At 39.8% G+C, this 113,082-nt stretch overlaps 3 protein-coding genes and 1 long non-coding RNA gene across 6 annotated transcripts; 2 read left to right on the top strand and 2 right to left on the bottom strand.

The window, feature by feature from the left end:
* Nucleotides 1–6,550: 6,550 nt before the first annotated feature.
* Nucleotides 6,551–35,623, bottom strand: LOC309880266 (L-threonine ammonia-lyase-like). The gene is made up of 11 exons (XM_082765030.1): nt 35,462–35,623; nt 27,803–28,145; nt 24,418–24,534; nt 23,281–23,522; nt 18,300–18,465; nt 16,865–16,961; nt 15,867–15,942; nt 15,315–15,440; nt 13,966–14,133; nt 13,583–13,640; nt 6,551–7,380 (listed from the first exon to the last, which is right to left on the bottom strand). The coding sequence occupies exons 1-11, from the start codon at nt 35,593–35,595 to the stop codon at nt 7,282–7,284; spliced, it is 1,626 nt and encodes a 541-aa protein (XP_082621156.1). The 5' UTR covers nt 35,596–35,623; the 3' UTR covers nt 6,551–7,281.
* Nucleotides 35,624–45,888: 10,265 nt separating this feature from the next.
* Nucleotides 45,889–47,852, top strand: LOC309880391. Its single transcript, XR_014317960.1, has 3 exons — nt 45,889–45,941; nt 46,950–47,018; nt 47,814–47,852. It is a non-coding gene; the product is annotated as an uncharacterized lncRNA (long non-coding RNA).
* An 890-nt stretch (nt 47,853–48,742) lies between these two features.
* On the top strand, nt 48,743–63,881 carry PLAC9 (placenta associated 9). The gene is made up of 5 exons (XM_082764530.1): nt 48,743–48,873; nt 48,978–49,152; nt 60,163–60,263; nt 61,011–61,131; nt 62,627–63,881. The coding sequence occupies exons 2-5, from the start codon at nt 49,095–49,097 to the stop codon at nt 62,635–62,637; spliced, it is 291 nt and encodes a 96-aa protein (XP_082620656.1). The 5' UTR covers nt 48,743–48,873; nt 48,978–49,094; the 3' UTR covers nt 62,638–63,881.
* A 135-nt stretch (nt 63,882–64,016) lies between these two features.
* Nucleotides 64,017–92,969, bottom strand: ANXA11 (annexin A11). Of its 3 annotated transcripts, none has more exons than XM_082764526.1 (15): nt 92,489–92,969; nt 80,204–80,288; nt 78,928–79,052; nt 77,121–77,498; nt 76,549–76,636; nt 76,041–76,135; nt 75,511–75,624; nt 74,339–74,429; nt 74,142–74,221; nt 73,920–73,976; nt 72,881–72,974; nt 72,010–72,105; nt 69,276–69,334; nt 66,946–67,068; nt 64,017–64,804 (listed from the first exon to the last, which is right to left on the bottom strand). In XM_082764526.1, exons 2-15 carry the CDS (start codon nt 80,277–80,279, stop codon nt 64,745–64,747), a joined length of 1,536 nt encoding a protein of 511 aa, XP_082620652.1. In that variant the 5' UTR covers nt 80,280–80,288; nt 92,489–92,969; the 3' UTR covers nt 64,017–64,744. The 3 variants fall into 3 exon arrangements, with proteins under 3 accessions (XP_082620652.1, XP_082620653.1, XP_082620651.1); XM_082764527.1 differs by lacking the exon at nt 92,489–92,969 and adding an exon at nt 90,573–90,663; XM_082764525.1 differs by lacking the exon at nt 92,489–92,969 and adding an exon at nt 85,194–85,215.
* Nucleotides 92,970–113,082: the final 20,113 nt, after the last annotated feature.

Here is a 113,082-nt window from a genome sequence, read left to right as displayed (position 1 = left end):
TAAAACATTTCTATTAGTGAGACCATTGCATCAGCAGGTATTTTTGAAGACTCTCCATTTTTATTTATTAACTTGGCAGACTTCAGCAGCTCCTTGGAGGTTGTCAGGCATTGCTTTTCAGATTTTTTGGAAGTGTAACTACAGTGCATGTCTACTTTCATGCATTTTCTATTCTCTGCCCTTGCTTGGCAGGAGTTCACTTTTCCCACCTGTTAATTTTTTTTTTTTTTTCATGCATGCATTTCCACCCAATGCTGCAAGAAGCAGCACTGCCTGACTTTTCATGTTTTTGAAACCCTTGAGATAACTAACTGAAAAAATTTGAGAAGTATGAGATAAACAGTACTGACTGTCTTTTAACGTAAAGTACCCATGAGGAAAAGAAGGAAACCCACAGAACAGAAAGATGCAATGTCATTTGGAGATCCCATTTCTGAACATTTGTTTATAGTGAACTTAACATCACAGCAAGGTAAACATAATACCTCACAAAATTATTTGCTAAGAAAAAGCCTGCAGAAGAACCAATCTAAGTCACCAACTCACTGAAGTTGTCAGACATTTACGGCTAGCAACAGGCTCTTTGGAAACAACACTGATTACGCCAGAGAGAAGCACTTCTCCAGGCTATCCTGATAAAATGTTACTCTTAATCATCTGGAGCAGTTCTTTTCACTGCAATCAAAATACCCTCTCTACAACAAAAGGGAAAAGCAACAGAAGCATGTCCTTATGTTCTTACAGCAGCTCAAAATCTAGGCTGGATTTCAAACCATCTTCCATGTCTACATCTAACCCACCCAGCCTTCCAGAAGAAAATACACATTAGTACTTCACTTAAAGTTTTGAAAATGTTACTTCCCACCAAAAATGAAACCATATGAGACAGAAGGACTTTCACTGGTAAAGAACACTGCTAAATAATAAGGCAAGCCAGCAACAAAGCTAAGCTGACACTGTAAAAGATTTTCAGGATGCATATTTCTGCCAGTCAGCCAGCTGATAGTACCAAAGAGAAATAAATGCAGCTTAACCATACATTTCAAATTGAAACCATAAGAAAAAAAAAAAAGCTATGAAAGCCCATGTGCAAAACTAGATATGCTTTATGCTAATAATATAAGGTAGATGTCAGGAAAATACAAGACAACAGTGCTCATTATTGGCAGGCATTTACCTAAATAAGGTATTTATCTGACCTGCATGGTGTCTCCCATTTATTTACAAGAACTATTTCTAAAACCTTAAGGGTTTTTGCTTAGTTTTGCAAGGGAACAATGAAAAAACTCAGTCACAGTATGGTTTCTTTTCTTGGTTTGCCACTCTTCCATTCTGACCTAGATTTTTCTAAACACAATAGGAAACAACCAGGCCAACCTTTGGAAATCCCCAAAGTGTTGGTTCATTAAACATATTCAGTTTGCCTTGGGGCTGGACAGCTGATCTCCTGAATGGCAATGCACTCCAATTAAAGCAGGGCAAACGGCCATCTTGTAGTCTGCAGTAAGTTTGACCTCTATAGCAACAATGGCAGACTGTCAATACAATAGATTTTAGAGAAACAGGGAGCTAACAGGTGCTTCCCAGAACCCTGATATTAAGGCTTCCAGACAACTGACCTTCTCAAAGGAAAAAGTAACTAACGTAGTAATGTTTTCATGAACGAAATAATTCAAATTATATATTTCTTCTGTATTTATAGCTCGTGCTTTAATAATGAGAGGAGAACATCTGTTCACATTTTTTGATTACATAGCTGTTGTAAATGAGCGCTCATTACTGAAGCCATGAGCCTCACTTCACTACTTACTAGCATAAGCAGTTTAAAAAAAACTTTGCTTTTTTTTTTTTTTTTTTTTTTGCTTTTTGAATACAGGCTTGTACAGTTTTATCCACCTGCCTTCCAGCAAGTGATCTCCACATATAAAATAAAAAGATTTTTGTAGTGGTGCTTTATTATTATTATTATTAATGACTCTGCTCATTTGAGGACTTAATAAAGTCCTCAATGAACTTTTGGTGTATTGCCATACACCTATACATTTGGTTTATCTTGAAGTGTTTATTCAGACTGACGCCTGCATGAACAGGTCAAGAAGTTATCATGGTTTTGTAGTCCTGAACTGAAGAAAACAAGGAGACATTGAAGAAAGCAGTTTGTTTAAAGAAAAGGGGCGATAGGGAACCTCAGCATTTCCTTCACCATTGTTCTTCAGAGGAGAGGCAGTAGTAGAGCATCATCTCCATACTCTATGAGACCACACAGCCCTTGCGAGACCTCTACAATGCTACATGCAATTGCAGTACCTGAATGACTGGAAACAAGGAAGGGAGAGGTATAAGGAACACAGCTGTATGTATTCCCAATGTACTCACTTCCAGACTTCACTTGAAGAAAAACATTTTAAGTGCCCCTTGAGAAAACAGACAGGGAGGCCAGCTTTCTGACTTCAGAAACCACAGAAGTTAAAGTTTCCTTCTTACGACCCTCTAGACTTCTTACCATAAGAAAACAAACATGAACAAACAATTCTCCTCTACAAGCTTCAGAGGCATGAGAGACTAAGAAGTCCACAGTTACAAAAAAACAAACAAACAAAAAAAAAACCACCAAACAAATATGAGTACCTGTATTTAGAAGAACTTTCAGCCATCACCACCAGCACAGCTGAAACCCCTTACTGACACACCCTTCCTCTCCCTGAGGCAGGACAAGCCCCTCATATCCTTTCTGTGGATGCACTCAGGTGTGGTTGATTCAACCCTGCCCCTGAAGGACTTGCTAGGCTCTTCCTTTCTTTGGAGAGAGACACACACGCTACGGTCTTAGGGATCTTATGTGTGCTCAATACTGAATTACTTCAAACATTCATATTTTATAAGAAAGCTTTCCAACAACTTTTGCTGCAGCTTTATTTACCACCACCACCAACAACAAAAGCACATCAAAGCAATGAGAAATGCATCAGCTCAGGGAGGCATGAAATTCAGCAGGATTCCTCCTCCATTTGGATACAGCAACAAGTTAGGAACGCATGAAAGCAAAGGTTCGTAATAGAAGAAACTCTGTAAAGTTCAATATCCTACATGTGGCAGTCTGCTTATAGTTAAACACACAACAAAGAAGGTGACAGAAAAAACAAAAGGCCATCAAATAAATGACCATCAATAATTAAAGGCCAAACCAAGAGTCTTACGGTTTCCTTTTCTGGCCACTAAACCACATGCCTATCTCTGGATCTAGCAACAGTTCGATACAGCATGTCAACTGCACTTACTGCATTGTGGCATGCGAAGGAAGAACATGTGCTTCCAAATCTTCCAAAAGTAGGCCAAACAGCAAGGTACTACCTGTATGGAGAGATGAACGGTACCTGATGCTATATAAACATGTACTGGCAGCGTTTTAGATGTTAATGCAGAACTAACAGGCCCTGGCTGAGAAATTAGGAGTCAGTGTGGGAAGAGAGACCTTCAGCAGAAGATATGCGTTGTTTGCATCAGTCCTTGGAAGAAATTGTGCTGAGACCCTGGCAAACCTTGCGTTTACAGATGCTCCCAAAGTTAAGTGGCTTACCTCCAGCAGAATTAACTGGGTCAAAGCAGCCTCTTCCATCAGAGACATGAACATGTATTTTAGCTGGTGGAATCTGCTGCAATCTGCAATTGAAGGCCTGGTTTACCCAAGTTCACAATGTTCATGATGAGTATCTTTAAGATAGGATAGGATAAGGACTTAGTACACCCACACAGGCCCAGCCTAGGATACTTCTGTACCAGGCTGTACCCAGACACATTGCCCAGGAATACAGCTGGGTACAAGCAAGGCAGCATTTGCACCTGGCCCAGTACGTGAAGCAGAATTGCTTGCCAAGCCAGCAAGGAGCAATGCTTGTCCAACCACACTGGTGAGCAGTCTGTGAGGCTCCTGTGCCGCTCTACAGGGCAAGGGGGACAATCCTGGCCTGCTGGGTCACCTCCCTGGCAGCCCAGAGCTCATCCTGCATGAGAGCTGTGAATTTCACATCAATGTCAACAACAGAGAAAGGGAACAAATGAACTCTGAAATTTTAATGCAGGGTTGCGACCAGTACCATATGAGAGGATGATAAACCTTTCATTGCTGAGGCGGCATAATGTCATTTTTATTATTTTTAAAATAAATACAATGCTTAGATTTAAATTTTGCTGATATTTTTACATAATCTTTAGTTTGTTGTTGTTTTTTTTTTTTTTTTTTTTTTTTTTTCCAAGATACATAAGAACACTCTATAAAAATATTTCTTTAAATCAAACATTTTAAAATACATAAGTACATCTTCAAAATGCCACAATCCTATTATATTTCATAATGCAAAAAGTTTAGCAGCACAGATATTTCAGTATTCTTTCCAATCACATACATTCATTTAAATGCCTCTTCCCCCCAGAAGTATTTTGTCTTACCTTTAAAGCCATTGGACTTGCGTAAAAGCAGTACAGAATGGAGATCACTTCTGGTATCATTATTTTAACATATAAGGATTTTGCCACTGAAGAATATTTTACAGTTTATGTTTATACTTAATACAATATCAATAAAACCCAACTGCATATGTCATATGTGACATACTAAACAAATAATTTTCTTTTTTTTTTTTTTCCAAAACAAATGTTTGATCATATGGTGATCTTGACCACACTGATTTTTGGATGCTCAATCTATTACCTCTCTAATCCCTGTTACCTGAAGACCTGCTAAATGCAGTTACCTCTGATTAGAAATGAAATCCCTAATACTCTGAGCTTCTAGAAAAATAAAATCCAGGATAATGCATGATAATAAATCAAGAATTTAGAGGACAAAGGCTGCTGGCCACTACTGAGAACTTTGGTTATAAAGCCTGACTTTCTTTTCACGTAAATATCCAAGACATCCTCAACATTTCCTGAGAGGTTTGCCAAAAGAGATGAGAGGGTAATTACACCCTTATACATGTGTGTGTGTATGTGTGTGTGTGTGTGTGTATCTTACATCCCCAAATCTGCTCTTTGATGATGTGATTCATCACTTGTTTCAACAAGCAACAAGTACTCAATATGTGTTCCATCATCATGTATTTCTATACAAATTTCTTAAACTCATGTGACTGAAAAAAGGAGTTGTGTCTGACTGGCTGATTTACAGTACGTTCTGGTGACCAAGTCCTATACTCGTTGCTGTGGTTAGCAGGAACGGAAAGAAAGTAACTGTTGGGGTATCGATATTTTTTTAGGTTCATTTGCAAACCAACATGATCCTTCAAAAAACATACCAAACCAGCGAACTTCTCTTATTTATCCACCATTTGTGAGAGTCTCTTCTCCACTCCTGCTCCTTTCTGAGCCACAATAAGAAAGAACAAGTAGCCTGTTACTTCTTAAAAAAAAATACCAGAGACAGCCAAGATGCTGCCCTCATCAATCCCACCTTGTAGGCACAAGTTAGGTTATAAATATAGGTGGTTATCTGTAAGTAATAGACATGATACAAGTAAGATATGCATAAGAATGGATATGAAGTTCATTCTTTGTAGTCCACGGGGACCCTCTGATTAGATTGCTCTAACTCTTTAGATGATGTTCTTCCCATCCGACAGATGGACTAGAATTGAGAGAGGATACAAAGAGCATTTGCCTGCCCCAGGGCCTTCAGTTTTCCACATGTGATTTTTTGTTTGTGCTCTAGAGACAGAAATTCCACATTGCAGGACTAGGAAAGGACACGTCCTAACAAGCACATGCTTCACTACAGGGGAGGACTGCAGAAGAAAACTCAATTTATCAGTTGTAATATGGCAACAAGGGAAGGTCATGATGGGCTTGTAGGATCTTTCTCCCTAAAAGCTATAGTAAAAGTTCATTTTCGCAGACACTGAAAAATAGTTCACTTGGCTCTGCACATGGGAACCAGATGGATTTGATCCCACGCTGCCTGTGAGGACACTCTGAGCTTGCTGGATTTTGAGTTGAGCTCTGCTAAATATACAGTATCTATTTTATATACTTAGTTATCATCTTGATATTCTAGAGACAGGAGACTTCACATTAAAATACCCGCACCCAAAATTTGGGTCAAATCTGGTGCAATTTAAATGAATGGAATAGTTTATATTGCTGCTGTTGCAGACAACCTTTAATTGAATTTTGCCCATGTGGAAAAGCAACTGTTGAACACACATTTAGAGGTGGGCCTGAATTTCTCTTACATCTCTTGCCATCCCACAATGTTACCTTATTAGTAGGTCTCCATCTCTAGCGATGAAAATGGTATATAGGTCAATGTGTTCTTCCTTAATTGCATTAGCCGCTGGCCTAAGACTCGGGCTTCCTCTTCTCCCTGAGCCATCTTTGCTTAGTAACTTGTGATCTTTAAATATATTTCACTCTTGACATCGTACTTAATCTGTCAGGTGAGATGGATCGAGTTTGTTTTAGACAGACTAAGACGATCAGTGAAATTCCAATTAGAAAACTCAAAAGGGTGAGAGGCTCCTTTTTATAAGGGAATATAGCTGCTTCATGGGCTCATTGTTACATTGCATCTCCAAAAGCAGGAGCAAGAATTACATTTATATTCTGCACATGAAAACCTTTTATTTTTTTCTTCCTTTTTAATTGTTGCAACATTTTCCGGAACCTTACTTTATAAATAGGGTCATTTTTCCTTTGGGGAAAAAATACAGTATTAGCTTTTATCTGCTAAGGGTTTCTTTTAAATTACATTTTATTAGCATCATTTTTCCTCGTGATAGCAAAGTTCTTACGCAAATGCAACCATGTTCACCCGCACACATGTATATATCCCATGAAGCAGATTCAGCAAATGAAGAACTGCTTCTGGCCTGGAAATGAACAGTGACTATACTAGTAATATGGCAAAATCCAGCAGGAGCTGCATTAACTAGGAGCATCAAAATCAAAAGCCCTCTGAGGGGCCTACATTCAGATATAAAAAATATGCATTCTCTCTGTTTATTTACTGAATGCCATTGGATTCTACACACTAGTCAAAACCCAGTGAAACAGCTGATAATTCCAACACTGGCAGAGACTATGAAATTTCCCTTAGCTAAGCTAAAGCTTCAAGTTCAACTTTATTTCCAAGGATGTTTGCTACATTTTGAGCAGGAAATAAATATCCTGAAACTATTTGATAACTGCTCAGCCTTGAAAAATAATATTTGTTCTGAATGCCTCAAGATTAGTGCTCTGCAAAATGCTTGTCCAAGGACCTCAGCCCCTTCCCTTGTGCTTTGCTCATCACCGCTCTGTCCATGTGGCTGTTGGGTAGCGTTCCAGGAGTGCGTTCCTCAGCTGGGCTGTGTGCATTTTGTCTCTGGTCTCCACAGTGCAGGTAACCTGGGAAAAGAATTAGGAGCATTCCTGACGGCATGGCAGCATTCTCAGACAAAGGCATTTCCAGCTAAATCCTAAAGTGTGCTCGTAAAAGCATAAAGATCAGCTTGACATAAAAAACTCTGGACCTCACATTCCCTATCTATGTAGGATTAAAAAAAAAAAAAAAAAAAAAAAAAAAGATATTATAGAAACTCTGTGGCTCCTCCAGTTCTTCTGCATGATCTTAAAAATCTCCCTGCTTTATTGTCTTCAAAGTTTGAAGAAGATAGGCTGACCCTCAGATAGCTCCTGGGCAAATACTTCTCTGCTGTTGGTCTCCCGGAGGCCTCCCTGAAGTCATCCATTAGCAGCTTCTCTTTTCCATTCCCTGGGGTAGGTATCTGGTGCTGCTGCCACCTCACCTCTCTCTGACTCTTGCCTCACCTCATTTCCACATTTCTCAGCAGCATTTGCTCCAGAACCTCCATCCTTCAAGCTTTTATATTCTCCTCTTCTTCTCTCTCATGGACTCATCCCCCAATTCCTTACCATCTCTGCAGTATTCTGGCTGGTTTCCTCAATTCACACACCTTGTTACTGTTTTATTCCAAGATTTTTTTTGTTTGCTCATTGCATCACTTCTAGTTCTCTATTAGAGTTGTTCTTCTGCTACTTCAAACAACACCCAGGCAAACCTAAACTTGAGAGTTATTTTTAATCTTTGCTTGCCTTTACAATAGACAATCCTCTCACTCAGCCACTGAAGACAATAATGTCAACGTCATTTTTTCAATTCTTCTTTCATCCCTCTTTTACATGCTCACATCTCTACCCCAGCACCATAAAATCTGGGCTCTATCACAGGTGAGGCACCAATACGAAGGTAAAAAAGTTCACTTCAAAATTTTAGACTACTAAATTAAGTCACCTCTGACCCTGCTGCAATTATTACTGATGTTGAAAGTGCCACTTGGAAAAAAGACCTCACAGAAACATGGCAGTCTAGCAAGAAAAGGATCCAAGATAAGTCAGTGTGACAACAGAGAGTTTATCCTAACAGGCCAACCGACAGAGAACAGGAGAACTGGTCATGATAACTTCAAGGCAGAGTGCTAGAGACAGATGCCACGTGTAACATTCCTATCAGAACTATATCCTTCAGAGAAAGCAGAAAGGCAAAAATAAAATTGTCTCAACTCAAATCTGTTTATGGGGACATGTCTTAATAAGAACTTAGAGAATTCATAATTCCAGGAATAAGCTTAAAATAACAATAACCCTTTAGCAGAACTATTTAAAGAGAACATATAATACTACCACCAATAAACAGCCATGAGCTCAGTTAACTGTGAAACTAATTCTGAAACGCATCATGAAATAAGACATATTTCTGATCTGTTTCTGTAATTCTTTGCCTCTTTTTTCTGAACATGGTTCTAATCTTTTTTGTGATTCTTTGGAACAAGCTAGATGCAAATTTCTTTCTCCTCTGAAAAAGTGGGATTTTGTCTCAAGGAAAGGATAGTCATGGAGGACAGAATTAATAATGAGGGCAGAGGAGAGAACACAAACACTGGGAAAAGTATCCAAAGGATATCTTGGCACCAAAGCACCAAATACCATTAGTTACTCCATAGTTTGTATAAATTCCCTGAAGCTTTGCAGTCATATCTTCAAGAGCACATACTCATCTCTCACAGAGTCTGTAATTAAAAAAAAAGCAGCAAGCCCCCTCCCCCACGAGCAGTCCTGCCTGTTCTGTCCTCAGCAAATCAATTGTTGTTCGAGGAACCAGTCTGAACTTGCTAGGTTCAGCTTGAAATATTTGGCAGCAAACAAATGCTCTGCTCTGGGAGCAAACACAGGAACAAATTGGGATTTATAGTGCTAACTCTCCTCCTCTCTGTCCTTATTTTTTGCTAATGATTGAAGCCAGAAAGAATTGGAGAGATTAGAGCCAGAGTGCTTGCATTTTGGATAAATGTCTTTTTTTTTTCTGTGCATGCACAGCATCCAACACGTGATAATGGCTAGTAATGTGCTGTAGCGTATTAGAAATGTAGTAATAACAACAACAAACTGCTCCAGAAATTTATCTGATCTTTTACACTTGTCTAGTAAGGGAAGGGAGAACACTTGCTCACAGTAGGAGCAGAGATAATCACACTATGCTTTATGACAGCTAGAGATCTAAACAACGAGGCAGGCAAGAACATGGACTGTGGTAACTTGCTTTTTTGCACAGATTGTGCCAATTTGCGCTGCAGTTTCATCTTCACAGAACCCCTCTCTCCTCTTCATTTCACCTGGGAAGGATGATTTACATGGGTGTCTGACAGAGTAATCCTTATATTCATGGGTAGGTATAAAAGGAGTCCTTTATTTATCTAGGATAAACATTTACCTACGTGCTGCTAGCTACAGGAGGTTATGAACCTATTCATGAGCTAAAAGTAAGTGTTGCAAATTGGTCTTATTTAACATATTCCTTGATGTTTCTTTTACTGTAGACAAAATGCAGGATAACTAGACAAAATTTGACTGGGCAACTTCAACTCCATTTCAAAAAACATAAGCTCACAGTAGTAGACCAAGGTTTTTAGATTCAGCAGAGTTCTCACTGACTGCAGAACCATGTTTGTGCAGGACCTTTAGTCTGCATATCAAAAAAAAAAAATAGTACATTTTATGCATTTCTCTCCAAGCAGATCACATCCTTGCTGGATAATAACAACAGTAATATTTTTAAAAGCTGCTGCAAGATTTAAAATAACAAGCTAGATGAATCTCTTACTGCATTTAGAGTTCTACTCTCTGTGGCAGGTAATCCAGCCTAAGGGTTTAGCTAATCTGGTTTTGTTTTGTTTTTATAGCAGGCTTACAGATAATGGAAGACAGAACAGTCTTCACTGAATATTGCTGTCCTGTGTGTGAAATAGAAATAATTAGAAAACATGAGGGAACGGGACAAAGACTGAAAAAATGTATAGGCAAAGATCAGTCAAAAATTACCACTCTGTGCAATGCTAAAACCATATGCATAAATTAAAATCATTAATTATTATGCATAAATTAAAATCATTAAAATCATTAATTGGAATTAATTCAATTTCAAGGAAAGTAAAGTTCTAAACTTCACAAAAGAAAGAAATTTACAAAATTCTATGCTCCAGAACTTGAGCAACAGAGTGAATACCTCTGCTCCCCTTTACCTCCAAGTCTTCCCTATGGGCACTTGGTCTTTTAGATCATATTTTCCCAGATACTCAAAATTATTTCAGTGTGCCCCTTAAATCCTTGGTGCCCAATATCTGTAGCTTGTGTACGCCGATAAGGGTACTGGGTGGCCTTTATAAGGCAACACTAGTGAACAAAGTAAGAGCAGCATTGTTCAATCAAAATCTTTGCCTTAAGTGCTTTTCCAGGCTCAGTGTAAAGGCTGATGCCAAGCAGCTAGTGCAATTCCTTAAATCCATGACTCATCCATTGCACTTTTCTATCCCATTTCTTTAATTTTAGAAACAATATTCACCTTCTTTTAAGATGTTAGTTTCCAGCTCTTCACATAACTTAATATTCATGATACACCATGCTCAGCAAAAGCATAGGTTTGTTTGTAAGCAAATGACTGGAGTTACAAACGATAACTTCATTTACATGTATTGGTTTCAGTTCTATAAATAACCAAGGCTTTTTGTTTCTATTAAGATCAACAACTAGGCAATTTTCTGAATTATACAGCAAACTCCCACTGCACGTTGCCAGTTATCTGGCAGCAACACTTCCGTTTATGATTTCGGGATCAGCTGCAGGTAGCCCCCAGGGTCAGTGCAATGCAATGCTTGAGAAGAGCATAGTATCTTGTGCAACTCAAGCCCTTATCTTTTGGCACACTCTTGTATTCAGGCCTGTGAGCACTAGCACAAACAAGTTATCACAGCATTACACAAGTCAGATAATAATCAAGCAGATCTACTCTTGGCCTCCTCAGACTGAGTTTCTTTTTTTCCTCAAATTGGAGTAGGATATTCTGTACCACATTAGTCTGCTGTAGAACGCCATTAAACTAAATGACTGAATTATTTTGGAGCACCTCAGAACAAACATATTGTCAGACTTTGCACTCCAAACGTCTTCTGCAGACAGGGAACTGAAGCAGGGAAATAGTGTCTTGCCCAAGGTCATGAAGGAAATGCTTTATGAATGATAGCATCCTTCCTGTAGCTGGACAGCTATGTGCTCATCTATATCCTTTCAACAGGTCAATAACGTGGAATATGTTTGCAACTGGGAACTCTAGTGGAAAATTTTCTCCTCTGCTCTTTTACAACATGCAAGCTGGCCTAAAGGGAATACTCAAATTGACCAGAACAGACCAAAATAATTAAACGACTTCTGGCTCAAAGTGAATAAACAGTATGCAAACAGCAGGTATTACACCACACAAAGCCAGCCAGGAACCTGAGCACTGCTGGGATCATGTGTAATGTTATCATAAAGAAAAAACAACATTTTACTTATTAATTCATATTTTGTTGCAGTCAGATGGAAAAGTAGTGTGATGGATGTTCTTTTTATCACTGGTCTCTTCTGAGTTATTTAAAACCATAGCTGGGAAGAGGCCAGACAACCCCGTAACTTCAAACAGGACTGATGTCAGAGGGAAAACTACCACCACAGCTGCTTCTCTGCCAAGCTGCTGGAGCGCCTCATGACCTTGCAGGCCCTTGCTGCTCCATTCCAGAAGCCCTCCTGTACCTGCCTGTCTGCTCATGCTGTAGTTTCAGTGATGAGAAGACTTCTCTAGAAACTAGATGAGTGCAAATTTATATTTTTTCAGCTGAGTTGCCTGAGTCCAAATAAAAGACCCATTAAGAAGGTTAGGTGATAATCTACAGCAGAGACTTGCATGGTTTCATAATGGCTGGACCAGATAATCTTGGAGGTCTTTTCCAAACTTAATGATTCTATGATTATATAACAAAGGTATACCTCACCTCACTAGATAGCTTATTGATTTTGCCCACTGACTACTTCTAAGTTATCAAAAACATGAAATGAAAGGGATTTAAATAGCTGTAAAGAAATTTACAAGTGGAAATGTTTATTAAAGCAATAGGCTTTCCCATATTGGATTTGAGAGACGTTACTAATAAAGGCTAGGGAAGGTTCACAGAGGCAAGCTGTAGTTTCCTCCCACAAAATAGGTAATCCTTTAGATCTCTATATCCAGTTAGCTGGTGATGTTGGATGATTTTTTTTTTTTTCTTAGCTTTGACCTTCATTACTGTCTAGATATTCCTGGCCATCTAATCTGCTTCAATAGATGTAAAATGTAAAGGCTACCAAATTTGCTATTTGTATGATTTGCTAAGAGTTACCTCTCTGTTTCAATGCTAAGACTTTACAAGTCATTTCCTATGGGCTCAAGTAAATTAGGGTGCAGTACTCTGACATATGGAAATCCAGTGTGAGCCATGGGGGAAGAGAATTTAAACTGAAGGAGAACCTAAACTTCCACCTGTGATTTCACAGTCACATTAGACCTGGACGCATGAAAACAGTGGAACCACACCTTTGCTAAACCAGTTGAAATAAGAGATATGTCATGAGATGAATGATCCTTTTAAGAGATCATATTAGGTGATAATACCTCCTCACCATTATTGAAATTGGACTTGATGATCCTTAAGGGTCCCTTCCAACTCGGGATATTCTATGATTCTATGATTGTATCAAATATTCACCAAAGGAATAATGACTTTACTCTGTTCTCTTTGTAGATAGGGTACAAAAGCGTGGCCCTAGTTAAAAATAAGGTTTCCTTAAAAGTAAGGGTGTTCTCTGCATTGCTTTAAGGCAATTTGGTCTTCAGTAATTACAGCCAGCCTACACAGCTGGCTCTTCAAGTTCTAGATTCTGCAGATTGCTCATCACTTCTGTCACAGAACTATTCATGTAATGAAGGTTTGCAATGTTAACATCTGGACAGATCGTGTCACAATAACAGGTAAAACAGGTCCTCTATTATTTATATATCTGTTAAGTGGTGAGGCAAGGAGCTGTGTAACACAGAAGAAATGATCTATTACACTGCTCTCAAAAATCATTGTGAACACTCTATTGGACTTCCCCAAAATTCCACATTGTTGTATAAAGATTATAGAAAAACAGGAAAAACAAGGGGAGGTCAGCATTGCTAGAGAGAATGGAATTGTCTTACCTCAACACTGAAGAGCTCAGACGTCACAAACATTCTTTCTTGCTTGATATCCAAAACTCTAAATCAAATAAGGGATAAATTAAGGGATAAAATAGAGATCGTAACAATTCTTTGTCATTATAAACAATTTATCTAAATGTCTGAACAGTAGCGATTTTTACTGCTTTGTGGGTCAGATACTTATTCAATGGTGAGAAGCTGCTTTTATTTTGGAACCAAAATGAAGGGGAAAAAAAACTTTTTCTGAAACATAACACAATAAACACTGATTAATTAGTTACTTATGGACTTGCCTTCAGAGGACATTTGGAAATATGTCCAAGTTTTTAATAATCTTTGTGCTATGCAGTGACTACATTTCCTTACTACTATACTGGATTTACCTTGCTTCTTCCCGAGCCAGAATCTCCAGTAGCTTTGAAATGTCTCCTGGGCAGTCAGAAAGCACAAGGGAAAATCTGCACACTCTGTTATCAAGGGTCAGGGCACGAGCTATGCACTGCTGCAGCAAATGCAACTCCACATTTCCACTGCATATAGCAATTGCCACTCTAAATGCAGAAAGAAAATAGGATTATTTCTTAGCGCTTCTCTGTGCAAAGCAGTCATAAACCACAGACATTAAATTCGATATCAGCTTAACATTTGCAGGGACCAGGCTTTCGTAAACATATATTACATTTCAGAGGAGCTCCTAGTTCTTAGTATCAACTGTGGGTGGGCTATGGGACTCTAGAAGCTGGCTGTATTAGATCGTCTGAAGCTGTTTTGTTTTGACTTGGTATTTGTTGGGGATTTAGTTTTGTTAGAGATAATTAGCTGGAGAATTCTAGGTCTATTTCAAATTTAAAAAATGGAACAGCACTTTCACCAGAAATTCTGCATCTTGGGCTCTTAACAGCTCAATGCTTTCTGTAGCCACTAATTAAACCCACCTCAACCTTGCAAAATGAATATAGAAATGTTTGAAGAGCAACTGAAGAGCCACACGGTTAGTCCCTGATAATCTCTTTCTGCAGAGGCAAACCTGTGCATTTCCTCTTTTATTTTAGCTGTGCTGAATTGAATTTTGTTGCTGCTCTGTACATTTTCAGCCTTATCTGAGCAACTGCCTCAGCAGCATTTTAGCATCCAATGCTGTATATTGGAAACTTTGTCTTGAGCACATGTATATTTAAATACATTCTGGGCTGTATCTTGAGTCAAGGCTCAATCTGCTTAAGTACTGAGTGCTGAAGCCCAGATGCAAGAAGGGATTTACCCACACAGTTAACGCTAAACACAAGGGTAATCCTAGCTGGGCAGGAGCTCTTGGGGTTGGAAGGCAAGTGTCACTCAGTGACTGCAGATGACAGCCCAGCTCACTTGCTAGCAAGTTGTTTCTTTTTCAGGAGGCAAGGTCCCACTACAGATGGGGTTGATTTCCACATGTGGGATGTGAGAAGGCAGCAGGCTGGCAAGAGCAAGATGCTCTCATAGCAGATGTGCATAACTGCCTTTCTCCCAGTCATTTGAGAACACTGACATTTGTCTAGTTCAACATGGTCTTCTGACCTGTGAGTGGTCTCTTCAGCCTGAAGTAGGTGCTATGGATAAGCCTATTGGCAGTGCAGGAACAGAAACTGCCGCATCACTCATAAAACCAGTACCTCCATTTCCCATGACCAAGGCACTTGGCCCCATGCTTTTGCCACAATTCCCTATTGAGTCCCATTTGTAATAGCTGCAATACCTTTTACCCTTCAACTCAGGCAGCTTCCCAGCAACCAGTGCTGCAAGTCCAATGGCCCCTTCTGCATCAACTGTGGCTCGCTCATACTCCAGCAGTCTCAGCATGGAAATGAGGATGTCCTCCTCTCTGGTGGAGAAAGAGTTGTGTCAAAACAAAACAAACAAACAAAACAGAAGAACTACCAAAAAATGAAGACAATACATTTATGTGTGAAGGGATTCTTTCTGTCCTCCTGGGTACATAATGATCCCACTGTGGTGTTATAGAAAGCTGTGCTGATGGGGGTGAATGTACAGTCTTATTACTGTAAGACAGTGTTATTTTTTACAAGAACCACTGTGCCAGCTAAATTATAGTGTGTAAATATATTATTGGAACTTGTATTTCGGTGAAGAATTAGAAGTGTTTATTAGCAGCCCATAAATTGTTTTGGCCAAAGGGGTCAGCTAAGTGGGGACAAACTCACTGTCTTCAGTGTCAGGTACAGCACAGTTTTCATACACAGCAATGTTCACCCAATATTATTTATTTTGGTGTTTTTTCTTCACCTACCTCACAGCAACAACTTTATCCACAAGTTTCCCAGTCAGCTGCAAAGAATTGCTGCCAAAGCAAAGTCCACTCACATCTGCAATTTCAAAATACAAAAATGTGAAGCTGGCTGCTCTAGAAAAGTCCAATATTTTTTTAGAGTCCTGACATTGTTTTTTGTCCTTAATGACTGCATCACGTTGCTATCCTATAATCTCAAGCAGCTTGATTTTTACATGACAAAAATGAGTTTGGTACCAGAAGGCCAAGGATCTTCCAGGAAGATTTTGCCACTCTGGATCCCATTACAAAAATCCTGGTTCTTCACTCGCACTGCCTTACTGCATGAGTGATCCTACAGCCTGGTGTTTCTCAGTGCACAACTAGGCCTTGAAGAACCACCAAGTGTGCCACTGAATTAGCAAGCTACAGCATGACAGAAAAGGAGTGCAGGGACAGGCAGAACTTACTGAGAGAGTTAAGTTGTTTGGTTATAAAGCTCACATTTAACCTAAAGCTTCAGGGGATTTGAACATCTGGTAAACAGGATATTCTTAAATTGCTTAACAGCTGAGGTTTTTTTTGTGCAGATTATATGGAACAACTGAATTGTTTATAAATGCTGTTATCCTGAGGACATTTTTGCAAGTGTAAATATTTAAGCACTACATTTTTCTGCCTTTTCAAAAATTAGTCTTCTAGGCAAGAGCTTTCCCATTGACTTCACTGGTTAAGTTACTGCTTGTGAGCACAGCAGTCACATAACTACTCTCATATCTCTAAGTACTCACCTGAACATTTCATGTACACTGGAAATAGCATTGTACCTTGAAGAGGGGTGCAGTTTGTGTGTCAGAAGCTGCTCTTACAAAATACATTAAATTTTGTGAAATATATTCAGACAAGACTTCGTTTAAATACGTTAAAATTCAGTTAGCTGGAAAAGAACATGACTAGGTTGGCAAAATCAATTACAACCTTTATTTTACTTCCACAAGAATAATCCATTTTTTTCCTACCCCCATAGAAGTGATGATTGCTGCAAGCCTGGTCTTCAGCAGGGTGGCCAGCCTTTAGGGATTGTTGCAATACAGGGAAACTTTCAGATTCAACACCCTGGGTAATACAAATGATGTCACTTTTTTAGTGATCAAATTCTAACAGAAGGCAGTGTTATAACCAAAAAAGTTTCCTCTCAGAGTTAGTAACAAGGTAATTTGAATCTCACTCACATTCGAAATGTACATAATCTTGTCCATGTAGGTTAGTTTTTAAAAGGGATGAGGAAAATTTTTAGAACAAGTTTCCAGAGAAAATTCAAAGTGAATTAAAATTGAGTACAAACTGCAAAAAGCTTTTCATCTTTACAAGAATATTGTTTTTCAATAGTACAAAAGACATAGAAGATGATAATGAAAAAGCTAATCTAGTTGTTATGTATGGGATGATACCCAGGAATAAATGGGGTTGGAGTGGGGGGTGGAATTGATCACAGTCTTGTAAGAATTCCCTCACAGAAAAAGTTGATGGAAAAATAAATCTTGATCAACCATCCCGGTACTATTTCATAGCTCTGAAATATACATTCCATGGTTAATACAAAGTTCCTAGATTTTTTTTTCTTCTACCTGTTTGTCTCAATCCTCATCACTTCTGGAGAGAATTATGTTTGGAAAAAAAAAAAAAAAAAAATAAATATATATATATATATATATATGATGTTTAAGTTGATTACGGTTTCCTTCCACACAGGAAGATTCCCTTACATCTGTTACATCTGCAATGTCAAATGTATCTATAAATTACAGCAGCAGAAGTTGCTAAGTGTAAGTCAAATGTATCCAAGATGTATTCAAGACAGCAATGCTGTATTATGTGTGTTTATATCCCTCTTAAGTACACTGAAGTCTGCCAGCTTCAATCACAAATAACTCTCCTTTTCTGAAGCGTTCACAATAAAATAGAAAACAATAGTACACGTACTGAAGTTGAAAGTTACCTGGCCACAGCAAAATAACAATAATAATAACAACGTTAAGCAATCAACAATCAATAAGTAATCATCAATTTAAAGAAATTTTACCATAACAACTAAGCTACCACTAAATTTACCCTGTGGCATCTTTAGGGTCAAACATTTCCAGTAAGAAATCAATTCAAAGCACAGAAACAGATGTCATTTGCTTTGGAAGAGCATTCTCAGATTTTTTCTTAAATCCAGCCAAGAGACAGGAGGCTTCTCCTAAGCTCTCAGGTCTGCTGCTGGGTAGTGGACACAGGTAGTCCCTGTCCCCTGGCAGTCCTTGCCAGCATACTACTAGATACCACTGCCTTTCGAGAAAAAACAAACAAAAAACAAAACAAAGCAAAACAAACAAACCAAAACAAACAAACAAAAAAACTGTGGTAAAAGGTATCAAAAATTCAACACTTTCTAGGTGAAAGGAAACTTACAATTACAGAAATACGTGGGTTGAGGTGTTTGAGTGCAGCAGCCGACCCTGCCAGCAGGCCACAGTGGCCTCCTGCTGGGAAAATCACCGCGTCCAACTTTGGCACCTGCTCGTACATCTCCAGTCCCACACTTCCCAGGCCCGACAGGTAGACAGCACTGTCCTCTCTGTGTGAAGGAAAGGCACATCTCAGCAGAACTCACAGTTGTCAACACAGTAATAGTTCAATCTGCTACTCTAAATATATCATTCAGCAGGAAAAATACATGAGAATAAATCACCAGCGCAATGAGGCCAGGAGGTGATGTGACAGGTCAGTGCCATCGAACAGACCATCACTTTGTAAAGTGCGACGTTACCTACTGGAAGAACACATTGTGCCACTGAGGAACTGAGCAGACCCTTTCTACAGCAGAGCAAAATCAAAAGGTTAAAAAAAAAAAAATTGACAGCAAAAATCCTATGAAAAACAGAGGCACAAATCATGCAGCCAGGTCAGCAAACTTTTCAAGCTACCTGAATCACTTTATTATCACCAATCATCTGGGCTTAACAGGAGTGCAAGTTTTCATGCAGGAGTGAATCCGGGGATTAATGCATAAAGTGCAACCAAGAAGAATTCATAGCACAGTCTGGCCCCGGGTAGGCCTGCCAAGTAGCCCTTACGCTGACGAGCACGTACTGTTGTTGTTAGCAATATCAGGGATTTACAGAGATAAGGAGAGAAAGCATTCTTCCATCATCATAACTTCCTTAAACTTCATAAATTTTGAATGTTGTGGTCAAAACAAAAAGCAAAGTCTCAAAAGGAGATCTTGTTCTCTTTATTTGTATGTGGAATTCAGTGTTCGTGATAAATGGGATTTTTCTTTATGAAATTCAAGCACTGCGTTCAACCTCACAAATACCAAACAGAGTGTTACAGAGCTCAGTCTTTCCACAGCCCAGAGCCAATATCTGATACTTGAACATTACTCTGGAAGACCTCATGGAAGGATAAGCAAGGGTTTTAGTTTTCCAAAATACTGGCAAAACACTTTCAGGCAAAGTTAAGTTAATGAGCAGAATATGGACAAACAGAGTCAGAGAAGACTCTTTTTTTTTTCTTCAGAAAGTCTTCAGAAAGTCTTTTCTTCAGAAGACTTCAAAAGACTTTCTTTTCTGAAGAAAAGCCCACTGTACGGTCGCACGATTGGCTTGGGTCTATTTCTAAAAGCAGTTTTGGATTTTATGTACAAGTTAGCAATGCTATAAATGTATCATGATATATCAATAAAAAATAAGAGACCTCTGTGTGCCCATATATATTTTTTTATTATTATTTTTTATTTATTTTATTTTTATTTTCTGGCCAAACAGAATTATAGACCCAATGACTTCACTTGATTTATTTTACTGAGTACGTTTTGGTACACAAGGAAGCCGTGCTCTTCTGTCACTGCTAAGACATGCTGAGGAGCACAGAATGCCTGCCAGGTGGAGACCAAGGCACTGCTGAGAAATGACATCGATCGAAAAACACAGCAAATTGCTCAGGGCAAGAGTCAGTTTAGCTACACAAGAAAAGATGAGAGAACTGAACTTTCACTCCTGTACCAGAATTAAAGTAAAGAAATTATAGTGGAATGGGTAAATGAACCCTTGAATTTATTGTCTTTATCAAGACACTGATGCAGCTCTCTCCTCCTCTGTGTACACAACAAAATACATCACTGGTCACCTGATTTTATTTATTTTTTTCTGGAGCCTTATTCACAAATAAGGTTCAGAATTTAGACTGCAGTTGCCCTACAATGCTTACATGGGAACTTGCAAAAACAAATGCAGGCCTGGGATATTCAATTTACAAGCAAAACTTTAACAACTAAAAACTGTGTTCAAAGGAGACTGCTCTGTGTATAAACACTTAGTAGCAGTTTGAATAAAGGTTTCAGGTAATCATGTTTTTATTGCTAATATATTGTTAGAACACCAGTTCACCGATCGGTTTTCATCTCTTAATCATGAAACGAGTCACTTTATTTGCACCATCACTGATTACTTTTGCTCTGTGAAAACAAACAGCTCTCTCTTGATATCATATGCCATTGAAGGAAAAACAAGGAAAAAGGACAGGTAAATTCAAAGATGGCACATTTCAATAAGCATTTTTGAGTCAGAGCTAGAAATCTGTCCCTTTGCCTTCTGAAATGTGCAACATACCAGCAACCAAAATGGGCTGTCAGGCTTCAGATTCACAATGAAATTTTGACTTGAGAGTTACCAGGTTCTGTTCCCCTGTTCTCCAAGCAAAGGGCTCAAAAGCTATCAGTTGCCCTTCTTGGATTGTTAAACTAACCAAATCACAAATGAACTAGGATCAGGTCTGGCAAGTGTTTGGACAAGGAGTCACATGGGAAAAAAATGGACTCTCAAGGAAGGAAGGTGTGTAATTCATTCTGTAGCACCTCATTTTATACCTCTCTGACTCAGAAATCAATTATTCTCCAGTCATCCCAGAGGTACTCTATAATTTATTGACAATCTTCATACTACATTTATAATGACGTCCTGAACATCTGTAGTTACTGGAAATCCTACATTACCTGAGCAGCAATTATGTAGACTTCATGAGCGAATTCCAACTTGGAAAATCACATTTCCTTTCTGGCATTTCACAGGAAGATGCAACAGGATAAAAAAATTCCCTCCCCTAATTGGATACTTGCACGCTAGTTTTCATAACAGAGTATTTTAATTGCAATCAAGAAAAGAGAAGAACTGACACTGACACACCCAACTACAGGATACTACATGCACAGGTAAAAACAAAGACAGTCATGAAATGCCTGCTTCAGAAAGGAGAGAATAAACTGTTGGTTAAGGAGATCCAGAGATCCCATGAAGCCACCTTTCTCCATCTGAGCAACACCGCAACCTGTGCAACTAATAAATAAGCTTCATCTCTTGGATTTCATATGTGCTACCCTAGAAGACGACAGATGTCTGGACAGCTTCAATTGTTTTCACCATTCAGTATTTATTTTTATTTTTTATCCTATATTCAGTGAGGAATAAATACAGAAATAAACTCATGAACATGCATTGTATGGGAATGCTTTTCATATCTGGAAAAGCATTACTGTGATTTTCTAGGGATCAAAGGATCAAATTGCTGGGGGTTCTAGGCAAACTAGAATTAAAATGAAATAAATTCCATTTCAGAAGTTCCATTCTAAAGCACGGGAGAAAGACTGATCTTTTACAGACAGCTTTGGCAAGTGGTAATGAATGTGTGGCAGATACATTGAAGAAGACTAGCTACCCGTACACGCACACATCTCTCTGGAAAAGTGCTCCCAGTCTATATCTAACAAAACATGTTTAAGGCATCCTGTTATGAAAAGGCCCACAACTGTACTAGTTTTGCTATTTTTTTTTCATCAGCATGTGAAAAAATTAATCTATTGAGAGATAGGTTGTAATTAAACATAGTAATAGACTGAATAACTGTTTTGTTTTAACTTGAAATACAATAAATCATAATACATAGACATCATTAATGACAATTTCATTTAGAATTCATCAATAGTAGATGCAGAAATCCTTTGCACACATTGTCTGTGGAATTCCATGAAGTTAGAGAATATCTACTTTACATAACAAAAATAAATTTGTTGGGGAGGAGACAAAGATTAAACATGAAATTACAATACTACAATTTAGTTCTTATGTGTAAATGTGACAGCTGATGCAAGCCAGCTGGGAGTTAACACACTGATTGAAAAACATCTGACAGAAATTTGGAAATCATAAGATTATGTAAAGCTGTGGTTTTCAAAAAGAGCGTGTGTGGGTTTAAAATTCAGTGAGATCTAAGGCACCTTGTTCCCTTGTGTTTCTTTGAAAGTTTCAGTCTGAGAAAAGGCTGTGCCCATGGGGGTGGACAAGGCACACCAACCAGCCCTGTGAGTTAGCTGTTGGCAGAGCAGACAATCCAATCATAAGGTACAGGTTTTAATATTAATTTCCTAATAAACCAGCTGGGAAGGAAGAAAGGACTTTCTTCATCTTGTTCATTCTGAGATCCTCTTTCCAAGCAATATTACTCATTATTACTGTGTTTACTGCAGCAGTGTCTAAGGGGAATAGGCACTCACTGCAGTAGGTGCCATACAAATGCCCAGTGGTGTGTTGGTACAGAGGCAGCAATGGGCAGGTACAGCAGGAGTCTAAGATTCCAACTCAGTGCATCATCAGAGGGACTGCCAGCTATGTCATGTTAATGAGTCAACCCTCTGCCCCCTTGGTGATCTTACTTAAAACAAACAAACAAAAAAAAACATAAAGGGAAAGGAACCACAGAATAGACTGCAGAGAGAAAAAGCAAAGGGGAAATTAGATCAGTTCTAAATAATTTCCCTACCTTATCTTGTTCTAAATATGCTTTTACTAGAGCTGGTTCATTTCATGACCTCAGATAGCTTGAATACTTAAATTTATAACCATTCATAGCTACTTATGTGTGTACTAGCCTCCTAATCAGCTTCTTTCATGCCAGAAACAGTTTTGTCAGTTACACGAGATACACGAATACCTTTGCAGCACTAACCTCTTGCTCTGCCTTACACCATCAAATCTTTTGCATTAAAGGTTAATTTTTACCTACCTTTCTCCTCACAGAGAGACCAAAAAAGAATGCAAGCCTAAATGTATGCTGACAGGTTTCATAAAGATTTAACATATATCCACCGTCATACCAGGCCCTGAAGTTCCTAATCAGGAAGTTTACCTGGAAAAAGGTATTTCATTTATCCCAAACTGCTATGGAAAGGTTCACTATTTGTACCTATAACTGTCCATCCCCCAGGTAAGAGGAATCTTTTGATGATGTGTGATCAAATTTTAAGTTTGAGACAACTAATGCCAGTAACCGTTTTTGCAGTGCTGGGCAAGTATCTGAACAATGATAATCTTTTTAAACAATCTGACTTTTTACTTACTCCTCGAGGTAGAGGTAACCATTCTCCTGTGCCAGCCGTCTTGCATGCATCTGGGAATCCTTAGCTGTAGTGCCATATGATATAACCATGGCACCATACTCACGGCACATCTTCACTCTGGCCGGGGAAGTGCTGGTTGACATAATGACAAACACTGGGATACGAAGCTCTGAGGCGTGGTAAGCAACAGCCATGGAAAAGTTACCATCTGAAGCCACTATCACCCCCTTTCTTTGCTGATCCTAAAAAACAGGATTGTTTATTGCACATTATGCAGTGTCACAAACTTGTCCCATATCATCCTTAATCAATCTAATGGTCTGACTTCTTTCTATTAGGAAGCCTTCTTTTCCTTTACTGTTTGATCAGGTTATGGTATTATGATACAGTATACATATGTACAGAGCTACAATCCCTGTATTCCCCGAATTCAATTATTTTTCCACTGGAATTAGCTGCAAAGATTCAGCTGATCCCAGAAGAGTCAACATCTGTCCCCTCAGAGCTGGTACCCATTCCCTCTTCCTTGCCAGTGGGAAATCACTTCGTATCAGGTTTCCCTTTAACAAAATGATTTATTTATATTATTGCGAAGTGCAGAAATAACCACTGTTTTGGGGCTGCTGTATCATGCCAACTATTATTGCTACAGAGATTCATTAGCCTCCTACAACAAAAGATAAGCAGGCTATTCATGCAATGGTACTGAAATTCATGACAAAAATCAATCGGTGATCTTGATAGTTCTCATCACCCATTGTAACTCGATTTCATCATCACTTCAAGTGTGGTGGTTTCAGCATGTCAGAACATATACACATACAAGCACTTCCATCTAAGTGTCACTTTTAAACAGTGAAGTTTACATTTTAAAGTTTTTTTTTTTTCTTTTTTTTCTTTTTTTTTTTTTTTTTTTTTCCCCAAATATTTTAAGCATTTCACCAGTGGATTAGCCATGCACAAAGAAGAAAAATATTTTACATTCAGATATTTGCAGATCTACGTTATTCAGGGCAACAGTTCAAAAGGCAAGAAACACTCTGGTTCTATGGACACTGTAGTTCAAAACAATTCTGCTCTATTTCTGTGAAGCCAAACTGATTCTTTTTATTTTCACATACTGGCACTTTGTTATACCTGAGGCAATGATGTCAGAAGATAAAGCACACCTCGCTCCTTCACAGATCCTGTGTACTGGAGGAACTCTTTCTTTAGGTAGATATCCACTCCATACTGCTTGGATAGCCTGGAGTACTGGAATATAGAAATATTATTATGGTGATAAACCAAAAACTAAGAAAAACCTTGCAGACTCCATCAGCTCCCTGTTGAAGGAGGCATGACTGCTATGTGTGACCTCCAAAAAGGAAAGTTACATATTCAGTTTCTTTGGAAATACATGACAGCATGCTGTTACCTACCAGACTCCTGTGGTTTATGGAAGTAATTTTCAAACTTGAAACGGTGAAGTATGTACAGCATGGGACTTCTGAAAATAGCATTGGTTTTGGTCTTGATCAAATACAGATACAAAGGTAACTACTTTCACGAGAGACGGATTAAAAGAGAGCTTGACAACATATTCAGTATTTCTATCAAAAAGCGTCATGCATGTTACGTAATGTATCGGATATGTGCAATATTTGCAATCTGATATGTACTAGCAATATGTGTCAGATTGTGGGACTTTCAAAGAGTTAAAAATTTCTATAAACTAAACATATCTGAAATGGATACTTGCTTTAATGTATGCAATTAAATTAAATACTTCAGATGAGTGTTTCCAGGCTTTTTAGTGCATTTGGAAACATTTATTTACTTCCTCACCCATAGGTGGGGCCAGATTCTCTATTTTGCTTCTCCTGCACTAGGAGCTACACCACTCATCATAGAATCGTAGAATATCCTGAGTTGGAAGGGACCCACAAGGATCATCAAGGCTAACTCGTGGCATCACACAGGTCAATGCTTGCTGCTCTCTTTGGAAATCTATCTGCAGAACTGAAAGAATGGAAAGTGCTTAGGAAACTAAGAGAAAAACTGTTTCTATCCTAAACAGCGTGAACTACGGAGAATGCCTAAACAAAACAGAAGAGTGCTGGACAGGAAATGCTGCCTTACTGGGTCTTCATATACCTCACTAATTTTATCATATCAGTTTTTGTAGAGCATCTTGGATTCTAGAGTGAATGTTAAGAAACAAGATTTAAAAAGATGAATCCTGTGATTTTGTAAAATTGCTAAGTCTCCTACATTTTAAGATATACATTAATTAGTCACAGAAGTGGTGTACTTCACATGTATCTTTTTTTTTTAAATTTTGATATTCGACATTTATTTATTTATTTATTTATTTTTAATGTTATTTTTTTCTTCTTCCTTTAACTGGGGCTTATTTTTGTGGCCTAAATACAACAATTACTTCTAACAAAGGAGGTGTCAGTGCTATTTCCAGCAGTACTGACCTGATGTATGACCTCGTAAGAGTCATTGAACCATCCTGTAACTTTTCCTTTTTGTCACCTTGGTCTTATCTAGGGACTACAGATGCTGTGTCTAAGGTACAACACAGAGCAGCATCCATTCTACATCCATAAAACTAACACAGAACAAACAACCTTTTAAGTTCCTATACCGACCAAATTGAGTGCCCAATTTAATGCTCAGTCCTTGCTTCCCTTTACCTACTACCTCCACAACCTCTATGACCATCATACATCATGTCATGCCTCAGCTTCAGGCAAACTGCCGCATAAAGATCCAGAAGGATGCTTCATCCATGGTCTTACCTGCAGATTGGGAATCTCTCTGCAAAGTTTTTGTTTATTAATTAACTGAACAGTTTTTAGCTATTTTTTTTTTTTTTTTTTTTTTTTTGAATCAAAAAGAAAGTCCCTGAGGGTGGTTCTTACCTCCCACTGATGAGGATTTCATATAAAGTTTATCTGTGTTTTTGACACTACTGTGTGCTTTCAATACCTTCCTTTTGAATCAGTGCGTGAAACAGATACTAATGACTTTTCCATGAAGATTACTTGGACTAGCAACAGCCATAGGCTATTTTAACACTAAAAAAAAAAAAAAAAAAAAAAAAAAGGGTGTTGACTTTACACTATTCTGATCATCCTAAACACAGTTCATAAAAAGAGACTGAAGAAAGTTGGCCTGTTTAGCTTGGCACAGCAAATGCAGAGAGGGGATACAACTGTGCTGCATAAATCTGCCAGCAATGCCCAAGAGAAAAGAGCTATTTAAGTTAAGGGGCAAAGCTGCCTGAGAATAAATACTGTGAAATGGCCAAATAGAGCTTAACTAGTTGTGAGCAGGAACACTACCAGTTTATGAAAAGTTTTCTGTTACACAGATGCCTGCAGGAGCAGAACATGGAATCCGTGGCTCACCTTTTCCCACACTAGGATGTGTTGGTTTACTTTCAGAGCAGAAGCCACACTTTGGGAGCTTAGGGAATGGGGCCGAGATACAGACTGTACTGTGAGCTGCTGGTCAGATCCATCTGAGTTGAGAGTGTGAATGAGATCCCGCAATAACCCATGTGGCCAAGGCTATCCTTATTCAGGGAACTCTGAGCCAAAAAAAGTAACACTGCAAGTAATTATGGTATCTCTAGATCAGCAGGCACCATCTGGGAACCAGCAGAACTGCTGTGCATTGCAGACTCAACCAATTTGCTCCAGGGAGTGGACACCAAGGTCCTTTCCCTGTGCAGGCCAGAAAGACAATCAGCAGCCAGTGAGGTTGGCAGTGTGCCCGTGGGGGTCAGTGACAAGGAGACATTCCTCCAGAGAGAGATCTGGGGCTGCTCCTCTGAACCACCGTTTGCCAAAGACTTTTTCTTACCCACTACAGGGAAAAGAGGAGATTAGCCACAGAGGGCCTACAATCACCTTCCTGAAGAGTTCCCAACAGCAGAAATACACCATGAATTAAATAGCTAAGTCACTGCACTTCTATATGCTTTAACAAATGTTTTTACATATGCAATGAGAATGTCTCCATCATTTTCATACCTAGACTGACCAATAAGGGTGTGCGTGTATCTCAATATCATTGCTTTGTTGAAGAGGCATGTGGCAGAACCACCTGGTTACAGAACAGATTCATCCTTGCCAGGTTTCCCAAGCTAAGAAGGAAAATCTGATCCTTCAAACTTCCCACATATGTGGGCTACTTCCAAACCAGACCCTCTCATCTGACTGCTTTTGCAACAGTGCTAGTCAATGGTCTCCAGCTCAGATTCTTTGTCGCAAGTGTTTTTTTTAATACCACAGTGCATTAAGTCTATGCCTAATGTGGTTTATCCTTTGTTTACAGGTCACTGCAATCTTTGAGGATTTAGGTTAATGTAAACAGGTAGGAAGAAAATGATTATTGACAGTTCACAACAACTAATATGAATGTGAGTCATTTTACACAGATCTATCTGCTGCAGATAATGCATACTCTTCTTTCATTTCTGACCAATTTTTATGAGAGAGTATTCAAAGCCATAAGAATTCCCTACCATGCAGGGTGTTTTCTGAACACCGCTCTGAATTTTGAAAGCTGCTGCACTTATGTCTTCAAATCGAATCAGCTTGTTGTGGCTTGACTGGCTGGTCCTGGTGCTTGACTGAGGAATGAGGGAAAGGGCGTCCCCAAGTAACTCCTCGTTACGGCTGACTATCTTCATTTCCCAGGTCTTCACATCCCCATTGAGGTAATCCTCTTCAACAAAATCTTTCAGTCTTTCAGGGTTGATAGAGGGTGGCCTCTGCCCAATGTGGCCATTTCTTACTGGCCCATCCTTACAACGGTGAAGATCACAAATTGCCGGGGCATCTCGTTTGTTGATTTTATTGTCATCCCTGAAAGCAAATAAAATAATTTTGTTAGGAAAGCTTGATTAAAGGCTTGACGTTTAGCATTTAAGTTGCTCTTAAATCAGTTACACATCTCAGTTGCTCTTCACAAGCCTCAGATGAGCAGACTAAATTATTAATGTCTTATTACCTATCTTGCAGGTAGATGGAAAGATACTGTAACCAGCCAGCTTTTACAAATGCCACAGGTAACCTGCAATGTAGACAAACTCAAAAACTGCCATAACCAAATAAATAGGGAAGATACAGTTCTTGCTGTCTGGGCAGGCAGACCTGCTTAAGTGCTTGGTCTCAGCTGGTGATGGTCTTACTTCAGTGTTGCAGGAATTCTGAAATGTGAAAACGTGTTTGCTGTATGCAATTCTAGGTTTTCCATGAAGTCACTGCTACGGACCATTCCCTAACACTTAATAGCAATAACATGATTGCATTGCAAACAAAAGGTCTGCTTTTCTTCTCGTGCCTACTTGTCGCACATACTCTTGTTGTCAACTGCCTTGTGATGGGAAGGAAATCACTCTGATAAGAGACAGCAACTATATCTTACTATGAGCGAAAAGACTAGGACTCCTGATCTGTGACCTAACACTTCACAGATAAAAGCACCTCCAGATAATAAAACACTGTGATGCCACACAAACCTCTTTCCCCAAGGAACCTTAGAGACAAAACCTTTTGCTACAAAGCCTTGCACTAGTCCTACCTTAGGCTGTCTTACTCTATGGTCTACAGTACTCAGGAGTTCACACAGGATAAGATAGGATTTTGCAGCCCTGCTAACAAATAAAATCAAAACTTCCAGAAATTCTCAGAATTTGCTGAGTTACAAGGAGGAAACAAAGCACTAAGCAGAAGACCAGAGATTTGGAAAAGAGCTGATACCTAGTCTGGTCCACGGCTACAACTACACAGATGGTATAGTCTCTCTACACAAAGTACTCAGTATTAACATATTTAGAAGAAACAGTTTTCTAAAAATAAGCATGTTAAATTATTATCAGAGATTTCAGCATCACCCCTGGAAAAAACTATTTACCAGTTTTTCAAAATAATTTGGATTTAATCTATGCAGTTTTTCATCAGCAGGGCTGGTTGAAACAAATACTATTCTAATTTTAGAGCAGTGATCTCTGCAATGTGCATGGTAATCAATTTCAAAATTAATTTTAAAAACATTTAGAAACAGCTGCTTTTTAAGCAATTGCTTCCCTTTTGACAGTGGCATCCATTTTCTTTGTGGTCCCATAAGCTATGCCAGCAGCTCTGCTTCCTATTATACTTCCAGTTGTCCCACTGAGGATCTCACATAACAATGTAGGCAGCATAAGAGGTTTTATTGTTTAAAGCAAGTACTATACTTAAAAAAAAAAAAAAAAAAAAGTTTTAGTGGCAATTTCTTCTCTCTCCAAAATTCCTGAGTTCAAATGTGCGCTTGCAGCCCAGAAAGCCACCCGCATCCTGGCTGCACGAAAGGCAGCGTGGGCAGCAGGGTGAGGCAGGGGACTTTTACCTTCTGCTCTGTTCTCGGAAGACCCCACCTGGAGCCTGGTTTCAGCTCTGGGCCCACAGCACAAGAAGGTCAGGGATTTATTAGAATGAGTCCAGAGGAGGGCCACAAAGACCTTACAGTGGCCTTCCAGTGCCTAAAGGGAGCCTACAGGAAAGCTGGGGAGGGACTCTGGCAGAGAATGTAGTGATAGTTTATTGAGTGGATCTGTTCTACAATTTTCTGCATTTCTGCTCCTTTGGGGTTAGAGGATTGGAACATTTCCTAAGGATGTTAAACTTCCACTGTCAGTTCTCACGCGTATTAGTGATCTTAATGCAAATACGGGAATCAGATCAAACTGTCTCCCTGTGAACTTGTTATGGCACAGCCCATGGCTCTGGGAACCAAACGGGGCCATTGCATAAACAACAGCTACCGTGACCTAAGAGGCCACAGCTCTGATAGGAGTTCACACAGACACACACACCCCCCCGCAAACAAATGAATTGTTTTCTAAATCACACTAGCCTGTGGCCTCTCAGAAGAGAAGAGCATATACAACTTATCTCTAATCATGTAAAATGTTTAGCAAGCATTGGCAAATAATGGTATTTCTTATACCAGTTGTATATAGAGAGTGATATATATATATATATATAAAATATATATGGATCAAAAACTTGTGATTTTTCTAGGTGATTTTTTTAATGACTTGTATTTGAGACAAGAGATAAACTCCCATTTTTCCCCGGTTTCTTTTGTAATCAAAAACTGTAAAAATAAATAAATAAAAACAAATCCAGGCAAATATGACTACAAAAACTCCACCAACGAACCAGTAAAGTACAGAAAGTAGAAATTACAGGGCAACACCACACTAATCTAGTGCCATTCAATACTTTACCAGCAAATACAAAGACCAGATTTGGATGCTGATTCTGGGCCCTAATCTAGGATTTTTTTTATTATTTTTATTTTTTCACAGAACAAAGGAGGTTTTTTGCATCAATTACTCTCATGAGCAGTGAATATTTGTGAAGGTCCTTAATGGAGACAACACCTTATAGCCATAACAACAACAAAAAAATAAGTCAAACATAAAAAGCATATAGTCTTTTCAAGCATAATACAGGTTTCAAACAGATTTGAAACATTAACATCTCAGTATTTAATATGGAAACTATCATCCATTTGCATCTGAAAGGTCAGCAGCCTCATTTCCAAAGGAATATCACCATGCTTTTGTATATGCTATTTTCTTCAGATGAATTTTTATTCTCCGTCTATGCATGTACTTTTCAGTTACACCAGTGAATGACATTTTTCCCTATTGAACCCACCTGGGTGAACACACAAGCCTTCAAACTCACAAGGTAAGTAGTCATTTTAGGTTTGATGATCCATCACAAACAGGCCAGTAATAACCCTGCTGAGTTAGATGTGTTTCTCTCCTCTTCATATGTTTCACACAGATACCTCAGTGCACAGATTAACTTAATATGAATTTCTTTTACAGGAACGGTCAATGCAGGCAGTGGGGCATGCAAATGCTCACAAAACAAACAAACAAAACAATGTGAGTTCGCATGCACAGTAACAAAATATGGCATCTTTTCTAGTGATCATGCCTACAAGACAAAAAGGTTGAGCCAATATAAATACAAACTTAGTGTTATAAAACATTGTCACTTTCAAATGAATTGCTCATTCCTTTTTTGGAATTCGTTTAGGAAAGTTTTCATGAGGAAGTCTGATATTTCCAGCATAAAACAAATATCTAGCTGGCAAGTTTTGTTACATGTTATAAATCATGCCATTTTACCTTTGAAGTGATTAGTAAAAGCAAACATGGAAAAAATAGTTTATAAACCTACTTTTTCAAGAACAGCTGCTCAGCATAACTGAAAAGAAAAAAAAAAAAAAAGAGAGAGAAGATCTGTATACAGACATTCCACGAATAATTAAAGAACTGGAAGAAGTATCATATTTAACAAAAGATAACTTTAAATATTTTGAAGTCTCAAAGACAGTGTGTGCTGAAATGCACTATTAGGATGACAAAAACAATTCAGAATAAACAGTTCTGTTTCTAGACTGTTTACTTGAATATACTGATATTTTTCAATTCAAATATCATTGGGAAAACAAGTTTGGAAAAACAGCAATATTAATAGAACAATCATTTATTAAAACCAACAAAAATAACTCTAGGAAAAATCAAACAGTGATAGCACATGCTATACCTACACACCACAACTGTTGTCTTTTTTACAGGGAGAAATAAATGCCTATGCAGTTATCCTGCAATAATGGCACGCTTGCATGTCCCAGTCAGATGAAGCTCATGCAGAATGGCTTCCTCAGGTTCCTTGTGGAAACAGATTTAATAGATTAAACTGATAAACTGGATCTCTTCAGCTTCCAGAACTGAAGGAGCAAAAAATCAAAGTCACAGATGTCCAGAAAACAGTGATCAGAGAATGATCACTGTTTCTCCAAGCATAAATTTTAGGGGGATATCGTATGAAATTATCAGACAAAAATTAAAAGAAAACCTTTTCTTACTGAAAATAATTATTTCACAGAACTCATTGCCATGGGATGCTATGAAGGGCAATCATACAAATGGCTTCCTAAAAATGCTGTGCAGCTCTGTGGAGTTAGGTCTAACAGTGACCATTACATACATCGTTCAAGGAGCAATTCTTGATTCAGGAAGACCCCAAGCACTTGCTTGGCAGACTTCACAAGAGAATATGAGAGAAAGCACTTTTCTTGCGTAGCTTATATTTTTCTCTAAGCTTCTGTTACTGGCCACCACTACAGAAAAGATAAAGAGGTGGTTGTCCCTTTGCTCTGACTCAGTGTTGCTGTTCCTACAGCATTTCGATTTGTTGACATACTTAGAGCCAGCATTGGGCCTGTTTGGCAAAATAAGTCCCAACAACTCATTTCAAGGTAGAAGAAAGGCTGAAAACTCAGCATTTCTTCATTTCCACAGCAGTTTTTATTATCTGCATTCACAATGATGCACAGTCACCTTGAACAGGGTTCTGAAGCAGAAGTTCTGTATTGTACTTGAGCACCCTTAAAGCTCTATGCCATGATGGGAAATTCAAACCTCCACACTTCAGTTGGACTGATCAGTGGCATAGTGCAAACTAGTGGCTAGTGGTAAGCCTGAATACCACTTCAAATCATCCCAGTGAATTAGGACTGGCATGTAATTAACAGCAGCACATGCGCATACATGCATATGCATGGCTTTTTTGTTTCTTTTTTTTTTTTTTTTTTTTTTTTGGGAGGGGGGGTGGGGTGGGGCGGGGAAAGGCACTTCTTAAGCACATACCGAAATGCTGCCATCACCTTCAAGCTCTCTGAACACCAACTTGTAGCTCACTGAGCAATAGGCACTGGTGAGATAAAGCTTTAGACGTACTTGTCATCTGCTTTGTGAATAAATGGACTCCGATCTTATGCCTGCAAGTTCGGAGTACTTCTTACAGGAAAAACAGACCCCCCTTTGAAGTCACTTCTGCCTCATTCCTCATTCACGGAATGTAGAGCAGAGATGGGTCATGGACTGGTTGGGGAGTAGCCAGCTGCAGGCACCAGGCAGTCTGCTTGGCTTCTGACAGAGAGATGCAGCTGTGACGGCACCTCCTCTCAAAGGAGTGAGAAAAAAGTAATCCCAGGAGAGGACAGAGAGAGCCCTTTCCCTCATCAACATCTCTCTTTTATCCAGGACCTCCTCAGCTCCATTAATCCTTCTTATTCCATGTCCCCAACCTCTTTCTCCTCTGCTCCTTCCAGATGCTGGAGCATTCCACACCCTTCTGGAACCCTCCTGATTTATTGCAATCCTTTTTCCTGATAGCTCCTAAATCTTCCTGTTCCATCCCAGCTCATTTTGGCAATGTAAATCCCTGTGAGCTCTCCTGTGTTTGTGAAATCCTCGCTGGCTGCTTTCATTTTGTTTTTCCCCAAGCACACCCAAATGCTGCAATAGCAGTGATTCTTACAAGTATCTCAGAAGCTTGTGCAAGTTGATCTTTATGAAAGAGAAATTATGGAAAAATGAAGGCTTGCTTTAGATACCCAATCCCATGCAAAGGTTCCTAAATCACACAGGAATCAATAATATCCTTCCTTAAACAGAAATACAAGTCAGTAAATATTAGCTTACCTTTGATAAGATTGAATCGATAGAATCTGGGGCACAGACAGATAGTGATTTGCCTAAGACTCCCACAGGAAGTTCATAGCAAGGCTACTTATTAGAGTGTCTTAAAGATGAAGAGATCATGGCTTAGTTAGCAGCCTGTATGACACGAGTGCTAGAGGATGTAAGCACCTGTGACCATCCACCACAAACAGGTACAAAATAACCAAGCCTTGGGACCGAGCCCACGGCAGGCACCTGTAACTCTACTCACCCTGTGCAGCATGATCCCACAAAACTGTGTGTTGCTACACCAGCAGTGAGTGCAGAGAGCCCAGGCTCATGCAGGGAACAACCAAGCTGCATTATCACTTCTGAAAAAAAATGTATCTTGAGCTTCAGTAATTCACATTGACCACAGCCTGAGCCCAACACTGTATCTGCCTTCATCTCTGGTTATAACCCATCGCTAGTCTTCTGTACGTGCTACTGAAATGTCATTGCTTGCTAGTAGCAATAGCAACGAGGTGTCAGCTGCTAAAGAGATAACAGGAAAAAACAATCTGAAAGCAAGGGGAACTCAAAAGGTCACCCTTCTTGGTTACCTCTGCTTCAACACCTTCCAAGTGTCCCTCAAACTGACAAATTCCTCTAAGTGCTTCTTAAAGATTCACATTGTGAATGTCAAACAGTCAGTATAAAGCACTGCACACAGCTTGGCAGTTAAAACAAAACTCTTACAGAAGTTAAACCATTTTCCTCTTTAAACTAAATCTTCTCTGAATTTAGAGGTTCTCTTGTGATCAACACATCCCAAAATTCACCTATAATAAAGAGTGAGTAACATAATCCAAATGAGAGGAAAGGCCAGTCCTGTGATTAAAGGACTGACCCAAGATTCTCAGTTCACTGCAGCTATGTGTCACCTTGGGCAAGACATTTTTTCAATGCCTAATTGCAAACTTCTCCTCCCCCTTGGTCTTCTTTTTCTCCCTCAAGCTGCCCGTTCCATGGGAGTTTATATTTATTCAGTGGACACTGAGCCTGCTTGAAATAAATTGTTTTAAATACTACAAATATATGCAACTACAGATGCAAACGAAGCAGGAGATGGTAATTGCACCTTGTTTATCCAACATCAGGCAATACCAGCTTCTGATCTTGCTAAGAGTGGTCAGAAAACAAAACAGGGGACCAAAACAGATACTGAAAAGGCTTCGAGTGAGGTTGTGCCAACACAGCTATGTCACGGGTGCACACACACTCTGGTCAGTGCAATGCAGGGGCTCTAGATGTCTCCTAAATTGTCTCTGCACCATCCATGCCTGAGCACAGTAAATCAAGCAGACTATACGCACTAGAACAAAGATAACTGCAGAACACCTGCAATAGCAGAACGCAATACTGGCTGTCCCATGGTAGATTTTCAGCAGTCCATTGGCCTGCCTAGGCTTATTCTATGACAACACTCATGAAGTAAAAAAGCTGAACATTGGCTTAAAGTACTCACAGCTCCACTGCTTCCAGTGGATGACTCCAGAATCAACTCAGTCACAGAACCTTGAGAGACATTGGAAACTTATGAACAATTTCTTTCTTTTTTTTTTTTTTTTAATAATAAAGTAAGGAAAAGTAAAAAGAAAGCATTACCTATACAGCATAGCGAATAAATAAACAACGAGGTGAAGCAAAACTCCAACTACGACACCATAAGGAGGCAGGAGGGGTCCGGGGGATGTCATGTCCATAGGCCTGGCCCTGGGTGGACCCCGAGGGTTGACCATGGCCCCTAAAGGGGAGGAAGGAGCACTCTAGTTCTAAGTCAGACAGCAATATTCTCCAACCTTTGCCAGAAAGGATCGTATTCTTCATCTTCCCTGGAGCGGTCCCTGGGAGTTCTGTTTTTTAACACCCTGGAGTAGATAAACTGTGCCGCAAAATTCATTGTAATTCCTGGTGCAAAGGAAAGCTGTGAGGCTGCAGGCAGTGGACACACTTGCCTGCGAGAAGTGCCAGCCCTGCACTGCCAGGATGGGGAAGAGAGGCGACTTGCTGTAAGCAGCTCTCCAACGCTCCTGGGGGAGGGGAACGACTTTCAGAAATGGCTGCTGCTATTTAAAGAGATTATTTCAGAGGCCAACCTGCCCTTGTCAATTTGAGTCAGGGCCTGGATTATGCTTGGGTGATGTTCTGTTAGCAGGACACATGAAGCTTTACTTACTTACTGCTTAGCTGTGGAGCATGATCGGGGCTCATTGCAGGGCCCATGATCTAACAGCGTGCACTGGGGAGACAGAAGTAGCAAGGAAGGGCCAACTTCTTTCTGTGGTGTCTCAGCCAGGTGCAAGGATCTGTTAAGGCAGCACCTAGGGACACAGGCCTTCATGATTTCGTAACCAAAAGACTGGTTCCTCCATTTGGGCCTTTTCTTGGCAAAGTTGTAGCAGAGGAGAGAGATATGCAGATCATACAGATGGACAGAAAAGATCATGTAGGGAAACAACTGCAGTAACAGTTAAAGAAAGACAGTATCAAAGTTCTCTCTTCATTGCCCCGAGGGAGTGTTACTAGGGGCCATGAAAGATTTCCAGCCACACGATGGCTGTGTGGTGGGATGGGATTGGGGTCCTTCTGTGGTTCTCCTCTTCTGGAACGCAGCCCTGATGGAGCACAGGCTCCCAGCTGCTCAGGGACTGGCCAGGTGTCCCTCCCCAGGTGTCAGCGGTCCCTCCATGCCTGCTCTGGTTTCTGCCGACAGTGTACGTAGGTTTAACCTCCAACACGGAGAACAGGCACAGGGTGATCTAACCCAAGCTGTGACCTAACCCTCTCCGCAGAGTACCCTGACTAATAATAAACTGTTTCACACGCAAGAGTCAGAATAAATGACTAAATAGTCTTCTGGGAACTGTAGGAAGTGGAGCCAGGTTGTTGGAGGCTTCCCTACATAGGTGTGGCAGGCAGGTCCTTACTCCATGGACATCAATGCAGATGAAACTCTAGATTCACCACTTTTTCCTGTCTCTCCCACCCCCAAACCCTTTGTCATTCCAGACAGTGGATGTGCAGACCGTGGGTGCTGCATGTACTAAGCATGGCTGCAACCCAGCAGCATGCTACTGCCAGAAGCCGAGACAAAAAGGCAGTGAGATGCTGCCAGCACTTGCAGCTCTAAGTGAGAGTGAAGTTCAGGACAGCTTCACTGGTGAAGCAAAGAGAGAAGGCGGGTGGAGTTATTACTTTGCTCATAACACATCTGAAGTGCAATGGTGGACAGGAAAGGGAATGTAAAAAAGTAAAAATTGTAACGCTTAGCTTTTGGATGCCTAGGAGCCCAGACTGATGTGTTGGATTCCTAAGCTCTCCTTGCAGCAAACTGTGCAGATGAAACACAGACTTTGATGACACTGAGTAGGGAGTCACCTAAAAATCTGTCTATATGCAACAGAGAAACATTAATATCTGCGAGTTTCACAGCATGCTCCTCCCTAACATTTACAGCTGCAAGGAGGCACCACCTTTCCTTCTGCCTTTTTCCCCTCATTTCCAGTAATACACTTGGAGGTGGACACATATCACCTTCCTCACCTTCTGGTTAAGCTAAGTCCATATCCGCATTTCCAAGTCCTCAGCCACGTACCACAAACACGTTAGGTACCATTAAGGAATGAAGCAAGCTTCCCTTCCTCATTTTGCACAGGTAGACTGAGCCCATCAAGCAGCGAGGAACACAAAACAACTTGCACAAGAAACAAAACCGAAGTGCAACTTTATATACTGGTGGTCAGAGCTTCTCCAGGGAATGGAAAACACAAGAGAGCTGCTGTTCCAAGCACTGTTCAAGTATTTTTTGCTGAAGAATGATGAACACAAAATGTGTATGAACCAAACCTACCTCACAACCTGCTTGAAAGCTTATTTTACCCTTTTTAGCAGATGCAGGAATCACATCAGAAAGAGCAATTTGTCACATTTAGAGAGACAGAGACAAAAATGACAAACAAACCTATTACACTGACTACTGCTCAAAACTTTACGTGAATACAGCTCCACAGAAAATGAGGCCCTGATCCGCAATTGGTATTTGTAGACTAAGCAACAATGATAAAAGTATTTTTGGGTCTGTTTGGCCAAGCAGTTGAAAAAAAATATGCACCAACCTTTTTCAGGACAGAAGCACACGAAGCACTGAATCATGTCCTTCTAAAATACTGTAAAACAATCAGCTCATTAGGAGAAGAGGATATGTGGAAATTTCTGCTGTAGATTTAGACCCACGTCAAACATCCTTTCAAAATCCTGAGCTAAGCATGTGCTGGAAGTGCTGACTGTGCAGTGTCCTGGAAGGTACTGCATCACTGTAATTGCTCTAAGTTAACTATGACCATTTTCTGAGCTGCTTATTTCCTTAATGAGAGATAAACAGTTAAACACACACTATTATTAGATGCATCTTCCTTTCATTCTTGCCTGTCAAACTTCATTGTCCTTACAAGCTTCTTAAGCTTTGTCTGCCACTTTACGTATTTACCTTCCCTGTCTTTGTCCATGGAGGTGATGGCTGTACACAACAGTCTCGCTTTCTCTTTCTAGAGCAACTGGGTCTTGTCACCTTTAACAGGCACTGTTTCCCGAGGTTGTGTGCTTTCTCTCATTACAACACCTCTCTTTGTCATTTAAACCCTCTCAATAACTCAGAAGCCTTTATATCAAGAAAGTTAATCTGGTCTCTTCCTTCTTCCCCATATCCTCCTCCAGGAAATCCCTATTTATTTAATTTGTCTTTACTAATGCAATTATTAGCAGGAGTTGCCGTATCTGCTGCTGCTCCAGCTGAAGGCAATACCCCCCTGTAAATGACATTTTCCAGGGGCACAGTCTCACATCAACACTTGTGCTGGTTTGGTATGCCTTTGAATTGACAGTAAAGGCCATCTAAATAAGATTTACTGTTTAAACTTGTCATTTTTTTTCCTGCTTATGAGAAACTGAAGTTACATAAAAATGAACTATTTCATTCATTTATAGCAAAGAAAACTTTCTTTAATTAAACTTTTAATTGTGATGGCAGATCCTAAGATTTATTAAAAATAAATAAATAAATAAATAAATCCCTGAAGCTTTAAGTTCCCTTGGTCTTCCTTAAAGGATCCCAATATTTGATCACACAAATTACCCACAGCTGTAACAAGACTACTTTCTGGGTGAGAGTAATAGCACCAGAGCTTAGAAGTTTTTTTTTTTCCATTGCATCACCCAACACCATGCACAACAGAAGTGAAGCATTTCCTTGCTTCTTCAAATCCTTCTGTACAAATAAATTCTCATGAAGTTTCCATAGGGAGAAGCACTTAAGTTTTCTACATCTTAGTATTTTTTTAGGTCTTCTTACACAGGAATTTATCTTAAAAACACCTAAAGCACCAGCAAATGGTGAAAGACAAATATTAATTAAGGATTGCATAGAGAAAACAAACAAAAGCCAAACCTGATGTGTTAACATGTTGTAACAGAAATAACTAAATCTTGTGTCTCATTTCTACTGACTTTTTTAAGATTCTAATTCACAGCTCTCTGCAAACTGGAGGGTCAAAATTTAGCCTTGTATATATAAACAGATTAAAGTACCTTTTTTTCCTCTTTAATGTTTGTCTAGCAAAAAAATCTGTCTAATTTTATGGTAAGGGCAGAAGAGAAGAAGGCTGGCCAGAATGGAGGGTTTACTAACTTCATGCTCCTGTTACCAAGACTGTTACAAATATCAATGGAAAGACAACATTTCTTGAAAGCTCATAAGCATGCAACTAAGGGCATATTTAGCAAGAGATAAACTCAAGTACATCTTTTACGCTCTTTGATGCCAGCTTTAATATACTTGAACCAATGTAATCCATAGTTTAACAGAAATTACAAGTGTTTTACAATGGAGTTCATAGCTCCTTCCTGATTTCATTGCCTTTTCAGACTTATTTTTCTTCTCCAAGGAGAGCCCCATGATTGTTAGGGGAGCTTTATAACTGCGAGGGTGGATACAGACAGAGAAAATCAGGGCAGCAGGGTTCCACACAGCCTTCTTCCCACCGCCACCAAGAGCATCTAGTTAGGTGTGGGGAGGGAATCCAACACATTGCCTGCAGCGTTGGTTTCTTCACCCACACCAAAAAGCACATAGATCATGTAGACCACTTCAGAAATTTAAGCTAGTTGGTTAGAAAGGTGTTACATCCTGCTCGTGATTTCCCTAATCTATTTTTCTGATGATGGATTTTTCAGACTGAGTGCCCCCAGTCAATCACCTGCAAGTGGTTGCTGTCTGTTGCACGTGAAATTTCCAGGATGTCCTTGTTTCTCTCTGGTTTTGCCCCTAATTAACAGAAGTCTTCTACAATATATAACTTTTTAATATACCCTGTAAACCTTTCACATATAACCTCACTCTTAGCTAACAGAATAAAATAGGTTATTTCCAATATATTTGTTCATCTTGAATAGGATCAAGATTATCACTACCAGCAGACCAAAACACATGGGAAATGAACAATTTACCTAAGTGTTGATCCACTAACTGCTCAGATTGACAAGTATGGCCCATAAGACTAACCAAAGAATTAACATGTGAACTACAAAGCACCTGTCCTAGGATAGATTGCCATTGACTTTTCTGTGCCTTTTGCATTGATGGTAGAAGATTTGATTTGAGGTACAGACTATTTGGAGACCTTGAAAATGGAAAACAGTGCTTCATTCTCTTTAAACCAGAGAGAACTCAGTTTGGAGAGCGCAAGGAGAAATAGCTATTACCATTGTAAATAAAGACTTCATTGAATTACAGGAATTTAAAGATCGTTTTGAAGGGTTAGCCAAGTTTTTTTCCCCACACTAAATAAAATAAATAACATTTCTAACCTCAGTGAGAACAGCATGGGTGGGAAATGATAGTCTATCCAAAGTGGAGAATTCTTTGCAGAATTTGATCAGTTACAGAGGGAAAGTGGGTGGAGACAGTCTACAGTTAGGCCAAAAAAAAAAAAAAAGTTGTTCAGAGTAGCAACACAGAAAACTAAAATGATAATTTAAGGTTATGCAATGCATTGGTGCAACAGCAATGTGGTGGTAAAACACTGCAAGATGCAGTGCAGATAAATATAGACAATACAAAAAGAACTGCCAATAATAATAATCAAAAGGCACAGAAACCAAAACCTTCACTTTTTTTTTTCTTTACCATGCTAGTTTCACTTCTATCTCAGTCTCTGCATAAATCAATAGTAATAAAGCAGGCCAGATTTTCATCCCTCAGAGTTTATATTTGTCAGACAGCAACTGACCTATGGTATTGAAATTTCATGTTACTCTTTGTTATCTTTAGGCAACTGAGAAAAGACTGATCAGGCAGACTGAAATCAGTGGTAATAGATCTATCTTCCTCAATATATATTTTGTAGTGGCTGAGAGAGAGACAGGCATCAGCTCAAGGAACATGTTTGCTGGCACAAGGCTAACGGGCAGTCAGGCTGTGCTTTGTGTAAAGTTAGGATGTGGTACAGACTGTCTGCTTATCAAGTAAATATTTTGAAGAAAGGATGAGATATTTGTCAAGACTAAGAGCAAAACCTTTTATTTGAAGTTCAAAATTTATGTCCCAAAATATTATTTAGAATTAGACCACTTAGGAATGTAAGATGCTGAACCGATACATTACAATGGCTGAGCAAAAACTGGGAACTCCAGCACAAAGCTTGTGCTTTGGTATTAAAACAAACAAACAAACAAAACACCACAAACAAGCAAACAAAACCAACAGCACACACTTTTCCATCAGGACTAAATGACTGGTAAGAACCAGCAAAGCATTTTGCATTGCCATCTGGAATATTTAGCTCTGTGATATCTGTCTTATCACAATATCAAATATTTCAATACTTTTTTAATACATGCAGAGACAGCAAATTAGTACTGAAAATGCACGTAAGTATTCAATAATTTATTCAAAGCCACTTTACAAAATGATATTAACTAGTGAAGACTATCTAGATGTCTTTGGGTAACATAATCACAGTTACATTATCACTGATCCTGGGCTTTACACCCAAGAAGACTTGGTTGCACACTTGTGTTCACATTAGAGGAGAAATGCACCAGCTGAAAGCCAATAGAGTGAACACCTGAAGGAAGATACCAGCTTGTCTGTACAGAGCACAGGCATGATAAGTAGTGGAACATATTCCACTATTTCAGAAGGCAGTACAACATGGCAGCAGCACCATATAATTTCAAAGTTTTACTGTAGTAGTCATTAGTTTTATGTTCAGTAACAAAAATAACCAAGCATTTCAATGACAAGTGGACATGACCTGAAACAAAGTGAAGCTTTGTTTTACAGAATTACTCAAACTGATTCTAGTTTGCCACAGTCTGTAGACAACTACCATATGATGCTTCCAAAGGCTCAAAAAGTCTGCAAAGGTTTTTGACATGTGTCTGCTTAGACATCTAACTGCAGTGAAGAACATGCAATTGTTTCTGCTGGAAGTAATAAATGCTTCACCGGAGTGATGTTTCTGAGACAGGCTGAACTCCTTTGCTTGCTAGTTAGCATAAGTAATCTCAAGGTCAAGTACGTAACAGTTTGGAGTCTGTTACCTTAGCTTAGACACTCATTGATCTAAATCCTCTTCCTTCTCCTCCTGCTGTGTCTAATTAAAACACTAAGCTCTAGGTTGCAGCTCATACTGTGCCTGAAATCAGATCACCCAGCCCAGATCTCATCTTTGTTGAGCACAATTGGAGGGAGATCAAAACAAATCAAATGCCTGAGTACAAGATGGGGGTGGAGAGATGGAGCAGAGCAGAGTGCCTCCTCGGAGAACTGGGCAGCTGGGCAGACAGAAATAGATAACCTCTCTGTTCACCCGTGAGGCAGCAGGGTTCTGCTAACACAGGACGCCTCACCTCACCAGCTCCCTGGCTGTCAGGTGAGGTTCACCTGCATCAGCCAGCCTCCTCACCGCACACCTTCCCCTGCCCTTCTGCCTGGCCTCACCTGACAGCCTCACCAGTATCTCTGCTTGCCTAGCCTCTTTCCGCTACCTCCATCGAGACCCTCCCTGTGGTTATCTCCTGGTCTTGGTATAACAACTATTCACCCACATCAACAGGACACTTTCTGCACCCTAGACTGGTATAATTTCTTCTAAATTCAAACCACAGGATCTTGTCCTATCAGCTTCTTGTAATTCAGTTTGCTAATGATACAGCTTAAAGAGAACAGATTACCTTGGAATTATTTAGAGTCCTGATGATTCACGTGGCTCCTCAATTCTCACTTGTGATGCTTCTGGTTCCCTGAATACATACAATTAGCCCTTCATTCTCCTTCCATGTATGTTATCATCTGATCTTCTATTTCCTCTTTTCTCAGCATTGTTTAAAAGATGACTAAAATAGTCATTATTGTAGATGTCGAGAAGTAGTATCTAAGAAGGAAAAACAGAAAGCACTTAAAGAAAAATACAAAATGGCATAGATGAATATCTGAATTGGGAAATAATATTTTTGTTAGTCTTACAATAAGTTCCAGTGGTGGGTCTGAGTTGAAGAACAGTTTGTTTAACTCAGGCAGATAACTTTAAGCAAAATCATACATTTTACTACATCTGGACAGATTACTGTTACACATATTTTAATATACCCAGATCCAACTGATCTTTTAAAGCAACACAGGGTGTCCTGAAATCTGGCATTAGAAACCACATCTGCACTAACCTAAATTCCGGTGAGAACTTAGTTTCAGGTTATAATTCTCGTTCTTATTTGTTTTGTCCTTAGCACTAACTAGAATATCCATGCAGATACAGCAAACTAGTAACAGGTGTAACCACTATCAACCTCTCCCCGAGACCATATGGAACCGATCACCCTTTAAGGATCTCATTAGAAAAAAATTCAAAAGAAAGGGTGGAGGAAAAGAATCCAGAGCTCACAGCTGTTTTCTAACAATCTGAGTTAATGTTCTGACTCTAGAGCTTGTGGTGCATGCTAATCTATTAATGTGTTCATAGTCTCACAAGGTTTTTCATGCCTTGGCTGAACTTTTAACAAAAATTGTTTCATGGGCCCTTCCCATTCACAGTGACAAATTTTCCCCATGACAACTACCACAGACACTCCTACTGAATAGTAGTACCATCATGTAAGTATTTGTATTTTAATGCAGTTTTGCAGCTGGAATTAAAGAGGTAAAAAACTAGTACCATACAGTAATAGCTAACTGTACTGTTTAGGAATCTTGCTGAGCAGAATCCCCTACATGATAAACTACACAGACAGTAAGATTAAACAAACAAACAAACAAACAAACAAACGCACAACAAATCAACAGTCATCCAACATTCTTATTCAGTCTCCACCTAAAGCATGCAGCGGAAACATGCTTGGAAGAAAACTTGCAGCTGAGATGTAAGGGATATGTAATAACAAAAAACTACTAACACCCTGCTACAGTATTCTATTTCCTACAACACACTTATTTTAAAAGGAATCTTAACCTGAGATGTTTTACTCCATCAGCTGTAAAATAATAAGTGTACTGCAAGTATTCAGGAAAAGAATAGTGAGGAGATTAGCTTGGTTTTTATCTCTGGCAAGCCATTTTTTCCTTTGCATCTATCCATGACCCTGTGGTAATTAAGGGAAAAAGGCTGACTAGTAATCCAAATAGGAATTTATTCCCCACTGTTTCTTTGTTTCATTAAATAACTCCACCTCACAAGTATCTCACATGGTAAATATTACCTGTATTCAAAGGTTTCATATACACAGCTGATGAATTACCTAATGGAGTAAGGTACGCAGATGTTAAGTAACACAGACCTCTACTTTGCAAACAGTCATGACTATTTGTCATGACTTGTGCTCAGCAAGGTGCTCCTCAACAGATGAATAGCTTCTCAGATATTAATTACTCCTTCACAGAATGAAAATGTCGGTCCAGTTTCAAGTCATTATTTCTTTTAATTGGTGTGGTGTGCAATATTGACCTGCTAAAGACACTAACTGAGTAATTCTGACTTGAAAATAATCAAGTATTTCCCCCATGAGTATTATTTTCTAGAGTACTATCTGAAATAGACACACAGATCTAGTTCATGTTTTTTGAGTGACTCAGATGGGTGGATGCAAAGTTGCAACAGCAAAGGGATGCAGCCTTCTGTAATAAAAAATACAGTATGTATTATCAGAGTCTCTTGTGTGCAATACAAGCTCAGGAGTCAAGAGTCCATTCCTGATTCACTAATTTAGCTTTAGAATATTGCTAAACTAGCTTTGTTAGGGTTTCATAGAGATTTCTGAGGAATGGCCAGGCTTCATAAAATGTATGAAATCTGTCAAATGAAAGTATCTAACCACTGGTTAAAAATACAAAACAATCTGTAAAACATCTCTAATGTTCTATGTGACCCACCTTTTCCTTCAGTTTTGTGATTCAGTTTTCGTGCAGATGATTGCTCAGGAAGCTGAAGCCACAGATGCGAAACAGCCTGAAGCCATCAGATGCTTACCTAATGCTGGCGAGCAGAATCCAGCTTAGTGTGTTGCCACCAAGATGACACAAGAGAATTGATTCCAGTAGCTGACTCACTGTTGGCTTTAGGCATAGTACAAAATGTATTGTTTTGAAGAAGGCTGGATCAGAGTTGTCTGTTCCATGGCACATATGTTTGTTGAACTTCTCCAAGGCCGGTACAGTCAGAGACAAAGCTGATCTTGACAGCACCTTGTAGCATCAACCATGTGATTCTTTTAACAGAATCAAAGATTGTGCCTTTAGGACAACAACAGGAAAATTTTGCACTTACTATGTTCCTTACAAATCAATGTAATAACCACTAATTCAAGTTGATACATAGCAGATGGAAGAGGGGATTGCACTGGAACAGGACCTGAAGATATTCACACCTTGAAGGCTGCAACCCACAAGACCTGCAGCATCAACCAAGGCTGCCCCCATGAACAACAGGGGTATGGAGGCTCAGTGGAGACTGCTGGGGATGTGGTGCTAAGAGTCACTACTATTGAAAACTTCAAATAGCACTATCTGGGCTGGATGATCTAATTTCAACACAATAAGGTACCTTTGATTTGTTCACCAAAAAGATGCACTTGTTGTAAAGCAAGCTTCTGCTTCCCCTGAAAGCAGTCAGCAAGCTGCAAACTTGTATTTGGAAATCATCCTCTCCCAGCAACAAATTCTACTTCCATGTGTATTCAATTATTGCTTCAACTCAGCAGCCAGGAACTGAGTAAATTAAGAAGGTAGAAATAATTTACCTTTTCTAGAATTGTGAACTAAGCCCCATTTTACTTAAGGTATTCAACAGCCTCCAAGTAGCAAGAACTTCTGGTTGTGAGCAGCTAGCAGCTAGTAAATGTGTGATGAAAGCCCAGGGAATCTCCACAGACCCTAGTGGACATGAATCTTGCAGGAGCACGTACACAGTAACCTTGTGCTGATTTCTTCATCCCTCAGAATTAAATCCAGGACAGAGAAAATTCTCTTTCATTCTCTTCTCCCAGTGTAAGGAACTTTTTCCTTCTCTACAAGGATGGGGTTTCTACTGTATTTTTGTTCCTAGAAGTAATCTCTGCTTAATTATCTCTCTGTTTCACTTAAAGTCCTGAGGAGCTGCAGTACAGTGTACTCCAATTTTGGCAAATTTTACATGCAGCTATATTCCTCTGCCAGTCCATGCTGCAGGATTTCATGCCCATGAACAATAAGATCTTCTTTTTTTGTGGCACATACATCCTCCACTGACATATGCCCTTTCTTTATTCTGTCCCTCTTTCCTGTGCAGTCAGTGGTATATCCTCTGTGCACTTAGTTATTGCTTTTGCCAAGCTGTAAAAAAAAAAAAAGAAAAAGAAAAAAGAAAAACCACACACACTCCCAAAATAGAGTTAATCCTTGTGTTTGCTCTCCCTTTCGCCAGACTGCCTGCTGGCAAAAATTCCCATCCATGTTCACTGGTATGCTTTCTTTGGCTGCTGGTATCTTGGGAACATCTCAACAGCTGGATTTTGTGCAAACCTATATTCATATGATCTCATTATATTCTCATATATGGACATTTCCAAGATGAATGTGCTGAAGAATGCTTTCTCCGATGGTAATCAGTTACTGACTAACTTTCCAGAAGACAAATAGGTTCGTATATATCATATTCTATCTGCTGTTCCCAAATCTTCTCTCTTAAACTGAAAAATCTACTTTGCAATTTAATGATTTCTGTCACACCCCCTGATATATATATATTTTTTTTGTATCTCATGTTACTAGTTAAGTGCTCTTCCTCTGTGGCTTCATTCTGAGTGCTTATGAATTAACAAAAATCATCTTGGGCAATTACCCAAGACCATCAAAATTCTTTGGACAGGTAGTCCTACTGAAATACAAAATCTTACTTGGCATAAGCATTCCTTCTGGCTGCGTTTCCCTGCAGTAGAAAGAACTCTCTCACTATAGAAATAATCCCTGGAGTATGATATTAGAGAAAATCCTCACTATTTTATTTAATTCTCCACGGATATCAAACCAGCACTTCAGTACAGTTGAACATAACACTATTTGACAAATAAGAGGCAAATAAGGTTCCTTGGAAGACCTGAACTGTTCCAGGAGCCTGAGCCCAGTTCACGAGGAACCTTGAGGACACATGCTATAACGGGAGGCGAGTGACCTCAGCAGCAGTGGTCTGGAAGGACAGTTCCAAGATTTGCTAGTGTGCTGAGGGGAAAACCAATTCAATGTATGTTTGTTGCTTTTTTATTATATAGTGTAAAGCAGAGCAGAAAACATGCAGAAAAGCATCCATGAACTGGCTTCCTTTGCAACAGACAATTCTGCTTGAGAAATATATTTAGTGTAAAAGCAAAGTTAATGGACAAAAACATTCAGAAAACAGAAATCAACTATTTTAAAATGTTCTTCTTCTGTCCCCAGATCTCCTGTCTCTGAAGTGTTACACAGGGCTCTCACTCCTGCTGGTGAGCACCACAGTTGTAAAGAAATCACCAGGACAGCATTTGCATTTCCTCAGTCTGTTTGATTACTTCCACTTCTCCAGCAGCTTCAGAACAGACATTCTCACAGGCAAAGCATGATAACCCCTCACTTCAGAATTCACAGCCTACCACGTCAGCATGTTCAGCCCTTTGTTGTACACAAGCTTTGCAATTCATTCCTAACTTGGTCTGTGATAACTATTCCTTGCTAAAATATAAGAATTTTCATAGAGATGTGGTTTTTTACTCAAACACCACAAAAAAATTGACAAACAAAATAATTATTAGTCATGTTTGTTGTTGTTTGTTTTAAGATGGGTTAAAGGATTGTTAATTTTCCTTCAGAAGTATAAACTAACGATCTGCAAACTGGGAGACAAGACCAAGGCTGTACCAGGAACTTGTGGTGGACTTCGGATCAAATGTCTAGCTCCACACACCGCCTCTCATGTCATATGTTAACACTTAGCAGTCAACTCTCAAGACAGTTAACATTTAATTAAGACCCTGCTCAAAATCAATCACATTATATTTTTTGCACATAATGATATTTTTGCACATAATGTTACCAAGTCTAACCTATTTCAAACACCTTCCCAACTGAGAAGAGCTCAGAGGGCTCATCAGGAGCTCCTATGATGCTTTCTGAATACAAGGCACCACAAACAGTTACTGCCTCCCACAGTGCTGCCACACTCCAGCCAGCAGGACTTTTACCTGCCCAAAAGAGGTTTTTCTGCAGTCTTAAAAAGGAACACATAATGAAAAAAACCACTGTGTTTTCACAACCCTAAAGATACCGCGTTTTCCAGTATTCCTGCTTTCCCTGCCCTAGGGAAAGAAACACCCAAAACCCCTTCCTCTTCTCTCACTTCTTCTCTAGCCCCATTTGCTGCATTTACAGGATTCAAAGCTCTTCAGTACATTCCAGTTGTAGGCTGCATAAATAAATAAAGGTAAAAACTTTGGGCAGCTTGGACCACTGCCAGCTTGCCTGGGTAAGTGGACTTTTTGTGGAGCTGGAAGGGTGTTTTTTAGAAGGAGGGAAGAGAAAAAGCACAGCCTAAGAATCTTGGCTCAGCCTGAATGTATTTCCTCCTAGCTCTGGCTAAACATCAGCACGAACGGCAGGACGGACAGAGGAGTCTATGTAGAGCCGGGGAGGGAGCCTGCCGTGCTCTCCACCAGGACTACGACAGAGTGTGGAGGCTTTGAAACCATGCTTTTCATCTGGGCGCTGGCGTTTATTGCAGTGCTGCAGGAGCGGGATCTTTTAGGTGAGTGATTCCAAGCTTCTCAAGCAGAAACCATGGCATGGTGAAAGCCTTTGCATGGGGTGGGTGGGGGAGATACGGAATTGCCACCACTATGGGTTTTATATGAAGGTGACACAGGTATGTGTCAGAATTCTGTGGGAATATTGTTTTTTAACAGAAAAAAAACCTCCAGTGTTGCGCTACTCAAGTCCATCCTGAAGGCATACTGCACTGTTAGAAATTTTTCACTACTCATGGGAGACTATCACTGTATTTTGAGAAAATTACAGCCACATTCATGTGCTGCATCCAGTGCCCTGCAACTCCACAATTACTGCTTTGGAGCCTTAATAGCATGCACACTAATCCACTCAGAAATGAGATCAAAGTTCAAGGTGAATAGAGAAACATTTTCCTTTCTACAAACCCTTCTTTATAGAGCTGCTGTTAACAGTACTGTATTTTTTTCTCTACTGCTCTGTATTACTTATTCCTGAGATTTCTGAGACAAACATCACCTCCTTCAAATACCTTAGGAATAAGTATAAACAGACAACTTCTGATAAACTGGCATCTAAATTTTACTTTCATTAACAGCAGGTCTGGCACTAGGCTAACCTGTAACCACATTGCAGCTGATGGTGTGATTGAAAGCTATTCTGTTTAGCTAGTACAAGGTTTATAGTCCCTGTGTTACCACAAACCTGGCTATGCAGCCTGTTTGTATTATGTGTTTTCTGCTAGCTGAGGCCCCTCATCATTTTCCCTCTGCTCAGACTTCTTGACAACATACAATGTTTGTATTTCATGGCAGGGTAGTGAGTTTCCATTACAGTCAAAACATTTCCCAAAAAACTGTTAGTCCCTTTTTCCCAAAGCCCCAGTCACCCTTCCTTGCCCCGTTTCCTTCCCACGCAGCTGGTTTTATAACATTTAACAGTGATGAACTGAACTATCAGTCCCAGCAAGGGCACTCCGACTTGTTTTCACCCCATGAAAACTGCTAGAAAACTGGTTTTGTTTATTCCCAAAGAATGTCATTTGGTCTAAGCTGAAATCATTAGCAAGCTTAGGTAAAACTTAGCCAAATAAAATAGTATTTGAATATCAACTGCAGCGGAGACGACTACCCAGTGTTATGCCAGGTGGTAACTACTCAGTTAAGGAATCATTTTCACTGTCCCAGCAGAGTATTTTGTGTAAGATGGAGAAGATTGGAAAAAAAAAAGAAAAAAGAAAAAGAAAAGAGAACCCCATCTCAGAACAGCTGTTACCAAAGAGAGGCAGAAAGGGGATATTTTCTTGGGAGGTGGGAATCTATGGTCCATGCTGGCCCTGGACCATTTTCTTCAAGTCACTTTTCTTCAAGTCACACTGAGGAAGGATTTGAACTTGTGTCTGTCACAGCCAGGTGACTATCCTGACTGGCTGACAGCCAGCATCCCTGTTCTCCCTTTGCTACCTTTGAGATGGCGAATCTGACTTTTGATTTCATTACAGATACTTCCCCTGACCGCTCCCCACCACCCCCATGATTCATCCATTGTTTTTTCCTGTTCTGTTTGGCAACAGTTCCTCTTAAAAATGCTTTGAGGATGGCTAAAGTACAGTTTATGTTTTAATTCAGCCATTAGTAGAAACAATTTCATATTCACAGAGCTCAGACTTCAAACAACTCAAGATGAGGGGCTAGCATGGGTGCCCTTTTGGATTAATCACACACACTGAGTTAATGGCTGCAACTTTTCATTCCTTGCTGTTGTTGGTAGGTTAGTTTATGGGGTGCTGCTGCTGCTCAAACATAGCATTTAACATAGCCAGAGGTACTGGACCATTTGATGCCTGCCCCATTTAAACATGCTTGCATTCTTACAACAAGCTCTGGGCAAATTGTTGTGAGGGTGCAACACTCCAACAGCACAGTCTTTTCCCATGTGTTTATGCATGGTGGAGAGGTGACCTGGAGTCCTTGGGTAAACAATTATTTGACAATCAGGTAAACAGGCTGAGCCCCATGACGTGCTCCATTTAGATGAGCAAACTGAGTACTGAGCATGCTATTGGGGAGAGCAACAGGAGAGCTTCAGGGGAGGCACTGCTGCTCAATACTCCACACTGTGGTGTGATTTGTTTTTAAACAGCAGAAATCCATTTGGTTTTAACTGTAAGTAAACTAAATATAATGTTTTTTCTTCATTCAGCTAACATAGTATGACTTTTGAGAACATCTGGCATTTTCTGGAGTGAAAATGGCTGTTGTAAAGGAGATATACAGCAATCCGAGGTTGACTAATGACTAGAAACTTCAGAGAAAAAAAGAATATACACCTTCAGAACAGCCTATTTTTTTCCCCAGAATTGACTGCTTGCTTTCTCATAGCGAGTATTTTGGCTCTAAGAGATTAAACTACTGTATTTTGTAACTAAATCCACAGTAAAACTTATGACAGGTACCATCTGAAATCAGACTTATGTGTGTATATATATATTTATTAATAAACCACTGATAGTTTAATCTATACCCCACATCACTTGTATTTTCCGTACTTATGGAAAACTACAGCCATTACCATCTCCAATTCAAAGATAAGTCTTTGTAAACACCCATCTCTGGGCTGCAACAAGGAAGAAGAAAATGTTTGTCACAAAGTGTGCCCAGATGTAGATGTGTTTCTTGAGAACACGAGGCACCTGAATATAGGGGTTCAGTGTAGAAGTGAGCCCTTATACAGATTTTACTTATCTGCAAAACCCTAAGTTTTGTTATATTTAGTTAAAAAGGTATTTATTGAGTTATCTGGACTCCATGTGTAAATCAAAGGTTATTATCAAACTCCAAGGAAGCCAGGGGTCTGGAAATACAGGACTCCTGCTGATCATCTGCACCATCTGTATTTATAAATCCAGCTGATCTGCTCTGGGTGAGTCAGTTGCTGGTCTTGGCCACGAATGCTGGGATCTGGTATGCTTGTGTATCTATCACTATTCTACTTCTTGAGCTGTTGCAGTACACGTGAACTGTTTGCCACAGGAGAACACAGCCTTGGTCATATTCCTAGGATTTATTTTTTTATTTTTATTTTTATTTTACATATTTGGACAAAACTACAAGGATTGTCTTTCATTGTACTATCATATTTCTTTCTGCTGCCATAACTTAGTCATATGCAAACTACACAGCCACAGAGCTGACTAATAAGTTGTAGGCTCACCTCACACCTCGCTCCCCATGATCATAGCTCCTATTACTACACACACACCAAAAGCCACATCCTCGTATATTTGAAGAACTCTTTATCCCCAGATACCAATTAGTCATCTTGATATTTATGGTAGCATCAAATATTCACATATCTCACCTACTCCATTCTCAAACGGGACTTAAGCTCACTCATTTTACATAACTTACATTCTTAACATATGCTTCAACACAGCTCCTCTTCTTCCTAAAACAGCTCATACTCTTCTCCATACACAGGTATATCCTATGTGGCTGCTAGCTATTCACATCTAACACTTCATCTTAATTTCCAAAACAGACATATATACATACATAAATAATGCATAATAAAGGCAGACGTTTGTTTGCGACCCAAAACATTGGGGTAGCCTCTCCTATGCTACAGAATGAATTAAGAGTAACCTACCTGCAAATTACATAGGCTCACTTCTCTTTTCACTCTGATTTCCTGTAGTCATTTTCCATTGCAGCAGCAAGCACAAGAAGATATTCCCTGGCTGCTTGTTCAAAAGATCAGCATGTTGGAAACATATTCCAAAACAGCATGGGAACTTTTTATTGTTATCTTCCTTCCTTTAAATAAAAATACACAAAACTTAAGTGTTTCTTACAATCACTAGTACAGTAACACAGAAGAGAAGTAGTTTTTCAAGTAGTACTTTTGCTTCTGGCAAACAGGCATAGCTGATTTTGCTGTTCCTGAAACAAAGAGCATGCACTGATAGAACACGGTTATCCCTGGCTTTGTATACTCTCAATCTCCACTGCTGTGCAAGTGAGAGCTGAAGATCCCGTGTGAAATGAGAATCATGATAGCAAGAACTTCATCCAAAGGAAATAGTTTCATACAGAAATACATGGCAGCCATCTCCTAACCAGCTATGATTTCTGCCAATTCCCACCTCTCATTTTGAGTATTTCACACACGTAAGTGAGGCACGTCAGGACCAGAAGAAGTCACAACATGACACTTCACATGTAAGTTGATGGGCAGACAGGTTAGAAAAGTGGTAGGCTAATATCCTGACCATCTTCACCAATGCAATATATACCACTATGCATGGTATTTCCTTTTTGGTACTTTTCTTTCAGGGAAAAAAGAATTAAATTTAACCATAACTGATCTAGGATCTGAAATAACATTCATAGTGGCATGTTCTATATCTTGATAAACAAAGTATAAACCTGCAAGTTTGGAATCTGACTTTTGATATGGCTATTCAGTTTCCAAATTCAATATTAAAAATAATTATTTTCATGGAAGAGACTTATTTCAGAATGTTCCATTATTATAAGAGGCTCATGAATATTTGATATCAGAAGAATCCCTTGGATTTCATACCATTTTTGGATTCTTCCGAAGACTTGGTACTCAGAAAGAGGTTTAAGTACACAGGTATACAGTGAATGTATAGATTACAGCTTAATCCCTAATGAGGGATTGAAACTTCGTACACTGTTGAAAAGATTAAAAAAAAAAATAATAATCCATTCCAGAAGAGCTTTCTATTTTCAATTGCCTGTCCAATATTCCATGCCTACCTTCCATCTCCTATTATAGATATTCCCCATGTTTGCACTGCATGGAATTTTCAGTGTGGTTCTGCCATAAAAGCTACAGCCTAATAAAGGTGTGTGTACATATACACATACAAACACACATTTTTGTGTATATATATATAAGCAAAGAAACAAAATCCAGCAGTTGCCTCCAGAGTGTAGCATAGCAGCGTATGACCAAATAAAAGAAGCTAAGAAATTATTTTTTACTTTTTTTTTTTTTCAGTCTTTATTGCAATCACTAAAAACAAGACACCCTTTATTTTTAAGCATGTAGCTTAATCTCTAGGAAGGAGCTCAAAAGTGTCTAAATCACAGCTAAGCATTAGGCAGTGTTTTACTATCACAGCCTTTAAGATCTTCTATGTCCAATTACAGATAAGCTCCCAAGCATGTAAGAGCTTGAAGACAACCAGCATTTCCAATACAACACATTCTATCCAGATCAATTAATCTTTGGCACCCTAACAATAAAATTTATTACAGATTATATTATATATAATACAACTTAAAATGAATTTGGGCACTTTGGCAGTAATGAAACTACTAAGTGGCACAGCAAGTTAATCCACTACTTCCATATCTAATTAAGGGTTGACATAATTGGAATTAGTCCCCCAAATTAAATATGACTAACAGTCTTGTGTTAAAATGGACTTGGGTCTGAAAGCACCAAGTACTGATAGATATTTGCAACTGAACTTTTTCTGTACTCAGCTACAAGTTATATTCACCATTTTTGTAAACTGTGTGATTTCTTGAACTAACATTTTAAATTTATATACGCACTTTAAAGTTGAGTCCAACGCTATATTTAGATAAGGAATAATTTAAGCAAGGATCAGCAGATCCCTTCAGAGGTCCATTGTATTCTTCACCAAATGGTAATGTGATACACCAAATATACTCAAGTTGATGAATTTTTTACTATTGGAACATAAATCCATTACTATCACCTTCATTTTCTCCTTAAAAAACTATCTCACCACTTCATGATATATGCTACAGAAATGAAAAAATACTGCTAAACCTAAGGTAGTAAAAACAAGAACACAGACCATAGTATGTTTTCTTCAACAGTTAACAATATTCTCTTTTGTTTGCTTTCATCTATCACGTGATTTCAGGTTTCTTTATTTGCCATCTGGTTCCTGTTTCAGACTCATTTGTCTTTCATTTGGCTTGTGGTCCACTTTGTTTTACATCTCTCTCCCTACTGAGCACAACATGAACTCTCAGTTAACTTTCAAAACCACACTGGTCATAGCATGATGCAAAATGGATTTTATAGAATTTAAGACCAAAAGGGAACATTACGATCACTTAGCTTGACCTTCTCCATAACAGCCCAAAGAACCCAACCCAGTAATTTCTACAGCAAGCCTGCAACTTTGGTTTGACCTCTAATGCATCATTAGGTAGGATACTTAGTACAAGTAATGCAGAAGGCACTTCAATTGCTAAACAGATTCATTGGCTTTTAAAAATGTACTTCTTAGCCTGAATTGTCTTGGTGTAGCTTTCAACCATGTAATGTTTTATCTATTTATTTATTTTCTTATCAGGTGTCTTTGTGATGCAGGTATGGGGACAAGAGTTTTCTTATATGTAGCGGTAATGGCCTGGGACTAGATAGAGGGGAGCACAAAAGCTATCCTGTAACAACTTTTATTAGTAAAGGGAAAGTTAACATCACCCTCTGAATCTTGACACTAACCTCAACAATATGTGCGTATTTCTATATATTTGCACAATACAAGGACAAAGAGACACATATCTGTATACCTAGACAGATCTATAAAACAAATAATAAACCTATTCAGCCTTTGTATATGCACTTTCATATTTAGTGGAAGAGCAGGTGTATGTGTGTATCTAGAATTCAGATCCTGGTAGGTAACTATTATATGTAGAAGTTCACACACACAAGAGGAAATGACACAGCTGCTTCACCTGCTTCCACCCAATAGGAGACTTCTTGTGTAAGGAGATCCTGCTTAAACTTCTAGACACAAAAGCACTTGTATCTCCTGATACCCTTAAATCTAACTCAGAGATTCTCAATTTCTCTGCTTCATCTGCTGGTTTCTGACTGTATGACAGCGCAGGGCAGGAGAACTACCCAGCTTCTATGGGCACCATTAACCTAGCATGGAGGACTTAATCAGAGGAGAAAAGGCACAAGGCACAAAGCATGTCAAAATTTGTAGATGATGGGTAGCATAAATAACAAAAATGTAATTGTCGTATAAAGTAGGGGTCATTTTGCTATCTTGGATGAGTGAGCCCTTACTCTGGCTGTAAAATAGCCACCTATGTATTAAGTAGTGTGGACTTTAAGAATTGAATGAAGCATATCACTTGCAGGAAGCATCAAGTGGAAATTTCCAGATGAGGACTTAACTGAAAGGTAACATTCTCTCTTAAATACTGAAATATTACAACAAATATCTGTCCAAAGTAATCCATTAAGTTTCAAAAGATATATTCAGGACATGGAAATATGTCTCTGAGAAAATAGCCCGAAATGCCATGTTTGTTCTATAAGCATGTGTACTTGCTTAGGCTTCCAGAAATTGAAATAACCACACATCTTAAATACGTATTTTATACAGCATACAATGAAAAGTTTAGCTTTAAAAGTTGTTAGCTTTAAAATTGACCATAACAGTGTTGTTGGGTTGCGCACGTGCTTTGACCCGTCGGCAAGGAAGAAGTCTAACTAATGTTTGTAAAATGTTTCTTCAGCAGCAAGACGGTAAGGAGAAGGAGGTACCCTAACAGGCCATTACTGTTTTGTTTAGATGGCCTGCAGCCTTCCATTCTTTGCTTCTTTTACAAGATGGCTGCTATTATTATATTGGTAAAGATGCTGCCAGAGGTGGTCAGCACCGAAGTCAGACCGTGTCATTTTCTTTCACCAGTTGCAATACAGAGAAGGGCAACACTCATAAGCAGCATGTGATTCTCTTTGAGCGCATGAAAATTGTTGCTTAGGATGAACTGCCTGACCATAGTGACCCAGTTGCATGCCATATTTTCAAGGGACCGGATGTGTCCTGTGAACCACCCATCCCACAGATAAAGGCTGTGGGTTAACAAGGTAATAATCAGGTTTCTAGCAGCCAAAGCCTCAGGCCAAAGCTCTGAAAACAGAATAAAACTAGAAACTACACTGACCAAAGCAGTGGCTGCCCAGCCAGTGGCAGCAATCACCCCCTCCCTCCCAAAGCACCCTGTTCTGGTGCAGCAGTGAGGGGGCAACCACAGGCACCGGGGCGCCTCTGCTCCTGTGTGAAAGTCACTGACCAGACAGGGAGATGCAGGCCCTCACTGACAGGTTTTCTTCTGGGTCTGCCCCCAGAGAGCTCCACGTCATGCAATCTGGGAACTAGAAACATTTTGGTTTCTTTGGTTTCAAAACAGATGTCCTCCTAACTCTTATCACTCATTCACAACTGCTTTCAGATGTTTCCTGAGACACTGAGGCCTAGACCATCTGTCAGGTTTTTCTCAGTCACAGCATCAGTTCTGGGGTTCTGCTAAGACGCCCTATCAAACCAGGATGAGACATTTCTTCCTCCTTCACCAAGCCCACTGTAGTGTATAAAGCAGCAATGCACCCTCACTGCCAGAAAGCCGTCTCTTTCTGCACCAGAGGAGAGGAATGAACCTCAGTGAAGTACCAAGCACTACACCAAGACCTGCATTTCACGGCAGCTTCTTTCCTGAGTTCTCTCGGTGTACATGCATACACAAAACTGTACAGTGTTTTGTGAACCCCACTGTGAGATGCAACAGCCTTAAACTGGCTTTATATACCTATCCCAGCACGTCCTGCTTTGAATATATCAGTCATACACCGTACTGAACCTCTCCTCCTACGTACACTGCTTCGAGTAGAAGTCAGGCCTCACAACATGATGTTGCAGTTTGTGTAGTACAGAAAACTCTTTCACACAAAAGGGCTAAGCTAAGGCAAGGAATAAAGTGACATTTTGGGTAAGATCATCATATTGTCTCTGCTTCAAAAAGTTGCTTATAAGATTTCAGGTCCTGCGTCAGGAAAAAGGTAAAAGGAGTCCCTGCACAGTGCCAACAGGCATGCTCACTGTGCCAGTTTGGAAAGGTCAGAAAGCCTCTGGCTCAGAGTTGGGCAGGACAAACAGTGACTTTTGCTTCTCCAAAGGCAGAGCTCTGGCTTTTCTTTCAAGGACCAGTATGATATAAGATGCATGGTCAGAGAAAAAGAGTGGTCAACACTGACTCGCGCTAGCCAACAGTGACTCTCATGTATTTTCCATTTCTAGGGAAAAACTAAACAAGCCTGGCATGTAACTTACGGCCAGCCACAAACTCCTTAAACAAATGAATACAACCAGTGCTGGCCCTTACCCAAACTTCCCACTCAACCTTGTGATTCAAGGTCCTCCCTATGACACGATGGGCAGCAGTTCAGCATAAGGCTATCAGGCTTGATGCTGAAAGCTAAGGCTGGGAATATTGGAAAGGCAGAAATTGTATTAATCTCTGACAGTAAAACAGAGCTTGTTATTGTCCTATTACCAGAACAGCCAGGGTTTGTATAGAAAGACTGGCCATTGCTTTGTAACATACAACTCTGACCTAAAATTTCAGCATTCCCATATCATTCCAACTGTGATGGAAAAACAAAACAAAACAAAAACAACAAAAAAATGCAAGTAAGTGAAATTTTCTAGAAACAGGATGGTTCACTTGACTACTAAGTTATAAAGTAACAACACTCCCAAAACACAAAAAAGGGGAAAAAAAAAAAAAAAAAGGCAGCTGCAATGCACCTATCTTTGAATTGCATGACATATTTCAAGTCTTTTCTAAGTATTAAACAAACAGATTACATCTTCGTGTTTTTGTCCTAACAGCACCACCTCCTGGTGCATGCAAAAAAAAAAAACAAAAAACAACAAAAAATCTTGCTACAAATAAACAATCAAAAATTCTTTCTAGAACTGTGCCAAACAAATTTTTAAATAATAGCACACGTAGTACATAAAGTCACACTTTACTCCTGTCCTCCTCCCTGTCCTCAAGGACTCCAGCCCACAGTACACCTCTCATCCTATCAGACTGCAATGGCTACAGTTCTTACAAACATGTTTGCTATCTTGTGATACATACCTCCAAAATTCTTGGCACAGACTTGTGATGAAGTCCTGTGTCAGATCCAAATCATGGCTCTCACACAACAGTACCAGAGACAGTACTAGTTCCTCCTCTTCTGTTTTTAAGTGTTTGTTATAACACAAGCTCACAGTTTCCTCTGTTTTTTCTCCATTACAAGCAAGTAACAACAGAATGAGTTGCTGCTGCCTGCACATTGTTACAGCCTCTTTGGGGCTCATGTAAGAATAGAACTTAACAACATCATGCAAATTATGCTATCGCTCTAGTGGGTTTTAAAATACTGTCACTGTTCCATATGTATTAAAACCAAAAGTTACTGAATGTTGCACAAAAGCTAAGAAGAGAAATTGGCTCCATTAAAGCCCTTTTATGGCATACAGCCAGCAGAATTAGATGATCAAAGAGCAAGAAGTCATGACTACTGAGAGATAAACACAGGTAACTGTTATAGAGACGTGTGATTTTGTATACAGTATTGTAAATGAGTGACTTGGTCAGCAAATGGCACTAGCTGTACACACATTTGTTTCCCCTTGTATTGTAACATTAGACTGTTACAGGCAAGCTTCTGCCACAATGGAATCACCAGCTTGGACCCATTCTGGACGTAAGTGGACAAACTCAGCTGCTCATCAAAGTTTTACCATGCCAGTTGTTTCTGAAGAAAGTCTAAGAGGAACTGATATGCAAGCGAGATCTTCCCAACACTTAGGGTTTATACTTGTAGAGACAGAGCTGAGTCTATAAACTTACTCTATACAGGAAAGAAAAACAGGTTGTGTGAAACAAAGGCAACAAACAAATAAAAGGTCAAATGAAAACAGGTTGTTCCAAACAACTTTGACAATGTATGCATCACCACAAGACATTAACAGCAGTTGGGTACACCTGTATTTACCGGGCAATTTCTACCTGGCACAGAACCCATTTTCTTTAAAAAACAAACAAACAAACAAACAAAAAACAACACAATCTTTAGCATGTCAAATACAACTACACAAGTCAGAAAGGTAAGTACTGTTACTAAAAAGTCCTGGTTAATTTAACTGTGGCTGTTTTTCCAGCTGATGCAGAACCTGTCGATGTGTTACCTGGAACTTTGGGAAGAGAAAGCTGGTGTCACGAACATGATACAATCCATGAACGCTTGGATATTATTGAAGAGGTAAGAGCTATTGTGTTGGTTCCTGGACTATACTAGACCTCTGCCTCAGCCTTTTGACAAAACAAAATAAAGAGGAACCACGTTGCTAGCCACTGACCCTTCTTGACTCTGTAAGACAAGATTCAAGACAAGATGTGAATTTTGCAGATGACAAAGCTTGACAAAGGAGTTTCTGCTCATTTCTGCAGACACTCAGGACAATAAATGAACTGTCACTGGGATTATAGGAAAGCTGAAATGTTTACATGTTTTTCCCCAGCGTCTTAAACATCCACAAGATATGCGTCCAGTGCTAACTATTCCCAGCTGGGTAGCTGCCAATCCACATTCTGTTGGTTCTCAAATGGCCATGTTAACTTCCTCCAGCTCTAGCCTTAGCCCCCTTCTTTCCACCCCATCAGCTCCTCTCATCCTCCCCGAAGATTTTTTTTTTGTGGATATGATGGTGGCTGAGAAATAAGAAAGAATTAAAACTGAATTCATACAAAGCTCATTCTAAGAAGTCAAATTATGGGTGACAGAGGTGCTACAACTTAAGTCTTGCAAAACCAAATTCTAGTACTTTGTGCCACTAGAGGACAGTATAACATAAGAAATACCTAAAACTGCAACGTACAACATAAATGAAATTAGCTATTAGTGGAACGGGACAGTAGATTTGCTCTTGCACTAACACATTTGGTAAGATTCTTTCCACTTGACCCTCTGACTACCCCCTTTTCCATTTGCCTCCCTCGTTTTCATTAGAAGGTAATGAAAACAGTGGAGCATCTAGAATCAGAAGTCAAGTCACTCCTCAATATCATCAGTGAGACCGCATCAAATATTCCCATTGCTCCAGGAACCCCACTTATGGACATTTTTGATGGTAAGTATCTAGTGGGATATAACCTTAAGTCGACAAAGCTGTTATACATGCTATTGCCAAATACCTCATCCTTTTTCCACACCAGATGTGAAGAAATTTATTGACTCAATTCAGCATAGCTAAGGCCTCGGCTGAAATACTGGGCCCAGTTTTGGACACTGTTACAGCCACCACTAAAGAGAGGAAAAGAAAATTAATTAATAAACCAACCAGCCAAGGAGCTAGATACATGAGGTACACAGAGAGGTTGATAAAATGGGGATGTTTAATCTACAGAAGATTGAAGTAGCCCACCGGAATAACACTGCTGCAAAGACGAAAGCTGTATTTTTTTCACCACTACAAAAGCGAATAAAACTAAAAACAATGCAACAAAATAATTCCAGAAAAACACAACACACAAATTTTCTTGCAAGACCAATGAACCTCTGGAATTACATGGCTGTAGTTTCTCCAGCACTGGAAATGTTAAAGAAGCATGTAGGAAGGAACAGGTATGTAGTTCAGGATCCCTTAGAACAGCAGGATGGACTAAGGAATCGCAAGACTTGAGTTTAATCATCCTGTGATTCTTTAGTTTCATGTGTGACATAAATGAAACAACTAAAAAGGCAACAAAAAACAAAAAAGTTAGAGGAAATATTATAGTTTTAGTATCTTAAATCTAGTTGCCACTAATGCAAAATATGCTCCTAGATAAACATTTTGGGCATAAATTAAACAACAACAAATAACTTGGATATCTATCCTGCCCATCATCTTATAACACTCAGTCCTCTTCAGTCCTTGCCTGACTATCAATAAATCATTTAACAAAGTGAGACACACTGCTGGTGGAGAACAAACCTCTTGAGGAGAGACTTGAGCATTCTGCAGTGATGCTCCTGAAGTCAGTTTTGTCAGTTTTTTGATATAGCTGTACTTTTATGTACATACACATACACACAGTACAGAGTACTTCTGTGATATAAGGTGGGCAGAAAGAAGACAGTAGTAGAATTTTATGTTGGTTTTTAGTTCTTCTTGCAGTTGGCTGTAGAGATCTGGGCACCATGACTGTACAGATCGAATTTCTATGTCCTCACTGACTTAGTTATTCATTGAATTTTCCAGAACTCTGTTAGGGGCAGTTAATAGGTAACAATTAAGTTATGCCCCTGCAGTGATCATTTATTTTAAAAAAGTATCTTTGTATCATTTATTTAAAAAAGTATCCCAGTAAAGCATTACAGTGGATTTAGAATGCAATTCCTAAATCAACTTCAACATATTTACAGCACATCTACAGTAAGTACCACTCAGATGGAAGTTGCATTAACTGCCAACTGGTCCAAGAATTGCAGAGCTGTAGCACCTTCCTTCTGTGGTTTGATGAATCAAACTAAGAATTCCTCACTGTAAAGTAAAGGGCATCATATTTTCAATGATGTTTGCCTGGAAAGATTGATCCTGATCTTATAACCAAGAATAATTACATCAGATCTTCTTTATACAGATGCCAGCTGAACACATCAGAGACAGAAGACAGCTGAATATAACAGTATGGTTGTTATAAACAGTTGCACTTTTGTTCATTTAAAAAGCTTTCTTGTGTTTCCAGAATTTGAGCAGAGATGAACAATTCTGAGCAGTCGTTATCCTTCTGTGTTTTTGTGCTTTTTAATAAAAAAGGTGTTTGCTTTTAGACATCGTTTCAAAAGCTTTGTATTTTAAAACTGCATTTCAAATTCAGCATTTTCAGTAAGAAAACAAGATAAGATGGAATCCTGGACTAAACCACAGCTAACAAACTTCCCTTAATTCAAAATGATATTCCTGGCAAAAAAAGTAAGCCCTTGCTATCAGTACAAATCAATGAAGAAACACTTTTAGCTGCAATGTCCTCTCAAGACACAGTTAGATTGTCTGACAAGAAAGAGCACGTATAGTAGTCTGGCTTTGGACATAGTCACATTACTGCCATTGATTGAAATAAGAGTTATGGTTGCACATCCTATACAGAATTTGTATTTAAAATGCACAGTCAACTTATTTTGATGGCTTTACACTCCTCCACCTCGCCTGCTGTGGTGACAATCAATCTCAAATTAATTCCAACATCCATCTCCCTCCTCATCTCAGGAGGAATAGGAAAAAATAGAAAGGAAATCGCCGATATTTTATCTTCAATACACAGACATCAACATGAAAATTAAAAAATACAACAAAACGTAGGGGAGCTGAAGAGCTTCAGAAAAAAAAAAAAAGTATATATTTCATTTCCTTCAAAGAAGGATGTTTAAAGCCCCCTCCTATTTACCTGTTCATATCACATAATCTTTGCTCCCCACAAATGTGTTTTTTTTTTTTAAACTCTATGTATTGTTTCAAACTTACGTTCACAAGATCTGAATTTTTCCATGACAAACAAAAACAGAACTTCCTCTAGGAAAAAAGGCCTGTGTGACCTTTAGAGAATGGGGTGTGTGTGGGCATGTGTGTGTAATAAGAGAAGGAGTTTGCACATTCTTGATTAATAAGTAATCTCTTTTCACTGACCTAGCCCTATGCCTCTTCACCCTTGTACTTTTTGTTATTAACATTTCTATTTTGAGAATGGCAAGCTGAAGATGTCATTCATCCTAGCAGAGAACAAAAAATCAGAGTTCCAGGAGTCAGAGAAGAGATTCCAACATGCACAACAAAAATACTAAGAAATAGCTACAAATTACACATATCTTGAACAGAAAATTGCTCAGCAAACATGTGAGTCAAGTCCTGAACTTTTGTCAGCACACAATTTCTGAATAATTCTGTGGATACAAACAGAAAATGTCTATGGAAAAACTAAAATTCATAAAGCAAGTCCTCACTCCCATGTAGATCAACATGAACAACAAAAAACATAGTCTGCAACATTAGAAGATAGACAGCTTTAATTTTATAATCTCTTTTTAGATACATATATTTAAGGCACAATCCAAAACCTTACAAACATTAACTACAGAATGTTTACTTATTGTCAATTTTGCTGCTTCCTTGTGACAGTTGCCTTAGTGAGAATGAAATGTGGAACACATCTTCCTCAGAAACAAAAAATCAAGCCAAGAAAACAGAACTCACCAAAACCTCTTTAGAACAGTCTTTTTTAGACAAAAAACTTGAGGGCTGTTCTCTCCACATATCACTGTTATTACAAAACCACCCCTGCATACAATATATATATAACTGGCAATAAAATGGCACATAATGTTTATACAAAATAAAACAACCTTAAATCATACAACTGTGATTTTTGCTCCAGAAAACAAACACATTATTTCAGCAAAATAATATAAGCAGAAAAATAACCTGTCATTCATGGATTGCAGAGGGTACTATAAAGAATCTTGAGCAGATGGTACATAACCTTTTCTTTTTTGTTGTTTCTGATTTTTTTTTTCATTTATTACCGACCTTTTTTTATTTGGAGAGAAGAGATATGCAATATTATAGTTAAAAATGTAATTGTTTTAAGAGAAACAACTCATATTACATCTGCTTGGTGGAAAAAAAAAAAAAAAAGATTCTTTAAAGCTAAAAAAAAGCAGTTTAAAAAAAAAAGAAAAAGAAAAAGAAAAGTTCAGTGTTCCATTTAGTCATTTCCACCACACAACTTGAGTAGTATTTTCCGGTAGTCTCCTGAAGTATCACCCTGGAAACAAACCCAGAAAAAGAAAAGTTGAGAGCTTGTTCTCTGTTTTCTTCTTTTGGGTGTCGGGGTTGGGAGGGGATGAAAGAGAGGAAGATGAGGTCTAAGCATCTTAAATGCTAAGCTAACAACTAAAAGAGATAAACTCTTATCTCAGCCCAGGTTTTAACTCTTATAAAAAGAAGATACACAGTAAAATCTGTTCTTTCAATAACTGGAATGGAAAGTGTCCACAGGAGAATGTATTCCTTCAACAAACTGAAATTGGTATACAGGGTCAACTGCCTATTCTGGAAAAAATCAACAGAAATCTTTTATTGAAAAGCTGTCTTCAGCAACAGGTACAGAAAATATAGGAATAAAGAATAAATATAGGAATAAAGATTTTTAAAAGCCATTTTCCTTGGACTCAACATAGATACTTTTTCAAGGGGCAGCAAATGAAAGTTCACACTTTATTATGTTCAAACACTTAAAGTGATGCTCTGACTTCAAAAGATCCGCCTCCCAAGGCAGAGAACATCTCTTTCATTGTTGTGGGCAGTGAGGCAGTGAAAGCCACTATGAATGTACCTGCAAGCATGCACTGAAAAGAAGACTTCATGAACAGCGTCATCATCACAAAAGGCTCTGCTAGCTGAATTTTGCCTGGTGCTCTTAAGACTAAAAAACATTCCCTGGGAACTGCTCAATAACTAGCCTTCGTTGATAAGGCTTGCCAATCCACAGAACAGTTTCAGCTAGTGTATCTATCCATGAAAACTTTTTTCAAGATCAAAATTATTAGGAACAAAGAGATGTCTCAAATATCAGAATAAATCCTGTACAGACATATAGCACAGTCTGCAAAACATAGAACATTACTGTTTATACATGTGGTGAAGGAACTGCTATACACTTAGGAACAAAGAGAGAAGAACTAAGAAGTTACTTTTCAAGGATGTTTTTAACTCTGCTTTTACAGAGTAAAGGTAGGATTTACATGTATGCCCCACACTTACTGAAAACATGTTTTGAATAAGTTCAGTCCAATACGTGGAAATGTGTTCCTATTTCTGAACTGTACAATTACTTAAAATTGGTTATTGCTAATAACGTCAGATCAGAAGAGGAAAAAATGCAGACATACAGCTTTTCCACCAGTGTCTCACTGTTATTTAATTACACCTTGGTGGTTTCAGGGCATATAAATACTGTAAAAGAGCATCTTCACTACAGAGTTAGACTTGGAAAAAGCTTCTGCTAGTTGATCCTTTGTGGCTCATGACCAGAAAGACCACATAATTACCGGCAAAATAGCCGAATCAAGACTTTTCGGTGCACATGATACCTTTCACCATCTCTCCATGTTTCCTCCCAAAGACATAGCTGAATCTCCTCTGTGTCAACAACAGGAGAAATATACACGGACTTAACAGATTTGGCACCTTCACTACATGGTGAATGAAAGTGGCACCACTCACTCTCCTCCATCTCTAAATTTTCCCATTAGTCAGGCATTCTCTTGACTTGCTACAGCTGCATTTACAGCAGTAATAGGGCAGATCATCTGCTAAAGAATCCTAGTGATGTTTATTTTCCAACTCTTGCACTTTCAAGGAAAATAAGAGGCAATCTCTCAAAAGCATATTAGAAGCTTTAAACTTTTGCAGCACACACATGAGGTAAAGCAACATTATTACTTATTTGGAAGACTAAGTTGTTTCTACAAGGTCATACATGGAGATTAGGACAGAGACCAGACTAACACCCAGGTCTCTGAAAACTCTCTGGACTAATTTTTCCTTCTTTCCCGTTTGTTGGCTTCCTTCCCATCTCTGGCCCACACAAAACCAAGTGCTGTCTGCTCCATGGCACTTCAGACTTCACTCCCCTAATAAATGGTGGTGTCACCATCCCTGGGGGTGTTCAAGGAGAGGCTGGACATGGTGCTTAGGGACATGATTTAGTGTGTGATATTGGTGGTAGGGAGATGGTTGGACCAGATGGATCTTGAAGGTCTTTTCCAACCTTAATGATTCTGTGAAATGCAGCAAACCAAACGCAGCTACACTTGGTAGAGTTAATAGCTATTGAGTGTAAGAATCCATGTTCTACTACCAGAAAGGATGCCACATCAGGAGGGAAAAAAAAAAAAGTCTTACAGTAATATCTGTGTAGAGGGATTTGCCATACATCCGCTTGTATTCTGCACGTATGTCCAGCAGGTCAACCTCACTGCGTGACACCATGATTCGAATCAGAGTTCTGTCTTTTGTTCCCGCTCCCTGAAACAAACAAAACAACAACATAATACATTAATAATATGTGAAACTGTAGATAATACAGCACTAGTCAAAACCAAAAAAATCATCACCTCACAAAAGGCCAACCCATTATTAGCATAACCCCACTGACTTCAATAAACTTGAAGAGAATTTGGCCTATCATGCTTTAATAAATTAAATTTACTGGCAGGACACTAACAGTCATTTTTATGCACAAGTTTAAAAAAAAAAGGGGGCGAGGGTTGGGAGGGTCAAAAGGACACAAAGCCAGGAACGTTTGGTGGGTTTAATGACCTATGTTTTCATTTCAGCTAGCCCTCCCTACTGAAAAATAGCAATTTCAGCAAGTCTTAAGCATATTCTTAATCATTTTACTAATGGAAAAATTTATTTGTTTGATGTATGGTTACATACATCTTTGGTAACTGGATCACAGAATCACGGAATTTCTAGGTTGGAAAAGACCTCAAGATCATCGAGTCCAACCTCTGACCTAACGCTAGCAGTCCCCACTAAACCATATCCCTAAGCTCTACATCTAAACGTCTTTTGAAGACTTCCAGGGATGGTGACTCCACCACTTCCCTGGGCAGCCTGTTCCAATGCCTCACAACCCTTTCAGTGAAGAAGTTCTTCCTAACATCTAACCTAAAACTCCCCTGGCTCAACTTAAGCCCATTCCCCCTCGTCCTGTCACCAGGCATGTGGGAGAACAGACCAACCCCCACCTCGCTACAGCCTCCTTTAAGGTATCTGTAAAGAGCGATAAGGTCGCCCCTGAGCCTCCTCTTCTCCAGGCTGAACAAGCCCAGCTCCCTCAGCCGCTCCTCGTAGGACTTGTTCTCCAGGCCCCTCACCAGCTTCGTCGCCCTTCTCTGCACCCGCTCAAGCACCTTGATGTCCTTCTTGTAGCGGGGGGCCCAAAACTGAACACAGTACTCGAGGTGCGGCCTCACCAGAGCTGAGTACAGGGGGACGATCACCTCCCTAGCCCTGCTGGTCACACTGTTCCTGATACAAGCCAGGATGCCGTTGGCCTTCTTGGCCACCTGAGCACACTGCTGGCTCATATTCAGCCGACTATCCACCATCACTCCCAGGTCCTTCTCTGCCTGGCAGCTCTCCAACCACTCATCTCCCAGCCTGTAGCTCTGCTTGGGGTTATTGCGCCCCAGGTGCAGGACCCAGCACTTGGCCTTGTTGAACTTCATGCAGTTGACCTCAGCCCATCGGTGCAGCCTATCCAGATCCTCCTGCAGAGCTTTCCTTCCCTCAAGCAGATCGACACATGCACCTAACTTGGTGTCATCTGCAAACTTACTGAGGGTGCACTCGATGCCCTCGTCCAGATCATCGATGAAGATATTAAAGAGGACTGGCCCCAGCACCAAGCCCTGGGGAACGCCACTAGTGACTGGCCTCCAACTTGGCTCTATTCACCACGACTCTTTGGGCCCGGCTATCCAGCCAGTTTCTAAACCAATGAAGCGTGCGCCAGTCCAAGCCAAGAGCAGCCAGTTTCTTGAGGAGAATGCTGTGGGAGACGGTGTCAAAAGCCTTGCTGAAGTCAAGGCAGACCACATCCACAGCCTTTCCCTCATCCACCCAGCGTGTCACTTTGTCATAGAAGGAGATCAGGTTCGTCAAGCAGGATCTGCCTTTCATAAACCCATGCTGACTAGGCCTGATCGCCTGCTTGCCCTGCAAGTGCTGCGTGATGACTCTCAGGAGGATCTGCTCCATGAGCTTCCCTGGCACTGAGGTCAAACTGACAGGCCTGTAGTTTCCCGGGTCTGCCCTCCGGCCCTTCTTGTAGATGGGCGTCACATTTGCTAGCCGCCAGTCAACTGGGACCTCCCCCGATCGCCAGGACTGCTGATAAATGATGGACAGTGGCTTGGCCAGCTCCTCTGCCAGTTCTCTCAGTACCCTTGGGTGGATCCCATCCGGCCCCATCGAATAAGGATCAAATAAGGATCAAATTAAGGATCAAATAAGGTAGGCTTTTTCAGCCTTCTATAATACTGACTGCATCTTGTTAGTCTTCTCCTAACTGAAAATAATTAGTATCTTCTGCTTATTCATAATGGTTTTGCTTTTTATTATTATTATCCTTTCCAAGGTGGCTAAAGGATATATTCCAATGAGCTGTACTAGCATTTTAAAACACATGCTGTAGATTTATGTATCTTATCACAGACACCTACCTTCATAGCATTCCTCAACCTCTCTGCAAAAAAAGCTGGTGTGTTCTTGAGGCACTTAACTGCAAAAAGAAACAACCACAGAAGTCACATACTCCTACTCAATCAAAACTCATGGTCATTTTTCAAGCTTAGTCACATGCTTTAAATTTTACGTGAACATACACTTGCAGCTTCCACCCCTTCAGTTAGTCACCGCAATGATTTTTAATCCAAACACTAGCTGCAACAATGAGAACCTGCAACTCTTCATGGTTCAAAGCAAACTTTTCAGTCATTAGCATCTATCTAGTGTGAAGCAGCCATAGCTTTTACATCTATTTTTTGATAAAACAAACAAACAAACAAAAAAAATAACAAACAAACAAAAAAAACCTTCTACATCTAATGACCAGACTCCTGCTTCTGAAAGGAACACAGAGAATGGACAGAAGGTGTAAAGGAGAACACACTTAAGAGCCCTTAGTTTTTTCTTAAATTAAGTAATTCTAGGCCATACCTCTGCAAGGGGTAACAAATTCAAATCCTGTCCTAAGTTGGGATGGAATGCCTGAACAAAAGAAGCCATCTACAATAGGAACCTCACCCTTTATTCAAAGTCAGTTACACATTTCTTTAGCCACAAAGTTCACAAGGATTCTTGAAAAATCCTTGACATGTGTATTGACTAATGACTATTTTTTTCATGTAATTAGCACAGTTCATTAGGAATCTTTTAAGATCAAAATCCAAATCAAATTACTGTTATATTAGCCAGTGTAATATGAGAATCCTTCATCACACATGAGAATTAAAATCTATATATTGATCCTATGTTGGGTACAAGTAAACAATCATGCAAACAATCTGTGGCAAACTACACAGAAAACAAATCACACCCAACTTACATGATACAGCACAAAAAGTTATCAAAGCGAGATAGAATGAAAGCACTAGACCTAAATACCTATTTCACAGCAACACACATTCTATACAGGCAAAAGAACTTTTCTGAGTAGGAAAATGTGTAAGTGAGAGAGAGAGAGAAGTTCAACACACAATTGTCAATGGTATGTACAATATATTTCAAAACAAATGACAGATGAAATGCATGTTTCTTGATCACTGTTAAAACACAGCTGGCACTTTAAGATGTCTTAATATGTTATTGCAAATTACCAGTTGTACAATCCAGAAAGCTTTAAAGAAAGCAAAATTAAATATTTTCAATTAGAAAACCTTTCTTTTTCCTGAAAATAATGTTCACAGAACAAATGATGCTAGATATATATACACGTGTGTATATACATTCACATATAAATAAAATCAAAATCTATTCAATAGTTATTTAGTGCATATTAAAGACAATTCTTCCTCCAAAGGCTATTGACTTCTTTTAAAGTTACAGACCCAATTCTGAATCTATATCCACATGAAAGATCTGTCACGTGCCTGCAAAGATCCTTGAAGTCAAAGGACTTCCAAATTCTGACAGTACAATTTCCTTATTGAGGTCATGTTCTACAAACATGGGGCACTGTTTCTTTTCTCTAAGCCTGTTTTTCTAACATTAATACTTCCTAAAGTGACAAATTCTGAACCCTGGAACAGGTCTGCAAATTTACCACACCAATAGAACTGGATCCAGGATAGGTCATTATTGGGTCATTGTAAGGGGCAGCTTTGCCAAGTAGGGGAAGAATAATGCTTATATAATTCACACATGCACCAGACAGGAGTGCAAAAAATGACCTTCTAAAAATTGATTCCCATTTTGAAAGGTTCTATTATAAAGTTCCATGAAAAAAAATCCACAACTTTGTTTCAGATGAGCAAAATGCTCTCTCCTATCTTATTCCCAGTGATATATAGTAGTATTTTCCTATTTATTTCAATAGGAGCAGAGTAAGGTGTTCTTTTATTTATTTATGGCTTTTCATCTAGGTACATCACTTTTCTTGACACTACCATATTTGAAACAAAAGAGAACACTTTTAAAGAAGCAGCACTAGATAACACAGTAAATTCAAAATAATACACAGAAAAAGAAATGGAGATGTAAATAAGTAATCTTGTCCAAGAGGGAGAGACAAGACAAAAGCAAATGCATGATTTTGTCTAGTATAGACCACCATAAATACAACTACTGCAGAAAGACTCAAGGGCTTGTTCCACCCCCATGGAAACCAATGACTACTTTCCAAGGGATAAAAGTAGACTTGAGGTAGGAGTCTGCTCTTCAGAAATGCTGGAGGTACTTCTGAACAAAGTATTAATAAAGCTTCAATGAGAAGAAAGGGGGGAAAAATAACCCCTTCAGAATCAAATATAAGTTTTCTTTCTAAGAAAACCAGGGAGAGGTATCTAATTAAACATTAATGAATGCATTTTTATTTACTTCCAAAGCTGTCCAAAATATGCCATTCTCGTTGTCTCAGTGGTTGCTATAGATTTTCATCACTTCATAAAACAATGCCAAGTACAGTTAATAATTCTCTCTCCCCACTTTAACATTCAAAACTTAACATGCAAAATTTAAATTGAATGGCTTCCTGAAGCAAAAGCCTCATCTATCTTTTTGAGGTCAATTAAGTGGCCTGCTTTACCAACTACAGCCAAGGTCAGAGAAACCTCAACATAAAAAGCAGAAAACTGGAATTATTACAAAGAACAACCACCTTAGCTGGAGTCACAGATGGAACCATCAAAGCCAGTCTTGGTGGAATATCAGAAACAGACTTGCTAAGACATCACATACCTACTGCCAGCATGCCCTTTTCCAGGTCTCCAGACATTTCACTACATATGCTTTTTTCAATGTCCCGGTTACACATCCTCTGGTACTCGCTGAAAACTGTTAAGATAAGATTTCAGAAATCAGTGTCACAAAAGAGGTGGCGCTGGTGCATGCTGAATGGCTTGGTTTTAATCACGCTTTTCAACTTCGTATTAAAGTACTATCACAAAGTTTTAAAGTTTCAAAAATTAATATTACATCGTTAACCATTTTGTTCCATTTACACATCTTAATGCTCCTTCTAGGTAGTCTAGTTATATCCTTGTTGAAGAGCTACACCAAAGAAGTGCCATAAGGGAAACAGTAGGAATTCTTCTAGGAAAGCTTGGGCGTTCAATAAAATAAAGGAGGAAACATTCAGCCACTCTCATCGCTCCCCACATACATGCACCTTTCCCCTCTACGTAAGTACCTCAGTTTGAAACAAATTCCAAATGCTACGTGGTTACTGAAACATTTCCACACCACTACAGACTAAGCTAACACCTTATCACTAGCAAGAAAGATGGGAAAGGAAGGGATACAAATGCCTTGCATATACACAAGCATGTAAAATTGCACCAATTCTAATTTCTCAGTCCTTTTATCAGAGAAATATTTGAATTAATATGATCTCTACCAGCTCTGATATTTAAGAAAGATGATCATAACGTACAGCTCTTGTGCACCCTTTTCTTCAGCAGAATTCATCCTGCTTTCCATTGAGGTATCATTACCCTAATTTTACAGATGAGGAAAAATGGCCACATAGCAGTGTTGTACATTTTTTTTTTTTATCATTACATACAACAGAATCAAGTTGATATTTATGTGGAGGTCTGGGCACCATTACCTGCTCTGAGGTGGGCCCTGCTTCTTGCACACAGAATGGCGTTGAATTTGGATTCATCAGTTCCTAGACGGTTCTCTCCAGCTGCATATAACTCCTAAACACAAGAGAATTCATGTTTCATTAATTAGAAAAGCATTTAAGCTGAAAAGCTGAGTTACAAATCAGTTCGTTTACAAGCTCTCCTACCTTTAATACTTATTTTTTAGTTTAAGTACTGCTGAAAAACAGGAGCACAAAATAAAAAGCAACTAGTTTTAATTTTCCTACAACACACTATGAGCCTTACTCGCAGACTTTCTAGCTTACTGATGCATAAGTGCTTAAATGCAAGAGCTCTGGATTACTAAAGGAAGAAAAACTTATTTAGAAAGTAGCTGAAAACAATTCTTCCTAGTAGGACTTATGTATAGCTTCTTCTCTGTACCCCTAGACTTGTGCTGGGACACTCATATCTCTGTTGGCATACTATGTTGAAAGCTTATTGCAATACTATTCAGATGACAGTAGTGTCCTGAAATGATCCAGGATTTTCTCTCTCTGTTGTGTGGTGAAACAAAACACAATGAAAAAGTAACAAGGGCAAGAGTTACTAGGTCCAAGTGCCTTATTTGCTGCAAAAATCCAGAGCTCCTTAATACATGCAGCAGCTAATGCAGGTGTTGGACACATTAAGTTTTCCTCCACACACACAATTAACACAAATCTCTTTGGAACATTCCCTTAATAAGTATCACAATGGAGTCACCCAACACGTAAAAACGAAGAGATTAAAAAAAAAAACAAAAAACAGAACAAAATAACAGCCAAAAACTATGGCCTCTATTCCCTAGAGTTTCCATCTTTGTAATGGGGCTCCATAGCTGTAATGCTCTGTCAGGCCCGTTCATAACCCTTCCGTCCACTGAAACATGAGCAGTACTGCAGCAAAAGTCATGCAGTGTCCAAAACTAAAACTAAGCAGAAACCACACAGTCACATTTCAGAGTACTGAGTTATTCAGTTGACTATACCTACAAAAGATGAAAAATTTCTTACTGACCTGCACATCTTTCTGGACAAGAGACATGTCAACAGCTGTACTTTCATCTCTGTTTCCCTGAAAGAATTCAGAGATACAAAAATTGAAAGATACAAAAGTTTTGCTGGAGGGCTTTTTTTTAATTTTTATTTACAAACAAACAGAAAACCAGCCACTAGAAACACACACACACAAAGCTTCCAAGTTCCCAAGAGACCTGCATGGGAGGACATGTACAAGTACCTGAGAAAGTGAAATTAAAAGTCTCTGGAAGTGTCCAGATGTGTCGCTTTTTATTGCTTCCTCCAGAGTTTTCTTAAATTCTGTAAGAGAGCCATAATCATGAATTATCATACACCCCTCCTCATTTCCCAAATTTATATCATCAGTGATTAAGACAGAAAATGAAGACAATTTGATGGGACTGTAACAAATCTAACCTGCTTTGTAGACCCTGTTGAGTTCTTGAATATGCTCATTACTGCGAGAAGCTAAGATTTCAATGAGACAATTTTCATCTGTGCCAACGCCCTAAAAACAAAGCACAAAGAGAAAACACTCGTCTTACTTCTATAACCTTATGTGAAAGACATGGAAAAACACATAAAACAAACATAATTCAGAATAGCACCTTGATAAAGGTGAATTCAAAGCATGTAGGTTAAATGGTGCATAGAATATGTTTCCAAGATACAGATGTGTATTTAAGATACAAATTGAAGGGATAATTAAAATGCGTATGAAGGCAATAGTTCATTTTAAAATGTCATCTTTTACACTGTATTTCAGGCATTTTACAAAGCAATTGTATCTACCATTGAAGACTGATCTGATAATTCTAATAAATAACTTCCACTAATAGATAGCAACAGCTGCAATTACAATACAGCTAATATTTCATCCTCCTATCTACTCTAAAATTTAAATGAAAGAACATGTAAATATATGCAATGACTCAACAATAAAAATATTTATTCCACCTTGATTGAAATGCTGTCTGGAAATACAGATGTTTCACATTTTTATTTTAAAACTTAAATATTAATAAAATAGTGTTATCGCTTTAAAGAGAAACAATATACAATACTTCCTTAATTAAAAAGTGATTGACATGTGCTAAGAAAATATACTTTACAGGTGGAGAAAACAAAACAAAAAAAAGAAGGTACACCCTGCTCCAAATCTTTATTAACCTAGTTTTTAATAGCTGTTTTTGAGCACTGAGTGTAAAGGCACTGGAAATTCTAAATTAAGCCGGCTTAGGAAAGAGTTGCTTCAGTGGCTTGCTGACCATGCAATAAATGAACTGCAAAGCCTGTCAGAAATTACTTTCTGACTTTTTTTCTATTTACTAATGCTTTTGTTACAACACAAACCTATTAAATGGTCTTCACCTTTATTGCAGGTTATTTATTTAAATAACCTGTGAAAATATGAATTCTCTACTTTACTATTACACAACTCTAAGAAACAGGGTAAAGAGTGGGTTGAACATCTGAATGGAGAGGACATAATGTAAGGTCAAGCTTTTAAATGACTACCAAAAATTGTATCAGCTCAAATATTCCTTTTATTTTACGGATTAGATCTTATAGATATCTCCTACACAAACCTTTATAGCTTCCTTGATTTCATAAGCATCAAACATGACAGGTGTCTTCATCATTGCTAAGATTGTCCTCTCAAAGTTACCTGATAACTCGGACTTGAGATCCTTTATCAAATCCTAATGAGAATTAAAAAGAAGGGAAAAGAATTGACAAATATAAGCACCAGAACTGTGACGTTTAAGTAGAATTCTGTATGGTTAAGCATCAATAATTTATCTCCAAAGTAAAGCTATTCCACTTAACATTAAAATCAGCAAATACTCATGTATATTAAATAACTAACATCAAAATAGATTGTGCAGACCAAAAGGGTGAAAGTAATCACTTAGCAGAGAAACTGTTTTATATATTTCATCTGAAATGCTGCATGCAAATCAAGAGCAGGCAAACAGGATATGGACTTGTGAACTATCTTCCCCGTAAGCAGCCTCCAACCTTCTTTCCAAACACTACTGACTTTTTTCTGATAGTCATATAGTCCTCATTTCTTCTTCTTCTTCTTCTTTTTTTTTTTTTTTCCTGATGTATTTACCTTTCCATAAGCTGTTTTGAAGGACAGGATGATCTGCTGCCGTTGCTTGTTTGAACGACTTCCAAGACAATCTATAATCGCTTGCTCATCAGTTCCTGCATGTGCACAGACACCAGAGAATAAGCATGCACGTCACATGAGAATTCAGCTTTTTATTTCCATTTCATTCTACCTCTGTCAAGCTCAACTGAAGGACATACACATCTCTAACTCACCTACTACATCTCTTCTTGTATATAATCACAGAACTTCAAATTCTGCTCAAGCCCAGTCACAAACACAGTGAGAATACAATAAATAAATAAATAAACCCCCAAACCACAAACTACTAAATATCAAATTCATGAAGTTCTTTATGTCTAAATTCACTTCCAATAATTCTGAATAACTGAGGACATCCACATTTGAACTAGCCCACTCAATACATATATTAGCAATGGCAAAAGGCAGTATTGAATCAAAGCTACAATTCTATTTAAATTAAATTGTAAATCCACAGACTGCTCACCAAATCCCTTCATGGCCTTCCTCAAGACTTCGGCGTCCCTCAGAGGGTCAAATCCTGGTGCATCAGTGATTGTGCCTCGGTTTCCATACTAAAATCATAAAAGTTAAACTGTGCATTAGTATTATCAGTAAAAGACTTTACATTGCTATTTAGGAAAAAAAATACTACCATTTTATTTTTTGTTAGAAAAGCAAGACAGCAAATTCAACAGAACCTCAGTAATTTGTTTCTATACCTACGTGATGATAGAATATAAAGTCCAAAGGGTTTGATGATATTAAATTTCCCGTCCAATTAATTACAGTTTAATGAAACTCCATATACACCTACATATAATTAAGTTAAGAAAAACAAAATTAATGAAATTTGAAGTAATGCCAAATCTTTCTACTCTGATAGTGTAGTAGAACATTTATTTGAAATCATATATGCCTATATTGCTTGCATCTCCCTGTTCAATCAAACTTCTTCTCATGACATTTTCAGTTCTACGTTTACTCTCACATACATAAAGAAAACATAGAAAAATGCATAGAGTCACATTTTAAAACAAAAGCTCTGAATGTTCTTACTGCTCCAGGAGAGACTGTAGGGCCTGAAGGTCCTGGAAAAGAGGGCATTGATGGATTCATGGTTTGGCCTGGTGGGTAACTTGGCATGGGCTGCTGCCCTGGGTAAGTTGCTGGTTGTTGTCCCGGATAGCCCACAGGCTGCTGACCAGGAGGTGGTGTGGGCTGACCCGGCACAGGGCCGCCTGGATATCCTGGGTAAGATGGCATTCCTGATGGTGGGTTTCCTCCAGGTGGAGGATACATCCCGTAAGAGGGTTGCTGTCCTGATGGAGGTTGTCCAAAGCCACCTGGAGGGACTGGTGGAAAAGCCCCAGGTGCTGGAGGATACATGCCTTGTGGTACATTTGTCCCTCCAAAAGTCCCTGCCATATTGGATGCCTGCAATTACAGTAAATAAAGCAAGAGACAAGAGGCATACAAACAATTGAGTATTAATGACATGCTTAGCACAATAAATCTCCCTCCTCCACCCCCAAACAGATACACAGTTCTGCATCTGCTAAGGAACTTTGCAATAATCAGGTTTTAGTGGCAAGCACAAAGGAAAAAACTGCATTCAGTTGAGTCTTGTCTCTTTAACCGTAAGCTGCCCTACATCAAGAAGCAAAATCAACATCTACATAACCTAACCACTGCATCTAGCATTACGTTCCACTCATTCAGGAAAGCACAAATAGCTAGACACGTCTTATTACAAAAAACTTATGCACATTAACCCCAGAAACACAAAACTATGCTTATTTCTTCTCTGTCCATGGCTGCCTTACATTACCACATCATCATTTGAGTGCAGAGATCCACTGTGAGCATCCCCTGGGTATTTCATGTGGGAGATGCATGCATTAGTAGCTTAAAACTAGCAGGAGTTCCTGAACTGCATTAGGAAACACGTCTGCAGGAACTGCCACGTAGAGATCCATACAATATCCACATACAACATCACCTTTTCACATGACACACTGACCGTCTTCTACAGAAGATCCAGAAGGATTGACATTTGATGACTGCAGTGTTCTCAGAACCTAGTAGCTGTGGATATTGTTATGTGCACCCTAAACAGTATCTCATTTCAACTGCTGACTTCATTTAATCACTGCCTTAGAAATGCATCTATGATGCAAATGTCTTTGTATAGTGTGCCTTCTTTATGTAGTTTAACAGATTTCTGAAGATTAAATTGTCAGAAGCGTCACTCACTTCTACCCTATGCCAAAAAAAAAAAAGTCACACCGGAAATGTCTACATTTTCTTCAGTCAATATAAAAGGTTTTTACTGCTGATCTGTTAAACGTTATTGTTTTTAAGAGATCCTAAAATATACATACATATATATGTAATGTATTTATATTATATACAGCTGATGCTCCATTTTTTTCAGGAATGAATCACTTACCTCAACTGCAGAGCCATGTTCCTTAATCAACTGGCCAAAACTCCGGTAATAAGCAAAAGCAGAACTGTGTTTGTCAATGTGAATATATTAACAATGGATAGTCAGTGTTAATCATATGTTCCCCTATACCTCCGCATAGCAAAAGCAAAGTTTAATTACATTTATGTCCATGTCTTTGGAAGTTAGGCTCTAAAGCCAACAGTAGCTAGTGGTCTGCCTTCCTGAAATAAGGAACAGCTTGTGGCAACCATTTTCTTCAACAGATGATATTGAATGCTCAGCACTTAAACAGACTAGACAAAGTCAGAGAACTCAGAATAAACCTGTAATAAACTACTTGTCTGCAAGGCCAGAACCACAACTTTGCAATTAAGGAAGTCAAGGTAAGATATATTTAAATGAAAGCAAACTTACCATTCCAGCCATGTAGTTTGGATTGAATTGATTGGCATAGCCAGCCACATTTTCCAGGCCAATTGGAGGTGGATTGGAAGGTGGATTGGAAGGTGGATAGGCAGCACCACCCCAAGGACTGCCACCTGAAATCAAACACAGCCATACTGAAATAAAAATCTACACCTTTTAATACTTATTTCTTACTACTTATATTTCTATTGTAATGTATATTTAACACTTGAAGTTTGGGCGAAGGAAAATCAACTGAAGAGCTACATGCTAACAGTACAGCTATGATATAAAGAGAAGCCTCACAGATACTTCTAACCACAATAGTTACTATTTAATCTACACGTTCCTCTTTAAAACAATACATTTGGAGGCTAACAATCAGGAGGTAATGCTGTAAACACCATATTCTGATTACGAAGTAGCTTCTCAAACCACAAATTGTCTGGATATTCCAATAGGAAGATATTAATTCTTCGGCTGTTAATTTGAGAGATGTCTACAGAGCACGACACAGCACATTCACAGCAACCTGAGTAACAAAACTACTTGGCTGCACGCAGCAGCACAGCCGTGTCAGCACAGTAGTCACCCCAAGTCAAAATATTTTGCAGAGGAATAGGCTAGTTTGGTGATTTTTAGTCAGTACACTGCCTTCCTTTCTTGCGTAAGGTTGCATAACTCTACGTTTCACCATTTACGTGTGATGACAACATATAGCTCACCCACATAACAACTAGTAGTTACATATTTAACCTGTTTTGTATTAGTATAATCAATATCCTTTTCAACAGTTCTGTCCTTTCCATATACAACAAATTGTCTGCCTAAGAACAGCGAATTGAGATATTGTCATAACTCAAGTCATAAATTTTTGTGGGATACAGTCTTAAATTGTGCAACTCGTTTCTCCTGTTACTCGTTTTTCTCACCAGCTGTGGGACCATGTACTGACATGACCCAGTACTGACAGGACACTGTTCCTTAACACTTACTAGTTTGGGTCAAAACGATGACCATCTCCCAGTTTTACCTGCTTTATGTGAGATGAATTAAAATGGGCCTTATATGAACACAGGCCAGAGCACTCACGTAAATCAGAATCACCAGCCAAGATAAAAACAACCACCACCACCAAAACAAAACAAGAGGACTTAGCGAGAAAGCACAAAAAGCTGAAGCGGGCCAGGAAAATCCTTCACTCTTCTTCTTCATTTATTCCACCTTTCCACTCTTGATAGGACCATCATCATCACTTAACGGTGACTTTATCTGAACAACTTACCTGGGGCTGGTGGGGGATATCCCGGCGCTCCTGGGGGATATCCCGGGGCTGCTGGGGGATAGCCCGAGTAACTCATTGCAAAGATCTGAAAAATATATGATACAGTTATTTTCTGTAATGCTTCACTAACTACAACATATAAAATTAACAGGCAACATGTTAGCAGCAGCCAGTCAGCAACCTTTAGATATAAACTGCGCAAGTTAGAGGCTTTTCTGGCAAAACCTCTTCCCATTTCCTTTTGTTGGACCAATAAATACATTCAGATATCTAACCAGCTGTACAGTCACTCCTCAGACTATTTCTCTTATTAGTTTCAGTTAATAAGAGAAACTTATTAACTCGCCTTGTCTATTGTATTAAGGATGCATCACTTGAAAATGCTTACTTCATTGCACTGTTGAACAAGTCAACAAGTTTGCAACCTATATAGAACAACTTTATTATTCAAGAGTAGAAAAATCAGCTGACAAACAAGTGACATCTTTAAATGAATCATTTTATGAAAAGTGGCAGAAGGCACTTAAACACGGATGTCTGCAGAAGTGCAAGGTCAAAGTAAGAAGCAGAAAGGATACACTTCATGCTTTATGGCAGTGCTGTAAGCATGAAAGGTTTACTGAAGGGATAAGATCACTAAAACAAATTGGATCTCTCGGAGTTGATACTGCCTCTGTCAGCACAGAAATGTACCAAGTCATTACTGTCCAAAAAGAGAAGTGGAGTGTCAAAAAGGAAGAATACCTACATAAAAAAGATAAAGTGAGATACCAGAGTACAGAAATTCTTCTAATTAACACAGCAATTATCAGGATGAATGCTAAAAGTAACTCAAGGAGCTTGGTTTCAGATCAAGAAAAGCATCCATTGAGTCTTTAGCATTTTCAAGGTTATTTTAGTGACAATTCCCAGTCTATTTTTAAACTGCTGTGCAAATACTATCCCTTTCTTTTCTTTCCTCTCCTCTCCTCTCTTTCCTCTACAGCATGCCCTTTTGTATCCGGCCTATTTTGCTGTGTTTTGGATTTCATCTGTGGAATATTATGTATTTATTTATTGACTGTTTTTGTGGGATTGTTTTCTTTTTGCATAATCATGTTGACTTTCCGACTTGCATAGCTCTTTTTCCATAGCAGCAGTGGAATGAAAAAGCACTTCCCTTTTTAATTCTTTCTATTTTTAAAAACAGGAATGTGTTTAGGAAATCTTCACTTTATTTAGAAAAATGTTTTGACTTCATGCTGAGTGTATTCATTTAGATTTAAAGAGAGAGAAGTTGACTAACAGAAATTACAATAAACAGAACTGCCTACAAGTTACAACTCTGTCCTACCTCTACTTCGGTGCATAAAGCATCTAACAGACTCAATAAATACAAACACTTATTTCCTAGCAATAAAAAAAAAAAAAACACACTCTTTAACAGTAAAACTAGAAAGGATGTCTGTATCTGGAAAAAAAATTTCCATGCATGCAAATCTAAGCACTGCCCCTTCCATTCATCCCATCTCTTCATTCTCCTTTCCCCACAGAAACAGCAGCGAGAGGTGGGGCTCAGCCAGGGCATGGCCACTACCCCACCAGCACCTTTGGTCCTTTTCCTCTTAGTGCTGTAACACGTTAACAATTCCCCCAGCTTCACACACGGGCAGACCGAGCAGGATGCGCAGCTGGCAAACCTCCTTATGTTTTACAGCATCAGGCTGTTTAGATCAGTGAACTGTCAATCACAAATGCCCACAGTTAAACCCCAAGAAAGGTCCAGGGAAGTCAAAGGCACCCACAAACTCCATGGGCTAACTCTGCATGTTCACTTGTAAGAATGGGCTGGAGGTTAGGCAACATTACATTGTTCATAACCGGTATCTAAAAGGAAAAGGCTCATGGAATGTTTTATATTTTAGCCAAATGCTTCAAAATCTTCCGTATAACAAGATAAATATTTTTCTCATATTCTCTTCAGCACTGGTTTCCAGTATGATCTCCTGCTGCACTGGGCAGTCTGGTAGGTGAGCAGTAAGGTGAGCAAGGGCTGAGAGGAGAGGGGCTGCCTACAGCAGAGGAGGGTGGCTGCTGCTCTTTATTACAGCTCTTACTCCTGGTAAGGGATGCAACAGAGGTGGCTGCTCTGGTTGCTGATTCCAGTCTTTGACAGCCACAGCATGGGCCACAGATACAACCACACCATGACACGCTGCTCTCCTTGCCCTCCTCATCACTCAGCCGAGAGCTACCAGGGCTCTACAGGACGGATGCAAGCCCAGCATCGCTCACGGCTTGGCTCTGGCCAGCAGCAGATCCCTTTGGAGCATCTGGAGCTGGCTCTGATCTGACATGGGGCAGCTGCTGGACTCTGCTCACTGCCACCTCTGCAGCCCCCCTGCTACCAAAACCTTGCCACATAAACCCAGGACAAAGAGACGGCCCAGGCTGTGCAAACTCTGGAGATTTGGAAGGACGGGAATGAGCAGAGAAGCATCTGTCCAGCTCTGTACCTTCCAAGTGTATCTGTGAATGACCTATGCAGAGAACTGATTTGTAACTCAAAGAGCAAACTTGGAAAATTCAGGATTTAATGTGGGACATTTCCTTCAAAGACTTAAGAATACCTTAAATAAATTGCTTCTGGCTTATATCACCTGACATAACTGCACCTGGAGCTAGGTCTGTTTTCCTGATTGTGTCATATGCACATGAGAAGGTCTGTCCTAAGAGAGGCCTCAGGATCGGTTTTCCAAAGGACACCAGACAGCTGAGGTTAGCTCGAACCATACACTAAGAGGAATACCATGACAGATACCACAGTGGGCCAATCTACTTGCTAACACCAATAGTTTCCAATTCTACGCTGACTCCAGTAGAAGCTGGCAAACCACATAGCCAAAAACCACTCAGAGAGGCAACCAAGCTCCACACTGGCAGACAAGTTGATGACTTCCTCCAAGGCAGATTGGCATTCCTCACCAGTTTCATCACAAAACTGAAATGTGAATCACAATGAATTAATCCTTAATTGGTCACTGCCACATTTCTAGGTAGCTGCTGCTGCTACAAAAAGAATGAAATAATGAAATACAACCTTATCCGTTTCACACTGCATTCTTCTCTACTTGCAAGGACTTGTATGTTACAGAACTATTTTGTCAAAAGGCATCAAAAAAAAAATCCCAGCTCTATGTGTTCAGCTACATGATGGGTAGTCAAAGGCAACCATTAGTTGAGACTGGTGAGAACAGACTAATCTTTGTCTGAGGCCAGGAAGAGAAGCCATCTCTCTGCCTTTTGTCCCCAGATCCATCAACCTTCAATTGCTCTAGGAAAGAAAACACCTTGAAGAGTTTCAAGCAGCACGTTCCCAACTCCAAGTCTTTCTGCAAGGTCTTCGCTTAGGCTCTTGCAGCATTGCCTTGTTACTCCCTACAGTTATTGCGTGGCACACGCCCTTGTACAGAAGACAGAGCTGAAAGGGAGCGCCACCCAGATCACTGTGCTTCCTGACAGCCAGGATGATGCACGTACAGGTATGGCTAAACCTCTTCCCCTACATATATTGAGATACGGTAGTTAAAATTAAGTTCATTTGTTAAATTGCTGCCATAGTCACAGCCTCCAGACCATGTTTTTCATTAATCATTCCCTAGGAACAGCATGTTGTTTCACCTTCACCACGTGATTTACACACACCTCAACCAGGGATGGCCTCAGGAGCATGGAGCCCTGTCACAGTAGGACACAGCAAGAGAGAGCAACAGGGGAGAATATGCCACACGCGGGCCTTGCCTGCAGAAGATGGGAGCTACAAGAGGTTTAAATTCCAACCCCACACTGGGAACAAACACAGTTCAAACTGGTTGGCAGGACCGCAAGGAAGCTTCATCAGTCAAAGCTGCTGGGTTTCCTGCCCTTTTTCTGTGGTAAAATCTCACCGAAGCTGAATAATGGTTAAGAATTGGCACAGCAAAGACGTGTTTAATAGCAAAGGGCACAGAGGGCATTATTTTCAAATTTCTCAATAGCAGCTGATCTTAAAAACTCAAAAACCAACAAAAAGCAGAACTGTTTACTTTGTTTTCCTTAATAATAATAATCTTCAAATGCATGCTGTAACTACCTGCTAATTTATCCTAGGAAAAATATCCAGGCTTCAAAGCATTCTTAAGAATAAGAATGAATGCTTCATTAGAGAAAGCAAAACAGAATTGTCATCTGTTGGCAATGTTCTTTCAATTACCCTTTTTTGCAGTGATTAAAGTGTAATTTATATTGTAAGCACAACCATGGCGCTAAAATAAAGAAAATAAAAAGGACAATTACTACTAAAGTCGATCAAAAAAGCCAGCCTATAGCTAAGTCATATCCCTAATGCTTATTAGTCACAAAGAGTGTATTTTTGATGTTCAAATTATTAGAGCACTTATTTTTTTTTAGCTTTATAGATAATTGTGCTGTTTATCTGATTGCTTTTTTGCCTTTTTATTTCAAGTGTAAACATAGCAATGATAGTACACTAAAACAAATGGCAAGATGCTTTTTCAATACAGCTTTACATATAAATTTAAGACAAAGGCTTTTTTTTTTTTTGGCAGTGGAGGGTGGGGAGGAATGGGACAGGAGTTGTTTGTCTTAGAAGGGTTTTTGCTTGCTTTTAATCCCATGTGGGCGATTCTGTTCAGATTAGGAAAAAAAAAAATAAAAGAGCCTTTTAGCAGTAAAGCTGAAGTTGAGAAAGCCAACCTCATTAGCACTCAGAAAAAAAATGTTACTATACATGAAAAAGGTCTCTTTGCTTCTTTTGAACGCTATATTTATCCAAGTCTTTTCACAGGAAATTTTTTCCATATGGGTTTGATTCCAGGCAAACTAGATCCGCAAACACACCAACTGCTCGCATTCAAGAACTTCCATGATCACCACCTCTTCTGTACGTCATCACGTCTCCGCTGGCCATTTCTCTAACTTAGCAAATATTTACCCCTCTAAGTTAACTTACCTGACCACTCCCACAACCTTGCTTCCTTTTCATCTTTTGAGCCCACCTTCTCAACTTTTATGCTGCTACATCCATGGCATCTTCCTAGAACTGTCAGTGAAGTGGGACACCTGCCTGACACCTGACAATAAAGCGGTGACGCAGGACAGGGAAAAGAGGATTCAGAAGACCACTCTGTAATACAAATACTGCGTGGGAGGATACAGGAACAGCAAGTTCTGTGTTTACTCAGCCATAAAAGAAGCAGTGCACAAGAGGGAAAAAAGAGTACAAAACCAACCCACAAACAGAAAAAGGGAGCACCTTGAAGAAAACATAGAACAAATACTGTTACAATCATCTCCTCGCCCCCGGTGTTCATCCTTAAAGTAACACCTACAAACTCTAAATAAAGATCTTAGGTTGTACTGCTGCAGTGGATATTGCTATCTCACCTCATGGTGCAAGACAACTGCTCAGGCTCCGGAGTATTTTCCTGCTTGTTTTGCAAAGGAAGGGGGGAACAGAGCTCTTTCTAAGACACAAAATCTGTAATACATTTTCCAAAAGAATTTTTAAAACAAGTTCCTGTAAGCCACAGCACAGCAGAAAAGGCCTACAAATGGATTTCTGTGACTTATTTAGTGGCTGTTGTTCAGTCTCCTACAATGCCAAGTTCCAATAATTTGAGGGCAAAAACTGTGAAAATATCATGGCCTATATTTGTCCCAAATAACTTGCTTAATTACAACCGGTGTTCCCTGGGAACACTGAGTAAAGGTGAACCCTTGGCCTTTTCCTTTTCCAGGTTAATTACCAGGATGTAGTACAAAAGGCTGCCTAAAGCTATAAATTACAGAACTCCTCTGTGCAAACCTACTCAGAACCTAATCCTTGACTATGAAATCAACAGAATTGGACACCTTACAGTATGCTGTGGATTTTCATCACAGGTCATCTAGGGCATCCACCACTATGCTTTTGTGAAACAAGGACAAGTCACAGTCAGCATCACATTAGCTACCTGCCATTGCTCTATTGCAGTCTAAGCAAGATTTATCTTGGACTTGCTTACCCGCTGCAGCACAGCAGTTGTTCTCTCCTACACCAGCTCTAATGTTCTTCATCCATCCTGTCAGATAAAGAGCCCTGCAACATGGCTTTCTCTGAACTCTTCTGCACGTGACTCCCTGACTAGCTTTTCAGGCATTTCCAACCTGTTTAAAGAATCTGGTAACAGCATTGGTTTGCCTTCCAAAAAGATTTAATGTAGTTGAGCTCATCTCAGCCAAAACTCTAGAAACCTCTTACACAGAACATACAACCCATACTTTTTTTTTTATGACCCTTTTCCAGTTTTCACCCAAAATGCATATTTGAAGAGTACTAACACTTCATCCATTCCCTACAAAAATACATTACTTTAAAAAATAAACCAACACCCACAACTCTAAATTGATGGCAAAATGTAAAATGAACTCCAAAAAGGTGTCTTTTTAAAACTATAAATATGAACTGTTTGCTAGTATTACAAGTCAGGAGCACTGCTGTTTTTGATTGTTTATCTATTTCAATAGCATTACTATAAATAGCACTGTAAAGACACTTCCTTTCATGAAAAACTACCTTTTTTGATCTGCTGCAGCAAACAGAGTGGGAAAAAAAAACAACAGAGAAGGCAGCACTGACAAGCATTGGTCAAAAAAAGGTAGAGCAGAAGATAGATGCTACGTCCAACAAAGCAAATCTGAATGGAAAGAGAGACCCATAAGCCACAGCAAAGCTGTACAAATGTTAATTAAGAACATTCATGTGACTGATAATTTTCAGTTATTAGTTATGTGTAAGAAGCACGAAGCACAACATTACAGCCTTACACTACCAGGAGATTCTGACGTGACTGTCACCAATTCTAGACAAAAGTGCAAATATATGCACTGCAACTAAACCTCTTGCAATGAGAAGTTAAAATGTAAAACCAAAGCTCACAACTGAAATTACATGTAAGATTAACCTGTTTCAAATCTTTTGTACTGTTTAACACTACTTAAAGGGTCATCTAAACAGCACTAGAAATGCTTTTCCATGCAACAGGAAAGAATGAGAATATATGACCAAAATAAGATTCTTCAAGACAGTGAAACAGTTGCGTTGATGGTACCTGCACCAGTACAGATTTTCTATTTCACAGATCATAATTTAGGTAAGAAGGGATCTCTGAGTTCACACAGTCATACAATCACAGAATGGTTGAGGTCCCCCAAGTACACTTCCTCAACAACTCAAGAGCCATATCCTTCACAAAGAGTCAAAATTTCAATGGGCAAGTAGTTCAACTTCATATTCTAGCTGCTGGCACAACCAGGCCTGTCCACGATGTCAGCGTAACACCTGCCTTCATCTTTGGGGTCCAAAGAACAGACAACGGGGGAGAGAGAAAAGGTAGCATACCTTGCATCATCATGAAGGTCACACTTAAGTAGTTAAGCACTTATTCCCTTAGCATGTTGTCTGATATTTTTCTAGGAAAATCATATGCATCCTTGGGTTTTCTTACCAGTCTCTATATACATACTCAAGACAAAACCCAAAGAACTTGAGTTATTTCCAGATCAACTTCATTTTGGCCTCCCGCTCTGCCTCGAACCAAGCATTTTCTTTTGCAGCACTCTCTTCCAGTGTTCTCTTTGGAATATTTACAGTGCAGTCAGTCAAAACACATGTGATAATACAGGTATCACAACACCATCCTCAAAACACAACAAAACAGGAATACCAAAATAGGATTACAAGATGTTTGAAGAAATAACAGAATGAGGTTCTATTTCAAAGTCATAACCTGCCATATAAGATAATTTCTTGCAAGAACAGTCATGCTATAAATAGTTATGTTCTCAACTGACTAATGCCTCAAGGATTTATACTCATCTATTTTAAGTTTTACCATGCAAGATAAACTTTTGCATCTTCAGTGAAAGCCAGAATAGATAAATACTAATTATTCCATTTCACGAAGTACACTCTGCAGGAAAGCCATCAGAACTAAAGCAATAGTGTAGTATTTAATACACTAAAGCAGTTACCAGAAAAACAGTTAACTGTTCATCTCTTGCCACTGATGTGTAATTAGCTGCTGTGTGCAAGACCGAAGTGCACAGCCAGGAGCAGCCCTGCTATAAAAGCCTAGGGTTCCGTGCTCCTCAGAGACAACAGAAACAAAAGGAAGAATCAAGTTTTCCACTATGTCCTCTGCCAACACTTCCTGCATTTTCATTGTCCAGGCTGCAAAAGAAGTCAAATAACAACACTGAGCTTTTAAAGGGACAGCTCCTCAAAGAAAAGCATGCTTATGAGACCTGCAAGGGACATTTGTTAAAAGCTGCACACATGAGACCTGCACTGCGTACCAAACGCCTGTGCTCTGCACCAGGCTGGTTGACCTTGAGATTCCCCCACCTCAAAAACTGCAAACTACAAGTTTGCAAACATATCAACTTTTCCCTAAAGGTGACTGCTTTTATGCTTTCTAGACATTGAAGGGCATATACACAGAGGTGTCCAGAAACATTTGGTAAATTATCACTCATCTCAGTGAGCAAGTGGGCATGCTTGGTTTATTTCTGACCAGGAAGAACTACTGATTTTCAGCTGATCAGTTTCTCTGTACAAGAATTGACATATTAAAGAAAGAACCAACTTCGTATAAAAGACCAGAAACCTGGATATTTCACAACAGCCTTAAAAAGTAAATGCCTTATGGTAAAGGACTGACACACATTTCACACGCGTATAGGAGTTTCCTCCACCAAGGACAAGTGCCCCGGCATGGGCACAGCACCAGCCCGCAGAGGACGAGCAGAGCCTCCTCCTGGGCTGGCTGGGGCTCTGGTGGCCACCGTGGGCTCTGCACAAAGCCAAGCTGGGTCTGGAAGCAGCACACAGATGTCACTGACAGCACAACCATTACATTTTTTTAAGGGCTCTTTATATGTAGCCTCCTCTTCAACAATTATGCTTTTAACCTTCCCTATAACCAAATAAGCCAGTATCTTCTTCCTGAAACAACCAATGCATCAAGAAAAAGAGGAAGCAACGTCTGGGCAGGCCTTCTTTCCATTTCTTCGTATATCTGTTCTTAGGAAGAGCAGTTGCTGCCCATCAGATAGTACCATGATCCTACTCTGCGCAATGAACAGCTGGGCTGTGGGGTTCTGTGGGTTTTTGGTTTTGAGAACAAGCACACAAAGCCTATTCAGTCTGAGCTCCTTTGATCTGATGATTAGCACTGGTCCAGACTCAGCATCTGGGACAGCTGAGTAGTATGGACACAGTTCTGCATATCACACACAAAAAAACAAAAAAAAAGCTGCTAAGCACAGTCAGGACTGGCTGCCTGGTCATCACACCCAGTTAATATTTTTTCGAAAGATCCCAGCAAGCCTCCACTCTGACCCACAACTGACTCTGCGTCTGCCCCAACCTCACATCAAGATCTACCTTCACATCAAGGTTTTGTAGTGGGCTTCGGTAAGATCTGGAACAAATGTGAAGCAACAACAGAAGTAGTGCACTGTAAATATTTACTGCTGCTGTTTGGTTTGTTTATCTGTCATCTGCAGCAGGTATAGCATTATGTTCTTACCAACTCAGGGAACTGCCTGAAGGAAGTTCAGCTTTTACACCACTGCGCAATGATGAGGACGAGGACAAAACATTCACCCATGCCCAAGTGGGCAAATTAAAATCACAATAGCAATATTTAAAGTTTACAGTTTAAAACTAAGTAAAACTGAAACAAACAAATGTAACCCCCCCAAAAAAACAAAAAAAAAAACAACCAACAAGCAAAACAAAACAAAACAACACCCACAGATCCATTCAAAGAGGAGGCCATGTAAAACATTTACCTATCTTCTGAAAAAAAAAAAAAAAAAAAAAAAAAAAAAAAAGATAGTTAAACCTGGGTGTTTTACTTTAAGACTGTGGCTTAGAAAAATGACGAGCTCTTAAACACTGCTACCTTTTGGGGAAACTTTCTCCAACTCTCTGGAAGTTGTTACTCATTGTTACTCCAGGTTATTCAAGCCTGGCACCAAACACAGTTCTAGACTAAGGGGTCCCAGGCTGAGTGAGTTTCTGGCAGATCACTCTTCCTGGGGCTGAACAAATGGCAAAGACAGGTTAAAAAGCTGCTCCAAAGACAGCCCTCAGCTGCCCCCGAGCACTCTTGGGCCACCAAGTTCAGCACTGGATTGCGCCTCCTCCCCTTCTAAATTTGGGTATTTTAATATGCAAATATAATTGCTTTCAAGTAACTGGCAACAGCAATAGGAAAGGAACCACCTCTGTTTCAGCACACTGCAACAATTTAAGTTGCAAATTGGTGGAAGTGTCACTCACCCGAGCATCAACATGCAGCCTTCTGTGTTTTTTTTTTTGTTTTTTTGTTTTGATTCTCAATATGCTTTTGCTGCTTCTGTAATGACAGAGCCTTGATAAAAAAAAAAAAATAATGAAATTTTCAGAAAAAAAGCACTGCTATTTCTGTAGTCAACATAAAAGCACCTGCTCTTTTTGAGTACATCTCTGCTTTAACAATAGCTTCCTTTCTTAACTCCTACAACATTACCACATCTCATTGGATCTTGGCTCTGAATAATGCAATAATATTTAACAGACCCTCTACATGCTCTATCTTTTGAAACCTGCTAGAGCTCTAGGAAACACCATCCTGTAGGCTTCAAATCAGACAAAATCCTTGGCTTGCCATTTTGTAAGCAAATGAGCAGATGATTTATTCTGAATTATTTAATATTAGTCTTCAAAATGTTTTTTTCTTTTATATACTGCCTTGCCTATATAACTCTATATGATATCCCCATCCCATATTTTTTTTTAATTTTTATTCACATTGCACAGAATTTTCACTCTGATAATTCAGAAGTTCTAGAGACTATAAAAAAACAAGCTCAAGAAGTGACGTAGGACATGAATTATTGTGATAACTAGGATGGGAATCCTAAGTTCAGATTCACAGAGATATTTTGTCTGCTCATGTCATTCCAAGGTCAGACAAGATAAACTCACTTAAATATCATTGTTGACATAGATACAAAATCATTAGGCCCTTCAAACCATGCTGAATCTGCGTAGGCCCTCTATTACATATGCTTTTTTGTTTGTTTGTTTAAGTGCCTGGAGGCAGGGAAAAGTAACAGAAGTAGCCACAAAAGCACTTTCAGGAAGGTGAGCACCCACAGAACTGCCACAGGGACCTGGGCAAGGCTGGGATAAACACCCAATGCAAATTATCTGGTGCATCACTCAGAAGAGAGTGGTCCATGTGACTTTTAGAGCAGTTCCAAAGACAGGAAATTACAGCAATAGCTAAGCTGTGGCAGTTTGTGAACTCGAATCTCAACTAGTGCTGCATTTCTGGCGTTATCACATGTGCTCCAGCAGACCACAGACTCATCCTACAGCAAGTATCATGTGCTGGTGAGGTGGGAGTGAGGTCGAGGAGCGAACCCCCCACCTCCCACAGCAACCGTCCTTTCAGATGGATGCAAGAAAAATCTCAGTAACCAGTTCCTTCATTTAAAACATTCAGCAGCGGCTGTTCCCCTGCTGTCAACCTCCTTGCTGCTTTCTTCTCCTTCACGTCAGCCAGCCTGTGTCAGCACGCCTGTCCTCATTCTTTCCTCAGCCGCTTCCAGCTCTCCTGCCACTCCCTCCTGCAGCAGATGTGCCCCTGAGCCGTTCCTCCTCCTCCGGAGAAGACTTCCAGGAACTCCCAGGAACCTGACTGAGGGGGAAAATACCCCAGTATACAATGGTATGCTACACTCCCTGCTGCCCAGCCTGCCTTTCTGCAGAAAGGGCTTGACAGTGCTCCACACCTCTTCTTTTCTGAATATGGAGACGTTTCTGCTGTGGTTTTTTTTTTTTTTTTTTTTTTTTTTTTTTTGGTGTCACCAACGATTAAGATCTAGCACGAGCTGAACAGTTCCGGTATTAAGACACTTCAAGGCCACACAGTGTAACTCAAAGTAACGCACGTTGCAAGCAGCTTGCAGGAGGAGACGCTCGGCTAGGAAAGGGCGGCACGGCTCCCCCGACAGTGCCATGTCGGCTTCTCCCCCACCGCACGCACCGAAACCAGAAGCTGACAACAAACCAACCCCGGCGCTACGCGGGGACCAGCGCCCCCCGGCAACCCGGCAGCGCTCCCCCAGCCCCGGGCGGGCTCGGGCCGTGCCGCCGGCCCCCGCGGTGTCCCCCCGGCTCCCCGCCACCCCTCTGCCCCCGGCTCCTACCGCGGGTCCCGGAGCGGCTCGGGTCGCGCTGCGAGGCGGTGGCGGTGGCGCAGGGCAGCGGCTGCAGGCGGCGCCAGGCTCCTCCCGCCCGCCCCGCCTCGGGCCGGGCCGGGCCGGGCCGGGCCGGGGGCGGGCAGCGGCCGCTTGGGGCCGGGCGCTACGCAGCGGCCTCTGAGGGGGGCCGCCTGCCCCGGGCAGGGCCCGGGATCTTGTTTAGAACTCCGGGGTTTCAGCCTTCTGTGGAAAAAGAGTTACAAATAAATAAAAGTGAAATAAAAGGGGAGGGCGTTGGCTTCTAAGGGTTGTTTACAGGCGTGCGTGAGGGGAAATGCAAGCAGAGTGCCTGCTTGCCTCACAGCACCGGCCGTGGCCAGGAGCCAAGGGCACGGACAAGTGCAACTTCTTAAGTCTTCATTTTTATTTTAAAAAGACCAACGTGCGGTGTTTATGACGGGAAGCATTTCCTAGGGAGCCTCAGCTGCTCCTGCGTTAAAAATAAGCTGGCGAGTTGCACCAAACAGGCCTGACCAAAAGGCGATTTGCAGCGGAAATTCTGCTTCACAGAAACAGGCAGAGCTCAGCTCCACCCTGGGCTTTCCCTTGCAGTGAGTCATCTCCCGAACAGCCAGCCCCGTGCCACTGAGGCGGCCAAACCCAAGCAAGGAAGTTGTGCTGAAGTCCGGGGGGGAAGCGCTCGGCCTCACATCTGACCTAAAACCAGGAACTGGCTGCTTCAGAGGGGAGCTCCGCGGGGAGGCCTGAAAACAAGCAGCACGCCCGTCTCAGCGCTCTCACAACATACACTAACATTAAGCTCACCTACAAAGTTCTCCTAACGCTTCTGAAGACAACCAATATCCATTCTTATTAAAGAGATCATGGTAAAAGGCACTTAATTTCACCATTTCAAATTTGTTTTGCTATCCCAATATTCTCTTTGCCCTTAGGATGGCTGAAAATCAGTAATAGCACAGAGTTTACAAATTTTGAAACCTTCCCAGGATCCCTTCACATTGCTGAACCTTCACCTTCCTAGTATTGCATAATGCACGCTGCTGCTTCCTAACCCACCTCTGACAGTGACTTAGTGACTCGTACTTCACAGTAGGGACTACAGCACCGTGCTTTTACTTACACCAGAGAACACTTGCAAAATAATCCCACTAATGTTAGTCTTAATGCCTAAAACATTGTTTTATCTGGCTCTATAAAACATGCCACCAACACACGTTTTCCAGGAATGGTAGGAGAGAAAAAACAGTTAAACAGTCTTGTATATAACATACATTTCCTTCAGTAAAATTTTACAAGAATTTTAGACAGTGAAGATTTTTCATGTTGACCTTTTTCAGTACAAGCAGTACTAGCTAAACACTTGATACACATCTTTTTTTTCCAACCCTACATGCATTCTTTAAAGATGAGTGAATTGCTCACATGGAAGCATTCAGAGAGACAAAACAAAACAATAAAAATTAAAAACAAAAAGACCTAGCGTTTTCCAATTAAATTTCTTTTGCCAAGACACTCATCAAAATAACTTTGCTCACTGAATCACAGGATTATACAACTTGCGCAGGGAATAAACTCTTCTTTGCGTCTGGGATTTTTATGAACAGGGTCTCAGAACCTCCTTTTAAACACTAGATTCCTTCATATGTATGCTTTATACACAGCTATTTCATTTAGAAAACTAAACTAGTCATGACGGATGTGTTCAAACTTCTTAAAGTATACGTCCTGGTTGCATGGGTGGAAGCTACAGTCAAAGCATTTCTGTAGCAAAGCATCTCTCCTGGTCTTTAAAGCTAGCCAAGAAAGGAAGGAAAGCAGATCAGAAGACAGAAGAAATCCACTCTTACGTGAGATTTTGTCACTGATCATCTTAAGCAGTAATGGTGTGATAGCCCTGTTTCTCCAAGCTCTAAACTGAGATGGCAGTCGCAGCTTTGTGCTCTTGCGCGTGGTCACCCACAAGCTCTTTTCAGTGGAGGGGCTGTGTTTCTCTCCTCCATACAGCTTCAAAATACCATTGTGGCCAATCACTGAAATAAAACAGCTGATGGAACTAAAGAAGAAAATGAATTTTCTTTTTCCTCATCAAAATTTTAGCTAGCAGTGCAGAGGCCCAGGCTCTACCTCTGGGAAAAAAAACAAAGTAGTTCAATACAGGTGAACATCTCAATTTAAGAGTGGCTTACTGTTATTTAGCATAAACTATAAATTTATTCCTAGCAGATCTTAAACCTGATAAAGGCATTCATGATTATTAGCCAAAACTAAACATCAGCACATGTTTTGCTGCAGTACCGTACCACATTCATTATGCAGACAGATGGAAAAATTAAGACCACAGAATAGCTCACATTCAAATAAGGCAAAGGATTATTGAGTTAACTTTCTAACTTGTGCCAGCCAAAAGGGGGCACGTTAGCTTTACCAGGAGAGTTTTGTTAACCAGAGTAATTTTGCCTGAAGCAGGTTAGGAGCAGCAGCTGCTCCCACCAGATGAGGGACAAGGGGACAGCTACAAAGGGCCAGTTCTCCTGACAGAACTTTGGGGAAAACAAAACAAAACAAACAAAAAACACACACACACAAAAAAAAAAAAAAAAAAAAACATGCAAAAACATATTTCTACAACTTAAGTACCATTATTTTCTCATGAAGAAAAGTCCTTTGAGCATAATGCCTAGGCTAGAGAGGATATATAAGGATGCTTGTACTGCTGCAACCAGCCTGGTATTTATTCCAGGCCTGGCTGTGCTCACTTTCAAGTCAATTGCAATGTTCCATGGATTTAACTAAGGTTCAGGTTTCAGCTCGCTTCTATGAAACTCTCTATTTATCCCGTTTCTGTGGCTCTAAGTCCCACACCTTTGATGCTACTTTCATAAACAGAAAACTAGGCTAGCTATGGCAGCATATGAAATATTTTTTCTGACAAGGAAACCATTGTATGGAAACCTCCCTAGCAGCTGTTTTCATAAAGGGAGTGAGGCATTTGCTTAACATATTTCATTTCTGGAAATTTTTCCACAGGAATGATAACCTCTGAGTCCAGGCTATTTGGGAGCTTTGGTGGGAGCAAATCCCTCTTCCTGCAAAAGCTGTTATGGGCAGCAAATATTCTTGTCACCAAAAGAAAAAGATACTGTGGCACAGTAGCTTTGGCAACATGTTATATCAAAAAAGAATTAATCAAGTTTCATAACACCACCGTTAAAGGAAACATTTTCTTTAAAAACAGATGTTTATAATTAAGTGACGCACATTAGAGCTATTGAAAACCATTTGTAAATGGTTAGGATGAGTTCTTCCATTGTCACTGAAATAAGGGCAATTGTTAAGAGAGCCACGTGAAGCTGACAGACTGAAGCCATGACAAGTCTCTCAGTAGACCTCAGTGGGTTTTGGTTCAGGCAGTGAATTTGCACAAGTGTCTGTGAGAATATTTATAATTTTGTTAAAGTAGAGTACAGTTTTGAAGATTGGAGAACTTAAAATAGGAAGAGAGTTTCTGCTGAAATTGAGTCAGGAAGAAATCAAAACCTGTATTTGCCTGTGCATGTGCCATTGCTATGCTGTCCCATCAAAATCTTAGCCTAATCATAGTTTTTCTCATCACAAAATAAATAAATAAACAAAGTGAAAAGTGATCCAAAGGTAAGTAATATAATGCAGTCTGCTTGGAAATGTAGTCAGCACAAAACAGTAACTTTCACCTCCATAGATATCTTGATGGCATCTTAATTACAAACAGGGTACCTGAGGAAAAAGAAGTGCTTGGGGAAAAATTTTGTTAACAATAGAAATGTTATGACTAAGGCTTCACTATTAATTCAACGACACCTTCTCTGGCTGCTGGGATTCTCCTCTGCTTCCCTCATGCCTTCAGAGCAGAAGGGGCTTCATGATAATCTGTGAGAGAGCAACACCCATGCCTCCAACTCTTGGAGGAACATGTCTCTCCATTCTTAGAGGAAGAAAGCACAAGATAGTCAAGGCCTTTGTGTTTTTAGAATAGAAGAGCAGAACTAGTGAGCCCTCGCCCCTGCTTTGTTCAATAAAAATAATTAAAACCACTGAATTTCACACAGTCCAGGGCAAAAATTCAAGACAGTGAGAATCACAAGAAGAGACATATGAAATACACGTTTCACGTGGATCATATATTTTTAATGCACGCATGAAGGAATCACATGGCACAGATAAAACAGTTTCAGAAATAACCAGCAGGATGTCCATGTGCAATGATAAGCACTGGTCATGTTGTTGATAAGTCCTTCATAAAGAAGTGGCTTATAGTTAAAAAAATAAAATAGAAAAAAGAATCACATCACAGAGATAATCTGTTTGGGAATATTAGTATCTTCCTTTTTCTATGGATATGTACAAGTGTATTGTCATAAGTCACACAAGTAGATATTGGGGGCATAAAATTCTAATATGTCATCCTCGTGTATTTTATGCAAAGATGAAGATCAAGCTCCATCAACATATTCTGGTAACTCCTTAGCCCACTATTTTTTCCCTTAGATTCCTTTTAGTACCTTGTAGGTGGTTGGCTCAAACAAGTGACAGAGTGCATTCCGAAAAGTGCCAATTTTTTTAACCCCTAAATGTATAAAATATACAATTACATAAAAAACATAAAACCTTTTTGAAAGAACAGTATGTAAGTTTCTAAGTTACAGAGCTAGAATTAACTTGCACATTAAATTATTGCTTCCCTTAGAGCTTATTAAAATCAAGAAATGTTAACAGGAGCTCTCCAAAACATCCACTTCTGTTCACCTTCAGCAGCATTACATTCGAAACTCCCACAGAGATTCACAGTATAGCTGCTGCCAAAAAGGGACAAGGTCACTCTCTCCTTTCCACCTTCACTTCCCGACATGCTTTCTTTGATCCTTGATAGATCAGCTCAGCTGTACCATGAATTCTTAGCAGGAGGGTTTGTGACACTTTTCACCTCAAAAGCACATTATGAAATTTTACTGGTAAAGTAAATACTATGTCATAATTTGACTGACTACATCTCTAGAGCAGAACGCAATTGCAGCAATTTTTCCTATGAGCTTACAAGAAGAAAAGTACACAAACATACCATATAGCACATATGCATATACATACCTCTTAAGACTGGATTTCAATCATCTCAGAAGGAAACCTGAACCTGGCCTGGAATTGGAAAACACTCCAGCAGACAGTTCCTTATGTAGTCACAAAAGCCATACTGTGCAGCTGATACAGGGAGGAAAACAAAAATATTTTCTGCAGTTAAAATTACAGGAGAGATACCAGCAAAAGGGATTTAATATCAAAACTGCTATTTAGCCAGGACAGAGCCCTCAAACCTTCGTATGCCCCTCGAACAGAGGTTTACCTTTACTCATATTAACTAGCATTGTATTAGGATTTCAAACCAAATGTGTATGGACAATGATGCCACAACCTGGATAAGATAGTTGCAAATGGGGTCTAGTATTCTTGGTATCAGAGTAGGTGAGACTTTTCATATTAACTCGAGCACTGTCATGTTGCTTTGTGACACTGTGACTCAGTACCGATTCAAATCCAGAAGTCTTTATGGGAGAATCCACAAAATCGCAACAGTATTTCCTGCAAGCATTGCATTTTCCTAGTGCCTCTTCCAAACTTCAGCTCCAACCTCATACTTTTCCAAGTGGGTTTGTGCCATAACAGCACACAAACCAGGATGGAGTGATGGAAACTACAATAACTCAATAGCTGGACAACAACCACATCCCTGATTCCACAGATACCGTCTTCTTCTTTCCTTTTTCCACTTCCATTTTTCAGCATTCTATTTCCAACATTAAAATATTTTACTGGTGAAAATTCAAGGATATGCTACAAAAGAGTGTTTACACTAAAAGCAAGAAGAACCTACAACAATATTTCTGCAAGTTTTTTTAATTCTGCCTGTCAGGCAACCTAAAAACTTAAGAGTACCAGCCAGCCCATGGTATAATTCTGGAAGTGCTAGCCTGGCCCCACAAGCTTCCTGCATGAGCTTGATGAGGATCAGATCCCTGGAAGATACCACAGATCTGGCCTACATTAATTTTGAGAACCGAGACATCATTTTCCAACTCTTCTTTAAGAAAGTTCTTTCACAGGTGCTCTGGGTTCACTTCTTTACGGTCCTGTTAGCTGATGCAGATTTTGGGAAGGCACACTCAAATGCCTTCACTTTTTTTTTTTTTTTTTTTTTTAGCCAATGAAAGGAACACATGGACCTGAACAAAATAAGTATTTGTGTTAATTTTCCTTCCCCAGTTTTGTTCCCACTCCTGACCATTCCTTAGTTTTAAACTTCCCATTTTTGCATATGGTTGCTAAATCATGCAGTTTGCAACTCTACGCAGCTGTCATCCTCCCTTATAACTGGCCCTTCAGATGGACAAAATCCCTACAACACATTATCAAGTGCTTTTACTCCTCTCTCCTGTTTGTTCCTTGAAAGTTCTTTGTACTTGATAGTGTTTCAGGCTTGATGATGCTTCAGAGGTAGCATTACACCTAATATGTGTGTTACAGTCCTGAAAAAAAAATTACTGCTTAAAATCCATTTCTTGTATTTCATTGAAAATAAATTAATTAAATGCTGAAATGATTTATGTGGTCCAGCTTAATTTTCCCAATACATTCATGTCAGTAATTTTAATGACTTTTCATTGTCCCCAGTTCGGAATACAAGTGATATAGTTCATGGCTTAACTTCATGTATGCTTAGGAATTCATCAACTTCACCATTTCATATACTGAACCAGAAATTGTAATGGACTATACAGACTCCATGTTGTCAAAGGGGCATCTACCTTAGATCTGTATTGGTCTTTAGTACACAGGATTGTTGCCAAAACAATTTTCTCACACATATTTTGAATTTTCCCTAAAACAATCATGCCGTGAGCTTCGATCTCTGGGCCTGTCAATCTGACACCTTCTACTGTTACTAAATTAATTTACATCAGGATAAAAACTGGTTTTACACTCTGGGCTCTGCATGTTATGGAGTGTTGTGTGTGCAGTTATACACAAACCATCACCTTTCACATGAAATAGAATGAGGTCTTGAAATAAGCAGTTTCATCAAGGAATAACAGATGGAAGTGCTTTAGTTTCCATTTCACATTAATATAAACACCATTAAACTCTTGAAGTGTTACAATTGGATAACTGTGTTTTACTGCTCGGTGGACGTAACCCAGCTTGTTTTGCTAGGCTGACACCTTGCAGCCACATGCTCACAGAAGTCACTGGTTCAGCCATTTGCAGTTCAGACTTTTCTACAGCTTCCTTCAGACATAGCTGCTGGTTAACACCCCCATTGCTGCTTCTCAGGCAGTTTGTTTAGATCTGCGTTGGGCTGCATCTTGTGAAAAACTGAACTCAGAACTGCAGTTAACATTTAATTCTGAGGAGCTCTAAATAATTGTTGCATAATGGGAGAAGGTGCTCACATGGCCCTGTCATGCACACCCCATCTGCGACCCAGGACGTGCTAACAGGACCGGCTCAGCAGTTAACGCAGGCAGTTTTTGCAGGGCAATTCAAGCGGGGCGGGGGGAGAACCTAGACCTCGCCATGGTGGGCACCTGTCACAGCGGTCGGTCCGAGGCGGCAACCCAAACGGAGGAGGTGCTGCCTCTCTGGGCTCACGTGGGCACCCAGGTGGATCCCCTGAGGGGGGAGGTGGCAGTCCAGACAGGGGGCTGCGGGGAACTCTGGAATCTGGAGGCCCATCTGGGCCATGAGGGAGGAGAGCGCTGTCACGGGTGCAGGTGTGCCCTGCTTCAGGGACTCCTCAAGCAGGTGGCTGGGCTGCAGTGAGAAATCGGCAGCCTGAGGGAGTCTCTGACAGAGAGGAGGGGTCTCCCTTCCCCTTCTGTTGCTCGGCAGCCCTCTCCTATGTCCTGACAAGGGGTAGAGGCTGCCCCTGTTGAACATACGCAGAACAGAGGGCTGGACCCTTGTCTCGGCTCAGAGCAGAAAGAGACGTCTACCCCCGACACCCACGGTGCCACCTACCCCCACGGTGTTCCTCGGAAATAGATTTGAGGCTCTCAGGGAGGTTGTGGAAGAGGCTGAGGGTCTGGACAGTAGTCTGAACCTGGGAAACAACCCCGAGAAGAGAGTCAAGACTGGGGGAAGTGCAGAACATAAGGATCAGGGCCGGATGGAGCACCTCATTGTAACTGGTGCCACAAAAGAAGAGCAGAGAGTCCTGGTGATTGGGGACTCCTTGCTGAGGGGCACTGAGGCTTCCATTTGTCGCCCAGATAACCTATCCAGAGAGGTGTGCTGTCTTCCTGGGGCATGTGTCAGAGATGTTAGGAAGGCTCTGCCACAACTCATTAAACCGGAGGACTACTATCCTCTTGTAGTCATTCGGGTTGGATCCCAGGAAGTTGCTACTAGGAAAAATTAAGAATATTAAAAAGGACTTTGCATCCCTGGGGAGAATGTTGAGGGGATCGGGGATGCAGGTAGTGTTCTCCTCTGTCCTCCCGCTGGGTGACTGGGATGCAGATAGAAGGAGCAGAACAGGACAGGTCAATGACAGGCTGAGGGGGTGGTGCCTGGACCAGGGATTTGGGTATTTTGATCTCCTGGACCTCGTTCTTACCAACAGGGATGGCCTTGTTAGGGATGTGAAGGTTGGAGGCAGCTTGGGATGCAGCGACCATGAGATGGTGGAGTTACAGATGGAACTAGGCAAAGGAAGTAAGGCTAAAAGCAGGATTGCTACCCTGGACTTTCAAAGAGCCAACTTCGACCTCTTCTGGGACCTGCTTGGGAGTATCTCATGGGATAGGATGCTAGAAGGCAAGGGTGCTTGTGACGGCTGGGCTACATTTAAGCAGCACTTCTTTCCTGGAAAGAGGCCAGCAGAGGGCCACAAAGATGATACGGGGCCTGGAGCATCTTCCTTATGAGGAAAGGCTGAGAGACCTTGGTCTGTTCAGCCTGGAGAAGAGAAGACTGAGAGGGGATCTCCTCAGTGTATATAAATATCTGAGGGGTGGGGGACAGAAGGATGTAGCCAACCTCTTCGCAGTGGTTTGTGGGGATAGGACGAGGGGCAATGGCTGCAAGTTAGAGCACAGGAAGTTGCGCACTGACATGCAAAGGAATTTCTTCACCGTGAGGGTGATAGAGCATTGGAACAGGCTGCCTAGGGAGGCTGTGGAGTCTCCTTCTCTGGAGATATTCAAGGCCTGTCTGGACACCTACCTGGGCAGCCTGCTCTGAGAAACCTGCTTTGGCAGGGGGGTTGGACCTGATGATCTTTCGAGGTCCCGTCCAACCCCTACAGTTCTGTGATTCTGTGAAATGAGGAGTGAAGCAACCCAGCCAGCCTGTCACTCAGCAGTATCACACAGTTCTCAAGTTAGGTCAGTAGTTGAGTGGAGGATTTCCTCCCCTTGAAAGTAAGAAAAGAAAGAAAGCTTCTTTAGTAAATTCACAGGAAGTTGAGGATAATTACCCAACTGTAATACAATATGTCAACAGCACATTTCAAAACATTACCTTTGCATTTTAGATTGGAAGGTATTTTGTTGGCAGCAGAATTTCTGAGAAGTCAAACAAGAGTGAAGCCAGTTTTCCCAGCACTCCCTGTAGTCCATTATAGTCCATACGAGGCAAGGGATTTGTACTAAGCTGTCAGTGGTAAGTTCAAATGATTATAACAGCTATGTTTCCCTACAAGTTGTATTAGACTCAAACTGCTTACTACTGATTTTTCAGTTATTTTCAATAGCTAAGTGTTGCACTACCTTTCCTGTTATACAAGCACTACCACTTTCTTTGTTTGGGATTTGCCATACTAAAAATATGGATTAAAATATTAAAGCAAAATAAAAACTTGCATTACAGAAGTTACATTTATGGAAGTCATCACAAGTAATGACTGACAAAACATAAGCTATTGCAAGTACTTACACCTATGGCATGAAAGACTTGATAGTCCTTGTCTTTATAGACACCACACTCTATTCCCAGAAGTCCAGGAGAAAAAAGGTTTGTATCCCTAAACAAAAGCAAGTGTTGATGCTTCATGACGTTGTGCAAGCAACATTTTGTAGTCTTAACCAGCCCTGATTTTTGCACAGTTTGCGAAGCAATTTAGAAAACAAATATCTTAATTCTTATATCTCCTTGCCTCCTATGTTACTCTTCCCTTCCCTTTTTACAGCAATGTGCCAATGATTACCTCCTCCTTACTTTCTCATCACTCTCACTCTGCTTCCTCTAAAAGGAAAAGAAGATGGGATTTAGAGTTCTCACTCAAAGCTCTGGTTAGCCTTGATTCTTGCTTTGACCTCTTGCTGCACCTCCTGCCAGGTCATTGATCCACAGCTTTTCACCTTTACTCTGTTAATCGATATACCTGAATCCTCTTTCATATCTTCTGTTCTTCTCTCTTAACCTTTAAATCCTATGTTGGGATATACCATATTGAGCTCTCCTTCTACTCCCTCATCTGTTCTTGAGACTAGCAGAACACAAAGTTCCAGCTCTGGTTAAATGTGATCGTTGTGCAACTTGTCAGACCTTCTGATGATTAAATTCAATGCATGGGCCTCCTGTGCACAGCAAGCTCTAGGGGAGCTGCTTCACCTCACTAATGGTAGGAGTCTGCACCTCATCAAACTGCACTTCCAGCTGCAGCAGCATCTTGCTGTGTTGAAACCATTCTTTGGGACATAACTATCGGAACATAACAAACCATGTCTCACATACAGAAATAGCATAATCTGCCCGTGACTCAGCCCTGACTCAGCCAGGAGACTTTCCCACATTCAGGAAAAACCATGCCATTCAAGCCATCTTTAGTACAGATGATCTTTTACCTAAGATTGCTCAAAATATCCTGCTAAAAAAAGAAAGCACTGAAAGGTTGCCTTTCATGGGTGTCCCAACCTCCCAGGTAGGCATCCTAACCATAGCCTCAATCCTCAGAGAGCTGCATCCCATGATATTTAACCCAAATTCAATACATATTTTTTAGAGGAAGTTCTTTATAAAGAAGAGCTCTTCATAAAGAACAGTTTTGGGTTCTCAGTACTGATAGCAACAAGGCAGTAACTGTATAAGGGCAAGAAGGGAAATTCAGATCTAAAGTTAGAGGTTTTTCTAAGAAGCATCACATACTTTGCTACTAGATTGAATCAGTACACACTTCTTTCCTTTTCTTCAAACCACAGAGAGCGAGAGTCACCTGATGGCAAGGGAGCAGCACAGACAGGCAGCATCATGCCTGTCTCTGCTCTGCCCTGTGCCCTTCCACTGGGGCTCTGCGTGGGGAGCCCAGGGAACATGTGCAGGACACAGGCTCAGATGGGATGGGGACTGATCCTTGACAAGGAGTTCAGCTCTCATGCCTTCTCTCTCTGTCTCTGTCAGTCTTACATACAATACTTACAGTTGGCCTCAAATTCTTTTTATTATTATGCCCCTGGCCCATGCTTTAAACCTTACAAACCTCCTCTGGTTTGCAAATTAGCAAACAAAAAAAATAGCATCTGATTTGTAAAGAAAAAAAAAAATCACAATAAAAAAAAAGACTCAGCCAATAAAATCTATAATCTGAGATAATAATAGAGTTCAGAGCACAAAGAAATGAGAGATTGGTGATAACAGTTAAGACTCAGACCCTAAGTATATTGAAGTACGTGACATGGTGAGTCAGAGCCCTCTTCTGGAAACAGAGAAACACATTTTGTCTTATCTTTAAATAGTTGTTAAATATTTGGGGAGGTGAAGTAGTACATCTACAAATATGAGCCACTGACATTCCACCTTTCTTTAATTTTAATATAAGCTTAGAGCAAGGAATGAAGAAAAAAAAGTTACAGAAAATATTGTATGTGACACTCAGATGTAAATAGATCAGAACTATGGAGGTGTCTGAATTTACAATTCAGTTGCAGATTGTGGCTGTTTTATTCTCATCTGCATTAATTAAGTTTCCAAGATTTCACAAAATTCAAGTATTCCTATTCCAGGAAGATATACGCACATAATTCTTATTTTACAGTTGCACTTGGATTTGCCAATAGAGGGAGTCCTTTTACTGTCTACCAAAACTTTATAAAAGTGAATATTCACAGAGATTTCCAATAATGACTGTGCCCCTGCTGTGCAACTATCATTGCACTAATAGCAAGAATGAAAAAGGTTGACAAAATAAAGTCACCTCAGGGTATTTAGCAGATCAAAACATGGGGTAATATCAGCCATCCAATCACTAGAAGTGCACTGGAGAATTGAAGTGGCTATTTGTGTCATTACAGCAATTACATCTACGGGCACAGCTATAAAAAAAAATCTATGAGAATAATTACTTTTAAACACATTCAGAAGAATTATGCCAGAAACTACAGAGGAACTATATAGTTCCCCTCTGTTGGCATATCTACGTTTAACTGCAGAACTGGTGCGAGTTCTTCCCTAATGTTGTAGTTAGTATTTGTCACACAGCACTTACGTGGGTAACTCCTTCTGAGGTTCAAAATAAATCAGCTTTCTTCTACGTGGTCATTTCATTGAAACATTATGTAACTTTAATCACGACAGAACTATCTTGTACGCAACAGGATCTTCCTGCCTTCACTTGCCCTTTCATCACAACATGAACCAGACTGTCTTTTGACTTATGAAAATGTTAATTTAGTATTTTGGGGCCACTGTTTGGACTGTTACCATCTCTGGTGCTGACCCCCTAACGTGAAGCTACCAACTCCCTTCTGACTCAACAGAAGGAATTCAACAGCAGAGCTGATGATGATATGAATCATGCTACAGATCAGGTTGAACTCATCAGCTTAGTGCATTGAAGGAAGAAGAAAAAAAAAAAAAAAAAGCAGTTCTACTTATTACACCAAAACAACCCTTTTACAACTATCATATATGCCAGAGCTAGCAAAGTTCTGTGGAAACATTAAGTAACCAAACCAAGAACTAAGGAACAGTCATGTTTACTTGCATATATGGATGATGACTTACTAGCAGTATCATAATACAGAAGGACAAAATATGAGGTTACAGCCATATCTGTGTGACTGGAAGTTGCCATTTCCATGGCAGTTAAGACTTAATTGCTCATGAAGCAACTCATCAACCTCCACTTTTTTCAGTCTGACATATTTTTGTTGTTGTTGTTTTTGTTTTTAATAGAAAAGCCATTAATAACTGCACCAGTCCTTTCTCCTCCCTTTCACTGGGACCTGCATTTACACTGAGATTCTAATCCCAATAAATTCTCTTCTGAGATCAGCTCAAAGCAGGCAGCCGGTTCCAAGGGAACTCAGAAGTGAAACAAAACCTGAAGATAATTGTTTATGGGGGCTAAAAATGGGATTTTGTCTTCTTCACTTTCAGATGTGTAAACCTCATCATTTTCTACTCCTTGTTAGCACTGCAAACAGCTTTGCAAGTTTTGGAACTCTGGTCATTTTGAATAAACATTCCAGCCTTTAAAATGTTTACAGACTAAACTGCAGAGCTAAATGTTTATGTTGCACTGAATAACTTCAGCATTGTATTTAACTGAAAGGCTCCTAAAGTAATATTGTTTCTATCAGTAGGTGAAGACACACACTACTGCAACAACCAGAATTTTAAACGAAGAGATTAGTACCAGTCTGTCCGTGAGTATTTAGCACATGTCTACACAGTAGGCTTTATAGTTTACAGGCTTCTAAAAGTTTAAGTGGTTTCTAACTCTGAATGTATTCCTAGGTGTTTTCAAAAGAAATCATTATAACAAGTAGCTTATATGAAAACTAGAACATTGCTTTCTGAGTTCCAAGTGTTATATTCCTCCCTTAATTTATTTTAATAAGAAATAAATCCTGGGCCTCTTATCTTAAAACATGTGGCCTCAGATAATGCTAGAACCAGCATCTGGAGCATCTGGATCTTACTTTTACACCTTTGCGAGACAAGAGTGAAGTTTTGCTTATTTTTAAGAATGCCTTATACTTTTTCTGATATGCACGGTTACATATGGCTGGTTGCCTTCAGTGGAGATCTGGTCTTGTCCAGAAGAAGTAATTTCTGGAACAAAACATCTGTTCTTGACCAAATCTCTACTCAGTTTTATCTAGGGACCTACCCTGTACCTGCTCAGGTTAATTTGAATCATGTCTCTCTCTCCTTAGCAGTTACATTTTTACTCACTCTTTGTGGACAGAATCAATACCTAATAGTGTGTAAATCTGAAAGTATGTCATTCACTGCAAAATATTGCTTGGCTTGCAAAATGAAAACAACCTGGGGCACAATATTTCTTCTAAGAAGAGCACCACCACGAGGACAGTTCCATGGTGGCACTGGCATGAAGGACACATTATTTGTTGCTCTGCTTCTCATGTTAAAACTTTCCACATTAAAGCAATACAATGCAGGCAAAGATATTTCTTAACTTCTGTGGTTAACTTGTATGTTTGCATTTCACTGTGAGGTTCAGATGGATGTGTTTTCCACGAGGTCAGGAGAGTTTGCCCTGGATCAGCTCCTCCGGGGTTCATACCATTACACATTTCCTGTTTTGCACATGACAACACAGTAAGCTTTTCAAAGACACAAGCTGTATGCATAAGCCTTCTGAGCTGATTTACTACTGTACTATTGCAACAGTCAGACAGTATAAAACTGGAGGAAAGCCCTCTTGACTGAAGCCTTTGTCATCTTCCTATTGAGTCATTCTGAGCCCACCGCTGAAATGAGATGAATTCAGAGTGACCACCTCAGGGTTTAAAGTGGATTTTCAACTCCCTAGATATAAAATGATTCGATTTTGCCTTTTGGACCTCAGGCTTCCTATAGCTATGTCTTTGGAAGAGGAGCTATGTCACAGTTGAAAGAGGAGGACTGGGTAATAGTCTGAAGTCTGTATTATGCTTGACAACTTCCTGGTAACATCCCTGATCTAAGCCCAAGGGAGGCAGCAAACTTCTTTGTGAAGAGGGTCTGGTCTGCAGATGGGAGCCTCCATTCCCTTGAGGAGGGAGTCATCTATGAATACAACTCACCATGATTTCTTCACTACACAAGACTTGACGGTACACGTGCTACAAGTCCTTGGTTGATCTGACTTTGGAGGGAGGACTTACAAAGATGCATCTTCTTCTGTCTCTTCACATTCCTCGTCTGCTACTCCCAGAGCCTTGTATCTATTCAGGAAGCTGAGCAGGCAGACAGGGCTTGTGGCTCTGTGTAGTAAATTGCTCCCACTCCTCGGTGTCCCGCAAGTTGCTGCCTTTACCCAGATGTAGACCAGATGCTGGGCTTGCCTCAGCACTGTCCATGCCAGGTTAGCATGTGCATACCTGAGAAGACAGAGCACGGCTCCATTCATCTATCACCTGTTCAGACTTTCAGAAGCTTCTTGGCCTCCCCACCTCTTTCCGAAGCTTGGCCACCAGGCAGAACAGTTCATCCACCTGGGCACATCTCACAGATCTGTGCTTGCTCTCGCCCTCCATCTCAGGGAGCAGCACCAGGCACACCCCACAGCCTGAGAGGCAGGTGGTAGCACGGACTGCCCAGAGCTATGGCACCATGTCTGCAGCTCGTTGCCACACACCTGACAGAATACTGCTCAATGCATTGCCGTGGGCAAGGGGGGCTACCAGGGCTGTAGCCCAGACGTGCTGGTGAGCAGATCAGGCGGGCAGTGCAGGCTGCATGCTGACTGAGCGACAGGTGTCCGCCATTTTGTGCCAACAGCACTCTCCCCAGGCTCCATGCGGCTTCCTGCTGTTTGAGCTGGCCATGCACTCAGCTGAGGTGATCATCTGTGTCGGAGGAGCTCCACTAGCACTTGGCAAGTTTCATAACAACATGTCACCAAAGATTCAGTACAGATGCACCATTTTTAATGCACCAGTTCCTGAACCAAATTTTAAAAACTGGCATCACTACTCCTCTTCCACAAACTGCTTCAACGGTGCTCAGTGTGGTAGGCTTCTCCTCACCCCACACAAAGCCTGGATCATTCAGATATCATCCATCCTTTACCTCTTTACAGGGTACATTCCTGCAAGCAGGTACCTCATCCCACTATATCCCTGTTCAGGATCCCTTAGCTCATAGTGACTACACCACCACTACTACATAAATAACAACACTACCATCATTGACACCAGTCTTAAAATTATTAGACTCTCAGAAATTATGTAAGCAACACGTTGCGTATCGCAAAACTGAGAATGCAAAATCCTACCTCTTCATAAGACAAAACCAAAACAAAAAAATTTCACAACATTTTAGAGCAGGGGGAATTCAACAAGTTAATTCCTAGGAAGAGTTGTCACAATAGCAGTTAAAATCAAAAGGAAAATTGGCCAGAGTTCATACCCCATTTATTAAGGGGAAAAACAAAAACAAAACAATAAACAAAAACTAATCTAGCTCAAAGGAAAAAAAATCTGTTTTACCATTGTCTCACTTGAAATTATTCTGATAGCCTATTTAGCATTACCTCTAGCCAGATTTTATAGAGAGCTGTTAAAAAAAGCAGTATCACAGCAAGGAAGAAATTACTTAATTTCTCTAGTTAGCTATGCATTTTCCTTTGTTTCATGAATCCTGTAGATCAATTTTCTGGAAGTTCAGTTATTTAGACCTTGAATGTGTCCAGTGATTTACCATAATTTTTTTTCTCTGCTGTATCGCAGATAAAGTTGTGTTTTTGAAGGAATTAACATCTTCAAAAGTCTTCTCCAATGATCTTTTTAAAGATGGGCAACACCAAAAGCATAGGAATAACGAAGAAAAATACAAAGGAAACAACCAGGGAGAAGAATAGTTTCGTTTTTTTTTTTTTTTTTTTTTTTTTTTTTTTATCTGCTTAAGAGGAGATGCAATTTAAACATCTGTCTGAAAGGCCTGATGGTGATCTCTGAAACCAGTGCAGAGGAGAAGGGTAGACTTTTAACCTGTCTTTTATCAGCCAAGTGACACTGAAATTACACTTGACATTGAAGACTTGGTACAACTCTCACTTCCTCTAAGCTGAAATCACTGTTCAAATTGGACGCTATACACATTTCTGTTGCTCTCTGACCAGGCAGCAACTTCGTCAGTTTTAGAACTCTTCAAAGAAACTGCCAAGTTTGTCCAAGTATGGGACGCATTTTCGAAACATAGCTGTTCTCTGAACATGAAGCTGAATTACCAAACAGGACTTTTGACTAACTTATGGAATCCCCAAACTGGGATCATTACGCATACTAACAGAACTCTCTCATTTGAGGAATCCTGTGCAGTACGTATGGCAGAACAGTAGGAGGGGATGAAGGCAGTTGTCCTTTCTGGAGCTGCAGCCTAGCTGGCTGGCAGCACACTGGGAATCCCAGCTGTTTAAATGTTGGGGCAAAGACTGCTCTCTCTTCTCTTGGCTCTACTGTGTTCTTGCCCCAGAGGAAGATCTGCACTGGAAGTGTCTGGGCCCCGTGCTCCTGTGATGGGGAAAGGAGGGCACAGGCAAAGCAGAGCAGCAAGCAGTGCGTCGTTCTGCAGGACAATGCTCTCCACACTCGACATTTAGGAATTAAACTCAAAGTGAGAATTTAAGCAAGCACATAGAAATGGCATCATTTCTTTCTGGCATTTCCCAGGATGCTGGCAAATAAAGTATGTCATCAGATCACCAGACCATATCCAGCTTCAAAGATAGACTCTTTCACTTCACACACAATGAAAAACAGCTGCAGGGAGCAACCTGATGTCTGCTTGAATTCCTCAATGAGCTCTGCAGAGGCAGATCCATGAACAGGGCTCTACATGAGTGCAGGGGCTCTTTGCATGGAATTCAGTACAGGACGGGAGCCGAATGCTCTGTCCTGACAGCTGTTTGGTGGCGTGCGAGACCCTAGCTGGTGAGCTCACATCAATCCTCAACAGGCACATGCTCACCTCTTAAAATAGTACATTCTGGCAACAGATTGTAAAAAGACCCACAGATATAGATGCTATAAAACATAATTACCATCTCAGCCCACACCATGGCCTGCCCTTGCCTATGATGCATAGCAGAAGAAGGTTTTACTCTTCAGGACTCTGACAGCTCAGCATGGTGACTTTCCACCCCTGCAGAACGTGACAGAAAGATCAGTGGAGGGATTTTTATCTATTTTTCTATCATGAAATGTTTTCACAAGAGTGACATCATAGATACTAGAAATGGAAAAAAAATAATCATAGATTCATTTCATTATATTCCATGACCAAACAAGACTGATCCCAACTGTACATTTTCCTGTGCTCCAGCCAAGCTAATCATGCATCTGAAAATGTGTTTCCACCACCTCCATGTTTGCAGCCTAATGTAGTTCACCCTCAGCAGAATGTAACAGATCCACTTTCCTGGCTGCAACTTGTTCATTTCTGTTATATTACTGTTTGTTTACTCCCTTCACTCACTGATGTTCATGTACCCCAAGTATTTGCAGGCATCTGCCATGAACTCTTTGCACTTCAGTCATTGCTTAGCCCAAACAGATACCCCCAACCCAAGTCTGAAAAAAAAAAAGAAACAACAAACCTAATTTCCCATTCTTGGCTCTACTAATGTATTCTGTGATGTGCTGATTGAATGTTTACTCTTTCCTCTGTGTATGTTTTCTGGTCTGTCCATATCATCAAAACATAGTAACCTAGTTCTGAATATTAATTCAACAACCAGTACTGCCAATTCATGTTTGTCAAATCAGAAGTTCATCTATGTAAAACAGATTAATAAACAGAATAAATATTTGTTCAGTGTTATCTCCCACTATACCTTGCATTTGTAATCTATTGTTTCTAATCCTAAATTCAACTTGAAATTCATTATGTTCTAAACTTTTAAAATTTGTTTGAAGCTCATCAATTGAAACTCTACAGTCCTAGTAGCAAAAGTTTAGGAGCCATTTCCTTATGACCTCTATCAAATGAGTCTCACTTCCAAATATACGATCAAAACCAGAATAGTTGGGGAACTTCATTTAATGCCTCCCCTTCTCCCCCTAGGATCTGTGGGGAGGAAAGGAGAAATTAAAAAAGAGACTTTGATAGTGCAGTCAGGTTCCTAGATTCAAGTTATTAATAGGAACAACTTAGCTTCTTTTTTGATCTTGTACATAAGAAGGAAAATGATATATATTTTTAAAACAGGCTAGTATTCATATTAGATACTAGCATCAAAAAAATAGCAATAGATTAACACGGTGAAATCACAGAATTCAAGCTCAAGTTCCACTGTCTTAGGTGGGTAAGACAGGACTTGCTTCAGAACACCCTGCAAAATTACTCCTGATGTTTTTTGAAGAAAGTTTATATTCCAAATCCACTTGGGTTCCTAGTCAGGAAAGGCCCAGGGAAGCAGGAGAGATCTCCTCTCAAGATAACCCTTTAACAGCTCACTTGGAAACTGGATATGCAGAGGGATAGGAATAGAGCAGTAGAAAATGCATGCTTAGAACAAGAGAAAACAGCAGCTGCTATTATAGATGTGAAACATTTCTGCTTGTAAGACAGCTCCAAAGCTGCAAGGCAGTAATAAGTACTTGTAACTTAAATTAAAAAAAATAAATAAATAAAAAATAAAATATATAAAAAAAAAACACCTCTAATTCAGTACCTAATTCCATGTGCGTAATTCTAACCATTACTGAATGACCAACTGAGTACAATGAAATAAGGACAAGCTGGACAAGGTCATAGGACATTTGGGTGAGATTTTAAACATGCTTCTAACTCCACTCCCAAAGTTAAATGAGCTTTTACTAACCCTGTCCTTAATAAATTATCATTTACATTGATGCAGGTACTGGTCCTATTAGTAGTTACATACAAAAGGCACTTTATATGTCTCATAATTCCACAAGTGCTGGGGTTTCTATTCATCAGGTCATCTAATAAATGCAGTTTAAGACTGCAGCACAGCACTCCTGGCAGAAAAAACATCTCAACGGTCCTCAGTGTAATTGCAATAAATCAATAATTAATTGCTGAACATGGTATGTAATGGAAGGTTGAACTGAAAGAGATGTCTTTCACCTCTGCTACAGTTTGATAGCAGGAAGACTCCTTGGATCCTACAGATTTACATAGGCTGCTGGTTGAAAAGGAAACATTGTGCACATTCTATGAGGCTTCTGTGAGAGGCAACAAAAGTTGTCCTTCCTGCGAAATGTACACAGAATGAGAATATCTCCTGCTGGACAGCTTGGACAAAGAACTGAAACTGCCAAGAGATGAGGAAAGCTGCCAAAGGAGAGGGAATAAAATTGGGCAACAAAGAAGTGCTAACATCTACTCAACAAAGTCTTCAGGGTAGGGAACAGCAAACTTACAAATATGTACAGTTGCCATACACAGCACTATCTGAAACAGGAAAGAGCCAGGGATTTTAGCTAGAGAGCATGGTAAAAGAATTTGAACAGGAAACAGAGATCACATTACTGTCTTTTGAAATGTGTGATTTTTAGAGAGGACCCAGCTAGGTAATAAAACAAGCAGTTACAATCCGATAACCCCTTTTAATACTACAAATAGCAAATAAAAAT

Source organism: Aythya marila, assembly GCF_965140915.1.
Source record: "Aythya marila genome assembly, chromosome: 7".
In the NCBI taxonomy this organism is placed as follows: domain Eukaryota; kingdom Metazoa; phylum Chordata; class Aves; order Anseriformes; family Anatidae; genus Aythya; species Aythya marila.
Note: the sequence above shows the minus strand (reverse complement) of the source record. Positions and strands in the feature narration are given on the sequence as shown.

Coding starts and splice junctions, on each gene's coding strand:
- LOC309880266 (XM_082765030.1), bottom strand. CDS start 35,595: ATGGTCAACCCTCGGGGTCCACCCAGGGCCAGGCCTATGGACATGACA. Junction 18,466..23,280: donor GGTTACCTCTACCTCGAGGA/GTAAGTAAAAAG, acceptor TCCTTCACACAG/AGAGGACAGTGCTGTCTACC. Junction 15,441..15,866: donor GATAAAGTTGTTGCTGTGAG/GTAGGTGAAGAA, acceptor TTTCTCCACCAG/AGAGGAGGACATCCTCATTT.
- PLAC9 (XM_082764530.1), top strand. CDS start 49,095: ATGCTTTTCATCTGGGCGCTGGCGTTTATTGCAGTGCTGCAGGAGCGG. Junction 49,153..60,162: donor GCAGGAGCGGGATCTTTTAG/GTGAGTGATTCC, acceptor CTGTTTTTCCAG/CTGATGCAGAACCTGTCGAT. Junction 60,264..61,010: donor GCTTGGATATTATTGAAGAG/GTAAGAGCTATT, acceptor CGTTTTCATTAG/AAGGTAATGAAAACAGTGGA.
- ANXA11 (XM_082764526.1), bottom strand. CDS start 80,279: ATGAGTTACTCGGGCTATCCCCCAGCAGCCCCGGGATATCCCCCAGGA. Junction 72,106..72,880: donor CAGGGCCCACCTCAGAGCAG/GTAATGGTGCCC, acceptor TTATCTTAACAG/TTTTCAGCGAGTACCAGAGG. Junction 64,805..66,945: donor CCCTCTACACAGATATTACT/GTAAGACTTTTT, acceptor GTTTGTTTCCAG/GGTGATACTTCAGGAGACTA.